At 65.4% G+C, this 119,771-nt stretch overlaps 13 protein-coding genes across 29 annotated transcripts; 6 read left to right on the top strand and 7 right to left on the bottom strand.

The window, feature by feature from the left end:
* The first annotated feature begins 6,881 nt into the window (after positions 1-6,881).
* Positions 6,882-18,890, top strand: TBKBP1 (TBK1 binding protein 1). Its single transcript, XM_049800077.1, has 11 exons — positions 6,882-6,961; positions 7,830-8,098; positions 9,792-10,016; positions 10,110-10,232; positions 10,310-10,414; positions 10,935-11,088; positions 11,182-11,360; positions 11,459-11,508; positions 16,674-16,792; positions 17,204-17,943; positions 18,191-18,890. Exons 3-11 carry the CDS (start codon positions 9,795-9,797, stop codon positions 18,317-18,319), a joined length of 1,821 nt encoding a protein of 606 aa, XP_049656034.1. The 5' UTR covers positions 6,882-6,961; positions 7,830-8,098; positions 9,792-9,794; the 3' UTR covers positions 18,320-18,890.
* Positions 18,891-33,802: 14,912 nt separating this feature from the next.
* Positions 33,803-43,137, top strand: TBX21 (T-box transcription factor 21). The gene is made up of 6 exons (XM_049800096.1): positions 33,803-34,341; positions 41,026-41,180; positions 41,265-41,386; positions 41,479-41,637; positions 42,245-42,306; positions 42,404-43,137. Exons 1-6 carry the CDS (start codon positions 33,872-33,874, stop codon positions 43,053-43,055), a joined length of 1,620 nt encoding a protein of 539 aa, XP_049656053.1. The 5' UTR covers positions 33,803-33,871; the 3' UTR covers positions 43,056-43,137.
* Positions 43,138-43,632: 495 nt separating this feature from the next.
* OSBPL7 (oxysterol binding protein like 7) lies at positions 43,633-51,775 on the bottom strand. 4 transcript variants are annotated; one of them, XM_049800770.1, is made up of 23 exons: positions 51,696-51,775; positions 50,485-50,688; positions 50,149-50,271; positions 49,939-49,992; positions 49,705-49,818; positions 49,495-49,614; positions 49,281-49,401; positions 49,090-49,193; positions 48,894-48,986; positions 48,652-48,781; positions 48,428-48,552; positions 48,102-48,182; positions 47,869-48,000; positions 47,313-47,403; positions 46,937-47,217; positions 46,138-46,275; positions 45,971-46,034; positions 45,794-45,872; positions 45,540-45,684; positions 44,733-44,874; positions 44,513-44,639; positions 44,297-44,419; positions 43,633-44,123 (listed from the first exon to the last, which is right to left on the bottom strand). In XM_049800770.1, the coding sequence occupies exons 2-23, from the start codon at positions 50,575-50,577 to the stop codon at positions 44,015-44,017; spliced, it is 2,589 nt and encodes an 862-aa protein (XP_049656727.1). In that variant the 5' UTR covers positions 50,578-50,688; positions 51,696-51,775; the 3' UTR covers positions 43,633-44,014. The 4 variants fall into 4 exon arrangements, with proteins under 4 accessions (XP_049656727.1, XP_049656728.1, XP_049656729.1 ...); XM_049800771.1 differs by having other exon boundaries at positions 46,937-47,214; XM_049800772.1 differs by lacking the exon at positions 48,102-48,182.
* A 462-nt stretch (positions 51,776-52,237) lies between these two features.
* MRPL10 (mitochondrial ribosomal protein L10) lies at positions 52,238-54,412 on the bottom strand. The gene is made up of 5 exons (XM_049801081.1): positions 54,332-54,412; positions 53,977-54,146; positions 53,436-53,600; positions 53,165-53,309; positions 52,238-52,896 (listed from the first exon to the last, which is right to left on the bottom strand). Exons 1-5 carry the CDS (start codon positions 54,369-54,371, stop codon positions 52,646-52,648), a joined length of 771 nt encoding a protein of 256 aa, XP_049657038.1. The 5' UTR covers positions 54,372-54,412; the 3' UTR covers positions 52,238-52,645.
* A 276-nt stretch (positions 54,413-54,688) lies between these two features.
* LRRC46 (leucine rich repeat containing 46) lies at positions 54,689-57,883 on the top strand. The gene is made up of 8 exons (XM_049801104.1): positions 54,689-54,906; positions 55,009-55,105; positions 55,201-55,309; positions 55,720-55,766; positions 55,956-56,065; positions 56,788-56,857; positions 57,170-57,330; positions 57,477-57,883. Exons 1-8 carry the CDS (start codon positions 54,876-54,878, stop codon positions 57,881-57,883), a joined length of 1,032 nt encoding a protein of 343 aa, XP_049657061.1. The 5' UTR covers positions 54,689-54,875.
* On the bottom strand, positions 57,520-60,690 carry SCRN2 (secernin 2). Of its 6 annotated transcripts, none has more exons than XM_049799896.1 (9): positions 60,625-60,690; positions 60,053-60,224; positions 59,771-59,952; positions 59,484-59,683; positions 59,188-59,403; positions 58,904-59,069; positions 58,585-58,762; positions 58,289-58,458; positions 57,520-57,538 (listed from the first exon to the last, which is right to left on the bottom strand). In XM_049799896.1, exons 2-8 carry the CDS (start codon positions 60,221-60,223, stop codon positions 58,300-58,302), a joined length of 1,272 nt encoding a protein of 423 aa, XP_049655853.1. In that variant the 5' UTR covers position 60,224; positions 60,625-60,690; the 3' UTR covers positions 57,520-57,538; positions 58,289-58,299. The 6 variants fall into 6 exon arrangements, with proteins under 6 accessions (XP_049655853.1, XP_049655852.1, XP_049655851.1 ...); XM_049799895.1 differs by lacking the exon at positions 57,520-57,538 and adding an exon at positions 57,881-58,212; XM_049799894.1 differs by lacking the exon at positions 57,520-57,538 and adding an exon at positions 57,881-58,189.
* Positions 60,691-65,141: 4,451 nt separating this feature from the next.
* SP6 (Sp6 transcription factor) lies at positions 65,142-66,248 on the bottom strand. Its single transcript, XM_049799902.1, has one exon. The coding sequence runs from the start codon at positions 66,240-66,242 to the stop codon at positions 65,142-65,144; it is 1,101 nt and encodes a 366-aa protein (XP_049655859.1). The 5' UTR covers positions 66,243-66,248.
* An 11,714-nt stretch (positions 66,249-77,962) lies between these two features.
* Positions 77,963-90,243, top strand: SP2 (Sp2 transcription factor). Of its 6 annotated transcripts, none has more exons than XM_049799889.1 (8): positions 78,018-78,037; positions 79,924-80,089; positions 83,800-83,875; positions 84,516-85,469; positions 86,070-86,370; positions 88,550-88,724; positions 88,803-88,996; positions 89,431-90,243. In XM_049799889.1, the coding sequence occupies exons 3-8, from the start codon at positions 83,813-83,815 to the stop codon at positions 89,529-89,531; spliced, it is 1,788 nt and encodes a 595-aa protein (XP_049655846.1). In that variant the 5' UTR covers positions 78,018-78,037; positions 79,924-80,089; positions 83,800-83,812; the 3' UTR covers positions 89,532-90,243. The 6 variants fall into 6 exon arrangements, with proteins under 6 accessions (XP_049655845.1, XP_049655844.1, XP_049655846.1 ...); XM_049799886.1 differs by lacking the exon at positions 78,018-78,037 and adding an exon at positions 78,647-79,404; XM_049799888.1 differs by lacking the exon at positions 79,924-80,089 and having other exon boundaries at positions 77,963-78,043.
* A 222-nt stretch (positions 90,244-90,465) lies between these two features.
* LOC126038306 (uncharacterized) lies at positions 90,466-94,076 on the bottom strand. Its single transcript, XM_049799899.1, has 7 exons — positions 94,019-94,076; positions 93,421-93,598; positions 92,891-93,306; positions 92,591-92,661; positions 92,173-92,418; positions 91,383-91,629; positions 90,466-91,277 (listed from the first exon to the last, which is right to left on the bottom strand). The coding sequence occupies exons 2-7, from the start codon at positions 93,519-93,521 to the stop codon at positions 91,168-91,170; spliced, it is 1,191 nt and encodes a 396-aa protein (XP_049655856.1). The 5' UTR covers positions 93,522-93,598; positions 94,019-94,076; the 3' UTR covers positions 90,466-91,167.
* Positions 94,077-94,211: 135 nt separating this feature from the next.
* PNPO (pyridoxamine 5'-phosphate oxidase) lies at positions 94,212-97,413 on the top strand. The gene is made up of 7 exons (XM_049799901.1): positions 94,212-94,347; positions 95,328-95,452; positions 95,542-95,641; positions 95,876-95,929; positions 96,236-96,364; positions 96,463-96,533; positions 96,609-97,413. Exons 1-7 carry the CDS (start codon positions 94,234-94,236, stop codon positions 96,772-96,774), a joined length of 759 nt encoding a protein of 252 aa, XP_049655858.1. The 5' UTR covers positions 94,212-94,233; the 3' UTR covers positions 96,775-97,413.
* Positions 97,414-98,581: 1,168 nt separating this feature from the next.
* On the bottom strand, positions 98,582-101,353 carry PRR15L (proline rich 15 like). Its single transcript, XM_049800139.1, has 2 exons — positions 100,676-101,353; positions 98,582-99,709 (listed from the first exon to the last, which is right to left on the bottom strand). Exon 2 carries the CDS (start codon positions 99,695-99,697, stop codon positions 99,398-99,400), a length of 300 nt encoding a protein of 99 aa, XP_049656096.1. The 5' UTR covers positions 99,698-99,709; positions 100,676-101,353; the 3' UTR covers positions 98,582-99,397.
* Positions 101,354-103,002: 1,649 nt separating this feature from the next.
* Positions 103,003-107,491, top strand: CDK5RAP3 (CDK5 regulatory subunit associated protein 3). 3 transcript variants are annotated; one of them, XM_049801033.1, is made up of 14 exons: positions 103,007-103,055; positions 103,257-103,314; positions 103,737-103,868; positions 104,107-104,207; positions 104,290-104,338; positions 104,609-104,787; positions 105,090-105,226; positions 105,432-105,576; positions 105,709-105,825; positions 105,942-106,014; positions 106,277-106,365; positions 106,470-106,675; positions 106,845-107,016; positions 107,112-107,491. In XM_049801033.1, the coding sequence occupies exons 1-14, from the start codon at positions 103,050-103,052 to the stop codon at positions 107,175-107,177; spliced, it is 1,530 nt and encodes a 509-aa protein (XP_049656990.1). In that variant the 5' UTR covers positions 103,007-103,049; the 3' UTR covers positions 107,178-107,491. The 3 variants fall into 3 exon arrangements, with proteins under 3 accessions (XP_049656991.1, XP_049656990.1, XP_049656989.1); XM_049801032.1 differs by having other exon boundaries at positions 105,939-106,014; positions 107,112-107,490; XM_049801034.1 differs by lacking the exon at positions 103,257-103,314 and having other exon boundaries at positions 103,003-103,055; positions 105,939-106,014; positions 107,112-107,490.
* Positions 107,492-114,856: 7,365 nt separating this feature from the next.
* Positions 114,857-117,982, bottom strand: COPZ2 (COPI coat complex subunit zeta 2). Of its 2 annotated transcripts, XM_049800129.1 has the most exons (9): positions 117,947-117,972; positions 117,269-117,337; positions 116,949-117,030; positions 116,682-116,773; positions 116,548-116,603; positions 116,231-116,308; positions 115,840-115,891; positions 115,645-115,754; positions 114,857-115,136 (listed from the first exon to the last, which is right to left on the bottom strand). In XM_049800129.1, exons 1-8 carry the CDS (start codon positions 117,962-117,964, stop codon positions 115,659-115,661), a joined length of 543 nt encoding a protein of 180 aa, XP_049656086.1. In that variant the 5' UTR covers positions 117,965-117,972; the 3' UTR covers positions 114,857-115,136; positions 115,645-115,658. The 2 variants fall into 2 exon arrangements, with proteins under 2 accessions (XP_049656086.1, XP_049656087.1); XM_049800130.1 differs by lacking the exon at positions 117,269-117,337 and having other exon boundaries at positions 117,947-117,982.
* Between the last annotated feature and the right edge of the window lie 1,789 nt (positions 117,983-119,771).

The raw sequence follows: 119,771 nt of genomic DNA, 5'->3' as shown, positions 1-119,771 counted from the left end.
CAGTCTGATCCTAGGATCCATTACAATGGAGTCCACTTTCGTTGCCCATCTGCACTGCAGCATCCACAATAGCTCTTGTACAGGGTATCAGATATGTGCCTTTCAGTGCTGGGTTCAGATTGCAGTCGAAGTGCCGACTTTGAACCAGTGTACAAAAAATAAAATAAAATAAATCCCAGGTGTTTAGAGGAGAGGAGGAGCTCTGTGAACTGGGAGAGCCAGCCAGCTCCGGAGCACGGACTAGGGAGAGGCCTGGGTCACATTTCTAGTAATGCCTTTTCTTTTTATTTTGTTTCTCGAGGTGGGGTGGGATTTCCTAAAAAAAAAAAATATAAAAAAAGAAAAAGCCATTCCTGAAGTTGGGGAGGGGGCGTGGAGGGAAGAAATCTGATCATTCCTCAGTGCTACCTGTTTCTGTCCTGTGTGGCTGTTCAGCTGTAGACAGCAGGAGAATAAAGTACACTGAGACAGTAGTGGAAACAAACCTTGTGTCTGTCCTGTTTGTTTTGGGGCTTTTTTGTTGGGGTTTTTTGGTTTTGTTTTCAGGGAACCAGTTCTCAAAAGCAATTGCAGCGGCACAGGCTTTACGTGAGCGATGTAGCAGTGAGCAGGAGCTGGTCCGCACCCCTGTGTGTGTGTCCCCGGTGCTGTTGTCACTTAATCCTGTTACTGCTGGCTGTAGAGGGAGGGCCAAATACCTATTTTATACACTTTTTTTTTTTTTTTTGGAAGAGCTGGTTTCACTGCTTGGCAGACTTAATTGATAGAATAAAATCCTTGATTATTTTCTTTTTTTCTTCCTCTGAGTGCCATTTCAGTACTAGAATCAAAATGCACTTGTCTCAGCAGAGCCTGCCTCAGCTGGCAGCCCGGGCTGGGCATCGCTTGCCGGAGTCTCGACGCTGCCGGAGCCGTGGGGCTGCTTGGGAGGGTTGCGAAGGTGTTGTCGCAAGCGGTAGCTCTGCTCTGGCACTTTGTGTCTTGTCCTTTCCTTCTAAACTAATCTCTCGGTGCAGGTAGGGGAAAAGCTTAGTCTCTAAACATTGCCCGTTCGTGCGATCCTGAAATTTTAGCTCCGAACCAAGTTCCTTTATTAACTTCATTTCGTCAATTTGTCAGTCGTACCTAGCGAAGGAACCGGCGCTTCTGTGCTCGTCTGCCTTCTCGATAGCAAAGACTTTAACCCACCGTGACATGCCAGCGCCGTCACCGCATCACCTCCCTGCCGGCTGCGCCCACTCGGTAATAACGATGGGAAAGGACCCAATTACTAACAAATCGGTAGGACCGATTTATTTACCTTCTAAATAATAATTAAAAAAAAAAAAAAGCTGCTTTATTTTTGTTTTCCTTTTTTTTTTCTTTTTTTTTTTCTTTTTTTTTTTTTTTTCTTTTTTTTGCTTCTTCATTTTCCCAGAGCCCGCCGCGTCTCCTCCTGCCAGCATTCTTCCCCCGCCGCGGTGGCTCGGAGAGACTGTGTGGGTGTGCGCTCAATGAGTGACGATCGCCCGTTTCCTCTTTGGGGGAGCCGGAGGTGACAGCAGTGTGTCATCAGCCATATGTGCCACTCCGGCACCCGAGGATAGCAGGGCCGTGCAGAACTATTTCTGGGAGCAGGAGCTCAGTCTCTTCTCCCGACGCTGGGTTTTATTGTTCAGCATCTTTCTGGCGATGGGTGGCTCGAGGTGAGCGGGCTGATATGCTGAGCTCCCCGGGGACAGCTGTGTCCCTATAGCGAGAGGAGAAAAACCCAATTTCCCTGCAGTCTTGCGGGGGGAAAAACCGACCAGCAACTTGATTTTTCTAGCCTCAGAGGTGATACCGTGGCCTCGGTGCCCTCCTGCAAAGGGCTGCTGTAGCTCGCAGTCGCTGTCTGGCACCGCCGGCACTTGCTGAATGCAGCAGTTTCCCACCCGTGGGGGTGGCACGATGGCAGCGCAGGGGGACAGGGCAGTCAGCGTGGCCCTTGAGCTGGTGTCACCGCTCTGGAATGAAACTTTCCATCTGAGGAGACCTTAATTTTATAGCGGGTTTTTGGGTTTTTTTGTGGTTTTTTTTTTGAACCCTGTTGTTGAGGTGCTGGCTGCGAGCGGAGTGGGTGGTTTTGCACGCTGCAGTCCGTGTGTCAGCTACTGGGGAGCGCTGGAGGAAAACACGTTTTCCTGCGATGGGGAGCATCCCCCCTGCGAAACCCAGGCACTGCGTGGCTACAACGGCATCGCTCGTGTACCCTCACCCTGCAGGGACACGGAGCTTTTCTGCCACAACCAAAATACCGGGGAGTCTAGATGAGAGACATCCAGCCTCCCTGCTGCGAGCGCCCAGGAGCTGATGTGCCGTGGGTGCTGAGCCTGGATCAGCACAATCACGGAAAGGTTGTTCAGGTCAGGGACGGGCTCCGGCACGGGGACTTTTGCAGGGCTTTATGCTCTGTAGTCACGGGATGCAGCTTTCCCCCGCTTATACTCCCCTGTATCCTCCTCCACTTGTTGCTCCCGTGGCCAGGACAGGGGATCAGGCAGCAGCAGGGTTGCGCGAGGACTCGCAGCCTTTCACACGCATCCTGCCAGGCTGAGCTTGAGCCTACGGCAAGAAACGGCACGGACGCAGAATTCCACTGCTGCAGCTCTCTGGTGCCGGCTAACGCGATGGTTTGCTATGTCCGTGGGTGCAGCTGCCTCTGTGTTTTAGCAAAGTCGCTCTGTGCTCAGAGCCGTGGCTTTCGGGGAGCCCGGAGCGTGCCGTGCCAGTCCTGGTTGCTGGGTCGCGGGATTCGCCGGGTGCCGATGCGAGCACCGGGCTGGGAACGTTACTGCAGCCTTTGCGCAGGGGTGAGCACCTCGGTGAGGGCGCTCAGGGTATGGAGCGGGCGCTCAGACACCCCCGGGGAGCCCGAGGATGCCTCCAGCCCACCCAGGGGTGCCTCGCATGGGTAGGAGACGAGCTCAGTGCTGGCTTTTTGAACACGTGGGGCTCTTTCAAGCCAGCGCTATTCCACAGCGGGGCCGGATAAGCCAAGTGGGAAACGGTCGGAGGTTTTCCACCCTGCGTGGCAGGACGAAGAGGTTCTCGCCATAAAGATGTCTCTGGGCCGCTCTAGCCCCTCTGCTCGTAATAGCACTTCCACAACCGCGTCGCTGATGGGAATGGAGTTTTGCGTTCCCCATGTTAGATCCTGTTCGTGAGCAGGAACCGCTGGATGAATTCGCCGCTCAGCCTCGTACTGGTGGTGGTGGGAGCTGATGGGATGGAAGGGAACGCCTCAGCCAGCTGCAGGGCAATGCTGCTGGGTGTCACTGGGGGGGGGATTTTAAGCGTCCCCTGCCAAAAGGCAGCCAGGCTCATTTTTTTTCCGTTGGTAATAACCGAGGAGCCCACCGCTGCCTGCACCATAGGTGCGATAGGTAATTTTGCTCAGGCTAGTAAAGCCTTTGATTGAAGGATCTGACAGGCTCCTTTGTTCCTTCTGAATGTGCTTAATGGGGGTAACAAGTGAGAGACCGTCACTGAGGATGATGAAGGTGATGTTTTGGGGCTCGACTGATGTTTCTATCACAGCTCAGGCCTTGTGCGAACCCAGGGAATTTGCAGCCTCCAAGTAACGCGGGCTGTTCATGCAGGCTGGGGCTCAGGAGAGATTGCTCTTCCCCTGCCTGCCTTCCCCTGCTCTCCATCATTCCCTGCCGTGGGCACTGTGGAAGCGCACTGATTAGCCGAGACCTCGAGCGTACCCGAAACGCATTAGACTTAAATAATTCAGTTACAGAGTTAAGATGGGGATCTGGAAGAGAAGCAGGCATGAGAGATGCTCGGAAACGCAGGGAGAGGCAGCCCGCGGCCGCAGGGCGAAAGCACGGCCGGGCAGCAGGGAAGGGAACGCGAGGGACCGTCCTTGGCAGGCAGCGGAGGCGCAGCGTCGTATGGAGGGGGGATGGAGAAACGTGGTTTTGGGCAGGATTTTGAAGTAGCTGAGAAGCTGGCGGAGCTCCTGGGTGGGGAGGAGGGTGCTGGTGTTTGCTGCGAGCAAAGCCAGGCGATGAAAAGGCAAAGTCTGATGGGGTGGGGTGAGTGCGTGGAGCCCTGCCCGCATCCCTGCCCGCATCCCTGCCCGCATCCCTGCCCGCACCCCTGCCCGCCGGTGCCATTACAGTGCGGGCAGGTGCCTTTGGCTTCAAGCTCGACTGCCTGGGGCAGCCGGCGAGCAGGACCACTGCAGAACAAATGACTTGGGATCGCTTTGCCTAGTGAGTTTGTGCACGGACGCTGCTGGGAAGTAGGGATTTTACCTGGTTTTGCAATAATTACTGTGAAAGTTGGCTGTAAACGCGGCTTTAGAGCTGTTCCTGTCACTCTGGGCGTTGCGTCTCTCAACCGCCGCACCCCAAATGTCTGGGGGTGCTGCAAACCAGCCCTCGCCGTTGGGATCTTCGCTCGGCAGGGTGAGGCCGATCTCCGGCAGCTCCCAGAGGCAGCAGCGAGGGCGGATGAGGGACCTTCCCTGACACTGCTCTCAGCTTAAAACTTTGCAGAAACTATTGGGAGGAGGGGAAAAGGCCACAGAGGGAAGATGCATTCCACTTTTCTCGCCTCCTGCCACCAGCATCCCTGCTGCACCGGGACAGCTGCTGGGGAAACCACAGGGGAAGAGCTGCAGCCTCGGGAAGAGCACAGCATCCCATGGGATGGCCGGGTTGGATCCGGCTTTGCCCATAACCGCAGGCCCAGATGGTGCATTGGCTGTGGGGTTGCAACGAGGACCCCAAAATCCCGGGGCCTGGCTTACGTGGATGACGATTGCAGGAGCTCGGATCGCTCATCCTGCCTCCAAAGTCTCCCTCTGCCTTCCTCCTCTCTGCAGCTGACCCTGCGACAGCTCCTGGGATGGCTGCAAGGCTTGTCCTTCATGCACAGTGAACTTGTGCCCCGTCCCCTGCGTGCAGCCCCTCCGGGGGGGGGGTTGCCACGACTGGGGGGGGGGGGGGGGCATTGGGCCGTGTCCCTCTGCCCGCTGCTCCCCACCGGGCTCCGCATCCCTGGCTCGACGCCTGCCTCCGTCGCAGGCACGCAGGGTTGAGGCCGTGCTGTTTTCTTTGCGTCAAAATTAACTTCGAACCTGATGGAAAACCTTAATTTGCACTTCAAAGTGCTTTGCAGCAATCTGCCAGCGTGAGCAAAGCCGGAGCCGGCACTCGGGATTTTTTCCAGGGCCCTGTTTGCAGCAGAGCCTGGTCCCACGCCTCCTGCCTGCCCCTGCCTGCCCCCCTTTAATTCCCCCAGGATCACCGGTGCTCTCCTGCCTTTCAGCCCAGCCCTGCGACCCCCCCCAGCCCCAAGAACTGTTTTTCTTCTCCAGGCCACGCACCAAATGCAACACGCCGATTCCCCGGCAGAAATTCAGATGGAAACGGTCACGCTTTACTCGCCGAAGCCTCGGAGCAGCTCGGTGCCCGCTTGCCGTCGGCTTCCCAAAACCTCCTTGGGCCTCACGTCGTGTTTTCGGCTCCACAACCCCCAGCGCAGCACCGGGCTCCTGCTCCAGCCGTGGGAACCCCCCGGCAGCCCGTGAGCGGTACCCACCGATGCCAACCCGGGCTGGGCGAGGGTCCGGCTGTGCCGCCGCTCCTGCGGCGACGCTCCGCACGCTGAATCACCGCCGCGCTCTTCCCGGCGCATCCCAGGCTCCATCCAAGTGATGATACAGCTGCGCTAAACATAGCGCTGGGAAGAGGGGGGGGGGGGTGTCTAGGATGGGGACCCCCATGGGAGCTCCCTTTGGGTCTTCAAAGAGGGGGGGGGGGGGGACAGGGGCTGGCGCCGTCTTTGCCTGGTTTTGCACCGACCCCTTTTCCCCCCCACCCGGCGCGAGCTCTCGCGTGATGGAGGCAGACGGCCGGGATGCAGGATCGTGCCGTGCTGATGTCTCCCAGTTCACCTCTGCTGCCGGTGCCTGGGAAAGCGAAGACCCCCCCCCCCACCACCACCTTTCCCTACCCCCTGCCCCCCCACCTTGGTCACCATCCCTGGGGCTCAGCTTCCCCCCTGGATCCTCCGGCAAGGTGGGATGAGGCCTTGGCAGGGATGCTCGTGCCGTAGGTCTGTCCGTCCAGCGCCGTGCGTCTGTCCGTCCAGGTCTTGGGGTCTGTGGGTGCCAGGCTGGCAGCGATCCCCCCCCCCCCCACCCCAGTGTGTGTGTGTGTGTGTGGGGGGTCCTGCAGGGGTCTGTGCCCCCGGAGCACAGAACTCACCAGTGGAGCCCCCGGCAGCAGCGGCACCGGCGAAAGGAGAGCAGCTATTAATAACCCTGCGCAGCAAAGGGAAAAAAAAAAAAAAAATGTAATTCCATAATGGAAGCAGCTCGGAGAGAACAATTCGGGGAATAAAATGTTCTGGGGGGGGGGGGGGGGGGGGGAAGGCGAGCCCAGCCCCCACGGCTTATGGCTGCAGCTCAGCTCTGCCCTCGCCCCCGGGGGTGATGCCCGGGACAGGAGAAGCCCCCCGGGGTCAGCCCCGTTGGGGGGGGGGGGGGGGGGGTCCGGTCCCGTTTGTGTCCCCCCCCCCCGGGGTAAGTCGGGGAGGGGGGGGGGGGCGGCTCCGGTGTTGGGGGGGGGGGGGTTACAGGGGGCCGGGGGTCCAAGCGTGTGTCTGTGTGTCCGTGTCCGTTTCCCCCCCCCCCCCCCCCCCCCCCCCCCCCCCCCCCCCGGGACCCGCCGTGCCCCGGTTGGGGCGGGGGGGGGGCAAGCCCCGGGGGCGGCACCGGCGCGTGGCGGGGGGAGGGGCTGGCGGCCGCCCGGTGCCCACGTGGTTTCGCGGTGTCTCCGGAGCGGAAGAAACGGCGGCCGGGGCTGCGGCGGGGGGGGGGGGGGGGGGCCCCAGACCGACACCGGCACCGGCACCGACACCGGGACCGGCCGGGGCGGGGAAGGAGCCGCATCCCGGCGGGCACCGCCGCATCGCATCGCCGGTGAGTGCGGGGCCTGGGCCGGGGCCGGTGAAGAAGAAGAAGAGGAGGAGGAAGGTGGAGGGGGGTGGGGGGGTGGAACCGGGCCGCCCCCGCCCTACCCGGGCCTGCCTCCTCCCGCCCCATCGCCTCCCGTTCCCCCCCCCCCGCCACCACCCGCGGCTCCATCCCCGGTTCCGCCCCGGACCCCTCCTTGCTCCTCCGACCCCCCCCCCCCCCCCGGGGTGTTGCGGCACCGGGCCGGGCCGGGGACGCTCGGGGTGGGTTTACCGGAGACACCGGGGCCGCAGCAGGCCGGCCTCACCCCCCCACCCCCCCACCCCCCCAATCCCTCCCAAACCGGTGCCCGCGACCCCCCACCCCACCCCGGGCTCCCCCCCCCTTTCCCCCAGCCCCGGGGTCGGGGGGGCACGCTCGCTCCCGACCCCCTTTACACCCCGGTTCGCACCCCGACCGCGGCATCGCGCTCCCTGTCCCCCCCCCCAGCAGCAGGGAAAGCACCCAGGGAGGTTACAGCAGTGAGGAGGGGGCTTATCCCAGTCGCAGACCCCCCCCCAGGCTCTGGGGGAGGCTGCACTGGGCTGCACTGGGCTGCACTGGGCTGCACTGGAGCTCAGTCCCACTAAGTGCATCCTCCCAGATGCTCCCCCCCCAAGTAGGGTTGTGTTGGGGGGCCAGGCAGCTGCGCAGTGCCTCCCCCCCCCCCCCAAAAAATGCCTGTATCCCGGTGGCATCCGCTGCCCGGTACGGCCCCGTTCCCGTCTCCATCCCCGCTGCTGCGCCGGGGCGGTGAGCTGCCGCTTGCCGGCCGAGCCTTCCCGCAACGTCCCGGTGCTGGGGAGCTGCAGCCCCGTTTTTGTTCTTTTTAAAGGTATTTGTAGGCCTCGAGGAGGGGCTGACCGTTGGGAACGTGGAGGGAACGTAGCCGGTACGGTGTCATGGAGAGACCTCCGCCGTTGCCCCTGGAGCCTAATGATAGCGCCGCCATCTCCCGCTGACCCTCTCGTGGCTGATCTCCCGAGCGCCTGCCCACCGCGGCTCCCTGCCTGCGCTGCCGACACCTGAGACACGCGTGCCTGCGCCGCAGCCCTGCCCAGCCCGCACCGACTCGCCCCGCGCCCGGGGCCCGCTGCAAGGCAGGTGTCACGGTATGCTAAAGATGGGGAAACTGAGGCACGGTTTAGGGAGCGGCAGGGCCGGGTTGGGGGACTCTGGGCCAGGCTGTGGGTGCAGAGCTGCTGCCAGGCCCTGCGTGTCAGGGAGGGAGAGGGTCCCATCCCTGCTCAGCACTGGGGGGGTCCCCCTCCACCCTGCGTAGGACCCCCAGGCAGGGGTCTGGGCACCCACCGGCCCCACGACTCCTGGAGTCTTGCTTTGAGGGGGTCACCAGGGGTTTGGGGAATCTCATCTTGGCTTGTAGGGGTGCCTCAGTTTCCCCAGGGACGATAACGATGATGATGATGATGGTGCCCTCCCTGCTCGAGCAGAGGTGTGTCGTCCCCCCCCGTCGCTGCCCCGTGGGGGGACATTTAACACCCTCGCAGGAGGGGACAGAGGAGGGGTTGTGGTGCTGGGGTGGGGGGGGGGTGTCTGTGTTCGGTGCTTCTCGTCCCCGCAGAGGCTGCGACAACCCACCGCTGCCAGACCCCGTCACGCTGGGGCTGTGGGAGCAGCTGGGGGGGGGGTCTGCGCCCCGGGGCGGAGCGGGACTTGGGGTGCTGGTGGGCCGGGCTGGCCCCAGGCTCCGGCAGCGGTTTCGGGGGGCCGGACTGTCCCCCTTCCGTCACCCTGCAGAAATCGCCTCCCGCTCCTGGCTTTGTGCTATGAATGATTTGCGCGGCGGCGGTTCCCGGGTGTCTGTCCCAGCCGGCGAGGCCACGTGTGGCCGGCGGCCACCCCGGTGCCCGTGGGGTCCCCAGCCGGGACGAGGGGACGGTGCCAAAGCACCGTGTGTACGTGCCGGGGCTCAGCACCGCAGTCACTGCCTCCTCACCGGTTTGAGACGTGTTTTCCCCACCGGGCCGGCTGTGCCAAATAGCCGGGGAGCCGTGGCAGAGCCACCGGTGGCAGCGGCTTTTGGGAGCCTCGACCGCTCAAAATCCTCATACCGGGGACAAACCCCGCAGCACCGGGCGGTGCGGCGGAGCGGGTTGGGCAGGATCAGGCCGGGTTGGGGACCGTGCCGTGAGATGCAGGTGGTTCCCCGGGGGGTGAGCGGCAGCACCGGTATATAGGGCACGGTGCGGGCTGCGTGCCGCCGCGGAGGCGTGGGAGGGTGGGAAGCAGCTCGCGTGCGGGGTGGGAGGCAGCGGCACCGGCCGCTATTTCTGGTGCTCGGTCCCCTGGGGGGACACGGGGAAAGTCACCGTGTCCCCCCCGGGGATGCTCTGCCAGGGATGCTCTCTGCCGGCCTGGCTGCCGGCCTTATCCCGAGCGGTGACGGCTGTGGTTGCGGGGGGTTGCCGGGACCCCTGTTTTCCCCCACCTTTACCCGGTGGGGGCAGAGGCGATTGCCTGGCCGGTGTCCCCCCGCCACCCCGGGGGACGCTGTGGGGTTGGAGCTGCTGCCGGTGGCAGCTCCCGGGATTGTCCTTCCTCCGTCGCCCTTTGCCGTTGGGACGTGCCAAGCTCCTACAGACCCCGCTCTGTCCCCAGGACTTGGCCGGGCTCGGGGTGGGGGCTAATCCACAGCTCCCCCTGCCCCAGGCCGGATCCTGCACCCAACGTCCCCGCAGCCCAGCCTGCTCCGGTGGCTTCGGGGTGCCCCTGGCCGGATTCATCCCTGCCACGGGGTCACCGGTGGCTGTCTGTCCCCCGTCTCCATCCCAGACAGGACATGGATTCCATGTTCGAGGACGACATCAGTATCCTGACGCAGGAGGCGCTGGGGCCGGACGAGGACTGGCTCGACAGCCCCAACACCGACCTCTCGGGCGAGATGTGCTCGGCCTCCCACTTCGCCCTCATCACCGCTTACGACGACATCAAGAACCGGCTGACGGGGTTGGAGAGGGAGAACTCCACGCTCAAGCGCCGGCTCAAGATGTATGAGGTCAAGGTGAGGGACTTAGGGGGGACCGGCATTTTTAGGGGGTTGGGGGGGGTCACTGGGCCGGGGGTCCCCACTGACGCCTCTGCCCCGCGGCCGCAGTACCCGCTGATCGGCGAGTTCGGGGAAGAGCACATCTTCTCCCTCTACGAGGCCAAGGAGACGTCGCTGCTCAAGAGCGAGAAGGCGTCGCTGCAGCAGCAGCTCAACCAGTTCCAGCACGAGGTGAGCGGGGCCGGTGGGGCCGGGGGACGCGGGGGGTCCCCGATTCACCCACCCACCCCTGCCTGCCTCCCCGGCAGCTGCAGAAAAGCAAAGAGCGGGAGGAGCAGCTGGAGGAGATGATCCAGGCCTACGAGAAGCTGTGCGTGGAGAAAGCTGACCTGGAGACCGAGCTGGGCGAGATGGTGGGTGCCAGCGGGGACCGGTGCCTGGGGACGTCGGGGACCCCTTCCCCGCTCTGGGACAGCAGCCCAGCAGATTGTTTCTCCATCCCGTGGGGCTGAAGACTCGGTGGAGATGCAGGGCTGGGGGGGCCGTGGCCGCTTCACCCCCGTAACGATCACGTCGGGGCTTATAGCGATGCACGTGGCTCGGCTTTATCCCCGTTTCTTCCCACTCCCACCACGCCAAGGGATGGTCCCAGCTCCGGCGCAGCGCGTGTCCCTGTCCTGGCGCCGCGTTCCTGGCATCGACCGGGCATCCCCGGCTTCCCTCGTCCCATCTGGCACGATGCTGGGGTGCCCACCCCACCGTGCCACCCTATTCTGGGTTGGCCACGTGCTGGGGACAGATCCCATCACCCTGCCACGACGGCTACCGGCAACGTGGGGACCCCAAGTGCCGGGTCTGCCTGTCGGGGGGTGGGGGGGATGCAGGATGAACCCCACGGAGGGGCTGCGGGGCTCAGCCCTCTCCCCCTGGCAGCGGGCGCTGGTGGAGACGCACCTGAGCCGCATCCGGAGCCTGGAACAGCAGCTACGGCAGCGCGACGCCAGCACCTTCCCCGGGCTGGGTGCTCCGTTGCCGGGCCAGGACGTGCCTTTCCTCGCCCTGCACCCCAACCCTGGCTTGACCCACGGTGAGCTGCCCCCCTCCCCGCCCCATAAGACCCCCAATTCCGGCAGGGTAGCCCGGGCACCGTGCCGGGGGCTGAGCCGCGCTTTGCCCGCAGTGCTGGAACGTGCCGGGGGCTGGCAGAGCCGGGGGCTGGAGGCGACGGGGCGGCTGGAGGCCGAATTGGAGGCGGCACGGCAGGAGACCCAGCGTGCCCAGCGCCGCGAGGAGCATCTCAAGGCCGAGTGCGAGCGGCTGCAGGCGGAGCTGAAGCACCTGCAGGACACCCGGGAGCAGGTACGGGGCAGGATCCGGCCGTACGGGACCACCACCCCCTTTCCCACATCGCCGGTGGGTGAGGGTCTGGGTGCTGATGGAACGTCTGCTCTCCCCAGGACCAGTCGGAGCGGGATATGGCCTGGGTGAAGAAGGTGGGAGACGACCAGTAAGTGCCGGGGTGGACTGGGGCGAGGGCTGGGTTGCGGTGGGGGGGGGGGTCCCCACCCTGGCAGGGAGGGATGGGGGCACAAGGGAATCTCTGCGGGGGCTTCACATCCAGGGTGTCCTTGGGGGACGGAATGTCCCTTTGGGCAGGGTCCTTGGGGGGCTTCCCCCCATTGAAGTGCTGCAGGCGGGTGGGATCCTGCACCCCAAAAGCACCCACTGCACCCCCAGGACTTTGAACTGGGCTCCAAACACAGGGTGACCACAAGTCCGGTGTCCGGCACCGTACAGACTGCGCGGTGCCGGCTCGGTGAGTGTGCCGCTGCCTCCAGAGGGCACTGATGGCTTGTGGCTGCCGCACAGCACCCGACAATCACCGTACAGCACCCAGCCACGCCACGCAGCCGTGCCAGGCTGTGGGACACCGGACTGCGGCACGTCCGGGCTGCTCAGAACCGCTGGCTGCCCCTCGTCCGACTCTGCCAGAGTATTCCTTTGTTTTGTAATGGTGTAACTGGGAGCGGAGCCGTCGCGGTGCCGGTGCTTGCGGACCCTCCTCCGGCCCTCGCGCCTCTTCCCGGTCTCCCCCTCGCTACGGCCGGGAGCTCCGGGGGCTCCGTCGGGGCACCCCCGGGCACCGCTTGAGTGCTGGGATGGTGACTGAGCACCTCAGATTTGGGGGTTTGGGATGAGACACCCCCAAATCTGGGGAGGGTTGATAGGAACGGGGGGAGACGGCGTGGCTGGGCCAGGGCAGGACCCCTTAACCCTCCCCGGGGCGACCCTGGCATCGAGGTGGGCAAAGCAGCTCCGGGCTGGTGCCGAGACTTTTTTCCCTAAAAGCAGCCGCCCGTAACCTGTTTAATTAGGCAACGGCCTCGTTACCCCGCTCTCCTCGCCCGTTCAGCCTCACGCGTGCGGGGCTGCCGGGATGCGGCAGCGGGATTTCACACCCGTGTGTGTGTGTGTCCCCCTTATGTGTCGTGTCCCCCCCCCCAATACCGTGATGCCGGGCAGGACACGCCGGGCTGGCATCGCGGCTCCTCCGGGCACGTCGGGCTGTGCCAGGCGGTGATGCGCCGGGGCCGGCAGCCCGTGCCAAGCTGTGGACAGATAAAAGGTGACGCGTGGGGACTGGCCCAGCACGGGGCTGGGAAGGTGCTGGGGTGTTGGCGGGGTCGGGGGGGGGGGGGGGTGGGTGTTCCCCCCTTCTTTTTCCTGAGGTGTTGGATGTTTTTGCCGCTTCTTGTCTCCCCGGTGTAAATCAGTGCGTGGGGCTCGGGGGGGGCCGGCCGCATTCACGCTGGCATCCCTGGGGGCTGCGACCGGGTGGCTGCTGCCTCATCTCTGCCACGCATCCCGGGGGGGGGTGTCCCTCGATAACCCTCCCCACGCTTTCCCCCCCGCTAATTCACTTTATTCTTCACAAAGCTCAGCCCCACAGTAGCTGGGTTCCCCTTCTCCCTGTCCCCCTGCCCGCAATATCCAGCCCCCACCAGAAAATAAAACTCCAAATATATGTATTAACATCTCCCCAAGCAGCCTTGGTTTTAAGCCCGACTTCCCCAAGTCAAGGTGGGGAAACTGAGGCACGCCTGGCTTCTCGCCCCTCACCCCTAGACTTGGGGGCATCTTACCCCCCCTTCCCAGGCACAGTCTTTCCCTTCCCGGTCTTTTCTTATAAATACTGCTCTTTTTTTGTAACCTGCTCCTCTCCACTACTTTTTTGGTGTGAAAGGTGCCTTATCGGCGCTTTCCATCTCCGGGTGACTTTTCTGGCTGGTTTTTGCCAAATTAGTCAGCGTGCCGCTGCGGTGTGAGTGGGGCAGGGGTCCCTCCGGCCTCTTCCTTTTTTTTTTTTTTTTTTCTTTTCTGTTTCTTTTCTTGATTTTATCCTTTTTTCTTTTTTTTTGGTCATTTCCGAGGTCAAGGCCATTCCTACTTGTGCTTCCTCAGGAAGGGGCTGGGGAAAAGCTGGGATCCAAATCATGGGAAAAGCTCCTGGGGGGGAGCAGGGTGGGGGGTGCCGGGGGACAGAGGGTGCTGGAAAGCTGCAGGGCTGGGGGCAGCTTTGCAGGATCAGTCCCTAGGATACCCCCACCGACACGCAGGGGTGACACAGCGCCAAAAGCCGGGGGTGCTGGGTGCCGGCGGGTCGGAGTGCCCCCCACCCCGCCAGCCCCGTGCCCTCTCGCTGCCCTGCCGCTGACACCGTTTCGGTGGGATTTTGTGGGTTTTAACAAATCTTGCACCCATGGGTGCCCGTGCCGGAGCTGCCGCCGTGCTCGCCGCCTCCTTTGCCAACGATGCTTCGCTGGCTGCGCTGCCACGTCCCCGTCCCTTCCTTCCCCCCCCCCCCCCCCCCGGTTCCCCCAACCTTGTGGCAAAAAGGGGGGGCCCAGCGGCTGCTGGGGTTGTACCCGGCCCCCCACCCCAGCCCACGCTCCCCCCCCCCCCAGCCCGGCGGTGATGGCAGCTACGCCTGCGGTTCCTGCTTTTATTTCGGTTTTTCGCCGGCTTCTTGTTTACCAGGTGTGACTTGCTCAAGGTCACCCCTTCCTCCTCACCACCACCCCCCCTTCTCCGTCCCCCCCCCCACACACAGGGCGGGGGTCTGCGCCCCGGCCAGCACCCACACACCGTGGATTAACTTTTGCCACCGAGGGTGGGGGTCAAGCCCCAGTCCCAGTGGTACGAAAATACCATCGTGTGCGTGTGTGTGTCCCCCCCCCACGTTCCTGGGGACCACGGGGTGCCTGGGGAGGGGGGGGGGCAGCCCTGCGAGGGTTGTGATGTGGTTGGCATATCTTGGGGCGGGGGGGTGATGGGTATCATTTAGTGTGCCGTTGCCCCATGATCAACTGGGACTGGTGTCCCCCTCTGGGTGCTTTTGGGGGGGGTCACTGCAGCCCAGCACCCCCCCCCAATGTGTCCCCAGCTGCTCACTTTGGTGGTCCTGGCTGGGGGTCTCAGCTGTGCTTGGCAGCCCACTGTCCCGTCCCCCCCTGCTCCCTGGCCACGGCATCTCTGGCCGGGGATGAAGAAGGGCCGCCATGTCGCTCGTCCCGCCAGGACCACGGGGGACCCACGCGGTCCCGCAGGATCCGGCCGCTCCCGCCGGAGCAGCGATGCTCTGCGGTGCTGGGGGCAGCCGGGCAGGCGTGGGCGGTTGGGTTTTCGGTGGCTGGTTTGTTCTCACGGCTTATCTGCAGTCGCGTATCAAAACCCCACGGTTTGCCCTGAAGAAGAGCTTTTTTTTGGGGGGTGGGGGGCACCAAGACCCCCTCCCCACCACCACTACCTCTCCCTCTCCCCAGCACCAAATCTCCCAAAAAGCATCGCAGACTGCAGCAGGGACCCGTGGGGCAGGTCCCTGCCCTCCCTCCTCTGCAGGCGGGGGTCCTGGCAGGGTGCCCTGGGTGGGGGCCGAGGGGGGCTGCTCGTCGTCCCCCCCCCACCACCACCCCAGCACCGCTCACTCCTCCGCCCCGGTGCTGCGGTTTTGGCGCTTCCTCCCTGCGCCTCAGCGTGACTTTGGGGGGGTGGGGGTGGGGGGGCCTGCGGTGACCCCCCCCCCCCCACGGGAGTGGCTGAAATTCAGCCGTGGGGCTGGGGGAGCTGGGATCCCCCCCACACACTTTGGGGAGAGGCCGCAGACTCTGCACCAGCGTCCTGGGCTCAGAGCTGGGTGCCCACGATGGGTCGCGGAGGGGAAACTGAGGCAGGAGAGGTAGGAGCCAGCGGGGCTGCAAGTGTGTGTGAGGGGGGGTCTCGGGGGCAGCCGTGTCCGGGGACGTCCCCAGGTGCTGGTGTCACTGTGGCAGGGCCATGGGGACTCTGGGGACGTGACATGGGGACCCAGCTGGGGAAACGTCTTTTTCTCTTTCTTTATCACTTTCTTTTCTTTTTCTCTCTACTTTTCTTTTTCTCTCTACTTTTCCTTCTTCCTTCTTCTTTCCTTCTTCTTTCCTTCTTCTTTCCTTCTTCTTTCCTTCTTCTTCCTTCTTCTTTCCTTCTTCTTTCCTTCTTTTTTCCTTCTTTTTTCCTTCTTTCCTTCTTTTTTCCTTCTTTCCTTCTTTTTTCCTTCTTCCTTCTTTTTTCCTTCCTTCTTTTTTCCTTCTTCCTTCTTTTTTCCTTCCTTTTTTTCCTTCTTCCTTCTTTTTTCCTTCCTTCCTTTTCCCTTCTTCCTTCCTTTTCCCTTCTTCCTTCCTTTTCCCTTCTTCCTTCCTTTTCCCTTCTTCCTTTTTTTCCTTCTTCCTTCTTTTTTCCTTCCTTTTTTTCCTTCTTCCTTCTTTTTTCCTTCTTCCTTCTTTTTTCCTTCTTCCTTCCTTTTCCCTTCTTCCTTTTTTTTCCCTTCTTCCTTTTTTTCCCTTCTTCCTTTTTTTCCTTCTTCCTTCTTTTTTCCTTCCTTCCTTTTCCCTTCTTCCTTCCTTTTCCCTTCTTCCTTCCTTTTCCCTTCTTCCTTTTTTTTCCTTCTTCCTTCCTTTTCCCTTCTTCCTTCCTTTTCCCTTCTTCCTTCCTTTTCCCTTCTTCCTTCCTTTTCCCTTCTTCCTTCCTTTTCCCCTTCCTTCTTTCTCCCCTTCCTTCTTTCTCCCCTTCCTTCTTTCTCCCCTTCCTTCTTTCTTTTCTTTTTCTCTTTTCTTTTTCTCTTTTCTTTTTCTCCCCCCCCCGATGAGATGACAGGAGGGCGGGCAGGGGCAGACCTGTCGGCTGCTGTTACGAGCGGCATCTCCCGGGTCCCCGGGGTGTCACAACGGCTCAGCTGAACTCTCCACGCGCGGCGCGGGAGGACGCGCTGAGCCCCCAGCCCCGCGGGGCCCTTGGGAGACGGCTTCTCCCTTCGCATCACCGCAGAGAATATGGGTTTGAAAAGTGACACCGAAGTTGGGGAAGAATTGATGACTTTGTCAGGGCCTCCAAGAACTGGGGGGGGGGGGAGCGTGGCACCCACCTCCCTCCCGCTCCCGACTGCTCCCGCTGCACGGGGCGGCCGCAGGTACGATGCCAGGCGGTGGGCGCCCACAACTTTTCCCTTTTGAGTTAAACACCTGAATTTGGGTTAGTTTTGGGTGCGCCCCACAGCACCACATGGCGGGGGGGGGTCCCCCTCCTGGGCAGGGGGACCGGGAATGTTTCACCCTCGGTGACGCTTCATCCCTGCCGCAGGGTGAACCTGGCGCTGGCCTACACGGAGCTGACGGAGGAGCTGTGCCGCCTGAGGAACCTCAGCTCCCTGCAGAGCCAGATCCTCCGCGCCCTGCTGCAGGAGAAGAGCCTCAACGGTGGTAAGCGGGGGGGGCCGGGGCTGAAACCCATGGCTGGATGGGGCTGGGATGCAAAAAATGGGGAGACCACGCTGGCTGCCCTTATCCTCCGGCTGGTGCTGAGCTCCTGCATGTGTCCATCCCGGGGATCATCCATCCTGGAGGGCATCCATCCCAGGGAGTATCCATCCCGGGGAGTATCCATCCCAGGGAGCATCCGTCCCGGGGAGCATCCGTCCCGGGGAGTATCCATCCCGGGGAGCATCCATCCCAGGGAGCATCCCTCCCCAGGAGCATCCCTCCTGCCGGGGTTCCCCACAGCCGCATTCCCGCATCCATCTGGGATGCACGTGGGTGATGAGGGATATTTGCCGTGCCGCTGAGCTGACGGGGGGGTATTTTCTGTGCTCCCCGTCCCATTTTGCTTTGCAGGCCAACGCCACTCCCCACTCTCCCAGTGCCATTCCCCAGCCCAGCAGCGTCGCTCGCCCGCCCCGCAGTGCCCCTCTCCCGCTCCGCCGGGGCGTTCGCCAGCACCCCAGTGCCAGTCGCCAGCGCTGCAACGGCGTTCGCCGGGACCCCCCAGCCAGTCGCCGGCCCAGCAGCGTCGCTCGCCAGCCCCCGGTCCCTGCCAGTCCCCTGCCCAGCAGCGCCGGTCCCCGGTCCCCCCATCCAGCCAGTCGCCCGCCCAGCAACGCCGGTCCCCAGCCCCGCCATCCTGCCCGTCCCCGGCCTCGGCGTCACCGCACCGGCTGCCCGGCGAGAGGATGGAGCTGGGTTACGCCAAACCCTCCAGCCGCCACATCAAAGCCGGTTTCCAGGGTCGTCGCAGCTACTCGGAGGTGAGCAACGTGGCCCTGTACCAGCAGAGCCGCTCGCTCTGGCTCCAGCCCGAAGCCTCGACGCTTCCCAAGCACCGGCCCTACGGCGAGGTGTACCTGGGGGGCACGGGGTCCCCGCTGAGCGCCCGCGAGCCCTTCGAGGAGCACGTGCGCTTCGAGAAGCAATCGTCGGATGAAGAGGAATGGGCCTTGCCCAGTCCCCCCAGCCCCGAAGCGGGGGCTATTCGCTGCGCCTCCTTCTGCGCCGGCTTCCCCGACGCCGACGCCGTGCACCGGACGGCCGCTGCCTACGCCCGGGCAGAGCACGCTCAGTCCTGGCCCTCGATCAACGTAAGCGGGACCCCACTGGGGATGCGTTGCGGTGGGTTGGGGGGGGGGAGAAGCAAGGGAAACCCCCCCGACCACCACCACCACCGTGCAGGCAGGGCGTGCCTCAGTTTCCCCATTTCTGACCGGCTGCGCAGCATCCGAGTTTGCACCCAGTGGTGGGAGGGTAACGGGGGGGGGGGGGGGGGGGGGATCCGTGGCCCCCAGGAGAAGGTGGTGGTGGGCTCAACACCGCCTTGCGCCCCCGCAGCTGCTGCTGGAGACGGTGGACTCGGAGGTGCGGAGCTGCCCGCTGTGCCAGCTGGCGTTCCCCATCGGCTACCCGGACGATGCCCTGGTGAAGCACATCGACTCGCACCTGGAGAACAGCAAGATCTGAGCCTTCCCCCGCCTCCCCGATCTTTGGATGCTGCATGAAAACACACCAGGAGCGACACGGCTCCCGAAATACCTCCAAATCTTCAGTAGCTACAGAAAGACTGAGCACCCCACCCACCCACCCACCCAACCCACCCCGGAGCCCCCCCGGCCCCCCATAAGTGGGTTCCTCTGCTCCCGCCTCGCCGCGTCCCTGCATCCACGCCGGGTTCGGATGCTCGAATGGGGGCACCGGGATAACGCCGTCCCGGCTGGCGGCTGGAGGGGACCCGTCTGCACCCTTGGGTGTCATCTGCACCCTTGGGTGTCGCTGCTTGATCTCAGGGAGGATTCGAGGGGCTGGGTCCTGGATCTGGCCCCCAGGAAGCAGGTGAAGGGAAGGGGCTGCCCCTTCCCCGGCTCCTTGGGTCAGAGTTGGGTTTGGGGGGGTTGGAGGGGGGGCCAGCTGCTTATTCTCAGTCCCCTTCACCTCATCCCACCGGTTCAAGCATCTTTCCAACTCTTTCCCCCCCCCCCCCAATTTCTACCCCCTCCCCACAAAGATGCTGCTGAGAAATGAACCCCGAGGTGCAGCATAGACCCCCCCCCACCATTGCACTGAGCTCCACAACCCGGGGGCTCTCCCCAACCCTGCCCCCCCCCCCCCGGCATAGGGACAGCGCAGCCCCCCAGCAGCCCCCCACCACTGGGTGTCCCCCGTCCCCCCCTGCTTTAGCCCGGGGCTGCAGGTGGCTGCTCACCCCAAGCCCCCCCCCCCCCCCCCAACCCATCACCCCCGTCCCCCTCACGTTCAATCTACCTCAAAGCTGCTGGCAGAAGGGGGGGTCCACAGCACCGTTCCCCTCCCCGCCGAGCCGCTCCGCGCTGCATGTCCCCCCCCGTGCCACGGCGCGAACCCCCCGCCACCCACCCCCAAAGGCTCGGCTGGGTGCAGCCCCCCCCCCCCCACTACACCGGGACCTCTGGGTGGAGGGACCCGCGCTCTCTGCAACGCCACCGACTCCAATAAAATCCTTCCCGTGCCCAAAACACTAAAGGGAGGGTGGGGGCGAAGATGTTTCTTCTTTTTGGGTGCCGGTAGAGCGAGGGGGGGCCCAAGCTGTGGGTGTCCTCCAGGGCAGGGGGGCCAAGCCTGGTGTTGGTGAATCCAGCCCCGGCAAAGCCAACTCGTGTCGCCAGGGCTCAGCGGGGCAGCGATGGGGGTGACGGGGTTCGGGGTGCCTGTTGTGGGTAACCTGGACCCGTGACCCCGTTCCCGGCATGGTGACAAGTTTCGGGTTTACTGGCCTGGCAAGAGACAAAGAAATGGGACGATCAAAAGCAAAACAAAAACCAGCGCCAGCCCCGGGGGTGACGGCAGGGGCACGGCCAAACCTCGGCCCCACCGTGCCAACACCGGCGTGCGGCCGAATCGGTGTCTTCGGGGGTCTCCTTGCAGCTGGGGATGTCCCAGGTCTGGGGGAGCTGTGGGGTGGGCACGGGGGGGGGGATTGTGGTTGTGATGGTGCCAGCCCGGGTGCTGGGCTCAGCTTATCCTCGGTGCTCGTGCCACGACGGCACGGTCCCGAGCCACTCACCCCGGTGATGCTGAACATCCCCGGGGTGACACATGGGGGATAAAATGGACAATGGGGACCCCCAGCCCCACGGGGGACCCCAGCATGGGGATCAGGCCTGCCCTTCCCCAATATTTGGGTGAGGGGAGCAGAGGGGCTATGCCAAACCCCGAGAAGAACCGATGGGCGAGTAACACGCCGGGAGGGGGGAGAGCGTGTGGCCCCGAAAGTCGTCGGGGCTGGGACCGCAGAGGAAGCAAACAGCCCGTGAGATGCCGGGTAAGCAAAACGCCGAGCGGGGCGGAGGGAGCACAAAAGGAAGGGGTGCCCTTGGGCACGACGCCAGGGTGATGGTCGCAGAGCATCCCTGGCAGCGGGCGGAGGGGCTGCCGGATTTCACACCTCCGTCGTCTTCTCGTGATCGGCCTCGTTAAGGGCTGCTGCTTCGCCCTCCTAAGGGTGCCGGCGAACTGGCCGAGGTGGGGGGACACCCCGCAGGGCTCGGGGTCTGGGGGGTGGGCGATGGCCGGGGTGAAGGTGGGAGTGGGATCCTCCTGGTTATCCAGCGGGGAAGGGGCTGCCTTGTCCACGGGGAAGCCCCGGCCCTCCCGCCGTGGGTACCGCTGCTCCAGCAGCACTGCCGAAACCCGCTCCTTCGTGTTATTGTAGGGCCTACAGCCTCCCCGCCTGCGGGCTGAGGGTCAGGGACGGCCCCACGGGGCCCTCGGCTGATTTTTCACCCCGTGGGGATGCGAGTGCATGACTTCGGTGCCGAGACACCCTTCAACTCAGCTGCTCGTAGGAAATCCCAACCTTTGTCTCCCCTGGCTCCGGCAGGGAGCATCCATGTGATGAGTTGTGACCGTTCTCTGGCCTCTCTACCTGCAGGGGGTGGAAGGGGCTCCATCCCAGCTCCCCGAGCACAGCCCTGAGCGGCGTGAGGAGCCGGTTCCCATCCGCTACGGCACAGCAGGCTGCAGGGCGATGGTGTGAAGGAGATAGGCTCCGCGCCGCCGGTGAGGCAACGGCACAGCGGGCGTTATCACAAGCTGATCTCTGCATCTAGCAGGGGAGGGGGAGGAAGAACAGCCCCTGCCCAGGGCTGAGCCGGATCTGGTCCCCCCCGGCTGGGCACCGACAGCCCCAGGGTGCCAGGCAGTGACTGAGGGAGGGGGCTGAGCTGGCGGGGGGGCACGCAGTGATCCCCCCCCATGGGGATGTGATGCTGCGGGGAAGGGTCCCAAAAAGAGCAAATTGAGAGGGGTTGTACCCACCCAGGGATGAGGCCTGATCTGCGCTCGAGGCAGCTTCGAGGGCAGCCAAGCTCTTTCTCCGCCCGTCCACCAGTTTGGACTGGAAATGCACTGGGATTGGGGCAGAGGAGGAGGCCCAGCAGCGGGCAAGGGGTGCCCGGTCCCCACCTTCTCTTGCCACCCACTCTCCCCCCCAGCTCCTCTCTCTTTTTTTGAAATCACGTGATAAATGTCAAACGGCGGGTGCCGTTACTCATCCCGCTGCCAACTCAGCACCGCTTTCCTCCGGGGGCGGCTGCCGCTGAGTCAGGAGGCTGCTGGGCTCCCTCCGGGGGCATGGGGACCCCCGGCCCCCCCCAAAATCACTGACCCCTCTCTAGCTCCTGGGCCATGCAGAAGGAGCCAGGCAGCTCTGGGATGTGCGTCACTCCGAGCAGTCGCATCCCCATCCTGCGTGCATGATGCTCGCCTGAGTTTGGGGGGTCCCAGCATCCCAGATTTGGGATGTTCGCCTCCAAAACCGCTGCCTGGGGGCTGCCCCATTCCTGCCACCCTTGGGATGGTGCTGGGGGAGACGAAGGGCTGGCGGTAGCCCCGGAATGCCGGTGCTCACGGGGAGCACGAGGCTCGGTGCCTGCGATCGTTGGGCTAAGCAGCTTGCTGCATCCCCTGAGCAGGATGCGGGCACATCACCCCCCCACCCCCCCCCCCCTTACACCCTCAGCTTCACCCATGGGGACCACCCCACCTCAGTCCCACTCTGCGTGGGGAAACCCTGAGACATCCCCACTGCAAAGAGGGACCGGTCCCCACCGATGCCTCCCACACCGCCGGGAGCACCGTGCCTCAGTTTCCCTCACCCACCCCGCTGCGGCTCCACCGCCCGGTGTTGCAGGGCGAGCGAGGCTGCCTGGGGGGGTGGTGGTGGGGGGGGGGTGTGTGTATGTGTGTGTGTGGCCCCGTTTCCTCCAACACCCCCCCCCCTCCATGGGTGCTGCCGCCTCCTCGGCACCTTCGCAGGAGGGAGCTGCAAACCGCAGCGCTGCGTTGTGGTTTTGGTCTCGCCCTCACCCCCCCCACCCCCCCTCGGGGGGCAGCAGGGCTTTCGCCTGGGGTGCCCGCCCTGGGCTGAACTGGGTGCTCCCAGAAACCGGTGCACCTTGGGGTGCCTGACCACCTTGCAGGGTTCAGGGTGCCACCATACCACCCATACATAGCACCCCTTCTTTGCTGCAGTCCCGGTCCCCAAAAATCACCCCGGAGTGCCTCTGCAGCTGCCCTGCCCCAAGGGTGCTGGGGGGGGGGGGGGGGGGAGCCCAATGTGGCCCCCACTGTCCCTACAGCTCAGGGCAGGGAACTGGGTGGCCGGGAGCATCCCCCTGCTGCCACGGGCATCGCACCCCGCTCCCCACGGCACCGGCTTGGGACTGGGATGGGGCAGTGGTCACGCCTTGGGGGGGACTGGTGTGGGGGTCCCGCTGATAGCCGAGGGTGGGAGCACCCACGTCGGGGCTCTCGGGCTCTCGGTGGGGGTCAGGGGTCTGGCTGGACCCACCGGGGCCTGGCTGTGCCAGCTACGGTGACAAGGGACAAGCTGGTGCCACCGCAGCCACGAGCGGGGCTGGGTTGCGGGGGGCTTCCCGTGGTGGCAGGGGCTGGGGTCCGTCACCTCCAACCTGTCCCAAGGGCAGCGGGAACATCCCCAGTGGGAATTGTCCTCCGAAACATCAGGGATGTCACAGCATCTGCACTGAGCATCGTCCCCCAGAGCCACCCATGTGTGGGCAGCCCCCTCCCCACCCCGGGGGCTGTGTTTCCCCCACCCGTGGTGGGACACACCGCAACACGCGTGGCTCCGTCCCCACATCCCCCAGTGTCCCCGTCCCCTGCGCCGGCCTGGCTTCGCAGCGGGTCACACCTCGCCATTTCCTATGTGGCAACTTACTTTATTTTTTTTATTTTTTTTTTTCCCAGCAAAAAACCCCTCTTATTTTGGGCTGGTTGAAAGGTTTCTTTTTCCAGCAGGCTTTCAGGTGTTTTTTTTTCTTTTTTCTTTTCTCAGCCTTTCTATCGTGTAGGGGAAAAATGAAACAATTCTCGCTGCTCGGGTCCTGCTTTCTCCTGCAGCTGGGTCCTGCGCCACAGAGGGGGGGCAGGGAACGGGGACCAGAGATGCTCCTGCCCCATTGCCGGGTGTTTGGAGCCAGCTCCAAGCAGGGAGGACAGTATCCTGGTGTCCCTGGTTGCATGTGCTCCGAAGGGGATTCTCTGATGTCTAGTAAGTGTTGTGCTAACGTCTTGCCCTGGGTGTTTCTTCCTCCTTCGAACTTTGCCTGCCGAAGGGGTCCATACGCTCGTGGCGATCGCCCGTATGCACAAGCCGACCCCCCCCCAAACCAGGCTGGAGGGACCCCCTTGGCTCCAGGAGGGCTCCAGGGGATCCCCCCCCCCCCCCCCCTCGGCAGCTCGGCCCTGGCTCCCCTCCGTCGGGGTTTATAGGAAACGGCACTGCAAGGAAGCGCCCGGCACTCCTGCCGGGGTGAGCGTTTCTTTCCAGCCGTGGGCGCCGAAAGGCCCCTCTCTGCCACGGATCCGGTGTGAGTCAAAGCCGGAGCCCTGGGGTTTAACCACAAGCCCCAGAGCTGCCGTGTCACGGCGGGGGGAGCATCGCCAGAGGCGTTTATAAGAAATGGAGGGGCTGCCCGGCCGGGGGAAGGGACCCTGGCAGGCACTGGGGGGGGGGGGCTTTGCCCACAACCTTGGGGAGAAGCCCTTTGGCCCCACGGGTGGAGGCGGCACGACCGGTGGCCGCAGTGGTAGCCGCAGTGGTGGCCTCAGGCTCAGCTCTTGGCCCATGTCTTCTGCAAAGGACCCGGGGCTGCTTCAGCTTCTCGGCTCGGCCCCTTCCCAAGGATGCCTGGTGCCCACAACATCCCAGGGTGCTCACGTCACCCTGAGTACCTTCATTCAGCTGGGTGCCTGGTCCCTACATCACCCCTGGGTGCCTGTGTCCAGGCTGGGTACCTAATGCCAGCATCACCCCGGGTGCCCGCATCACCCCGGGTTCCTCACTTCACCCTGGGTACCTTCACCCAGCTGGATGCCTGATTCCCTACATCACCCCTGGGTGCCTGTATCCAGGCTGGATACCTGGTGCCAGCATCACCCTGGGTGGCCGCATCACCCGTGGGAGCCTGTATCCAGGCTGGGTAACCAGTGCCAGCATCACCCTGGCTGCCCGTATCACTCCCAGTTGCCTGCACCCACCTGGGGTGCTCGGTCCCTGCATCACCCTGAGGTGCCTACATCCAAGCCAGGGTGTCTAATCCCTGCATCACCCCGGAATGATGGCATCTCCCCGGGGTGCCCGGCTCTCCTGCCTCGCAGGCAGCAGCTGCCTGTCGCTCCCCTGCCAGCTCCGGTTCTGGCTGCGGCATCGCTCGCCGCTGGTCCCCTTCTCACACGTGTGCCGGCAGCTGCCTGACCTTTCGCAGATGCTCTTCCTGGGGAGACAGAAGATTTTCGCACGTGCATCACCCTCCCCGGTCCCAACTCCCCACAGCCCTGGGTGGGGGGGGCAGTGGTGGCTCCTGCGGTCCCCTGGACCTTCTGCCCTTCGCGCCCAGAAGGTTCTAACCTTGCCACCCCGGGGAAGGATGCGGCATGTCCCCTCCTGGCCAAGCCACTCCAGCATCTTTCCTCGTCCCCGTGATGGGATCGGCTCTATAGCATCCATCTGCGATGACCCCCTCTGCGTTCCCAACCATCAGGGGGGCCGCAGCCTCAAATGACAGTGTGGGGGGGGACACACACACACACACGCACACGCATACGCAGCCCCGGCTGCCATGTGCCCAGCGCCATCACGGATGCTGCGGAGAGACAAGTGCCACCGGGCCCCCCGGGGACCCACAGGCTGCCGGCCCAGCCCTGGCCTCGCGCGCGGGACCCGCCGTCTCGCTGCGGGGAGGTGACGGAGCCAACGCGCTGTGACACGGGCCTCGCGTTCGTGTGTGTCCCCCCCCGCCTTGCTCCCCGCCACGGCCAGCGCCTCGCCAGCGCCCGCCGGGGGGGACTTCTCGGCTGTCACAACCCATCTGCGTCGGGGGCAGCGTCTGCCGGCGCCGTAAGTGGGGTTAAACTCGGGGTCACCTGGATCGAGCATCCAAGGGAGGGGGGTCTAGTGGAAGACAAACCCCCCCACACCCCCCCAAAATCCCCCCGTGCCGTGGCACCCCCTGTCCCCGGTTGCCACCAGGTTGGGATGCAGGGGGTGGGATGCAGGGGGTGGGATGCAGGGGGTGACGCTCCGTGATGGAGGGACCGCTGGGGTTGCAGCAGAAGGAGGGACAGAAACCGTGTCGCCCGGATCCTGCGTGGCTCTCGGGGACAGCACGACGGTGGCCGGCCGTGGCGGTGGCCCCGTGGCAGATACGTCCCCGGGGAGCTGCTCCTCAGCTCTCTGCTGCAGGTCCTGGCTCTCCCTGCGGCCGTGGGGACACGTGGGGCCGCGACGGCCACGACCCGCTGGTGGCCCCCGCTCTGGCCGGTGGCCTGAAATCCAGCACCAAGCGGGCGCCCGGGGGCCATCGACACCCGCGCCGGCAGCCTGAACTCCCCGTGACCCGCCGGGACGGCGGCCACGGCCACCGCCAGCACGAAGCCACCCCGGGCATCGGGCCACCCTTACGGGGAGCGCAGCCCCAGCGATCCCCGCTGCAATCCTGCCCTCAACACCCCCCACCATGGGAAACCTCGGGGTCCCCTAAAGCCCTCCTGCGGGGCAGCTCGGGGCTGGGAAAGAGGCATTTTGGGGACAAATCTGGCCCCACTTGTGCCAGCGGGAGCATGGTGGGCTGATGCTGAGTCCCGGCAGTTTGGAGGAGCCAGGCTTCGGGCAGGTGGGATTTGGGGCTGGGGTCCGAACGCCCCGGCAAAGACACATGGTGCCGATGGCACATCCCGTCCCCTCCCGTCTCCATCACACCCCTCCCTCATTTTCGGCTCCCCCCGCTGCCACCCAGGCTCACACCGTGCCGGCTGGACCCACGGGCAGCTCCTTTTAACCAGCGGCTGAAATGAAACCGGCTCCGGCTCCTTCCCCCTGACCTATTTTTAACATTTGATTGGATTTTTTTTTTTTTTTTTTTTTTTCTCTTTCTCTTCCCGCGTGCCGGCCCCGGGTGCAACCGCGGTGTCAGCCCCGCGTCACATCAATTAACACGCACGGGGCGTCATTTGTCACTTTGCATTTCCCAAAGGCCCCTCACCGTGCCGCCACGGTGGCGGTGGGTGCACGCCGGGCTGAGTGTGCCCACCGTGGGACGGGTGCCGGGGATGCTCCTCCTGCCCAGCGTTTCGGGGTGCCCGGCTCTGGGCGGTGGGGACCCAGCGGCCGGTGCTGCCACCCACTTCGGTGGGGTCCCGGTGCTGGGTGGGAGGGTCCCCAGTGGGGGCCGGGACACCCGACCGCGGCCCCCCCCCCGGCCCTGAGCAGCCGGTGCCGACACCTCCACTTCCGTCGGCAGGGCCCCCATGGGTATTTTTAACTCCCGGCTCTGCCATTTGGCACGCGGCGAGTGTCCGTCCCCACCGCTGCCCTGCCTCCCCCAGCCCCTGCCACCCTCCGGAGCAGGATCGGACCCTCCAGAACTGCGTCAGACCCTGTAGGACTTCATGGGACTTGATAGGACAGGATGGGACCCAAGGGGTCGGGATCAGTCCCTACGTGGCAGGACAGGACCCTGCGGGACAGGATGGGAACCTATGGGGCAGGATCGGTCCCCACGGGGCAGGATCGGACATCGCCATCTCTTCTGCTGGGCTGGAGCATCCTCAGCCCCATCCCAGAGGCGTCCAGCCCCTCCATGTCCCCACGTCACCTGTGCCACCGAGCCCGCGGGACCCCTCCCGTGGTCGGATCCCCCAACAGAAGCTCTCGGGAGGGCCGTGGCGGTGGAGCGGGCGATCCCGCACACGCGTGTGCCCGCCGGGGCCGCACGTTGTCAGAAGCTGTAGCCCGTGTCTCGCCCGCCGTCGTCGTCGTCGTCGTCCCCCCCCCCCTCCGCCTGGTCAGCGCACATCACTCCCCGGCCTTCGCCTCTCGCTGACGAAGAGGAAGGGCCGGGGGCCTGAGCCCCGAGTCCCACGCGCCCCCGTCACGCTAAGCTGGCCAGACAGGGGCTGCAGCCCCCCCGGCACTCCCCAGGGAACCGTGGCTTTTCACCGAGGATCTGGCTCCCGCTGAAGCAAATCGCCTCGTACAGGAGGGGGGCGAGAGGCCGGGGAGCAGCGGCGGGGGGTGAAACGGACTCCCCACCACCACCACCACATACCCCCCCCTCCAGCCCGGCGGGTGCTGGTGGGGGGGGTCTTCGCACGCCCGGCGGACCCCCCGCCCTGCACACACGCGCAGGCGCACGCGGCGGGCCTCCCGCGCTCACGCCAGCGTCCTTGCACGCGCACGGCCGGCTCCCTTGCACGCTCACAGCGGTCCCTGTTCACCCCCGTGCGCACACCAGCCCCCTCGCGCACCCGCTCTGGCCCCTTGCACACTCGCGCCTATACGGGCTCCCTTCCACGCCCGTGCGCGCACCAGCCCCCTCGCGCACACGCTGGCCCCCTTGCACACCCGTGCACGCGCTGGCACCCTCTCACACCCATCCCTCCTTGCACACATCCCCACCCCCCCGGCCCCTCGCACACCCATGCACACTCATGCTTCCTTGCACGCCCATGCACACACACACAGCAGCCCCTTACACACAAGCCCCAGCCCTCTTGCACGCCCATGCACACGTACCAGCCCGCTCGCACAGCCCCACGCTCATCCACGCTCCCCAGCATCCCTGTCCCATGCACGGGAACACACACACACACACACACCGGTGACACCCTGGACACGGTGACACCCCGGACACGGTGACACCCGGCCGGAGGCGCAGTGGGAAGCTGCCCCGTGCACACTGCCACCTCCCACGCAGGCTCACACGGCCGGGGCGAGGAAGAGGAGGAAGGAACAAAGCCGAACCGCAGTTCAGTCTCCCATGGCCCAGCGGGCAGGATCCGTCCCGCAGGCGGGACGCGATGCGCCCACCACCGCTGAGCCCCCTGACTCCGGGTGCTGGGGCTTCGAGAGGGACCACCCCAGGGACAGGGCATCCAGGGGGTCCCACGGCTTGAACCCCCCACCCTCCACCAGGGTCCCCCCCCAGGAAGACGGTGACGGTGGCGGCGGGGGCGCGGGGGTTGGCGGCGTGGGGCTGAGCACCAGGAGGGTTTTGGATGGCAGCGGTTGGAACGATGTTAATGACTTTTCTTCCTGTTGCTCTCCTTTTACACCGAGGGCAGCTCCGTAACCAGAGCTGCTTCCTTCCCAGAGATTAAGGAGCCGTCTGTTTGGCCCCCACCCCAGCCACCGACACCCCCCCCCCCCCCCCCCGGAGCTGCCACCGACTTGTCACCCCTGGCTTGGCGCAGGCCTGGCCCCGGCGGTGCTGGGGAAGGAGCAGCACCCATCCCCAGCACCCATGGGTGCTCCCCTTCCAGCAGGGGTCTGGCAGCAGGAGGTGCTGAGCATCCTCCTAGCGCCGCTCCCGATTCATCCCACCAGATGGAGAGATGAGGAAGCCCCACGGTGGGATGGGCTCGTCACGGCCACCCACTCCCCTTTTTCCACTCGGGGCCCCCCCCCCCCGTGGGGTTTCCCCCCCACCCAAGAGGGGTTGCCGAAGGGCCGGGGTGCAGCGCGGCAGCCACCTGCCAGCGCCGGGTGGTTTGGGGCAGGAAAGAGGAGGGTGACAGTGCCAGGGCGAGGAGTGGTGCCGTGGGCAGGATGGGGGCTGAGCCCCACCGCAGCGGGGGGCCGAGCCCCCCAAACCCACCACCGGCTCTGCTTCGTTCCCCGCTCGTCACCGCCCGCGACGCAATTTCCACTGCCTGCTCTGACTCATAGGACGCTGCTGGTGGCATGGGACCCGGAGACACTTTTTGGGGTGGGGGGGGAACGGACAGGGTGCCCTGATGGTGGGATAGCCAGGCTGGGGGGGGGGCAGGAGGGAGCTTTGCAGGGTGGGAGCCCGGGCAGGCTATCGGGGGGCTCAGCAGCATCACTCTATTTTGGGGTACAGCAAGGAGGGACTTAGGGATGTAGCCGTATCTCACCCCTCACCCTTCGGCCCCCCGGGCCGCAAAGCACCCATGGCTGGATGCAACCAGGTGCAGGATGCGGCCCCGGGCCGGGCTGTGCTGGGGGGTCCCCCGGGTGGGTGGCAGGTGGCCGGCCTGGCCCGGCCGCGCTGCGGTTTGCATTCATGCCTTCGTGAACTTCTCAGCAAGGCGCTGCCTTCGAGCAGCAGCGAGATGCAAATTCCTCCGGGGTGGGGGGAGTATTTTTGTTTTTCCCTGAGACCAAATTTAGCCCCCGTGGGTGCCCGGTGCCTTCACGCTCATTTTAATAATGAAAACAGGAACAATGCGATTTACTAAGAAAATAACCCCCAAGTTTCCCCTCTGTCCCCAACAGCCAAATTCCTGCCGGAAAAGCAAATCCCGGCGGCAGCACAGGCACCTGCCTGGGGTGCGGGCCGGAGCGTGGCGTGGGGACAGCGGGGTTTGGGGACAGTGGGACGTGGGCTTGCACCCTGATGGGGGGTTGGCTCCTGCTCAGTGCCTCTGCCGAGGATTTGGTCCTGGGGTCAGCCGGACTGATGTCCAGGAGCGGTGAGATGCAGGATGGAGAGGCGTCGCAGAGGCGACACGGAACGGGGGGTGTCCGGGATAATCCCCCCGCAAAGGTTCTAACCCCCATCCTGTGCCGGCACTGGAGACCCTAGGGATGGGGATATTCAATCCTGCAGCTGCAGGAGGAGAAACCGAGGCACGGGGCAATGCCGGGGCTTGTCTCAAGCCGGGGCTCGGCTCTTGGGAGACTGGAAATCCTGCCGGGGACGGGCACGGGCTCGGCGCTGCGGCTGGTTTGGGGAGGGATGTGGCCCGTGGGGCAGAGCCTGCGAGGCGTTAAGCGTGGCCCTGGCCCACAAGGCGTATCCTGCAGCGTGAGCCGCTTCCTCCCCAGCCCCTCCGCGGGTGCCGGCGTTTCGGCGGGTGCTGGCATTTTGGTGAGTGCCGGAAACCAAACGGGTGGCCAGGAGGGACCGGGTACAGGGGACGCACGCTGCCGACCTCGGCCACCGGCCCCGTGCTCTCACGGATGCTCGGGTGTGCAAAGTGCGGTGTTGCATCAGCCGTCTGCAGAGGGGAAACTGAGGCACGGGGCTTGAAGTGGGGGAATTTGGCCCCGAGGAGGTCCCAGGGCTCCTGCCCTCCAGGAAGGGGCCTTGCAGGTGAGGATGCCCGGCCGGCTTTGCTGCTGCAGAGCCGCTTCCCAGCTGTGGGGAGGTTTGGACCCCAAATCCTCGTGTTCCCTCAGCACGCAGGGCTGAGCTCAGGCCGCTTGGCACAGAGACCGTCCCATGCCAAGGAACGTCGCGTCAGAGGGGACTAAGCCTGAATCCCGGGCCGAGGATGCCCCGGAGCATCCCCGTCACCGGCAGCCAGGGCCGTCGGAGGCTGTTCAAGGTGACGGTCAGGACACGGTTCCCAGCTCTCCTCTCCCTCCTGGCCCTGAGCGAGTCCTCCCTGCGCAGGGACACTTGTGACAACCATCGCCCCAGGAGTCCTGCCGTGTCTCCCAGGGAGGGCAGTGTCCCTGGTGTCACTTTACCGTGGAAGGGATGGGGGGAGAGACTCAAGGACATATCCTGGGGACAGAGCCATGCTCCTTCCCCTACACTGCCGGACCCCGCTGTCAGCACCACCCAGGATCAGGACCCCCAGGGCTGAGGGAGATGGTGGGGTGACGGTGCCAGGTCCCTGGCCGTGGGCGCAGCAGGGATGCTCGGGAGCCTGACACCCGGCTGGGTGGCCGCGACGGCTGATCTCACAGCGGGGTGGGGGTGTGTGGGGGGGTGCCTGTGAATTTATCCTCGCCGGCGATGGTATAACAGGAATGAATTAGCATGTCCTGACGTCAGGGACCACATGTGCTACAGCACTTGCTTCCCCCCCTGTTAATGAGTCGCTTCACCCTCACCACCCCCCCCCCCCCCCAATCCCTAACCCCCTCCAGCCCTTGTTTTTCTTCCTAGAAAAAAAATCTGGAAATTTCCTTGCTTTCCTTCTTTTTCTCACTTGGGAACTCAGCAGGGGGATTCCTGTCTGATGGGTTGGAAGGGGATGGCAGTGCTCTGGCTGCCTGGGGGTGCCCAGGGATGGGGGGGGGCGGGGGGGCTGCAGCTGCCCTGGATGCAGATGCCACGCACAGCGGGCAGCGGCTGTGCCAGGGAGGGGTGTACACGCGTGTGCGTGCGTTATCTGTGCGTGTGTGCGCACACCAGGCCAGGAGTGAATATGGAGGGGGGGGCTGCCCCCACTGCTAAATCCCCCACCCTCCCCAATGCCTCAACACCAGCCCTCTCCCCCACTGACTCCAGGGATTAGGGGCCAGGAGGAGCTGGCAGGGAGCCGGAAAGGTGGGGGGGGGGGAGCGGGAGGGTCAGCAAGGCGGGGGGGGGGGGGTGTCTTTGCATAGAGATTGAAGCCCAGGGACCCCTCTGAACAATGACACCGGTGAAAAGCCGGCCCGAATGGCTGCTAAGCTGTGTCTGATGGGCAATACACAACCCCCTGCGAGACCACCACCGGCCCGGAGGTGACTCACCGTGGGGACATGGGGGTCCCATCCATCTGCCCCGCCACGGCCCCCACCCCGCGCATCCTTAACTCCCCATTTCCTCCTGCTCCACAGCCGGAACCCTCTGTGGGGGAAGCAGAGCTGTCCCCATCCCCATCCCTGTCCCCATCCCTGTCCCCATCCCCATCCCCGTCCCTGTCCCCATCCCCATCCCCATCCCCATCCCCGTCCCCATCCCTGTCCCCATCCCTGTCCCCATCCCCATCCCTGTCCCTGTCCCCATCCCCGTCCCTGTCCCCATCCCTGTCTCCATCCCCGTCCCCGTCCCCATCCCCATCCCCATCCCTGTCCCCATCCCCATCCCCATCCCCATCCCCATCCCCGTCCCCATCCCTGTCCCCGTCCCCATCCGCTCCCGCTGGCCCCCCAGCAGCACCGTCACCTGCGACCCCAGGGCCGCAGAGCCCAGGGGATTTAGATGTGGGTTTGGTAGAGACCCACGTGTGCCCCTTTCTCCCCCAAATCCACACACCCACCCCCAGCCCCAGAGGGGTCCTGCTGGCGTGGGGAAAGGCTGGGGACATCCCTGTACCCAAGGGCCGAGCCTGGACCCCAGGAGGGGGACAGACGGGCCGGTGTCATCGTCACTTGTCCTTTCGTGCGGTGTGGGAGCAACGGGCGCGGGGTGGCACCCAGCCGTCCCCCCCACCCTCCCGTGGCCCTGCCCCACTGGGAATGGAAAGTATTGACGGGCGCCAAGCTGGGGAGCTGCCAAGGGAAGCGGCCCCTCCAGAGCCAAATGCCTTCGTGATGGCTCCAGGGGACACGGGGACTTCCCCAGGCGCAGCGGGGTCAAGGGCAGGTGCCGGGAAGGCCTGGCCTCGGGGTGGGCATGGGAGAGGGCACGGAGGGTGGGCACGGTGTGTCCGAGCTCCTCGGGGAACTCGGACCACCCCAAGCCCTGCGGAAAGGGACCAAGAATGGGAGGGGACCCCAGCCCCAGTCCCCAGGCGCTTGCCAGTCTGAGCCACCTCCCGTGTCTGCTGTGACACCACCCAAAATATCGGGCACCCAAGACCCACACAGAGTCTGGGGGCTGCCCTGGTCTCCCCAGGGGGGAGGGAAGCACCCCCACACGGGGTCCATGTAGCACCCCTGGCCAAGTGGGCTAATTAATGGATTAATTAAGGGTCCTGGGAGGAAGGGAGACGGGGTGTTAACTGGTCCCCAGTGCCCTGTGTCACCCCAGACCCCCCCCCCTCCAAATCCGGGCAGGACCACTGTCCCGCCGGTCACTCCGTGTCCCCATGTCCCCCCGTGTCCCCATCCCCTCCCATATCCCCACCCCTGCCAGCGTCCCACGGCCCCAGCTCCTCCCGCATCCCCCCCATCCCTTCCCCCCTCCCCCCCCCCCCCCCCCCCCAGTATCCCCCATCCCCACGTGTCCCCCCATTCCCTCCCTCTCTCCCCATCCCCAACCACGTTCCTTCTCCCCGCGTGTCCGGGACCCCGCGTGTCCCGCTCCCCGCCCCACGGCCCGCCCCAGACCCGCTCCCCCCGCCCCGGTGGGGGCCGCCTCCGCCTGGGAAGGCGGAGCTCCCGGTGCGGAGCCGCTTCTTTGGATAAGAGGCGCGGGGCCACGGGGATGGGCAGGTGGAGAGCGTGAAGGTACCGGCAGCGCTACCGGCAGCAGCGGGGCAGGGCCGGCCCCCCCTTTCCCCCTCCTCCTCCCCCCCCCCCGACGGCACTTTTGGGGGCTTTCCGGGTGTTTGGTTTGGTTTTTTTTTTTTCTTCTTTTTTTTCGGGTGTGGTTTTTTTGCCACCCCCCCCCCCCCCTTGGCTTTCCCAGGGCCACCCCGGCTCCCCCCCACTCCCCCCCCCCCCCCCAACCCATCCACCCCCCCCACCCCTCTCCCTCGCCGCCGGGCATGGAGGGGGCGGTGGGAACCCGGCGAGGCGGGCACCGCTGAAAGGCTCCCGGCTCCGGTTCCCGGAGCCGCCGGTGGGACCCCCATGAGCGGCTGAGCGGGGCCGGTGCCCCCCACCCGTCCATGGGCGCGCTGGAGCCGGGCACCGGAGCCCCCCGCCCCGCCGCCCCCATGCTCAGCGGCACCGCCAGCTTCGTCAAGGAGCCACCGGGCCCCCGGGATACCGTTTCTTCTTACTACGGTGATGCGGGGGGACCGGAGCCGGGAGCCCCCCCGTTACCTTACGGAGCTCCCGGTGGTTTCGGTGGCCGGTTCCTTGGACCGTGCCCTCCTCCTTACCGGGCACAGCCGCCTTCCACCGCAGCTCCGGTCGAGGGTTACGCGGTGGAGGGTTACGCGGGTGCGGAGCTGTACGCGGGTGCGGAGGGGGCTTACACCCCCGGGACCGCTCCGTTGTGCCCCCGGACCGGACCGCTCTGTGCCCTACCCGGTTACCGGGCGGCCGGGAAGGTGCAGGTGATGCTCAACAACTACCCGCTCTGGGCCAAGTTCCACAAGCACCAGACCGAGATGATCATCACCAAGCAGGGCAGGTGAGTCAGGGTACCTGGGGACACACACACACACACACACACTGGGGGGGTACCGGGACAGAGACCGGCAGCGGCGCTGGGACCCGCACGGGCATCGGGGAGCAGCGGGTTGGGAGTCTGGGCAGGGGCACTGGGGGTGCTGGGGTGGGCACGCTGGCAGTGAGGGTGCAGAGAAGGGTGTGGGACAGGCTGAGGGGGGGGCTGCAGGGTGGGTAGGGGGTGGTCGGCACGGTTAGAGGGGCTGGAGGTTCCTGCTTTGTCTCCCCAAAGGGCTGGAGGTGGGGGCGGGGGGGATGTTTGTGGGGCTGGGGGTCCCCCTCTGCCCATGCAAGGGGAAGAGGGGGGGGTGCAAGAGGGGATCCCCGTCCCTGTGGGTTTGGGGGTGATGTCTGTCTGTCTGTGCAAAGGAAAAAAGTAGGGGAGCAAAGTGGACTAGACCCCCCCCAGCCCCAGGTCTCATTTTCTAGGAGAGTTGAGGCTTCTTGGAAGGCAAAGGGGGTTTGGGGGGTGTCCCCGCTTGTATCAGGGTGGCAGAGGGGGGGGGGTCCAGACCACCCGTGTCCGGGCAGGGTTTATTGTGCCAGGAAGCTCGAGGAGATGGTGCCGATGCCGGGGGCCTGGAGGCAGCGTTTATCCGCCCTCGACCCATGGGCCGGATCCAGAGCTCAACGCTGCAACAAGTAGTGAGAACCCGGTGCCTGCCGGGGCCCGGGAGGGTGCCAGCGGCCCTGGCCACCCCACGAGCACAGTGGGTGGGTGGGTGACACCCCCTCTACTTGCTGTCCTTCCTCCGGGATGGAAATCCCTCCCCGCTGCTCCGTGGGGCAGGCAGGGGCTGGGTGTCCCCCCACATGCCCGGGGAAGGGGGAGCGTTTCGGCAACGTCCTGGGTGCCGAAAGAGCTGTCGGTGACACCGTGGCCGGGCGCTTGCTGTCCCCTCCTTGCTGCCTCCCACCTGGGGTGGTCACAGGCTGTGGGTTCCTGGGGCTGGAGAAGGGGCTGGGGGGTATGGAGAGGGGGGCTAAAATTCACCTCACCTCTGCCAACACCCCGGCTTGCAGGGTCTGGGGGGGATCGGGTGTGATACGGGCCCTTGGGGGGCCCGTGGAGTTGCCCTGACTTGGAGCAAGGGGTGCCCAAAATGCTGGTGCCCACCCTGAGCCCATCCTTTGGTCCCACACCGGGGTGATGTGGGTGGGGGGAGCCAGGCCCCGGGCCGCAGTTTGGGAGGTCTCAGTGGTGAGGAGGCGTATGTGAGCCTGGTGGTGCTGGGCACGTGGGGCTCAGCCCCCTCCGGATTGGGCTCAGGGGCTGCGGCGACTCCTGAAAATCCGTGGCGGGGGGGTGATGGGGCAGAGCACACCCGCTGTGTGTGGGGGCAGCTGGCAGAGACACCCCCCACACACACTCTGCTGCTGCCATCCCCTTCGCCCAGGGGGGCTTTTTCTGCCCAGCTGGGCGTGGGGGCTGCCGGCAGCGATGCTCTGCACCCTCTCCTCTTCCCTCCCTCGGCCGAGACAGACGGTGTCACTTCGATGCTGAGACCAACCTGCTTAATGTGTTGGAAGTCTAAACGCGTTAGGGCCGCTTGGTTTATCACGGTCGTTCCCAGGCCTGCTCCCCCCCAAGGCTCGGGGCCGCTCAGCAGCAAACCGGCACCGTCACGGATGGGGCTGACGTGTCCCCAGCATGGGCCAAGGGGGTGGCAGGGGCGTTGGGCCCTCCAAATGGTTGTTTCTCGCCCGCCATCATTCAGGTCGTAGAGGAACCCCCTGAAATTTGCCCCGTTGCTTTCCTCCTCCCTTCCCCAGCCGTCGTGGCAGGTGCTGGGGCAGTGCCCAGCCCCGCTGTGTCAGAGCGGCTCAGGATCTGGTGGTGAGGGTCTGGAAACTGGGGTGCCCCCAGAGATCCTGTCCTCTCTGCCCCGCTGCACGTCTGGGCTCTGACACCGGCTCCCAGCCTTAAACCAGGCGATTTTGGGGCTCTTTTTCCAGCTCCGTCCTCCCCAGCGGCTCTGCGGAGGGGCTGGGGGGGAGATGCTCTGTGCTTGGGGGGGCTCATGGCCAACCCAGCTCCTGAGAGATGTCAAACTCAGAGCCACAAAACATCCGTTTCCCCCAACCCTGAGCTGCTTTTGCAAAAAATCTGTGTGCAGAGCCAGGCTGCAGCGCTGCTGAGACACAGGAAAAACCCAAAAGCGGGGGCTCGAGGGGGACGTGTGCCCCAAAGCAGGCACCCACCAGACCGGGGGGCTCTGGAGCAGGGCGGGGGATGTGTCCTGTCCCGCTGGGGGTGCGGGCACCCCATCTTGCTGGGCTGCGCCGGTCCCTCCTTGCCCGTGTCCCTGGGGCGCAGCCCCCCACATCCCCACGGAGAGGAGCTGAGGCCGGGTGGGAGACAGCAGCACTGGGGCGAAGCTGTTCGGGTGCTGGGATTTACCCCTGCTGGCACCTTCCTTGCCCTCTCCTGCCCCTCAACCCTGGCTCCGACATGTCGTTCCGTGCCATCCCGTGCCGTCCCACGCCATCCCACGCTGTCCTGCGCCCACTCGTCCCCAGCAAAAATAATTTCCTGCCAGTTTCCCACGCAGGTCCCCCTCCCTCCTCCGCCTCCCGCGCCTCTTGGGGCTCAGGCAGGGCAGGATTTCTGTGGAAACCCCCAAGGACTCACCATCACCCCAGCTGCGAAGGGCCCGGGGAATTCCTGCCATGGGTTTTTGCTGCGAAGCCGGGACCGGCTTTGCTTTTTGGGGGAACACAAGGGGCTGGCTTTGCATTTGGGGGGGACTCAGTGCTGCCTTTGGGGGAGGGCAGGGGTTGTCTTTGCTTTTGGGGACACAAGGGACGGTATCGCCTTTGGAGAGGATGCTGGGGATGGCTTCACACTTGGGGGACACAGGGGCTGGCGTTGCTTTTGAGGGGGGACAGCTTTGGGGACGCAAGGGCTGGGTTTGCATTTGGCAAACGCGAGGGTTGGCTTTGGTTTGAGGGGGGACAGGGGTGGCCGTGCATTTGGGGGAACGCAAGGGCTGGCTTTGCCTTTTCAGGAGGACTCGGGGACGGTTTGCCCAGTCTGGCAGCTGCTGTTCCCGTGCAGGCTGGGCTCGGGGGGACCCGGTGCCCAGCCGGCAGCTCTGCGGGGTTGGAAGCAGCGGTGCAGCCGTGCTGTGCCACGCAGCCATATAGCTGCGCCACGCACCTATGCCGTGCTGCGCAACGCAGCCGCGCAGCGCTGTGCAGCCGTGCCGTGTCACCGTGCCACGCCGAGGAGCCGTGCCGTGCAACCGTGCAGCTGTGCAACGCAGCCACGTGGCACCATGCTACCGTGCCATGCATTGCCGTGCAGCCATGCCATGTCACCGTGCCATGCCGGCTGGCCGTGCCGTACAGCTGTGCCATGCAGCCATGCGGTTGGGGGCACAGGGGGGCAGGTGGAGCGCGGCGGGGGCCGCGCCGATCTCCCACGCGGCCGTGGTTCTTGCGGCTGCTTGGGCTGGGGCGTGTTGGGTTGCCACTGGGAGAGGAGGCGGCTCAGGAAGCCGGCAGCCCCCTCGGTGTGCTGCCGGGGGTGCAGGCAGGGCTGGGTGGAAGGGGAACCACTGGTTTGGGGGGCGGGGGGAGTTGTTGCGTTCCTGGCCTCAGGCAGGTTTGCAGGCAGCTGCCCCCCAGATTTCCCTTCCACCTGGGTTTGTCTTGGACCCCCTGTCCCTGCTCTCTGTGTCCGCGTGACCCCAAAATCCCCAGGGTCCCAGGTCACCTAGCGTCCTCTTGACACCCATGTCCCTTGGATGTGCCGGTGTGCTCCCACCTCCCCGTGTCCCCTGGCTCCCCTGCCCCATGGCCACACGCCCCGTCCCCCCTTCCAGCCCCCCGAATCAAGGGGTTCATGCAAGGACAAACCTCAGAGCAGCCCGAGAGCCGAGAGCCCCTTCCAGAGGCTCCAGAAACAAACATGTAAGGGGAGGGAAACCAGGGGTGCCCACCAGTTTTTGGGGTGCACCAGGAGGCGGTGGGTGAGCTGGCGGGGGCATCCTGCACCCCACCATGGCACCTCCCAAACCGCAAAGGCCAAACCCAGGGGAGCTAAGTCCTGCCTGAGCAGCAGCCCCAGGAGCTCGAGCGCTGGGGGGATTTAAAAATAAACGCGAGGTGCGCATGGTTTCGGGTCTTACCCCCGCCCTCCCATGCCCCGGCCGAGCCCTGCGGTTTGCACCGCGGCAGCATTTGAGCTGTAACACTCTCTCTCTGCTCCGCCGGCAGCGCGAGGCTCGGGGAGCCGGGGAACCGGCGGTGTCGGAGCGAGCAAGGTGCAAAAAAAAAAAAAAAAAAACCAACAGAAAAAGCCTGTTTTCTTCCTCCCTGCTCCTTGCAGCAGCTCAGGGCTGGTGCAAAACCCAGCCTGGCTGCTCACCCCATGGCCAGCCATTTACCCCGGCTTGCCGGTGTGCCTGGAGCCGGTGCCAGCGAGGGCTTTGGCACCCTGAGCACGGCGGCGGCGAGGCAGCACCCGGCGGGGGCTCGGAGGCAGCTCAGACCCTCGCTGCCGCCCTTTGATGTGGCTGCAATTTTTATCGGTGGCAGGAACCACCTTCCCTCGACACGGCCGTGTCTCGCTCGCTCCAGAGGAGATGTGAGCCCCGGGGGCTGCCCGCTTTTGGCACTCAAGCTGCAGGATGGGGTCTGCGAGGGCTTAGCCGGACCCTGGGGTACCCGAAATGCTCAGGGCCGCTGTCCGTCCCAGCCCTGGGGAGCACATGTGCGTCTCCTCGTCATGAGCGCTGCTTGCTTTTTTCTTTTTCTTTTTCTTTTTCTTCTCCCCTCTCTCTCACAAGGGCAATTTTGAGTCAGCGGCACCCGGCGCGGGCTGCGTGCACTCTTTCCACTGCTTTTTGCATGCCTCTTCCCCGCTGCTGCCTGAGCCATGCTTCCTGCCAGGGCCACGGCCGATCCCCCACGCTCCTGCCCCAGCACCCGGAGCTGCGTGCGCTCCTGGCTCCAACCCCTCACTTTGCTCCTCACCCATGTTTTGGCCCTCCCGACCACCCCCCCCCCAGCTGGTACGCAGGGGCAGAACAGTGGCCCCCGGGGCGGGGGGCGGCTTTTGGTGCATCGTGCCATCCCTGTCATGAGCTCACAGGTCTCTGCCTGGGAACTGGTGGGAAACACTGGTGGCACTGGGGTGGCTGGGAACTGCCAGGGCAGGCAGGACACCCCCTTCTCGTGCTGGCAGGGTGGCAAAGTAACACCCCCCCCCCCCACACTAGCCCCTGCCAGGGGTAAATCCTGATGGGCAGCCCTGCTGCCGGCTCCATCCCTCGCTCCTGCTGGGATGATGGCCGGGCTGAGGTCGGCTCCGGGGAGCAGCCCACCCTCCCTGCCCAAACACCTGGGTTCCCTTCTAGCGCAGGAGGACGTGGAAGCCCCCAGCCCCACACAGGACCCCTCGGCCAGGCAAGGCTTTCTGGGGCCCTTTCAGAGAAGCCCTGGCACCCATTTTATAAGAAACACCGGCTCTTTGAGGAAATGGGGGGGGGGGGGGGGGGGGGGCAAAGCCAGCCCCTCACCACCACCGCTGGTTGCCCCCCACCCTCGCCCACCGGGTACCTGCAGATGGGAAGCAGCACAGCCAAAGGAGGGAGGAAGAAGGGAGGAGAGAGGGAGGGGGCCGGGGGTGTCTGGGGGGGGCTGCAGTCCTCCCCAGCCCCCTTCCCCCAGGGAGTGGGGGGGGTCAGGATGAATTCCCCCATCACCTCCTGTGTATCTCACCCAGGAAGGGCTGGGTGGAGGGCTGAGGGTCCTCCGTGTCCCCCATGTCGGTCTGTGCTGGGGGGGGGGGGGGAGTCTGTCCTGCTCTCCACCGTCGATGGCTCATTAACGTGGGTGACACTAACGGGGTGGCCGGGCAGCAGGGCCAGGGCTGCTGGTGGTGCCAGTCCTGGGGCTGGTTTCCAGCTCCGGCTGCCAAAAGCCAAAACTCCAGCGGGTGCCGAAATACCGTGGTCAAAGAGCCGAGCTTTGCTTGGGGTGGGGGGGGCTGCTGAACCAGCGACCCCAGCCACAGCTCAAGGGCCCATTGCAAAGCCCAGCCGGCAATGGGGGCTACTGGGAGCGGTGATGGAAAAGGAGGGACTGAACTTGGAGGGGATGGGATGGGGGAGTCAGATCTCTAATCCCAGGGCTGGGATTTGGGGTGTCCCCCACCCAAATGCAGGGGGACAGCGGGGTGCAGCCCCACAGGGGGTGGCAGGTGCAGCCCCCCCCCCCCCTCCCGGGGCCGCAGGGTCCCCCCTGGCCGTCCCATCCTGTCCCCTTCCTGCCCTTGGCGCAGGCTGGCGCCCAGCCCGAAATAGCAGCGGTGTTGGTTTCCGATCCGGAAGGTGCTTGGGGAGGGGGAGGAAGATGCCGGGGGGCGGGGGGGGGGGGAATCGGCCCCGAGAGCATCCCCCCAGCTGCTGGGGTCAGTCAGCTTCTCATGGGCACCCAGCCGGGCGCGGGGTTGGGGGGGGGGGGGGGCCAGGTATCACATTGCCTCAGTTTCCCCATCTGCGAAGCAGAGCCGTCCTCCCCATCTCCACTCCCCCTCCCCAATTCCCCCATGCAGCCCTTTGCACCAGGGGTTGAGTCGGGGGGTGTGTGTGTGTGGGGGGGGTGTTTGACAGTGTCTGTACCTCTGTCCCTTTCCCAGGCGCATGTTCCCGTTCCTCAGCTTCAACCTCTCGGGGCTCAACCCCGTGGCCCACTACAGCATCTGCGTGGACGTGGTGCTGGTGGACCAGCATCACTGGCGCTACCAGGGCGGCAAGTGGGTGCAGTGCGGCAAAGCCGAGGGCAACATGCCAGGTATGGCCTCCCCCCCCCCCCACCATCCCTTTCCTCCTCTTCCTCCCAGTGCAGGGGGTAACCCCATCCCTCCCCCCCCCCCAGGGAATCGCCTCTACCTGCACCCCGACTCGCCCAACACGGGTGCCCACTGGATGCGGCAGGAGGTCTCCTTCGGGAAGCTGAAGCTCACCAACAACAAGGGCGCATCCAACAACGTTGGCCAGGTAAGGGTCCCACCGCCCTGCCAGGCTGTACCGGCTCCCCGCATGCCCCCATCCTGACCGCCTACTGCCCCCCCCCAAACCCCGTCCCCCAGATGATCGTGCTGCAGTCGCTGCACAAGTACCAGCCCCGGCTACACGTGACGGAGGTGAAGGAGGGCGAGGGCGAGGATGCGTACCCCTCCCCGCACACCCACACCTTCGCCTTCCCCGAGACCCAGTTCATCGCCGTCACAGCCTACCAGAATGCCGATGTGAGTACGAGACGCTCTCCCTTTCCTTAGCCTGGGGGTACCCCCCAAATATCCCCCCTCCCAGAAGAACAGGAACCCCAGTTACCCCCCCCCCCCAGCATCCTCCCAAGGCCACAGAAACCACTGATACCCTCCAGTATCATCACAGCAATCCCAGTAACCCCCTGCCCAGAGCAGCCCCTGGTAACCACCCCCCCCCCCCAGCACCCTCTAAGGTCCCCAGCATCAGGGAAACCCCAATGGCATCCCCCCAGTGCCCCCCCCAAACCACCGCCAACACCCTTGTCCGCATCTCTGCCACCCCCTCAGCATCCCAGCACCCCCCCCCCCGCCAGTACCCCCTGCATTCCCTTAGCATCCCAGCACCCTGCAATGCCCCCCACCAGCAAATCACCCCAGTCCTCCTCCCCCAGCACAGCCTGGCCCCCCCCAGCCCCGAGCTGTGCCTGAGCCCCATGGGTGCTGGGGTGGGCGTCCTGGGAAAAGCAGGGCACTCCGGTGGGGTGGGGGCTGCTCAAGGGAAAAGGGATAAGGGGGACATCTTAAGGGGGGGGACAGGCTGGCAGCAGCCCCAGCCCCCCCAGCTCCATGTATCGTGCCCCCCCAGATCACCCAGCTGAAGATTGACCACAACCCCTTCGCCAAAGGCTTTCGGGACAATTTTGACTCGTGAGTGTCCCCCCCCTCCGCCCTCCCACCAATGCCCCAAGCCCCAGCTGGCAGGAGGGCATTCCCCCCACTCCCACCCTCTATGTCCCCCCACCAGGATGTACACAGCCTCGGAGGGCGACCGCCTCACCCCATCTCCGCCGGAGGGTCCCAGCTGCCAGCAGCTCCTGCCAGCCCCCCGCTTCCAACCCTTCCTGCCTGAGCAGTACCCGCTGCCCCCCGGGCGCTTTTTTGGGGGGGAGAGGGGGGCTCCATTGCCCCTACCCCCCAAAGACCCCCCACGCTGGTACTTCACCCCCCAGCAGCCACCCACCGCCACCGGGGCCTTGGAGTACGGTGGCTACGAAGCGGGGTACGGGGGGGGCAAGCTGGTGCCCTACGGGGTGAAACCCTTTGCCCTGCCACCCGCCCCCCACCCCTCCTTGCCCTACTACCCCGAGGGGCCGGGGGGTTTTGGGGCTGGGGGGGGCTGGAGCCCCGGGCAGTACGGCCCTAAGGGCAGCCCCGGAGCTCTGGGCTGGTACCGGGAGCCCCGGGAAGAAAAGGGGAAGGAGGCGGAGGGCTGGCCCCCTGAGCCCCCCGCCGCCACCTCGGGTGACTCCTCGGACTCGGGGCTGTACGAGTGCAAACGGCGGCGGGTGTCCCCGTACCCCTCCAGCGCCGAGAGCTCCCCCCCACCCCGCAACGGAGACCTCTACGACAAGGACCCGGGTGCCGACGGTGGCTACTATGGCTTCTACGGCAATTGAACCACACCGGGGCGGGGGGCTCAGACCCCCACCTCTGGCACCCCAAGGCCACAGGAGCTGGGTGCAAGGGGTCTTGGGTGTCCCCCCCCTGGTATTTAACACCCATATCCTGGGAAGACTTGAGTGGAGGGGGGGGGGGGGGGGGGGGGGCTACAGCTAGACAATCAGCCCCCGGTGCCACCCCGGTAGGGCCGTGGGGGCAAGTGGGGAGGGGTTGGGGGGGGGGGGGGGGGAGGGTGCAGGTTTTTTTTTTTTGTCAGTGGTTTTTAAGGGGGGGGGAGTGGGTTAATGCTGAAGTATTTATTGAGCCCCCACGTGCCTGGCGTGGGGCTGGGGGCAGCAGCATATCTCGCAATAAAGGGGACGCTGTGGGGCACGGCTCTTTGCTCTCCTCTGTGGGCAGGTGGGAGGGAAACTGAGGCACCAGGGGCGGGCTACGGGACTTGTCTGTGTGTCCCCCCCCTCACTGGAGGGGAATCCAGGCATCCCCGGCTAGGAAGGGGGTCCTGAGCCCCAGGGCTGGTGCTGGGGAGAAGGAAGCTCTCTGCACACCCCAGCTCTTTGCAGTCTTTATTAGAGCAGCCCCTGTGCACAGCCTGGGGGGGGGGGGGGGCCAGAGGAGTCTGCCCGCCCGCGGGCACCCCAGGGTCCCCTGCTGCACCCCCCCCACCGCAAGCCAGGGACCCAGGCGTCCTATGCCCCCAGGGCAGGGGGGCACCACCAGCCCCTGCCCCCAAGTGTCCCAGCTGGCCCCGAGGCTCTGCCCCGGGTCAGGGGGAGGCACTACCCGTGCCCTCCCCCCCCCCCCCCCTTTTATATCACAGTTTTGCTTAAACACTGACAAAAATGGCTAGGGGGTGGGCATTGCATCCCCAGTGCTGGGGGGGACCAGCCCCGCTGCTGGGCACCACTGCTGTGATGAGCTGGGGGGGGCTCAGCACCCCACGGGGGGGGGGTCGCTACCAGAGCACCGCGCTGTCCAGGTGGGAGAAGCCGGGATCCAGGCGCAGCTTCCAGTAGGTGTTGTTGGTGACCCACGACTCCTTGCCGTTGGCATCCGTCAGCCGCCTAGGGACAGTGGGGAGGGGGGTGTCACACCTGGGGTGCCCTCAAGACCCCCAGGGGGGTCTCCCCTCTCTATTCCCTGAGAATCCTGCATCCCCCTGAGCCACGGGGTGCCCCTGTGCCCCATACTCCAGCCCCAGGAGCCCCCCTGGTTGCCCCCCCACCCCGTGCCAGACCTGAAGAAGCGAGCCTGGTGCGTGATGTTGTTCTCCTCCATGACGCGGCGTCGGTCCCGCTGCAGCTGCTCGATCTGGCGCTTCTGCGTCTCGGCCGCCGGCACGTTGCCTTCCTCCAGGTACCTGGCGGTGGAGGGGAAACACGTACACGACATCACTGTAATGAGCTGGGCAGCCTCAGCGTTCCCCATTCCCCGGTACCGGGGTGCTGCTCACCGCTGGTCGGGGCGCAGGCGGGTGTCGGTGGAAGGCAGGACCCGCCGCAGCTCGGGCGTGAGCTCGTTCAGCTCCAGGGCAAACTGGGTGAAGCCGTAGTTTCTCTCGTGGTCGCGGGGCATGGGGTCTGCGCAGGGGGGAGAGGGGGCACAATGCTGAGACCCCCAGGGTGGGGTATCAACCCCCCCGCCCCCAGCACGGCCCCCGCCCCGGTCCTTACTGGCTCTCCAGACACACTGCCCTGGCGCAGGCCCGCGGTGCAGCCCCTCGTGCCACTTGCCGGCCAGGCGCTCCACCACCGTCCCGCTGCGGCTCAGCACGACCCCCTGCACCTCGTTGGCCCCCGCACCCCAGTACCGTGCCTGTGGCCACAGGGAGGGGGGGGGGGAGGGCTGGGTGGGGTGGGTGGGGCAGGGGCGGGGCCGTTGGGAAAAGGCGGGGCCCTGAGTGAGGGGTGGAGTCAGTGGGAAAGGGTGGGGCCACTGGGAGAGGGTGGGGCCCTGAGGGAGGGGCGGGGCCATTGGGAAAGGGTGGGGTCCTGAGTGAGGGGTGGGGGGTACTGGAAAAGAGTGGGGTCCTGAGTGAGGGGCAAAGGACCCAACTCCCAATGGTGGGGCCATTGGGAAAGGGTGGGGTCATTCGGAAAGGGTGGGGCCCTGAGCAATGGGGTGGAGTCATTGGGAAAGGGTGGGGCCCTAAGTGGAGGTGGGGCCACTGGGAAAAGGGCAGGGCTATTAGGAAAAGGTGGGGCCATTGGAGAAGGGTGGGGCCAGGTAAAGGGCGGGGCAACAACATGCAGTGTTTAGGTAAGCATGTGGGTGAGGGGGGCGTGGCCACATCTGAAGGGGTGGGGCCAGGCAACGATGATGCCATGGAGGGCGGAGTCAAGAGCAGAGGGAAGGGTGGAGCTATGGGATGGGCAGAGCCCAGGGACTAAAGGGCGGGGCTGGGGAGGGGCTAGGGGCCAGGGAGTAGGCTGTGAGAGGTGGAGGCGGGGCAGGGCGGGGCAGGGCGGGGCAGGGCGCACCTTGCAGAAGGTGATCTTGCAGTGGTAGGAGGCGTCGCGGGTGTTGCGGATCAGCACCTCCCCGTAGTGCTCGATCCAGCGGGGGCCGCTGAGGACGTTGTGGATGCACGTCGTCACCTTGTTCCACTCGAAGTGGTCCCCGGTCCTGCGGGCACCGCCGCACCGTCAGCTGGGGGAGGGAGGGCAGGGCGGTGCCCTGGGCGGGGGGGGGGTGGTGGGTGGTGGGGGGCCACCTTCCGGGGCCAGGGTCTCACCTGGGCAGCTGCACGTTGACGGTGCCCATGGGGACGATCTCCAGGGACTTGCCCCAGAATTTGTTCTTCCACCTCATGTCTGGGGGGGTGCGGTGGGAGGAGGTGAGACCCCCCCCGGCCCCCTCGCTTGTGTGTGTCTCCCCCACCCCCCATCCCAACACCCTCTTCAGCACCCACCTTGCCAGAAGACGAAGTTGTCAGACTCGGCGTGGCAGGCGGAGATGGGGGGGTGGTGGCAAACCTGGTGGGAGAAAAAAGAAAAACAAAAAAGGGACACGCCACCGCCCCGTCGGGCTCCGTTCCCCTCCCCGCTTTCCCCGGCCCCCCCTTTTCCCCGGCCCCACCTGCTCGCTGATGAAACGGAACCCACGGTCGGGCCGCACGCACTCGTAGGTCTCGCCCAGCACCGGGTTGAAGGGTTTGCTGCCCGCCCGGTAGTAGGTGGAGGCGTAGGCGGACACGGCGAAGGCGGCCACGTAAACCTGTCACCGCAGCCACCGCACCGCTGCCACCGCGCCGGGGGCGGGGCGCCGCCGCGCTCCGCCTCCCCCTCGGGGGCGTGGCGCTCATAGACCCCTCCTCCTTCCCCTCCCCCGGGTGGGTGTGGCTCCCCTCGGTCACGCCCATTGTGGGCGTGGCCTCTCCGCCATCGTGCATCCCCGTGCCCCCAGGCCCACCGTGTCCCCTGAGCCCCGACTCCCGTGTGTTCCCACCCCCCCCCCGGCCCCGTGCCCCCCCCGTGTCCCCCAGCCCCCTCCGTGTCCCCCACCCCCCCCGCTCCCACATGTCCCAGGACCCCCACGTGTGCCCCAGCCTCCCCCGTGTCCCCTGAGCCCCCCCCTCCGTGTCCCCGGCCCCGCATCCCCTCCACTCCCACATGTCCCAGGACCCCCACGTGTGCCCCAGCCTCCCCCGTGTCCCCGGCCCCGCATCCCCTCCGCTCCCACATGTCCCAGGAACCCCACATGTCCCCAAGCGTCCCCCTGTTCCCCGAGCCCCCCCCCCACCTCCCCCAAACCTCCCACCATCCCGAGCCTCCCCGTAACCCCCACATTCCCCATGCCCTCGACTTCCCCATGCCCCCCCACCCTGCCTCTGATTCCCTCGTGTCTCCCAACACCCCTTGACCCCCCAAAATCTCACCAGGCGCTGGCGGGGGTCGCGGGCGCGACTGGCGCGGTCCAGCAGTGCGCTGTACTCCAGCTCCTCGCAGAGCCGCTGGAGCGTGTTGAGCGGTTCGTTGAGTTGTACGGGCAACGCCACACGGGACAGATCCTTCCCCACGCTGCTCCGCAAGAGACCCCACAAACTCACGTCTCCCGGGGGGGCGGGGGGGGCAGGCAGGCAGCTACGTCGCCGTAGATCCGGGCCCGGTAATTCAAGCGGTGACGGTTCCACCGGAATCCCCGGACCCTCTGCTCCTACTGGGTAGCGGGCGATGGGGCTGAGACCCCCCCCCCAACCACCACCACCAGCCCCGGGGCTGATCACCGCTGCGCCCCCCCCCACCTTGCTGTACCTGTCGGGGGGCGACCCGGTCCCCCCGGTTCGGCCGTGTCCTCGCAGGCGCTGGTGGTGGCCTCGCTGATGCACGACTCGTCGTCCGAAGGCTGGGGACGCGTGGGGGACCGTCGGTGGCTTTGGGGGTCCCGGGTTGGTGGGGGGGGGTGGTGGTGGTGGTGGTGTCTGGGGTTACCCTACCAGAGGAGGGGTTGTACCGGGCAGGGTCCCCCCCTCCCCGGGAGGATGGGACAAGAGCTGGGTACCTGGGATGGGCTGGGGGGGGCAGGATGGGGAGGGGGTGGGGTGGGGGCTCAGAGACTGCGGAGACCCCGAGCACCCAGAGTGGGGGGGCTGCAGGGGGTTGGGGGGGACGTGGGGACCAGGGGAGATACAGGGGCTGGGGGGGATACAGGGAGCCAGGGGGGCTGCTCCCAGGCTGGCTAACGGCGAGGGGATGGGGGAGAGAAAGGGAGAGATGAACCCACAGAAACAAGGGGAAGGGGATGGCGGGGGGGGGGGGGTGTCTGCAGAGCACCCCCCCACTGCCAGGAGACCCCCAACCCTGGCCTCACCTCATTCTCAGAGGAGCTGGCGGAGAGGAAGACCTCACAGGCGTCAAAAAATTCGGTGTGCGAGTCGGCCAGCGAGACGATGCTGCGGTTGGAGAGCTGCTGCTCCCGGCCTTTGGCCGGCAGTGCATCCAGCTGCGGGGACAGCCACCGCCTCAGCCCCCTGCTCTGGAGGGAGGGGGGGGCCACCTGGATGCCCACCTACCCACCCACCCCCATCCCAGCACCCCCCTGACCTCGTCGGGGTGCAGTGAGGCGAAGGAGTCCAGGGTGGTGTCGGAGGAGACGGAGAGGGAGTGGAAGCGGCGCAGGGCAGCCTGCGGAGGCAGGGGGAGGCTGAGCTGAGCCCCCCCCCCCCCCCAGCCTGTCCCCTTCAGCCAGCATGGGGCTGACAGAGAGGGGGGGGGATCATCCCGCTGCTGCCTGGGCACCCAGCACCAGGCTGAGACCCTGCCAACTCGCTGCACCCACCGGCACCCCAACAGCAACAACCCCCAGGCTCTGGTGGGACCCAAAGCTGGGGGCAACCCTGCTCGGCCTCCCCCCTGCCGCAATCCCTCACCCCGGCATTGCCAGCACTGCCCGGGCGCGGGGTTGAGCGTTGTCGGTCCAGCACCTGCCGCATCTCCTCCAGACGGGCCCTCTCGGCCGTCAGCGCGGCCACCACGCTGCTGAGCGAGCCGTGCACTGCCGGGAGAGACGGGGCAGGTGGTCGGGCACCTGACCACCCACCCTGCCACCACCAGGACCCCCGGCGAGGCTCAGCACCCCCTTGCTCCATCCCACCTTTCTGGGCCAGGACCCAGAAGCTCCTCTGTAGCTGGCTGTACTCGGGGGGGAGGCTGAAGGGCAGCTGGCTCTGGGATGGCTCCAGGTAGCGCGAGAGGTTGGGGACGGAGCCGTGCAGGCGGCCCACCTTGGGGGGGGGGGGGGATATGGGGGTCAGCGGGGTCGCAGGGGGCTCCGTCCCCGGGCAGCGGCTCAGCCAGCGGCCGGCAGAGTTTGGCAAGACACCCGCTCCCCCTCACCCTGCCGATGGTGTCATCCTTGGCGAAGCTCTGGGTGCACCAGATCTTGGTGGTCCTCCTGCCCTTCTTTGGCCTCTCCGCAGCGGCCGAGGGCTGTAAGCAAGAGGAGGCGGCTGGAGCCGGACCCTCCCCAGGAAGGGGGGGGCTGCCACGCTGGGTGATGCTCAGCTCCCGTGCCCGCCGCTGTCCCGCTTACCTGGCTGCCGGAGATGAGAGGGGCCGAGGGAATGCGGTGCAGGGCCTCCAGGCTCTGCAGCATGCCAGTCAGCTCCTGCAGCTTCGCCTGGCACTCTGACAGCTCTGCGACGGGCACAGAACGAGCCCGGTCAGGGAGATGGGGGATAGGGTATCCCCTCCATCCCATTTATCCCTTTCCGTCCTGCTCACCAGCCGAGCAGCGCTCCAGCCCCTCGCTATCCTTCAGCCAAGCGTTCACCTTGTCCCGGGAGCTGGCGAGGGTGGAGAGGGCAGGGGCACTGCCCGAGGGCAGGATCCGTGTCCACTGGCCCTGCAGCAGGGGAGAAGGGGCACCGCCGGGGCTGCCATCAGGAGCCCCGTGCCCGGACATCGCCTTGCATCGTCACCCCGAGTTGTCACCCACCTGCGTGTTGGTGGGGGTCCTCCCCATAGGACCCCCCCTGGGGCAGGGCTCGGGCCTCTCGCCCTGGTGATGGGAGCAGAGGCTGCTCACCCAGCTGGCGAAGAGCTCCGGGGACTTGATCTGTGGGACAGGGGCAAGTTGGGGGGGGACATGACCCAATGTCCCCAGCCCTGTCCAAGTCCCAGCCCCGGCTCCAGCCCCCACCATCACCTTGAGGTGGTAGATGTTCTCCTCCGTGTCTAGGTCAACCCGCTGCGCCTTCTTGTTGACAGACATGACGGACTGACGGATGTCGATGGCTCCATGCAGTTTGCCCTTGAGGACCTGGGGTAACCCGGAGATGCCTGTCAGGGCTAAGACCCCCTTCCTCATGGTGGCCATGGGGTCTCCCCCACCCTGAGCCCATGGGGAGGCTGCATGGATGCAGCCCGGCCCCACACTCACGTCCTGGCGTGTGGTGGCATATTTCAGGATGCCATTTTCCAGCACGAAGTACCTCTGGGAACAGAGAGGGATGATTGTTGCGGGGGGGAAGGGGTGGGCAGAGACTAGTCCCTGCAGCCCCCCTATCTGGGGACCCAAATCACCCCAGGGCTGGGCACGGCACCCAGGACCGGCTGGGTGCTGGCTCCTGGTGCTGGCTCTGCCCGTTACCTTGTGCCAGCCCTTTAGGGGCCATTTTCTCTTCTTGAGCAAGTACCCCTCGTGTCGCTGCGGCTCCTGGCCTGGGCTGCCCCGTGTCCGCGGCTCCTCCACCACCTCCCAGCTCTCCGAGCCCTGCGGGGACAGGGGTCAGCATTGGGGTCCCTCGGCACCAGGGGTACTGGGGTGCTCCCCGCCTTGTCCCCAGTCAGGGACCCCCAGAGGATGGGTCATTTCTGTATCACCCTTCCTAAAGTGGGGTGAAGCCCCTCAAGGCCTCATGGTACCCCTGTGCACCACTAGGATCCTGCTGAGCCCCCCCCCCCCCCAAGCCCAGAGCCCCCCAACCTGCTGAACGCTGCTGTGCTTGGAAGACACGGTGCTGTTGGAGCGCGACAGGGCCCTTTTTGGAGAGGACGAGTCCTTCTCGTGGCTGCCCATGGCTGGCAAGCAGAGGGGGACGGGGGGACCAGGCCAAGCCCCCCCCCTCCCGTCCGTCCTGCGGGACTGGGGGTCCGACCTTGGCTGTCACGGCCCGGGCAGTGGGTGCCACTGTGAGGAAGGGATGCCACGTCAGAGAGCCCATGGAGGGCATCACCCACCCTGCCCGCAGGTTTCCTGCCCTGCCAGGGACCTTCATCCCTTCCCTGACAGGGACGAGGGGTGGGGGGGGATCCTCCTGGCACCCCCCCCAGGAGCAGGGAGCCTCGCACATGACCGTGGCTGGGACCCAGAAGCTTCTGCGCAAGATGAAGCCGTTGACCCACCCAGCCTTATCTCGCCGCCTCCGCCCCTGCCTGCCACCCGCCTCGGCGGGTCCAGAGTCCATCCCCGCCGCCCCGCTCCATCACCCCGAGGACTCGGTGCCGTGGGATAACCCCGCGGCGGGCGCAGCCAGGAGAGCGACCCGGGGTACAGACGTCGGGATCAGCCCCGGTCCGTCCCAGCACCCCAGAGGCAGGCCATGCTCCCCCCCCCCAGTAAGGTGTTCCCTTTCCCCTTCTCAATTACAGGAGGGGGAAACTGAGGCACGGGGAAGCCCCCCCCACCCCGTGCACCTTGCAGGTACCCAGGCATCCCGGCTGGGTCCTGGGATAACCCCGGGACCGCGGCCAAGCCCCAGCACCGGTAACCGCCTCACCCATAACCACAGCACCACAGCCCGGCCCCCCACCGCGACCCTCCCCAGCTTGACAGAGAGCACAGAGCCCCCCCACGGGTGTTACCGGAGAGCACGACTGACCCCCCTCCGACATGGGAGCGGGGCTGGGCCGGTTCCCCCGGGGGTCCCCAGATGCCCCGTCTGCCCCCACTGTGGGGGGGTTGGGGGGGGGGGGTGGGCACAAAGCCCGACCCGGCGCCCCCCCCCTCCTCCGTCCCTGCGTGGGGCAAAGCCCATCCCCGTGTCCCCCCGCCTGCCCCACGCAGGTGTCAACCCCCCCACCGGAGCAGCGGGCTGCAGGGGCTGGATCCGGTTGCCGGAGTCCTGGCGGGGGGGGGGGCGCAGGGCTGGAGCTCCCCACCACCACCACCTCCAGCACCGAGTCCCCGGTGCTCACCTGGGCGGGCGGCGGGCGGGCAGCCGGGGCCGGTCGCATCCTGCCCGGCGGCTGCAGGAACCGGAACACGGAAGGAGGCGGAGGCGGCGGGCCGGAGCCGCTCGGCTCTGCCCCCTGCACCGTGGAGGACCGGAGCCGTCTAGCACCGGTGGCCCGCTGGGGTACCGGGACTACCCCTCCGCGTCCCGAACACGGACAGAACTGGAGCCCCTGCCCCGGTATCGCGGTGGCAGGACGGCTTCTCTCCCGCAGGGAGCAAGGTGGGGGTTCTCCCCAAGGCTGTGCCTGCTCGCCCCCTCGCCAGCCCCAGCCCACCGGATCTGCCCACCCGGGGCAGGGGTACCCCCAGGTAAGGCACTACCCCCCGGGGGGTCCCTGGGCCCCCCCTCACCCTGGGATTTCCCTCATCCACACCCCCCCCAGCACCACTCTGCCCTCTGCTCCAGGAGAGCCCTAGAGCAGCTCCGCACCTCTCCCCACAGCATCAAGGGGTAGGAATCCCCCACTCGTCCCCCCAAATCCAAGACAAGGCCTCCAGCATCTCCACCACCACGCTTTAATGGACAGGACAGCAATCCCGCAGACACAGCTCGGTCAGCACTGCCAGACTCCCCATCGCTGACCCCATTCCGGAGGGTGTGGGGGCTTGGACCACCTGACATCCTCCCCGCTGCACTCTGCCTCCTCCAGCTGATCCCAGTGAGCCTCCGACTACGGCCCCACGGCATCCGAAATGCAGCCGGGACATTCCCAGGTGCCATGGGTGCAGGGAGCAAAGAGAAGGGCCAGGGCTCCCTGAAGAGGCCGGTGATGCGGCAGGACCCTCAGTCCCACCGCTGGCTGCCCACCCGGGGCCAAACCTTCGATCCCTGACCCACCCCCCCCGCCCGACCGCAGCCGGTGAAGGAGCCAACTCCCGACCAACACGCAGGGCCTGGGTGGGGCCAGTGTCAGTGAGCCCCCGAGCTCTGGGCAGGAGTGGACTCATCCGGGCTTCCCGTCTCCCCAGCCTGCAGCCGGCGGATGTGCTCCTCCAGGAGAGCCGTGAGGTGCGCAGAGCCGCCCTGGAGCAGGGAGGACATCTGGGAGGGCAGGAGGGCCAGGGCACCCACCGTCTGCCCCTGGGACGCCTCCAGCGAGGGTAGCTTGGCGAAGTTCTCCACTCCCTGCCTGCTCAGGATGGTGTTGTCGATGCAGGCACCTGGAAGAAAGGAGCGGAGCTGAGGACAGGAGATGGGGTGCTAGAACCAGAGCCCTTTCATCTTCCACAGGCGCATGAGGAAAGGCTTGCTCCTGCAGGCAGGACTTCCACCCCTCGCCATCCATCCCTTCATTTTAACGGACACAACAGTGATCCCGCAGACACAGCTCCATTAGCGTGGACCATGCCAGAGGAAGTACCTCTCCCCAGCGCTGGATGAGAGCCCCAAGCTTGACACCGGCTAACAGGATGCAGGGGAAGTTCTCACCCAGAAGGTTGATCTGCGGCACTCCTTTCAGCACCCGCAGCATCTCCTTCACCTTCGTTTCCGGGCTCACCAGCAGGATATTGCGCGCCACAAAGAGAGGGAGGAGATTCTTGTACTTGGACTGTGACAGCATGGGTCTGATAATCTGGGGGAGACAGCTCTTAAAATGCAGCTTTTCACCCCAACAGGCACCACGTGGTCGCTCCCAGCACTCATCTGCCTTCCCCTACCCCAGCCACACTGGGATCTGCCCCAGCAGCTCTGCCCCTACCTCGTTCAGGACGAATTTGACCTCAATGTTGTGTTTCCGGAGGTAGTGTCTCATCAGCACCATGTCCTCGTCAGGCATGGAGTTGTACTGACACACAGCAATCATCCGATTGTCCCGGAACACCTCCTCCACCTGCCGCCGTAACAGCCGGGCGTAACCGTTGTCCTGAAGAAGGGAGGGAGCAGCGATGGGCCGCAGGGGAAGGGGCTGCCGCCTCCCCCCAACTCTGACCCTGCGAACAGACCTACTGCTATGCGATGCTGACACAGATGGGGAATTCACCTGGTTTCCAGCACTTGGATTACCAGCTGGGGCATCTCCCAGCCACCCACAACATGATGAAAAGGGGCAGCAAACATCCCTGAAAGCTCTCGGCCAGGCTAAGGCTGGGGCAGGGCTGTCCCGGAGATCTGGGGCCGCAGACCCCCCATTAAATCCGCAGAGGAAAGCACATCCACGGGGCGTGCAAAGCCACTCGGTTTCCTCGGACGCTGAGGCCCCACAGCCGCACACCCACAACGGCCACACGCCAGAAAATTACCTCCTCGACTTTCTCTTTTCTGGGGGCCAGGCAGCGCGGTGGGATGGCCGGTCGCGGAGCCAGGTATTCGGTCACGGCCATCAGCTTCTGGCGCTGGAAGTGCATGGCCTTCCAGTGCCGGGTGACCGCCTTCGAGCCGTGGCGGACGAGCTGCAAGGCGGGCAACCAGCCTGCAGAGAGGGGGGCACAAAGGCAGCGCTCAGGGCCGGCGCCAGACCCCCGGGTCCCCGGAGGAGCGGGTAAGGACAGGCCGAATCGCATGCACGCCCACCCCCGCTAGGCCACCTCCCAGCATCGCCACCCGCCCCTGCCCGAGCCCCGCAGAGGCACCCAACCCCGGTGAGGAGCCCCTCACCCCGCCGCCATAGCGCGCCTCCTCCCCTCAGCGCCGCCATCTTTGCGGCGGGAGCGCAAAGGCTTGTGGGGAGGTGGCGGAGCCGCGGCGCGCATGCGCAGAAAGGACGGGCGGTGCCGGACGGGAGGGGGGGAGCGCATCCTCCGCCCCGCCCCTTCCGGCGCCGCCCGTCTCCTAGCAACGGGCACGCTGCGGCCTGCGCCCCCGCCGGCCCCCGGGAGCCGCCTGAGCCCGGCCCCGGTCCCGGTCCCGGCCCGGGGGTCTCTGTGTCCCCCAGCTCGGGGTGCCCCGTCCCCAGCCCGAGGATCCCAGCCCCATGGTCCCGCCAGGCCCTGGGGTCTCTCTGCCCCACCTGGGAGTCCCAGTGCTGATCCCCCCCAGTCCGGCAGTCCCGTCCCCACCGACACCCCCAGCCCGCAGGTTTCTGCCCCCCATCGCCTCAGCACCCTTCCCCTTGCAGAGAGCAGTGGGGCCGGCCCAGCCCCCGCAACACACCCACCCAAGGGCCCAAGGAAGGGACAAGGGCTCAGGACAGCCCCCCGCCATGGCTGGGCAGGGGAAGACCCTTCCTGGGGGTGAGTAAACCATTGCAGGGCCTGCTTACGTGTGTCAGCCTGGGATGGTACAGGGGGCCGGACCCTGCTGGCCTGGGCCCTGTCACCTTGGGTTTCCCACAGGCCGGGAGCAGACGTCCCCGGGGGTGACCCTCACCGACAGCCTCATCGCCATGAGGAACCTGCCTCGTCTGGTGGAACCCCTGCACCCAGAGAGCCGGTGAGAATCTGCACAGAGCCCACCTTCACCACCCAGGCTGGCAGGGAGGGGTCTGTGGGCACAAAGGACATCCCGAGCACCCCCCCTTCCTCTAGATCCACGGAGCTGCTGTCCCCCTCGACTGTCCGCTTGGACCGGGAGAACATCTGTGCTATCGGGAGGCTCCAGAGCCTGAGGGAGATTCACAGCCTCTACCTGCAGCAGGTAAGGTACTATGGCAGGTGCGGGGCAGTGGAGATCAGCCCTAGTCCTGGGGGTAAAGGCCACCTCAGGGGGGACCACAAACACCCCAAGTTCTGCTCCAGGGTTTGCCTCCCTGCATGGCCAGAGGTGCTGGCAGCGCTTCCCTCTGATGACAATGTTGCAGATGGAGTTCGAGTGAGGGTCTGGCATCAGCCATTTGGTGTTTTTCAAACCCACATGAAGAGCCTTAGGGTCCTCCTGAACTCTTCCAGGCTCTCCATGCCAGCGCAGCCCCATACTCTCTCCATAAAGCTCCCGTGGCAATGGTGCGACATCCTGTTGCCCCTGTGAGGCTGGAGCAATCCTGGGGTGCTTCCAAAATCTGATTTTTCATGCAGTAGAAAAACGTGTTGCTTTTTATTTGCTTCCAGAACCAAATTGAGAAGATTGAGAACCTGGGCTGCTTTCCCAACCTGCGGTACGGGCAGCTCCTGCCCCCAAGGAGTTCTCTTTCCATGGTCAGAGGAGAGTGGGACTCCCTCCTTCCCTTGGCAGAGCCAGGGGGGGTTCGAGTTGCAGCCCCTGACAGCCTGGTGCTGCTGGCTCTGACCCTGGGGGCCGTGGCGTCCCCCCCACCTCACACCGCTGCCCAAACTGTGCTCTGCAGGTTCCTCTCCCTGGCTGGAAACCGCATCCGCAGAGTGGAGAACTTGCAGACCCTGCGACACCTGCGTGTCCTGGACTTGTCCCACAACCAGATACAGACGCTGGACCCAGGTGGGAGGCAGGAATGGGTCTGGACGTGGCCTGGGTCTGCCCGAGAAGTGCCTTGGGTACCGGAGAAATGCCGGCAGACCCTTGCTCCAGGCTTTGCCAGGGCCTCTGACCCTCAGGTCCCAACCAGAGCCCCAGCAGAGCCACCCTGGGGCTGGCCTGCATGTTCCAGCATGACAACAGAGGACCTCTGTGGCCAGGTTTGAGCCATCCCTTCTGCTGGCAGACTCCAGGTGTCTGCTTCCACCTTGTGTCCTGCTTCGGCAGAACACTTCAGTGGCTCAGATCAGACTTGGGGATTTCATCCTCATGGCAAAGCTGCTGCAGCCCTGACAAGCCTTCGTGCATCTTTCAGTTGGCTCCTCCCGTGGGTGATTTTTGGCAGAAGAGGGAGGGACAGAAGGATAATATCTCCCTCCCTTCTTCTGTAGTGTTGCTGTTGTCGCACCAGGCCCTCTGCTTGCAGAAAGGGGTGAGAAAGGGAACAGTGATGGCCTGGGAAGGGGAAACCCCTCAGTTTTCACATGGGAGTATGTGCCATACATGTTCCCACCCTCCCTGCTTCAGTTTCCTCACCTGTGAGGTGAGAGACTCCTTCCCACGGCAGGGCTGTCACCTCAGGAGTGGGTGAAGAGCTGCAGGAGATGGGAGGCACGGGGTCTTGGCAGAGAGGGGGGCTCAGGTCCCACCTCAGCACCTTTCTGCCTTCCCTTTGGTCTCTGCAGATGAGCTGCCCCGCAGCCTCCGTCTCCTCGACTTAACGGGAAACGAATGCACCCACCAGGATGGATATAGGTGGGTCAGGGGAGACTGCGGGGGAGAGCAGAGGGGGAGAGCAAGTCCCCCAAACCACACAAGCCCTTCAGCAGGGTACAGCCCCCCCCAAATATCAAATGCAGCCTGAGGCCCCCACCCAAACCCCAGAAAACTGAATCTCTGCCTTCTGTCTGGGCCAGTCTGTGGGGTGGGCTGCATGGAGCAGTGCCAGGGGGTGTGGTGCTGGGGGGGGCACAGTGCCAGGGGGTTCGGTACCACCCCAAAGCACTCCCAGCCCCGAGGTCATGGTGCATGGCAGTGGAACGTCTGCTCTTCCTTTGGTGTTTGCAGAGAGCTGGTGGTGGGAGCCCTGCCCCACCTCCTGCAGCTGGACGCCCAGCATGTCCGTGGCAGTGTGGGTGAGGAAAAGGAGAAAGGAGGCTCTTTCAGCAGTGAGGATGAAGACGACAAGTCGCTCTCTGAGCCGAGTGGCCCCTTCACTGCAGGCAAAGGTGCCCAGACTGAAGCAGGACACGTTGCACGTTTGGGGATTAAGCAGGCCAGTCCCTCTGTCCCCAAGGGTGAGAGGAGTGGCAGGGAGCTCTGGTGGCCATGCCAGGTCTCCTGTAATTCTCCTCCCTCCCTCTGTCTCTGGCAGATTTCTTTGCAGATCTGCACCGGGAGCTGGCCGGGCGCTCATGGCGGAGGCGGAGGGAGGCCCTGGAGGAACACCAGACCCGTCTGGAAGAGCTGGAGGAGCTGCAGGAATGTCGGGGTCTGCTGCTGCCTCCTGCACAGCTGAACCCAGGCCGGGAGGGAGCAGCCTGCATCACGACCCCAGGACCCAGGCGGTCTCAGCCCCGTCCCCAGGCAAAACTGGGGACGCAGCTGCCACCCCTGCCGGGACCTGGCAGGCAGCACGCCTGCCTGCAGCCCCAACAAGCTCCCAGCAGGAGCCAGTCCCAGATAAAGGCTCTGGAGAAGAAGACTCGCCCCAAAGGAGCAAAAAATAGGCAGTTACCCCGGATACCCCCCACCAGCATGGCACCGCATGGTTGGGATTAAAGCCTCTTTATTCCTACACCAATCTGTCTGTCTGCCACGGAGCCCCCAGCCCCACAGCCAGCCCCAGAGGGGCCGGGCACAGGCAGTTCTGCCTGATGGTGGGAAAAGACATGCCGGGCTGCGGGCAGGACTCCAAATCCCGCTCTGCGTCCCTCTCCTTCCCACTGCATCCACATTTCAGGCCACAGCCACCTCTCAAAAGTGCCAATTCCTCCAGGACAAGTTAGGGGGCTGGAGGCTCCGCACCCCCAGGCAGGGCTGGAGACACCGGTCAAGCCATTCCCCACCACGCCGTCAGCAGCAGATCTGTGGCGGGAGGAGGCAAGGAGCTGGGGCTGGGCATCGGGAAGGTTTTCTCATCCCCTATCCAGGAGCAATGCTGCAAGGGGTGCTGAGTCCACCCACCTGCGCAGGGTTTACGTGTAAAACTTCATCTCTGCCTCCACGCAGTCAAAGAAGAGGTCGGCCAGCTCCTCTGGGCGGGGGGCCACCGTCCCCCCCAGCAGCGCGTTCATCCCCTCTAGGCCCTGCTTCTCCAGGTCCCGCAGCGTCTGCAGGAGCTTCTGGCCCCGCTCCTGCAGGTGTCGAGGAGGGAGGAGAGCTGAGACCGGGCACCCTCAGGGAATTCGACTGCCTCCCACGTCACCAGGGGCAGAGTGAGGGTCCCGGGCCAACGGTGGCTGGGGAAGGGTCTGCGGTACCTGGTCCCTCTCCATCAGCTCCAGTGCCGCCTGATGCCGGCGGTAGAGCTCGTGACGCCGATCGACTGTGCTCTGGAAGCGTGGGATCTGCTTGGCGGGGTCGTCGCGGAAGGTGGGAGATCTCACCTGCGGCACGGGCTTGAGGCCGGCGACGAAGACGAAGGGCTTGAAGACGGACCTGCCGGAGAGGAGCACCAGGGCCCTGGGGCCGGCCAGCACAAGGACAAGATGCTGCTCCCTGGGGACACTCAGCCCAGGGCACGGCTCTGCCTCGTCCCCGTCACCCCCAGAGTAGGGCTGTCCCCCCCGGTGTCCTCACCTGGAGGGGTCAGGGGTGGCCGTGAAGAAGTGGACACAGGGCAAGGTGGGGTCTTGGGGCAGAACGGACACCATGCTGCCCGCCGTGCGGAACCCCTCCGAGTCCACGCAGATCCCGCTGGCCTTGTCCCGCAGGATGGCCATGAATGTCTCCGCCGTGATGTGACCTGGCGGGTGAGGCAGAGCCACGTCACCACCGACAGCTCAGCCACAGCTGCTGTGGCCACAGGGAGTGGGGAGATGCCAGGGTGAGCCATTGGTGGCCATCCCTGTCCCTGTCCCCACCTGCGTGCTGCCGCAGCAGCTCCTTGCCGGCGTGGTAGCGGGCCTTGGCAGCCTCCATGCGAGCAGGCTGGTGCGTCAGGGAGAAGACCTCGGCGAAGCTGAACTCGCCATCCCCGCTCCACCAGCCCTGGCTGCGGGCTCGCTGCCGCAGCCCCGCGTGCTCGGCCGTGATCTCCCTCCCGATGCTGAGCTGGTTGGAGATGTTGCGGCTGCCCTCTGCAAAGGCCAGAGGGGGAGGTCAGGTTGGAGGGGACAAAGGGCTCCCCGTCCTCCCAGTACAACCAGTGCCCGCTCACCTCGGATCTGCTGGGCTGCCCAGTACCGGCCAGCCGTCTCCAGCACCCAGGCCTCGACGCGGTCAGCCAGCAGGAAGGTGTTGTGGTAGACGAAGGGGACCGACTCCTCCTTGCAGCTCCCACCCTGGCCGTAGCGCTCCAGCAATGCCACCATCACCTCCAGGGCCTCCCGGGCAGAGCTGCCCCGCTCCAAACCCAGCCTGCCGTGCCGGCAGCACCCCGTCGGCCAGCGGTGGGTGACGGCACGGGGTGGCCGGGGCAGGGGACACACACGACACTGTCCTCACCTCACCAGGTCCATCCCCAGCAGCGCCTCGTCCTCCCCCAGGGGCTCACGGGTCCAGACACCCTCATTGCCCACGCAGACACCGTGTTCGTTGGCACCCATCTCGGCACCCCACAGCCAGGCGGGACGGCTCAGCACCACCGCGTGGGTTCTCTCCGCCTGCTCGATCTCCAGGTAGGTGCACTGTCGGCGAGGGGGACGGGGACAGAGAGGGGCTAAGCTGAGACCTGGCGAACTCAGTGCACCGTCCCCCATGGCCGGCTCGGCTTCATCACGGTCTCACCTGGACTTTATCCCCGGGCTGGTGGACGGCAGCAGGGACGTAGACAACCTCCTGGACCTCGTGACGCGGCCGGTCAGCGTTTTTGCCGAAGATGACGACGGGTGCCGCGGTGTGCGGCGGCAGCGCCACGAAGCAGTCGCAAGACGAGGGCGCGGGATCCTGCTCCGCCATCCTAAACCCGGCGGAGGGGACGGGGACGGGGTGGGGGGCACCGAAGGGTTATGTCACCCCCTTGTCCCTGTCCTGGATGTGTCCCCCAGGGTCCCTTTGGGGCTGGGGAGATGGGAGGTTTTGGGGGACGTGGCTGGGGGGATGACCTGGTCCCTGGATCTGGGGGGGAGGGGGGGGCACATCAGGGACGCGGGGGGGCACCTCCTGCCCCGGCACCCCGCAGCTTTGCACCGACCGGAGCCGTCCACCCGCGCAGCCCCAGTAACCGGGACCCCTTGCACCGACCGCGGACGGGACCCCCGCCCGCACAGCCCCGCTTCCCGGGACACCCCCCCACCCACCATCCGCCGAAATCTCCTTCCCGAGAGACACCCCCACCCCCGCGTCCCGGCCCCACGGACCTGCCGCTCCTCCCGCACCGCCGCCACCGCCCGGTTCCGCCGTCCCGTTCCGTCCCGTCCCGTCCCGTCCCGACGGCGGCGCCCCGTGGCCGGAGGCCGCACGGCGGCAGCGAGCGGGGACCGGCACCGGCACCGGCACCTCCGTGGGGCCGGGAGTGGCGGGGGGGACGGGGACACCGGAGCCCAGTGGAGCCCGGGGACGGGGGTCCCAGGACCCCCCCCCACCCCACCGTGGGGCAGGGACGGGGGATTCGGGTATTGGGGGGGGGGGGCAGAGTCCCCCGTGAGCAGCATCCCCCGTGGGCAGCACCCCACTCGGCACGCGGTATGCAGGCAGACCTGCCGGGCAGCACCCTGCCCACGGCAAGGGTGGGGGGGGGACCCTGGGTGTCCGCCCGGTGGGTCCTGGAGTGCGACGCCAGGTCAGGATGCGACCCTCGGGGGGGTGGGTGGTCAGCTGGTCCTCACCCCGGTCACCCACACCACCCCCCCCCCTCCCCAGCACCCTCCTGCATCCCCATCCCGAGCAGCTCTGGATGCCCATGGCCAGGGTGGGGGTCGGGGTGCTGGATGCCTGGGTCCCTTGGCGGAGATGGGTGAGGGTCAGGGTGCTGGACACCTGGGTCCCTTGGTGGAGATGGGTGAGGGTCAGGGTGCTGGACACCTGGGTCCCTTGGCGGAGGTGGGTGGGGGTCAGGGTGCTGGACACCTGGGTCCCTTGGCGGAGATTGGGGCGGGGGGGGGGTCAGGGTGCCTGATGCGTGGATCCCTTGGCGGAGGTGGGTGGGGGTCAGGGTGCTGGACACCTGGGTCCCTTGGCGGAGATGGGTGAGGGTCAGGGTGCTGGACACCTGGGTCCCTTGGCGGAGATGGGTGAGGGTCAGGGTGCTGGACACCTGGGTCCCTTGGCGGAGATGGGTGAGGGTCAGGGTGCTGGACACCTGGGTCCCTTGGCAGAGGTGGTGGGGGTCAGGGTGCTGGACACCTGGGTCCCTTGGCGGAGATTGGGGGGGGATCAGGGTGCCTGTTGCGTGGATCCCTTGGCGGAGGTGGGTGGGGGTCAGGGTGCTGGACACCTGGGTCCCTTGGTGGAGATGGGTGGGGGTCAGGGTGCTGGACACCTGGGTCCCTTGGAAGAGGTGGGTGGGGGTCAGGGTGCTGGACACCTGGGTCCCTTGGCGGAGATGGGTGAGGGTCAGGGTGCTGGACACCTGGGTCCCTTGGCAGAGGTGGTGGGGGTCAGGGTGCTGGACACCTGGGTCCCTTGGCGGAGATGGGTGGGGGTCAGGGTGCTGGACACCTGGGTCCCTTGGCGGAGGTGGTGGGGGTCAGGGTGCTGGACACCTGGGTCCCTTGGCGGAGATTGGGGGGGGGGATCAGGGTGCCAGATGCCTGGATCCCTTGGGAGAGAGGGAGCCGGAAAGCCGGAGCATGGAAAACACGCGGCGTTTATTCCAGTACAAAACCCAAACCTACAGCCCTGCAGCCTCTTCACAGCACAAACACTCCCCTCGCCGGGTTGGGGTGGGGGGGGGGGCACCTCTCACCCCTGGCCTCAGCACCCCTCAGGCCACCCTGCTCCCGAGGTTCCCCATTCCCCTTCACCCACCCTCCCCAAGCTTCACCCCCCACGCCCCCCCCGCCCGGGGCTGGGGCTCGGTGGGGGGACGCCCGGGGCCCCCGGCTTGGCCGGTTCCTCCCTGCCCCGGGGAGGTGGCTCGGGGGTGGGAGACGCGGCGGTTCGGGGTGCAGGGCCGGGATCCCCACGCCGCAGCAGGCTGGACTGGTTTCGGCGGGTGGGAGCCGGCCTCCATCCTTCCCCACCCGGTTTTACAGCCTTCATTGCCCCATCGCGGCAGGCAGAGCCCTGGGGGGGGGGTGCGGGGGCAGAGCACACCTGGGGCCCCTCCTCGCAGCCCCCCCCCCCCCCCCCGGCTTTGAGCTGGGTGGGGGGGCAGCAAGGTGAGGCTGAGCCCCAAGCCCCAACAGCGCCATGGGACCCCCTGCCCAGCCCACCCTTGGGGTGCCCCCAGCCAAACATGCCGGAGCCCCCGGCTGCTGCAGGAGCCAGGCTTGGCTACCAAAATTTTTTTTGGGGGGGGGGCCACCGGCATGATGCTGTGGCACCCTGGGGAGGGTCCCGAGTCCCCCCGGGGTCCCCTCGGGAGATGAAATCCCAGCTGGGGGCACTGAAGGGGAATTTTGTGCTGGAAAAGGCAAATGCCGGAGTCGGGGACATCCTTCAAGAGCTGCGGGCAGCCCAGGTCACCCGAGTCCTGCGGTGGTGGGACGGTGGTGGCCATGCTGGGGCTGGGGACATGCCCCTGCGGACCCCCCCAGCGAGACTTCACCTCGTGCTGGGTTTCTCCAGCCCCACAGCTCGTCCCTGGCCCCACGGCGTGCTGGGGCTGCCATCGGCCCCTCGCGCACCGATGGGGACGGGGACAGGGATGGGGACGGGGATGGGACCCTTCGAGGGGTCCTACCCCCTACTCCTCATCCGTAAGGCCCACGGCCACAGCTTCGGCCCGAGACGTCCACTCTGCCCAAGTGGCAAAGCCTGGCTTCACCTTAATAAAATAATAATTATTAATAATAATAATAATTAATAATTAATAATAATAATAAAACAATCAAAACCGAAGGCCTTGGGGCGCCCTTTGGGCACGGACCCCACTCGACTTCACCTCCACCCCTTCCCCCCCAGACCCCAGGGTGCTCCGAGCCCAGGCAGCCCCCGCAGCCCCAGACTCGGCCCCCCCCCCAGGATAGGGCCATGCTGGGAGATTGGCCCCCCCAAATCTTCCCCCCCTCCCGGATTCCCAACTGGTGTGAACTGGTGCCGACTGGGGGGGCAGAGCCAGGGGAGCCCCGGGTGCCCCGAGCAGCCTGCGAACCCAATCCCACCCGCCCCAGTGCTGCCCCCCCAAAACCCCCCCCCCCAGGTCCCAGGTTCAGCATCTCCTTCTGTGTCCAAGGGGTTCTGCCAAAATCGGGGGGATAAGACCCAAAAGGTCTAAAAACCAAGTTTTGTGGACCACCAGCCAGGGGTGAAGGACAGATACGGGGTACCCTGGGGAAAGGGGGTGGCCCCAGGGGAGGAAAGTTAGGGGGTCCCTGGTGGGGGATGCCCTGGGGTGTCCCTAGGAGATACAGGGACGTGAGAAGGGACAGTTATGGGGTCCCCGGGGGGACAGGCAGCATGCACGGGGGGGACAGGCAGACGTCCCCCGGAGATACGGGATCCCGGGGAGGGATGGCTACGGGGCCACAGGGGGACGGGCAGCATGCATGGGGGGACAGCAGGGGTCCCCTGGAGATACGGGGTCCCCGAGGGACCTGTAGCATGCACGGGGGGGGATGGCTGTGGTCCCCAATGGGGTCCCCAAGGAAGGGACGGCAACGGGGTCCCCGGCAGCATGCCCCGGGGAGGGGAGGGGGGGATCCCCCGCATTCACGGGGTCCCCAGGGAGGGACGGCCACGGGGTGCCGGAGGGGGAGGCGGGGGTCGCGGGGCGTCGGGCAGCATGGCCGTGCCAGGCCTGAGGAATGTGGCCGCCCCGGCTCTCCCGGGGCCGCGGCCGCCTCGTGTGCTTCCCGCCCGGGGCCGCGACGGCGGCGGTGGGTGTGGGAAAGCTGCAGGTGTGCGCTTGGGCAACCGCCCGCCGCCACGCCACGCGCCCGCCGCGGCCCCCCACGGCCCCCCCCCCCCATGGCTCACATTCAAGCAGGACTTCTTTTTTCCCTTTTTAGCCTCCATTTGGGCTAAAAACCCAGGGGGTCGCACCTCCAAGCGCCCAGCCAAAGCGGGGCTCTAGGGATGCGGGACTCCCACCAAGCCAAGCATCCCCAGGTGGGGCTGGGGACCGTGGGCACCCCCTGAGCCCCTGTGTGCCCCCCTGGGGGTGACAAAAGCTTATGGGTGGCAAAAGAGCGGGGCTGGCGTGGGGGAGTCGTGCCCGGGACGCCGAGGGTTTGGGGGGGACCACGGGGAGGGGGCACGGAGGCTGCAGCCGCCCTCCCCTAGCAAAGGCTCCCGGGTTTCTCCTCTCTCCCTTTCTCCTTCTCCTTCCTCCCCTTTGGGCTGGACGTGCCCAGGCAGCGCCTGCTCCTTCGGCTCCCATTGATGTTCCTCCCAAACAGCCCCGCCGCCTGCCAGCAGCCTCCCGAAAAAAAAAAAAAAAAAAAAAAAAGATTTGGGAAGCCGGGGGAGGACGGGGAGGACGGGGAGGGGGGGGGAAACCGGGGCGGGAGAACGGGAGCGGGACAAGTGAAACCGCCGCGGGGCAGCAGCTCCGGCGCTCCCCAACCGGCACCGCCGCAGCGGGGGGACGGGGTTGTGTCACCGGTGTTGTCCCCCTCCTCGCCACCGCTTCGAGCACAAGGGGCCAGCCCTGCGCCCTCCCCACCCACCCCTCAACCCAAAATCCTTCGAAGACCGGCCCCGAAGGGTCCCCCCGGCCCCCACCCGGGGTCCTCCCCACCTCCATCCGTGTCCCCCCCGGGGGCTCAGCGGCTCAGTTTGTGGAGGTGGCGTTACCCCCCTCGGACTCCCTCTTGCCTCCCTTGCCGGCCGACGGGTCCCCGGCGCCCTTGACCTCAGGTTCGCCCCCGTCTTTGCCCCCATCGTGCGTCTTCATGTGCTTGCCCAGGTGGTCGCTGCGCATGAAGACGCGGCCGCAGACGGGACAGGCGAATTTCTTGGCGCCGGTGTGGGTCTGGAGGTGCCGCTGCAGCTCGTCGGAGCGGGTGAAGCGTTTGCCGCAAAAAAGCCAGTTGCAGACGAAGGGTCGGTCGCCGCTGTGCCAACGCAGGTGGGCTTTCAGGTGGGAGGTCTTGGCGTAGGCTTTCCCGCAGCCGGGGATGTGGCAGTTGTGTAGGTGCTTGCGTTTCACCCCCTCGGGGCAGGGACCCCCCCTTTCCGCCTCCTGGCAGTTGGGGCAACGACACGCCGCTTGCCCCCCGCCCCGCGGCACGGCACGACGGGCACCTTTCGGCCGCCCGACGCCCTCCGCCTCCGGACCCCGGGGCTCGGGGGGTCCCTCCAGCGCCTTCGCCCCCTCCGGTCCCAGGAGATGCTGGGTGGGGGGAGGCAGCAGGTGGGCGGGGGGGGGGCAGAGTTGGTGCTCCCCCCCGCTGTACCCCCCCAGGGCCGGCGGCAGCCCGGGGTGCCCGGGCACCTGCAGCCCCCCGCCCTGCCCGGGGGGCAGCTCCATCCAGCTGGCTCCGGCATGGAGGTCCCACCAGTTGACGCTTCCTTCCTCGCCAGGGGGGCCGGGATGGGGGGGCCGAAACCAAGGCTCGTAGGGATGCGCCATGTCCGGGGCTGCCGGCAACAACTTGGCGTAAGCGCCGGGGGCGGCGGGGCCGTCGGTGGGCAGCTCTAACCGCGGGGGGCCATGGGGCTCGTAGGTGCCGGGGGTGGCAAAGGTGGCGGCGTCGGGACCCGCCAACGGCAGCTCCGGGGGTGGCAACGGGGAGGCGAAGTCGGCGGCACCCGCCGCGGTGCTGCCGTGGGGCTGGAAGGGCTGCAGCGGCTGCAGGTCCAGGTGGCTCGGGGAGGCACGGGGTGCGTCGGAGGGCTGGGTCCCCAAAGAGCCGCAGACCGCTGTGAGCATTGCCGAGCGGCGCGGGGCGGTGGCGCAGACAGACCTGCAGGGCCAAAGAGGGATGGGAGGGGAGGTGGGGGGGAGAGAAGAGCGGTGAGAAGAGGGGGGGCACACCTCCTAACCCCCCTGCCCCTGTGCACGCTGGCACAGGGAGGGGTTTGGCACCGGGGATGCTCCCGGCACCTATTCCTTTCCTGCACCGTCATGGTCCCGCCATGCCACCGGTGACAGTGTCCCCAGTACCCATCACCCTGTCACCCGTAATTTGGGGGACACCCCTGCTCCGCCACGGGGGTTTCTCTGCTCCACAGCCCAGCGTGACACCAGGATGGTGGCACCAAGTCGGGGGGCACACCTTAGCACCCATCCCCGTGCCCCTATGGACCCTGTGCCAGCCCCTGGCACAGACCCAGTGCCGGTGGGTCACATCTGTGGTCCAAAGGGGTTGGTGCCTAATTCCAAAATCTAAGGAAGCCGCCAGCATCTGCCTCGTCACCTCCCCGACCATGTCCCTCCAACACAGCCAGGGTCCCCAAGGGGACATGGGTGGGGTCCCCAAGCCCATGCCCCAACCACAGTGGGGGGGACACAGCACCCACGAGTCCACCCTGGTCCTCCCACGCCCCAGCCGGACTGGGAAACCATCACCCCCAGCTCTGCTGCTGCCCCAAGACCTCAGCCCAGCTGGGGACCCCCAGGCTGCTGGGGGGGGACACCAAAACACAGCCCGGGGGGGGGGCTGCAGCCCCAGGCTGATTGGCAGCAGGATGGGGGAGCAGAGCCAGCTGCGGGGAGGCAGCGGAAGCCCGGAGCCGAGCCGCTGGCAGCCCTTTGAAGCCGGGCTCTGGGCTGCCTTCGCCCACAGCCCTAGACCCCCAGGGCACCCACTAGGTCCCCGGACCCCCAGGCACCCGCTGCCTCCCCAGCATGGCGGCCGTGACTCACTGGGAGCTGTGCAAACCCCACTGGGGACGGGCCCCACCCCGGTGTCGAAATCCACCTGCCGCCACCGGCTCCCGCCCCCCGACTTCCCACTGGCGCCACGGTGGGGGGCGGCCGAGACCCCCCCCCCTCCCCACAAACCCCCACCTTCGCCTGCTCCCAGCCACCCCCACCCTGTCCCCTCGCCACCCCTAGCCTGTGTGGGACAGGGACAGACCCCCAGGAGACACCCGGGGGGGGCTGATATTTTTAGGGTGAGGGATCCCCTGCACAAAGGGGCCAGACCCCCAGAGCCCCCCCATCCCCGGCACTACGAGCCCAAGGCAGGGAGGGGGTCCCCAATGATGAAGACTCCCCCAGTTACATGGGGACACCGTTGTCCCCTGCCAGGCGGCACTGAGGAGGGCAGGGGGACCCCAAGGATAGGGGTGGGAGCTGGGGGGTACCAAAATCCCCCCAACAGGACCCACCTCCACCTGCAACACCCAAGCGCCCGTGGGAGCTCAGCCTCAAGCTGGTGTTGGGGTGGTTGAGGGGGGGCTGAGCCCCCAGGGGCCGGCAGCCCGAGCAGGTTTTGGGGTGCTGCTCCCCAGGGGGGGCTCAGCTCTGCCCACCCCAACCCTGGGGGAGCATTGGAACCAATTTTGGGGCCAGATCCTGAGGACTGTCCCTGCCTCCTGGAGATGTCAGCGGGGTAGGAGAGGGCTGGCATGGAGGGGGTCCATCGCTCCCACCCAGCAGTGGTCCCCAGTGGGGTCCTGAGCCCCCCCAGCCCCCTGCTCCCTGCCTGTTTGAGACTGGGGCCAAAACCACAAAACCCCACGGTGACAGCCCGACACTGGGCTTTGGGGTGGCAGCTGGCGCTGCACAGCGCCTCCCTAGATCTGGGGACAGAGGGGACCTGGCAAGAACATCCTCCAGCCCCCCAATCCCAACGGAAGGAGAAGGGACCCTCCATGGGGTCCCAGGCAGGTCCCACCCGACGCAGACCTGGCACGGCCACACCACAGCGAGCTCCAGGCAGCAACAACCGTGGCTCTCCCGGCGCACCCCACTCCCAAACATCCCCCCTCAGCTCAGGGGTCCCACCGGGACCAAGCCCCCCAGCTGCAGCCCCACCACGGGCACCGAGACCCGCAGCCAGGTCACACCATCTCCACCGCGGCTACACCCTTCCCAGCTCCGAAGCCAGAGAACAGAGACCAGTGCTGGGATAGGGAAGGAGTGGTGGGGAGGGGGGAACTGGAAGGACCCCCCGCCTTGGCCCTGCCCTGCTCAGCTGCCCCAGCCACGCGTGGATAATTCCCCAGAGGTGTTTTTCCATCCGGGAATGATGACCAAAAAAAAAAAAAAAACCCCAAAACCTAAAAAACCCCAGGGGCTCCCAGCGTCTCCCCTCTTTGGCGGGGCTCGACGACGCGTTGGCCATTTCACCGCAGGGAAACTGAGGCACCGGCGAGTGATGTGTCCCGTGAGTCACGGTCCAGGCTGGGCAGAGGCGGCTCTGCCCGTCTCCCAGTTCCAACCAGTGCCTCACCCAGCGGCAGGGCTGGGCAGGCAGCGCTGCCCTCAGCCCTCAGCCCCGGCTCTTGCCCGGCCGGGCTTCGGGAGGGAAAAACCCGACGGTTGGTTCGGGGACGACGGTCAAGGGCGGGTACCGTGGATTTAGGGTGATGTTGCGGTTTTAGGGTGATGCTGCGGGTTTAAGGGGGTGATGCCGTGGGTTTGGGGTTGATGTTGAGGGTTCTAGGTTGATGCTAAAGGGATTCCGGGGACTGATGCCGTGGGGTCGGGGAGTTTAAACCCCACCGCCCGACCCACAGCAACGCTCCCCGGGGCCGGAGCGAAACTCCCCGGGGCTTTGAGAGGAGGAGGGACGGGGGGGGGGGGACGACACACACACGAAGGAGGGGACACAGCACCGGTTGCGGTGGGGGGGGTGGCCCAGCCCACCCAGCCCCCTGCCTCGCACCCTCGTGGGGTCCCTGCGGGTTGGCGTGGGGGTCTCAACCCCACGGGAAAGGGCTTCTCGCTGGAAATGAAGGGGAAGGGGGGGGGGGGGGGGGGACACGGGACACAGCAGGGCGTTGCGGGAAGCGAAGGGGCCGGGAGCCTCGGGGCTCGGTGGCCAGTGGACGCGGTGGGGCGGCAAGCAAAGACTTGCCGGGGCTGGGCTGGGCCGGGACGGCGGAGCCGCCAGCAGCACGTTCCCAGCCGCCGGTCGGGACGACCGTGGATCCCTGACCCGGTCGAGGGTCCCCACCGAAGGTGTGGGTGTGGGTGCCCCCCCCTCCCCCACGCCCCGCCACCACCCACCCTCCCGCCGCCCCGACGGTCGGTGGCGATGGGGAGCGGGCAGCACCGACGGGATGGAGTCGGGGGAGGGGGGTGTTGTTTGGGGAAAAGGGAAGGGGGGGGGGTACGTACGGGTCTAAGGGCAGCGAGCTCCCGGCGGCTCCGTCCTCATCGGCGTGGCGTGGGCGCTGACTCCCGAGGGGACCCCGAGGGACCCGCGCGGCTCCCCAGGGACGGGGCACCCACTGGGCCGGGTGAGCAGGAATGGCTGGGTCCCAGCCCGGCTCCCGGCTCTTCCCTCCTCCCCACCGTCCCAGCTCCACCCCTCCCCGGCCCAGGTGATTTTAACCCTTGGAGGCAGAGAGCCCCAACCCCGCCGCTTTTGACAGGAGCCTGATCCCGGTCCCAGGATCCGGCTCATGAAAGCGGAGGGAGGGGACGGGAAGTTCGCAGCAGACACCGCAAACGAAGGGGGGTAATTAAAGAAGAAAGAAACAACCGCCTCCCTCCCGCGCCCGTGGCCGCCCTCCTCCTGTCGCCCTCCTGCCAAACCCACCCACCCACCCCCCGGGGACCCTCGGGCATCCCGGCTGGGGCGGGGGGGGGGGGGTCCCCGGCCTCCTCTGCCTGGGGATGGCACCCAAATGTGGCCGTCTGCTCCTGCCTCCAGGGACGTGGCCCGTCCCGCTGGGGGGCTCGGTGACCCCCTCGTTGGGGCTCGTCCCTGTGCCATGGGGTAAATGGGATGGGGACAGGAGTGGGGGACAAGTTTTGGGGCCAGAGCTGGACCCACGGCAGGAGGGAGTGGGATGCTGATGGCAGGACACACCGTGACCCAGATGGATTTGGGGAAGCCCAAAAGGGCCCAGGAGGTCCCGGTTGAGTCTGTCCCCTCTTGGCTGGGGGCATCCAACCCTCCCGGCCCTCGTGCCCCTGCTGCCAAGGCTGCCAGTGCCAGGGGCTGCCGGGAGGGAGAAGCCCCAGGAGCTGCCAGGCGGCAACGCCGTGGCCAGAGGAGCCACTTAATCACTGGGGCGTCATGTCCCCATTTCCACAGCCAAAATCCCCAGGCTGGCACTGGGCTGGCTGCTGGTGGCCGCAACCCCGCGGGGACCCTCGTGGCCCTGGGGGAAGCCCTCTCCTCTCCAAAACCCATGGGAAAAGGTGCGAGTGCCTCGCCAGAGCCAGGACCTCGGCCGGCAGCACCACGAACCCGGCCGGCCGAGCCTGGTGTGCTGGCGCGTGGGAGCCCGCATCTCCCCGGCATGCTTGCCAAGCGCCCGGCCGGGCGGAGGGCGCAGGGAACTCCTTCGCCCTGGGGAAAACTCTCCTGGTTTTCATCATCCCAGGGACGGCTCCACCGCCGCTGCCGAAACGCGGCTGCCTGTGGGGTGAGCGTGGCCCCATGGCTTGGCCAGGCAGCAGGATGGGGACCCCAGGATGGGGACCCTGGGATGGGCAAGGGCAGGGCAGGCAGCAGGGCAAGCTGCTGATGGGGGCTTGGCTGTACTTTGATGGTGGCGAACACACGCTCCGGTGCTCAAATGTTCTCTGGGGCACATGCAGGTTGGGGGGGGATGCAAAGGGACCCCAGCCCCAGGGTCTTGCTGCCTCTCCTCCCCCGCCTGTGCCTGCCTGGGAGGTGCTGGGGGCCATTCCCGCAGCTGTGGGGAAGGGGGATGCTCCAGCTTGGGGACACCCAAAAGCTGTTCGGGCCAGGGTGGTGGCCCTGGGCTCCCCAGCTGCCTCCTAGGCGCCATATCACGGCCGCCAGCAGCTCTCCGGGGCAGGGAGCAGTTTGCAGACTTTGCATGTACAGCTCTGGGCACCGGCCAGACCGATCCGCAGCATGATCCCAATCCCCATGCCGGCTATGCTGCCACAGGGAGCAGGGACCCCACGGTGGGGACGCTAGCCCAGATGTCCCCCGGTCCCCAGCTCCCCCTCGGCCGCCAGGATGGATGCACCTTTCCCTGTGTATCATGCACATGTGGCACGTCCCGCAACCCTTTGGTCCGGGATCTCCTCCCAGTCTCCCCAGTGCTTCAGGGACTGGTGGTGCGGGACGGAGACGGGTCCCTGGCCAGGGGTCCCAGGTGCCAGCTGCTGTGACTCCTCTCCCACCAGTTCCCGGTGTGGCTCCTCTCCCTGCCAGCCCTGGGCCATGGAGGGGCTGCAGGGCAGGAGGATGTGGGACACCGTGTGCCTTCTCTGGGGACGGGGACCTGGGAAGGTCCTGACCCGCTCATGCCACCAGCACTGGGCCCCAAGACCACCCTCCGGGATCTTCCAGACCCATCCCAAAACACCACTCCTGGGCTGGGGGGGAAGGAGCCGCCAGGACGCAGCTGGGGACAGTGGGGGGCTGAGAGCCTGCGGCTGGATGGGGCAGTGGCACAGGGCCATGGGGACCGGGGGGGGGCTGGGGGTCTTGGGGGGCCGGGGGGTCCAGGACCCACCTCGAGCGGAGCTGGAGCCCCAGCTGGGACCACACATGGGGAGGAAATTGCGCCGCTGCTGGAAGATTTCGGGGGGGGGGCTTCTCCTCGACACCGAGCGTCTGAAACCCCAAGCCGTGCCTTGAAATTACAGCTAATTACAGAGCAAATTTGCATAAATTACAAGGCAAGAGGCAAATGTTTCCAATCCCTCCCGAGTGCTCAGGCAGCAGGAGCCGCTCCAGCCGCTCGGGGGGGACCGAAGAGCGGCTGGAGGGGGTCCTGGGTCCAGTGCGAAGCCGGGATGGGGGCAGAAGGGGTCAGTGCTCCCCAAAACTGCAGCCGGGACCTCGGTGTGCAGGTGGGCACAAGGCAACAGCCTCCCGCCACGTCCCCAGCCCTCACCCCACCGCTGCCCCCAGAGCTGGGCATGGCCTGGCTGTGCCAGGGTCGGGGGGGGGGACATAGACCTCACTGCACCCTGATGGGTGATGGGGGGGTGAGAAGTGCTGGCACAGGGCACGGGCAGTGCCAGGCTGGGGGGGCACAGCCCCATAGCATGGGGGGGTTGGGAACACCCCTGTCCCCAGGGGGAAATAGGGGCAGGGGGATGGAGGGATGGATGGACAGATTGATGGAGGGATGGAGGCAGAGGCACCTCTGGTCCCCCCCAGGACCAGGTGGATGGAGGGATGGAGGCAGAGGGATGTCCCCCCCCAGGCTCCAGGAGGATGTTGGGGGGCGGTGGGATGGCCAAGACCCCTCCCGGCCCCGGGGCAGAGCACTTCAAACGGCTCCTGGCTCCGGGGAACGGACGGAGGCAATTTCCTCCGTTGTCATAAAACAAATTGGTGTCTGTGGGGGGAGTGGGGCCGGCTGGGCGCTGGGAGCGTGTGCGTGCGTGTGCATGCGTGTGCAAGCGTGTGCATGCCGGGGTGTGTGTGTGTGTCTGAAGTGGGTGTCAAGTCCACGCGTGTGCCCGTGTGTACGGGGGGTGTTGTTGTGTGAGCCCCCGCCACGCTGCGTCGGGTCCCTGCGTGTGTGCACGTCCGTGTGCGCCTGCACCCGCTGCCTGCGTGCACCCACTCACGCGTGTGGGTGCTGAGCTCCGTGGAAGCTGGGTACCTGGGAGCGGGGTGCCTTGGGGGGGGTGCCCGGGGGGGGTCTGCAGTGGGTGCCACAGGGCTGCGCCGTCTGGGTCGCCCCAGCCTGGGGGGAGCCTGGGGGGGCGGCCGCGGGGCCTCAGACGGGGAAAGCCAAAGCACCCGGATCCTCCCCTGAGTTTTTGGGGGTGCTGCCCTTGGCCCTGCACCCAGACAGCCCCGGGGGGGGGGGAGTGACGCTGGGCTGATGCTGAACCCCCTGTGGGGTGCAGCCGGGGGTGCTGGTGGAAGATGGGGGGGGGGACCCTGAACCTGCCAGGGCTGGCACAGTGGGGATGATGCTGGGTGGCTCAGGGACCAGGGTGGCCCTGGGTGCTCATAGCCCCATGGGGGGGGTCACAGTCCCCATGGGGGTGTCCCAGCCCCATGCACCCTTGGCCGAGCAAACCTGGGGACCGGCACCCAGTATGGCATCCCTCAGCCCAGACTGGGATCCAGTGGGACCTCCCTCACCCCCAGCACAGGGTCCCAAATCCCCATGCCCACACCTGGAGGGCACAGCCCCCATCGCTCCTGCAGCCCTTTGGCCACTAAAGCAAACAGGGGGGACACGGTCCTGTCCCTGTCCCCAAGCTGTGCCAGCATGGGGGCGAGGGTGCAGCCCCGTGCCAGCCGTCGTGCCCCCGGGGACGCAGCGACTGCTGCGTCCCCGGGGGCACGACGGCTGGCACGGGGCTGTCCGCCTGGTCCCCGGGGACAAGCTGAAGGCAGAGCACCTGCCTGCCTGGCAGAGATATCTACCGGGATTATCGCGACAGGCTTCCCCTGCCCGCGGTGCGTGCCAGGTCGCGGCGTGCCCCGAGGGAGCGTTTCTTACCGGGAGCAGGAATTACTGTCGGGACTCGACCTCTGCGACGTGGCGACGGAGCTGACGGCTCAGTGTAGTTTTAAATACGGCTTTTAATTAGCCCCATGTAATCTCTTTGCCTATCTGCGCCCAACCGGCCCAGCTGTCAGTCACCGTGTGGGGAAACCTGCCTGGCACGGAGGTGGGGAGCGCCCGGCATCGCACACCGGGGATGGGGACGTGTGGATCCGTCGGGGACAGGGACACACGGTTGCACCAGGGATGGGACGCTGGGCTGTACAAGGGATGGGACATGCAGCTGCACCGGAGACGGGGACGCTGGGCTGCACTGGGGATGGGACACACAGCGGCACTGGGAACAGGGACGCGTGGCTGTACTGGGGATGGGGACACAGTGCTGAATCAGGATTGGGGACACATGGCCACACTTGGGAACAGGAAGATGTGGCTGCCACCGGGGACAGGGACAGCGGCTGTCATGGGGGACAGGGCCACAAAACCACACCAGGGACAGGGTCCACCCAGTCGTGCCACCGTCGCCTCCTCCCAGCACAGGGCTGTGTTGGGACCCCCTCAGTGTCAGGGCTGACTGGGGGGCACCCAGCCACCCCCCAGCCCACGGGACTCCACACCAGCCCGTCCCCATCCCTGGTGGCCCTGCAGGGGTTGGGGAAGTTGGGGGCTGGCATGGGAGCAGCTCTGCTCCCGGCGGGACCGAAGGGGTGGGAGGCAGCGCCAGGCGGACGCCAAGCCCCTGGGCAGCGGTGACGGCACCGTCCCCCCTCGCTCGCTGCGCCCCGGGAAGAGCCTCCACAAAACCACTTTCTAATTCTCCGAAGAAACCATTAGGAATGGTTAACGACCTTGGCCAGGCACGGGGATGGGCTGGCGGTTGAGGAGGTGCCGTAATTGCCGTAATTGAGCGTGGGCTTGGGTGCGTTTCCCGCGCCGGGGAGCATCCAGCTGGCACGGGGCATGGGATGGGTGGCAGGGGGCTTGGGGATGGGGACTGCGGGGATGGGGACCGCAGGGGATGGCGTGCCCTCGCCCTGTGTCACAGCTCCGGGTCCTCTGGGTCCTCCAGGTCCTCCCAGCGCAGCCTGGCTCTGCAGGGGTCCCTGCCTCGCTGCGTGGACCTGTGTCCCTGTGTCCCCATATTCCCGTGTCCCCATGTCCCCATATATCCATATCCCCATCCCAGCCTTGCTGTGCCAACCTGTGTGTCCCTGTCGCCTGGCTCTGTGCACACCTGTACCCCCGTCCCAACCTCACTGCATGGACCTGTGTCCCTGTATCCCTTTGTCCCTGTGTCCCTGTATCCCTTTGTCCCCGTGTCCCCATCCCAGCCTTGCTGTGCCAACCTGAGTCCTCCTCCCCTGCCTGGCTGCACAGACCCTTGTCCCTGTCCCTCCATGTCCCTGTCCCAGCCTTGCTGTGCCAATCGTGTGTTCCCGTCCCCTGTCTCGCTTCACAGCCCTTGTCCTCCTGTCCCCATCCCAGCCTTGCTGTGCCACCCTGTGTGTCCCCATCCCCTGTCTCGCTTCACAGACCCTTGTCCCCATCCCAGCCTCACTGCACAAAGGTGGCATGGTCAGGGCCGTGGGGATGGCCTTTTCCCAGGGACGATGACAGCGATCGTGCCCGCGCTCGCGTCCGTGCTGGGCTCACAGCCGAGAGCCGGCGTCACTGCCTGCCTGGGGAAACTGAGGCAGGGAACAGCAGGTTGGGACTTGCCCCGGCAGCCGGGGCGGGAGCGCCGGGAGCAGAGCCGAGGCCGCGTGGGCGCCTGGCCAGGCGGTGGCCCTTGGGCATCGCTGCCTCCTGCCAACTGCCAGCTGCCCGGGGTCCCTCCGTGGGGCTGGCCCTGCTCCCCTTCCTCGCCCCGGCACGGCTGGGGTGCAGCCTGCTCCGGGCTGAGCCCGCGGGGATCCCCGCACCGTGGTCCCCTCCCAGGAGGGTAGCAATGCCGGATGGGGACCCCAGGGCCTCCCCCTGCAGTGCCAGGCTGCGGGGTCCCGCTCCTGGGCTGCGGGATCGTAAACGGGCTAGGGAGCAGGCAGCACCACGGCGTAGCCGCGTCCCACACGTGCGCGTCCCCGTGCCCCCGGCACGCGGAGGACGACGCCGTCGCGGCGTCGGGAGCGTCGGTGGCTGCGGTGCCTCCCGCAGCATTTACGAGCTTGGCCAGAGCCGGGTCCCGGGGGTGGCCGTGGGCGGCCCCCACCCAGGGGTACCCCGCCGGGCACCCAACCCCAACCTTCCCCTTCCACCTGCCGTGCCGGGACCGGGTCCCCACCTGCCTTCGCCCCACGGCAGGATGAGGACCCAGGCATGCCGGCTTGCTCTAACCATCCCGTCGCGGCACACGGCACCCCGAAATGTGCCACTGAGGCCGGGGCGGCGAGGGGCCGGGGGCCGAGGCGGGGGTCTGAGGCGCCGGTGCCAGGCGGTGAGTAAGCAGGAGCATGAGGAGGGGAGGTAATTAAAAGGGAGGCACTCGCCACAGCAAGTTCCCACAAATGAAGGCCCCGGGGCCATAGACACTGCACAACAAAGCACCGAGCAATTATTTGGCTCCAGTGGGAGGTGCTGGTCCCGTGGGGGCTGGAGCCAGCTGGGCACCCCGAGGCCTGGCAGACCTGGCATGGAGGGTGGGGAGTGGGGGGTGTCGGGGGGCCACCGGGGACTCTCCCTCAACCGGTCATGGGGGTGCTGGTGGCCCCTCGGCTGCAGGGCTGTAGAGGGGTGGGTGGTCTTGGAGGTGGGAGCGTGGGGAGCTCGGGGTGGGGATGTGTGGGTTGCAGCTGCTGGGCAACCCCCCCGCTTTGGCACCCCAACACCTGCAAGGGGACTGGGTACCCCAACACCCTCCAAGTACCTTGACCCCCTACCCAAGCACCCCAAACCCTTGTGAGGGGACTGGGGACCCCGAACCCCTCTGAGCACCCTGATCCCTACAGGGAGATGGGGCACCCCGATCCCCTCTGAGCACCCCAAACCCTTCCAGGCACCCCAACCCTTGCAGGGAGACAGGGTACCCCCATCCCTGGGGGAGATGGGATCCTTCAGCAACGGTGGGGCTGGGTGACACCAGGCTTGGGGTTCCCCCCCCTCCCCGGTTTTCTCCCCCACTGGTTGCCCCCCCTGCACCCCAGGGTGCAGAGCCTGGCGGGTGGGGGTCTGGGGCTGCCCCACACCACCCTACTGGGGAGCCCCGAGGGGCGGGTGATGGGCGCCAGGCCAGCCCGAGGGTTGCAGTGATGGGGCCGGGGGGAGCCCCCCCCCCCCGGAGCCTCAGTTTCCCCATTTGTGGCCGGGGGCGGTGGGTGTGAGGCCCGGCCTGGGCTCAACCACGGGACCGTGGAAAGCCCTGAGCCCCCCCGCTCCGGGTTTGGGGGGCCGCAGCACCGGTGACACCCCCCCCCCCCCACGGTGGCACGGAGGGAGGGAGGGTCCTGGCCCGGGAAACCCGCACGGGGCCGGGGGGGGTCGCAGGAGCGGCCAGGTCGGGGCCTGCGGTGCGGGGACACACACACACCGGGACCCCCCCGGAGATCCTCGGAACTCCCCACCCCCGCGGGGACCCCGCTGCCGTCATCAGGCTTCAACGTTCCAGACTCCCCGCCCTCCCCGCCATGGGCGCGGGGCCAATCACAAGCGGAGCTCGGCTGCTCCGCGTCTCCTATTGTCTTCTCTGTACGTCAATCAAGACGGTCGCCACCAACCGAGAGGCGGATTTTGGGTGGTTCCCGCCCACGAGGAAGTCCGCCTCCTTCGCCTCGAAGGTTTGTCAATCAATCAGAGGACGGCGACAGGCTGAGCTTGCTCCCATTAGCCAGCTGCGCTGTCAATCAGAGATCTGCCCTCCCATTGGGTCTCCTCTTCCGTCCGTCACCTCGGAGGTCCGCGCCCATTGGCGGAGCCGTCACTCCATCACGAGTCCTATTGCTCAGAGAAGCTGCCCATCAAGCGGCGAGCCGCGGCGGATTGGCCGGCGATAAAGTATCTCGCCGCCTGTTGGCCACAGCGCCGGCAAGCCGGGTGAGGATTGGCCAAGAGGCCGTCGAGAGGCGGGTCACCCAGGGCGGTGCCCGGACGGCCCCAGAGGAGGAAGATGGCGCCGTGAGGGGGTCGGAGCCGCTGCCGCCGCTCCAGCCGGTTTGTGTGGGTCCGCGGCGGGGACGGGCGCGCTGAAGAGGAGGGGGCGGAGGCGGTGGCGGGGCGAGGGGCGAGCAGCATCAGCGGCACCGGGTCCGGAAGGGGCGTGTGGCCTTCCCGGCCCGCCCTCCCCGAGCGCCGGGCGGGCTGGCGGACGGGCGGGCGGCGCTTCCGGGGCCGGGGCCCGGTCGGGGGTGGGCCCGTTCACCTCGGCCCGCCTCCCCGGGGACCGCCACCGCCGCCGGGAGGGATTGGGGGGGGGGGTGCCCCGGTACGTGGCGGTGGGGGCCCGGGGGTATCCGGGCTGCTGCGGGGGTCCCTGGGGGCTGGGGTGGCGGGGAGCGGGCGCAGGGGGTGTCCGGGCCTGGGAGACCCCCCACCCTCCACGCGTGGGGCTGAGGGGGGGGGCTGTGGGTGGGGGCTGTGAAGGGAACTGCCCCAAATTTCAGAGGGATGGAATGGGGGGTGCTGTGTGGGGAAGGGCATTTCAGCCCCCTCCCCCCCCCCCATCCCCGTGGGACATGGAGTGGGATTTGGGTTCCTTCCCCTCAGGCACTGGTGGTACGGGGGTGAGGGGGCGGCAGGGCAGAGCTGGGGGAGCCGTCCCGGGTCTGGGGGTGCAGCAGGGAGATAAGGATGGAGGTGGTTATCTCTGATCCCTGGAGATGCGCAGAGCAACAGGATCCTGTCCGCTCAGGGAGTCATAGACTGATGCTGCTGGAAGTTTCCACCGGGGCCTGTCGTTGCTTTGGGGGAGCTGCTGCTCAAGGGTACCCCACCATCCGCTTGCTCCTGCGCCTCAAAACCTCTCCTTCCTTGGATGAGCAGAGCGAGGAGCTGCTCTCTCCTCCCCGAGGCTGGTCTTTCCACAGTGTGCCGGTGCATCCTTGGCAGCACGGCCTTTCTGGCTCACTTTATTTTAGCTGCTTCTCCTCTTACTTCTCCTTAAACGCAGCCAAAGCGCTGGGGAGTTTCCCCCCAGCATCAAGGAAGGAGAAAACAAACTCTGATGTTGGCAAGTGGCTGTAACGCCTGCATTGTCACAGGCATGTCGGAGTCAGACCAGGAGTTAAAACAACAATAGAAATCCTGGCCAGTTTATTCTAAGACATTGCTTGATTTCCTGCTGTTAATATGTAAATATGCAGGTGTTTGAGCTCTTTTGTGCCCGACTTTGAATACTTGCTTAAGGCCATGACAAACAAATGGGGCTGTTATCAGGTGTGTTGTTTTCCCCTACGACTGTGCTTAGCTTCATAATCCTGAGCATTCTTTTTGCAGTTGCTGAGGTCTTTCATGGATTTTAGGGGACTCTGATTCACCTTCACGCTCAAGGTGCTAATTAAAACCGCAGTAACTCGGATCAGGTGCGTCAATTGGCTTAAACCGAGTGCTGAAAGTTAGGATCATGTTCACCCCCCTGCCGCACCCCCAAAAAAAGATCCATCAGGCAGATGGGAAGGGTGTTTTGGGGAGCAGAGACTCCTCTGCAACTGGAGTACCTGGACTGATGGCTTGTGCCCTGTCTATAAATTGATGGGGTATTTCCTTTCTCAGAGGGGGGCTGTGAGAAGGTAACAAGGCTATTGTGGTGATAAGGCTTGAAATCGTGGTCTAAAATATATAAAACTTTTCCAAACGCCCTCGAAGGGGAGTTTTGTAGCTGTTTAGAAGTGCCTGTGCTGCTTGAGCTGCAGGACGGGGTGTTGGTTGTGGCTGTGAGGACTGGCAGGTACCTTCTCGTCAGCGTTTGCCTCTGTCCCGGTCTCCTCCGCTGAGCTAGAAGCTGTAGATCCTGCAGAGGACTGCCTGGCAGCTCCCCAAGGAGAAGGGCTTGTCCTGGTTAGGAAGGAAAAAAACATTTCTCCCCTTTATATCTCTTGTAGAATATTGAAGAAAATGGCACAGTTTCCAAAGTAAATAAATTCTTGTGAGAAGCGAAGGAGCCGCCTCTGAGCAAACCTACCAATCGTGCTGGTGTGAGCGGTCCAGCTGGCTGCTAGCAGGCGTTTCCTCCGGCTGGACATGGGGTCTCATGGGCTGGCGCGGTTGGTAAGTTTTCTCTTCCTACAGCTCCATCGCTCAAGTCCTGTGGACTTTTTTTTCCGTGTGCTGTGAGCTCACGGCGGGCTCTGAGAGCTCCTCGAAGCGCCATCAGGCGGACTTCAGGGTATCTGGACAGTTGGTCGGGGTGCAAGGCACTTGGTCTGTGTGTCCTGGGGCAGGAATGAGTCCTGGTTGTGCTCATTTGAGGAACTTAATAAAGGAGACGGTTCTCGTGCCAGAACTCACTGAGTTTTTGGTTGCTTTGCCCTTTTACAGGGGTGAAGGCAGGCAAGGGGTAAGGCGGCTGTTGTTTCCAGTCTGTAGGGAGATGGTTTCCATAAAAACTGCACTTGTGACAAGCTGAGGAAGAGGAAGATGGCCAGAAAAAAAAATATTTTATGAATCGGTGCTCTTCAGTTGCCTTAAGGGAAGAGTCCTCTTCCGCTTGAGGCTTGGCTGGGCGTTTACAGAAGGGCGAACTGGACCCGAACTGCTCAGCAAATTCTTCGTGGGGCGTGAATAAGTGTGTAACGCAGAGCAGGTGACGGTTTCATGGTAAACATCTGTGAGAGGGTGCTGGCAGGGAGCTTCTGCCTCTCAGGAGGGTCCGTATCCCCCAGGGTGGATCCAGAAACGTTCCCTGCAGGCAGTGACAGTCCGGTTTCCCAGTTCTGTCCTGGGTAGATACGTGGAGAGTGAAGCCGCGTGCTTTGGTACCCGTTTGGTTTCACCACCCTGTAAGCAGGTTTATATCACGTTACACCCTCAGGATGTGAAACTGTCGCTGCTGGATTCAGACATAAATTGTACAAGTGAGAAACTCGTGGAGGGATTACACCGCAACTGCGGCGACACAGGGCTTCTCCCCCAGTCATTATCCTTATTTATTTGTTCGGGCTAATGGAATCTCTCCTGGTATGTGTCTCTCTCTCTGGCCAGCTCAGCGTTGCTCTTATTTGTAGTCAGGGCTGTTAATCCTCAGCAGTGCCCTAATTCTGCTGAAAGGGAGGGTGCAGCCATTGAACTTGGGCAGCCATACAAGCTCCCGGCTTTCTGGGAAGAAAGCGTCCTTTTATCGCAGGCCAGCTTGCTGGGTACGAGCGTCTGATGCTTTCGTCTCTGGGAGGTTGCCACAGCGAGCGGCAGCAAGTGGCTTCAAGGGAATGGATGCCCTTTGCTAAGGAACAGGGCGAGTAATTTCCATGCAATGCCATCCCAGGCGCCTGGGACTCTGCCCTGACTCTTCCTGGGGATTTATGCTCTCGCTCACGGCAGGACTGTGAAAGAACCTCTGCGGAGCTTTGAGAGGAGCCATGGAGCCTGTGCTGGCGAGGGGCAAGCTGCCTGCCTTTGGGAAGCGGGCTCCTTGGTGACTTGGCCTGGGGCCCGATCGCTTGGTTTCTTAGTAGCTTTCTGTTTGGTGAAAGGCTTTGCATTCCCAGGGACATGTCTGTCTTGGTCTGTGCCGTGTGGGATGGCCGAGGGGTGCAGGGGGAGCCGAGGACCCTCACCTCTGGTTTTATGTGAGCGTTGACTGCATCTCAATTACCTAGAGGACTTTTTTCTCCCAGCCTTAAGCTGTATTAAGATGTGACGACTGGCCCTTGAATTGGGCAGCAATGCGTACGCCTCCTGCGCCATCCCTGCTCGCTGACAGTTTCAAGATGATAAAACCCCCTTATTTTCCCAGTGCAGTTGTGCCTTTTGCCCAGGGCTCCCGCAGCCACGTGCTGGCAGCAGGTGCTGCTTCAAGCAAGGTCAAGTTTGCCCTTTCTGAGGTTGGGTGCTGGCCCTGTCACCCTTAGCCAGCCTGTGCTGATGATTCTTGCCTCTGTTGCGATCGATGCTGCCAAGCCTTTGCTGCACTGGGCTGCGGAGCATGGAGTTTGCTCCATTTGAAACAAAACCCACACCCAGTTTTCCTCACCTGTGTAGTCCCTCATCCAACCCTGAATCTCCTGCAGCTCCCCAGGCAGGAGTGCGATGTTGTTAAACAGTGACTCTGCCTCTGCCAGATCTTCACTTTGCCTGTCCGGAGCCAGAGAGCAGTGCTCTGCCACAGTCCTGGGACACGGTTCTTGCCCGGTCTCTGTAAGCAGCAAAGTGCCACTAGCTGTGCTTACACAACAGTTAATTTTTGGCTGGTGTGATGTGGCATAAGCCATCCGGGACTTTTTATCTTCATTGTACGGCTCGTCCTCTGCCAGTGCTTCCCATCGCTTGTGCCATCCAAGCATCTCTGTAAATACCACAATGCTGGCTTCCTATCGGCTTGCCTGCACTGGGGCTGCATTTCAGGGATGCTCTGAGTAAACCCCAAGCATCCATATTCCTCAGATGGCTGTAATTCCCCATTTAAAGTCAGGGCATTGTCAGCAGCAGTAATAAAGAGCATTCGAGCTCAGGCAAGTTCTCTCTGGCACCTTATCTAGGCAAATATTATCAAGCTATTGAGCTATACAGCAACTGCTGGATGGGGGTGACTGGGGAATTTGCCAAAGGAAATGTCAAGGATGAAATGTCTTTCTAGTCCAGAACAACAGATTTAGCAAATTGTGAGGATTTAAGAGTCTCTTTCCCTGGCTTTGCTGTCTTAAACCTTTAAAAAGAAACTGTTGTAGCTGCCCCGGTGGCAAGAAGAGTCTCAGCCTCAGTGTTATTGCTCTGCGGCATTCGGGGCAGCAGAAGTGATGAGCATCGGAGATTGTGAACTTGTTCCTCCCTGAGGAAAGTGTTGAGAGAGGAAGGCAGCAAAGCCGCTGGGGCGGTGAATCGCCCCCCTCCTTGCAGCTGCCCTTCGGGGTGGCCCTGCCTCATCCCACGCTCCCACCGCACCATTGGAGGAGCCGTGGCCGCTTGCCCTGCATCCTACCCACCCGCCTTTGCCTGCCAAGGCCCTTGAGCGACCGGCTTCTCCGCCATAACTTCGCCCCTCTCCTCTCCCGGGTGCGCAGCTCCCATTTAACCACTGTAGGCTCCGTGGCCCTGGCTCCTGTGGGCACCTCCTGTACTTCGTGTGCTGCCTGCTGCTGCTCCCCGCTCGCCGACGTCTTTTCTCAGCCTCCCAAGGTCCCGCTGCTAGCCAGCACCAGCAGCATTTTTTATTCCCCGAAGTGACCTTTTAATTACATAACGACTTACAAACACTCAGCGCTGACAACATACCGAAATAATTGAAACAATGTTTTTCCAGCCTTCAAAAACAGGATTCTGTACCAAAACTTTGTCCTTTTTGATTCCCAAAGTTAGAAAAACAAGCGGCAGGGAGATGGTGTGGGCTGGGAACTGGGAAGCTGTCGGCTCGCCAGGCGTGCCTGCCTCTGCTTTGAAGTGGGGGGGGCTCTGCAGGGCAGCAATGATCTCTGTTAGCCTTGGGGGGGGCCGTGGTTTCAGGTCAAGGCTGTGCTGGGATGCAGGCAAATGAGTGAGGGCTGCAGCCAGTTGCCCACCATAATTGGCATTTCCCTTTGGTGGCAAACAAAGGTCAAAGGAAAGCGCGGGGAGAAGATGATGAGATGGTAAGATTTCTCTAGCCCCTTTGTAAACCCCCCCCCATGCTGAAGGCATGTGGGCGAGGTGTGACATTTTGGGTGATGCATGGAGACACCGGGAGAGTCCCTTGGGCATTAGGGCCTTGGGCTGGGCACACCGAGGAGCTGCGGTCTCAGCTCTTGCTGCTGGTCTTACTCTTCCATCTCTCTGCTGCTTCCTCGCAGACCAAGAGACAGCATGGCTGCGACTGCTGCCGTCAGCCCCAGTGAATACCTGCAGCCGGCCGCCTCCACTGCCCAGGTGAGTATGGGGGCATCGGTGGGCTCCTGGCTCCCCGCTGGGGCGGAGGGAAGTGTCCTGGGGTGCAGAACAGCAAATGCTGCATCGTTCAGCCCCTCCTGCCTCCCCTGTAGCCAGCAGTGCTGCGTCTGGAGGAGGACTGATTGCAGGACAGGCTGGGGAATGGCACCCTGGACTGTTTCCGAGCCCCGATGCCAACTTTCTGGAGTGGTGTTTCTCCTCCCCACGCTGTGTTTTCCTTAAGGACCTCTTAGGTCGCATTAGCAGCTGATATCACAAGGTTGTCTTGGAATTAAAACTGCCTGTGACACGCCAGGGTGTGTGCAATGGGTGTAAATACCAGCAGACTTGCAGGGTATTTGCACCTTTATAGAGTTTGTAAGAACATAGGCACACGATTAAAAGGCAGTCGCCATTCTGATGGCTAAAAGCAGTGTGATGAGGGTTAGCTGAAGGCACACGGTTAGCTGAAGGCACGTATGGTATGGGTAATTAAGCCATTCCCTTAGTAAGAGGTGTCTCATTGGCGTGGACTGGATTGCTTCCGAGAGCATTTCCCCTTTCCTTCACTGACTTGATCTCCAGATGTTTGGCACAAGCCCCTGTCTCTAACTTACCGGTCTCCTTCCTGGCTCCCCAGGACTCGCAGCCATCTCCTCTAGCCCTGCTCGCAGCGACATGTAGCAAAATCGGTCCCCCTGCAGTGGAAGCCGCCGTGACTCCTCCTGCCCCTCCTCAGCCAGCGCCTCGCAAACTCGTCCCCATCAAACCTGCTCCTCTCCCTCTGGGCTCCAGTAAGAACAGCTTTGGGATCCTGTCGTCGAAAGGGAACCTCTTCCAGATCCAGGGCTCTCAGGTCGGCACCTCCTACCCTGGGGGGCAGCTGGTTTTTGCCATTCAGAACCCAACTGTCATCAACAAGGGGACCCGCTCGTCCGCCAACATCCAGTACCAGGCGGTGCCCCAGATCCAGGCCGCAGGGGGACAGACCATCCAGGTCCAGCCCAACCTCACCAACCAGATCCAGATTATTCCGGGTACGAATCAAGCGATTCTCGCCTCTTCCTCTTCCTCTCACAAGCCCGTGCCCATCAAACCGGCTCCGGCGCAGAAGGGTGGAGCTTCGCCGGTGCAGGGCACGAGCAACGTGGTCAAGTTAGCCGGCGGCAGCAACGTGACTCTTACCCTGCCCGTGAACAACCTGGTGAACGCCGCTGAGCCGGGCACACAGGCTCAGATCCTTGCAGAGAGCCCCTCGAAGCCCAGCAAAAAGACTCGGAAAAAAGCCATGTCACCCGCTCAGCCTGCCGCCGTGGCCGTGGCCGAGCAAGTGGAGACGGTGTTAATAGAGACCACAGCGGAGAACATCATCCAGGCAGGCAACAACCTGCTGATTGTGCAGAGCCCGGGCTCCGGCCAGCCGGCCGTGGTGCAGCAGGTACAGGTGGTGCAGCCCAAGCAGGAGTCGCAGGTGGTGCAGATCCCGCAGCAGGCCCTGCGCGTGGTCCAGGCCGCCTCCGCCACGCTCCCCACCGTCCCCCAAAAATCCTCCCAGAACTTCCAGATCCAGACGACGGAACCCACTCCTACGCAGGTACCACCTCCTGTATCCTCCTGCAAGGTCCCTCTGCCCTGTTTCTCCTCTGAGCCCTCACCCAGGCTTTAGAAAGCTGAAGGGTTTTGTGAGCTGCCAGTCATTCCTAACTTGGCATCCAGTTTAGGCACCGCTTGTGTGGATTCTCTGATGTCTAAGAAGGGTTGGGAGCACAGCTGTTCCCTCAGCAGGGCTTTATTAAGTCTCCCTTGCTGGCCACCTGCTTTTGCAGGACCTGTAGTCCTTGAAATCTCTGCTGTGCCACCAGCTTGGGTTGGGATGAGCCAGCCTGCTCAGAAGCTCTTGTGAGATGGAGGGAGGTGGGGGATTGGGACTCAGCCTGTAGCACTGTGTCTTCAGTGTTGCCTTTGGAAACCAGGCTACAAGGACGAAGCAGCCCTTTGCTGCTGCGCAAGGCCAGGACCTTTCTTCAGGAGGCCCACAAAGGGTCTTCAGATGCTCGGGCAACTTCTCCTGCTCTTTGGCTCATCGCAGGCCCAGATTCCAGGGTTGTGTGGGGAGGGTGACCATCGCGGTGGAGAGGGGTCTGTCCCCTGGCAGTGGCTGGTCTCATTCATTCCTCTTCTCTCCTCCCATCAGGTCTACTTCAAAACACCATCAGGTGAGCTGCAGACAGTGCTGCTCCAGGAAGCCTCGGCCATGACAGTGGCTCCATCTGCGACCTCTTGCAGCAGCCCCGTGTCCCGCACCCCCGGCACGGGGAGCAGCAGCAAGAAACCAGCCACGCGCAAGGAACGCACTCTGCCAAAGATTGCCCCCGCCGGAGGCATCATCAGCTTGAACGCGGCTCAGCTGGCGGCCGCGGCGCAGGCCATGCAGACCATCAACATCAACGGCGTGCAAGTCCAGGGTGTGCCTGTCACCATCACCAACACTGGAGGTGGGCTGCGCCCTGCTCTGCGATGGGATGGGAGGGACAGCAGGATTTAGACAGCTCCCCGATGCGGAGGACAGAAAGCCACCCCCCCGCCCAGCAGGACACTTTGCAGCTGGGATGTTGCAGCTTTGTAAACAGATCCCTTGTACCCTGAGGCTGAATGTTGCTGACTGTAAATGTCATCAGCTTCTCCAGCTCCTGTCGCTCCAGGAGGCCCCAAGTGTTTCATAGGGTATCTATTTGGTGGCTCTGCTGGGTGTTTCCAAGCCTGTCCTGGTAAGATGTGTCAGAGAGGGCGGTTAGCGGAGACAGCCGCCTGCAGGGTCAGGCTGTGCGGTCGTGCCGAGCTGCAGGACATGTCTGAGTGCAGGGGCTGCGGCAGCCCGAGAGCCCAGACCAGCTCTGTTTGCTCCTGAGCTCTGTGCAGGGGAAGGCTGAGCTGTGCCCAGGCCCTTGGGGCGAGATGGGTGTCTTTTTTTCTGGGGAGCTGGGACTCAGCCAGGCAGAGGGACGTGATGGAGTGGAGTTTTCCCTCCTGCAGCACCTCTGGGCCAGCAGCCTCTACCACAGATCACCCTGCCAGGTCCTGGTCCCGGGGCTGGGACATCTCCTTGCATCTGCCAGGTGCGATGGCTGCTGGTTTGGGCTTCCAGTAGCCAAACCAGGATAGGCTCAGTCACACACACAAGCTCTGTGCTGCGTAGTGAGAGATCACTATTCCCTGAGAGTGAACTCAGCCCCTCGCCTCCATGGGACAAGTGTCTTCCTTAAGCCGAAAATAGCCAGACATGACCCTGGCCAGTGGCTGGAATGGTCTGTGAGCCGCAGACAGCCCTGGCGCACGTCTGTCCCTGCATTGCCTGCTCATCTCCCCGCTGCCAGGAGAGACACATCCCAGTAGCCGCTCTGTCCTCCCCTCCTGCCCAGCAAACCTTCCCCAGCCCAGGGCCGGTAGTGTGGGCTGCCACCGGGGAGCCGAGGGGAGGAAGCTGTGTCTGAGGGAAGTTTATCTGCTTTCTGATCCAGAAAGACCTGCTGCCGTGCGGTGGTTTCTCTCTCAGCAAGAACCGGCAGGAGTCCCGGCTCGGTTTTGCAGTCGGAAGCTGTTCTTTCTTGCTTGACTAAACGATGTCAGCATAAAACACGGGCCAGCGTGGTTTCATGCTCCACAGCAGGCTGCCGTCCTCGCTGGGCTTGCTTTTAAGGGGGTTTTTAATTGCTGCTTTGCGTGTAAACGTGGGGCCAGCCGTGAGCGTCGGGGAGATGCCACAAGCAGATGTTGCTGCTGTCTGCGCTGCTGCCCGCAACGCGCCGCAAGGCTGGCGGGGGGCCCTTGCTGCAGCCCCGGCTGCGAAGGGGAGACCGGTAGGACCTGCTGGCTGCTGCCTGTGAATGAAACGAATCGAGTCGGGTCTCAGCTTGGGTTCAGCCAGGACATGCCCGCCTCCCAAGCGGCTGCATGTCTCGCACTGCTGCCAAAGGGCTGCCCCAACTCTTGGCTTCGCGCTTTCCCTCCCGGTGGATATGGTGGCACCTTTGCTCTGCCTGCACCCCTGATCCCATCCTCCCTCTCTGCAGTCACCCCTTCTTTGCTCTGCCGTCAGGTCCCGCTCCTCCTCCTCCTCCTCTTTCTTCCCCGCTGCCCCGAGAGCAGCGATCCTGCTTGCTGATGCTGACCCCATCTTCTTCTTTCCAGCCCCTGTCACGGCTGCCGGGTGCTGTGCAAGGCCCAGGCTGCCGCCTCCGTGAGCACCCAAGCGTGGAGCGGCCCTTAGGGTCCGGGGTAAGTCCCGTTTTTTTGGTCAATATATTGCACGTTTTTTCAAAGTTTCTTTTTTGTTTCCTCTTTGGTCATTTCCCCACCCCGAAGGGTCAAACCGAAAACTTTGAAAAACCGCACAGTATATTCAGAAAAAAGGGACTTACCGGCCCCGCTTGGGGACCAGCACGTGGTGGGGCACGGGGGCCGTGGCAGTGCTGCATGCAGGGCTGGGGGTGTCGAGACCTGGGGTGTCCTGTCCCGCACACGGGGGGTCTTTCCTCCAGCCAGCCGCTTCCAGAGGGTTTCGGCAGGACCCGCACGAGGAGCATGGACGGACGCGTTGGGCACCGGTGTGTGGGTGCAGCACGGCCCCCCCTAGGAATGGAGGGGCAGAGCCTGACTCCCCCTTTTCCTCCCCAGGCCAGCAGCAGCTGACTGTGCAGAACGTGTCTGGCAACAACCTGACCATCAGCGGCCTCAGCCCGACCCAGATCCAGCTCCAGATGGAGCAAGCGCTGTCCGGAGAGATTCAGCCGGGGGAGAAGAGGCGACGGATTGCGTGTACCTGCCCCAACTGCAAGGACGGGGAGAAGAGGTGAGCACGGAGAGGGAGAGGGGCAGCCCTGCGGGCCCGGCACCCGTCTCCAAGGTTAATTGTGGCTTTCCTTGCCAGGCCGGGGGACTCAGGCAAGAAGAAGCACATCTGCCACATCCCGGAGTGCGGGAGGACCTTTCGAAAGACCTCGCTGCTGCGCGCTCACGTGCGCTTGCACACGGGCGAGCGCCCTTTTGTCTGCAACTGGGTTTTCTGTGGGAAGCGCTTCACACGTAGTGATGAGCTGCAGCGGCACGCTCGCACGCACACAGGTTTGTGGCCCCCTCCCTCCATCCCTCCCAGGGCAGCCCCCTGAATCATGGCCCAGCCTGTACAGGGTCCTGAGCCTTGCAAGAGCCAAGGGGATGCGCTGAGCCAAGGACTTGGGATGATTTTAGGCCACCACAAGTTGTCCTTGTGATTTAACGGAGTTACTGGGAGGGACTGGAGAACTTAGGGGGGGGTCTCTGCTGCCTTTGGGCTCTCCAGATAATGGTGGTGACAGAATTGTCATGGGAAGGGGCTGGGGTGAAGGGCTGCAAAGGGGACCTGTCGTGGGAGTGTCGCTGCCCCCCTGGGAAGTCCCCGACCTCCTGACCATGGCTGGTTTAGGGGAATACAGGGACAAAAGCAGGTTGGTGATGGTGCTGCTGGGGCCGTGGCATGCCGGTTGCCATCCCCTAACAGCCGCTGCTCTTCCCCGCAGGTGACAAGCGATTCGAGTGCGCACAGTGCCAGAAACGCTTCATGCGGAGCGACCACCTGACGAAGCATTATAAAACCCACCTGGTCACCAAGAACTTGTAGGGCCAGGAGCTGCCCCACAGCTCCCTGCCTGCACGGACAGACCCTGCGAGGGCACCAGCCTGCGATGCCGCAGCACTCCAGCGTCGCCGTCCGTGGAGAGGAGCCCTCGGGGACGTCCTCCTGTCCTTCCTCCGACGCCGCTTGGGCCCCCACGCAGAAGCCCTTTCTGAAGGGTGCGAGGGGCCAACCCTCCCTGCGGATCCCTGGGGCCACGGAGTGGCCCGGTGGTGGCCCGAAGCCCAGCAAAATGTTTCACGGCCACGTGGGAGCTGGGCACGGAGGGTACTGGACGCTCCGGTGCAGGCGGGCCGGGAGAAGCTCCACAGCACATTCCTACTTTATATTTAAAGTCTATAAATAGCTATAAATATCTATATAACCCCATTTGGAAGGTCCCTTTTTTCTATGGAGATTGTTGCCTTACGCTCCCTGCTCCCAATTACGAACACTGTGTATTGTGAGTGCTTTTTTTAATCTTTATTTAATTTCTCTGTAAGATGCTGCCCATCTTCTTTGCCCCCCTTTTCTCCTAACATTTTTTTTCCAATACTGAAGAGGTTTCTTTCTCTCTGATGATTTCTCTCTCCCCACTTTTCTGTTTCCAAGTGCCGAGGAGTTTCCTTTTGAATTTTGGGACTTCAGCCCCTTTTCCTCCCCTGTGTGCTGTCCACCATCCCCACTGTGTATAGTGTACATTGTATCATAGATTATATTGCTTTTGTGTTTACTACATGTTTAAAAAACATATGGCTTGTTATTTTTGAGCTTTTAAATTAAACAAATTCACTTTATTTTTTAGTTGTAACTGCCCGAGGTTGTTTTCTGGGTTATGTGACAGATCTGTTATACTTTATTAACTGTAACTGGTTGGCCAGTGTGGAGTCAGCCGGGAGCTTTCCTTGATAAATAAATTTAGTCACCAGAGGCAAATCCAGTGCAGCGTGTGCCGCTGAGGGTCCTTTCTCTCCCGAGCTGGCATGGTGCGAGCCACGGTGCTGGGCCGGGCACCGCCGTGACTGGGGCTGCGCTGGCTGCAGCCGCAGCAAGAGCCAACCGCAGCGGTGAAGAGCTGAAGGTGAAATGTTCGGTGTGGCTGCAGGGAGGGCGAGCTGCCGGACTTCTTGGGCAGAAAGAAAGGAGTTTATTTACAGGAATCCCAAATGTTGCTGGAAATGAACTTATTTACAGGAAAACAGTCCTGGGCTGTGGCTGGATGTGTGGAGCCACTGCTGTGTGGGGGAGCAGCTCTGCTGCTGGGGATGGCCGTGGCCACCGTCTCTGCCCTCTGTGCCCGGGGACCCCAGCACCATGATCCCAAACCCATCACCAGCCGGTAAGATGCGCGGCACCGGCATCTCCCTGCTCCAACCGGCCCTTGCCCCTGTCAGCACCCGCTCCCTGCTGCTGGAGGGAGCAGGACGTGTGGCCGTGGGCTCTCCCACCACGGGGACGTGGGGCTGAGCCTGCCGGTCTCTGCAGGGTGAATCCTCCAGCCCCTCTGTAAGCGCAAGGGTGCGATCCCACCGTCCCCGGCACATCCCTCCCTGTCCCCTCTCCCCATCTTGCGGCAGCGGAGGGCTCTGGGCTCATCCCCTCCACGTGGCCAGAGGGCTGTGGCTGTCCCGAGGGTCTCAGCTCACTCCATCTTCACAACCATCTTCTTGACGGCCCGCCGGGACGTGCCGCACTTGCTGTTGATGACGGCGTTGAAGTTGCAGCCGCGGCCGCACATCTTGGTGACGTACTCTGCGGGGTGGAGGGGGGACCCGACCCCACTCATGGGTGGCACCGTGGCCGAGAGAGCACCAGGAAGGGATGAGGGACCCCCATCCCACCTGCCCTATCCCCTACCTTTGATGGCGTTGACCACGGCCACGGGCAGGCGGAGGGGCCGCTCCATGGTGGTGTTATTGTGGGCGATGCGCTGCCCCGTGGCCGATGACCGGGCCAGTGTCTCCCGTGAGAAGAAGTAATCGAGCAGCCGGCGGGTCATGAGCTTGGGCTTGTCGGTGGAGACCTGCGAGAGGTCGTCCAGCTGCGGGTGGGTGATGTAGACCCCCGAGTTGGGGACCAGCTCCAGTTTGGGTCTCCCGTTTTCCTGCAGCAAGGGGGAGAGCTCTCGTCTGGATCCTGGATGGAGCCTAGGGAACCCCCTACTCCATCCTTGGGCTCCCCTGACCCCCTCCATCCCTTGGGACCCCCTGAGCCACCTCTCCTGTGCCCTGGGGGAACCCCTTTGTCCTCTCTGCTCCAGCCACAGTGCTGTGCCCAGTGGCAACCCAGGAGCCTTGGTGGGACCTCAGGTCCCTGGGGGCACCCCAGGAGCCTTGGTGGGACCCCAGGTCTCTGCTAGGACCCTAGAAGCCTTGGTGGGACCCCAGGAGCCTTGGTGGGACCTCGGGTCCCTGGGGGCATCCCATGAGCCTTGGTAGGACCCTAGAAGCCTTGGTGGGACCCCAGGAGCCTTGGTGGGACCTCGGGTCCCTCGGGGCATCCTACGAGCCTTGGTAGGACCCCAGGAGCCTTGGTGGGACCCCAGGTCTCTGGCAGGACCCTAGGAGCCTTGGTGGGACCTCGGATCCCTGGGAAGACCCCAGAAGCCTTGCTGGGACCCCCGGAGCCCCGTCCAGCCCCCACACACCTCGATGGGTGAGGCCCAGAGCGGGGTGCCATCGGGCAGCGTGTCCCCCCGGCTCTCCTCCCAGAGGCAGGTGGTGTCGGTGAGTGCGGCCGGGCTGCCAGCCCCCTCCTCGGTGCCCAGGCAGGGGGTGAAGCTGCAGGGCAGCCCTGCCCGCAGCCGCCAGGCGGGGGGGCTCCGCCGGACATCGGCGGGGGCACAGCCCTGCTCCCCAGGGCTGGGAGCGGAGAAGGGCTGGAGCCCCCCAACCTGCGGGGACAGAGGGGGGGTTGGCTGGCCATGGGCATCCCGCTCATCCCAATGCTGCTGGGGGCTAGGGGCAAGCTGGTCCCCAGCCTCCGTGGGGTGAGGAGCTGCGTGGGTTGGGGACACGGGGGCAGAGCTGTCCTCAGACCCCCACCCCGTGGGGACCGAGACCCACCTGCATGGCGGAGTCGCTCTCCAGCAGCCCCACGAGCCCCTTGAGGAACTGGACGTTGCTGTCACTGACGCCTGTGGGGACAAGAGGGGGGTGTCTCAGCCATGGGACAGACCCTGTCCTCAGGTAGGGGGGGGACCGGGCAGCTCCCCTCTGTCCCCCACAGCCCTGCCAGCCTGTGCCTGTCCCCTTCCCTCCCTCTGTCCCCTTCCCTCCCTCTGTCCCCGTTCACCCTCGACTGTCCCAGTGCCACCCCACAAACTGGATCCCCTTCCCAGCCCATGGCGGGGACACTGCCGTTACCAATGCAGCCGGTGCCCGAGGCCAGCAGGGTCCTGGTGGCGGTGGCAGCGGTGGCTAAGGGTCCCCCGCGGCCATCCCCGGAGGACAGCAGGTCGTTTTCCTCCTCCAGACTGCGGACCTGGTTCCGGAGCTGCCGGTTCTCCAGCTCCAGTTGCCGGATTCGGCGGTCACGGTGCAGGACGGCCTCGTCCCGGGCTGCCAGCGCCCGCTGCAGCTCCTCCACCTCCAGCTCCAGCTCCCGCAGCAGCTGGGCGTACAGCCCCGTCACCCTGCCTGCCCGTGGACCCCAGCCCCCCCTGGCACCCCCCAGCTCCCAGGGGCTTTCGGGTCCCCATGGGTGACTGGGGCTGGCCCGGGTGCCCCGGCCCAGCCGGGGTCTTTTCCTGGCTGCGATGTCCTCGGTGAGCAGGAGGACCCTTGGGGATGAGGAGGGTGACGGGGTCAGCGTTGGGTCTCCTGGGGGGGGTCACAGCCCCCTCCCCAGTTTGGGGACACAGAGGGTGACACGGGAACGTGCCCCTGCCTGGTACCTGCCGTGGCCCGGGCTGGATGCGGGGGACTGTGGGTCCTCGGGGTCCTGGCCCCCCGAGTGTTCGTCCTCGTCCTGGGGCTCGGCCCCGCCGTCGGCCATGGGTGCCAGCGTCAGGGTGCACCAGCCCCCCGGCACCTCACTGGGGCCGTGGGACCCCTGTCCTGCTCGGAGGGGACCTGGCGAGGGGACACACGGTGGCCCCCCAGCACCCGTCCTGCTCCCTGCCCCATTCCCCCCAAATCCCAGAGCCCTGCCCCACAGGCCCCCCTGTCCCCTCACCCCCCCATCCTCAGTTCCCCCCCCAGTGTCCCCCAGCCCCATGTCTTGCCCCCACTTTCCCTGTCCCCAATGTCCCCAAATCCCTGTCCCCCCCTTCTCCCAGCCCCTTGTCCTTTGTCATCACCCCCCCAGTTTTTCCCCCAGACCCAAACACCCCGTCCCCACCTTCCCTGTCCCCAGTGTCCCCAAATCCCTGCCCCCCCCCCCCCGCCCCCAGTGTCCCCCCAGTGTCCCCCCAACCCCTGTCCCCCGTCCCCACGGTGTGTCTCCCGTCCCCTCACGCCCCATCCCTGTCCCCGCCCCGGGGGACACTGTACCTTTAAGAGCCCCTCCATGTGCCTGTTTACAGCCCTGACACCACTTCCGGGTCTCCGCGTCCCACCCACGCCACCCCTTCTCCAATTGGCTGGCAGCGATCCTCACTCCTCTCCCACTCCTTCCCGCCGGTGGGCGGGCTTCACAGCTTCCTATTGGCTGTCTTGAGGAGGAGGAGGAGGCGTGATCGAAGTATGCCCCGCCCCGGGGCGGGGCCATGGCGGGGCCGCGTTTGGGGGCTGTGGCGCGGTTTGGCTCCGCTCGGCTCCCGTCGACCGCGGCCGGGATGGACCTGGGGGTCTTGCGGAAGAGCTACCGGGGGGACACGGAGGTGGGGACACGGGGGGGGGGACACGGGGGACCGGCGGGGAACGGGGGACCGGCTCCTGGTGGGCGAGAGGGGGCGCAGGCCCCCTCCGGCCTGGCTTTGTCCTGGGGCCGAGGGGACCCCCCCCAGGCTGTCCCCAATCTCCTGGGGGACCCCCCCCCCCACCGTGCTGGTGGTGACCCTGGAACGGGGGTGACCCCCCTCCTAGGATGTCGCTAAGGCCTGGGGTGACCCCCTGCCCCGTGCTAGTTGTGCCCCTGGAATTGGGGTGACCCCCCCCCCCCCCAGGCTGTCCCCAAGGTCCTGGGTGACCCCCCCCACCGTGCTGGTGGTGACCCTGGAACTGAGGTGACCCCCCCTTCGTGTTTTTGTCCCTGGAACTGGGGTGACCCCTCCCCCCCAGGCTGTCCCCAAGGTCCTGGGTGACCCCCCCCCCACCGTGCTGGTGGTGACCCTGGAACGGGGGTGACCCCCCCTTCGTGCTGGTTTTGTCCCTTGAACTGGGGTGACCCCCCCCTAGGATGTCCCTAATGCCTGGGGTGACTCCTTCCCCTGGTGCTCCTGGAATTGAGGTGACACCCCCCCAAGGCTGTCCTCAAGGCCCGGAGTGACAACCCCCCAGACTATCCTTGACCCCCCCCCATCCTGGTAGTGACCCTGGAACCAGGGTAGTGACTCCCCCCCATACTGGTTGTGCCCCTGGAATTGGGGTGACCCCCCCCACCAAGCTGTCCCCAATGCCCAGGGTGACACCCCCCCCCCTTCATGCTGCCTGTCTCCCCAAGGCCTGAGGTGCCCCCCCCTTGCACCTTCTGCACCCCAAGAGCTGGGGTCACCCCATCCCCTGTGCTGACCGTGCTCCTGAGTCTGCTGTGACACCCCCCCAAGTGCCAGCCGTCTCCCCAAAGGCCAGGGTGTTGTGTGTGTGCCTGTGTGCATGTGTCCCCCCCCCCCCCCCCTTACAGCGTCCCCCATGTCCCCAGGCCTTCGAGGAGCAGCACCTGGCCTCCCGTGACCCCATCCACCAGTTTGGGGTCTGGTTCCAGGAGGCCGTGGGCTGCCCAGACATCGGGGAGGCGAACGCCATGTGCTTGGCCACCTGCACCAGGTGAGGTTGGGGAGATGGTGGTGGTGGGGGTGGGGGGTGTCCCCCCTCCACAGGGGGAACCTGTCATCGCCTTCCCTCTCCCGCCGCAGGGATGGGAAGCCCTCGGCCCGTATGGTGTTGCTGAAGGGTTTTGGGCAAGATGGTTTCCGCTTCTTCACCAACCACGAGAGCCGTAAGGGGAAGGAGCTGGTGAGGGCTGCGGCCTCGCCAGGGCTGGCGAGGATTCTGGGGGTACTAGAGGGGGGGTCCCCAGGAGGGACGGTGGCTTTCCAGCCCCTTTGTACCAAGGGTCTCGGAGAAGCGAAGCGTCAAGGCTCTGCCCGGCACCACGTGCAGGCAGGTCCTGCTGCTGAATTTTTTAAAGCTGGGGACAATGCTGGTCTGCTGACGGTTCTCTTGTCTCTCCCCCCCTCTTCACCCCAGGACGCCAACCCCTTCGCTTCACTGGTGTTTTACTGGGAGCCTCTCAACCGGCAGGTGTGTCGTGGTCCCCTGGGGATGGGGGGGGGGGGCTGGGGGGAGCAGAGGGAGCATGTTGGGCCCCCCTTGGAATGGTGTTAGGCAGTGGGTGCTCTTTCCCTCAGGGTGGGCCGTTGGGGCTCACACATTCGGGTGGGGGTCACGCTTGGATGGGTCCTAGCCCTCAGAGATGAGACAGGATGGGGGGTGCCTGTGTTTTTGGGGGGCAGAGTCAGGGGACAACGGGGTGGTTTCTCGCTCGGGACCCCACGCAGCCCCTTCGGCACCCGTTAGCCAGAGCCCGGCTGACGGTGCCTGGCACAGGTACGGATCGAGGGCTCAGTAAAGCGGCTGCCGGAGGAGGAATCGGAGCAGTACTTCCACTCCCGTCCCAAAAGCAGCCAAATCGGGGCTGTCGTCAGCCAGCAGAGCACCATCATTCCGGACAGGGAGGTAAGCGCTCGTCCCTTTCCTCATGGCAGCGACCAGAGGGGCTGGGAGAACCAGGGCTGCCTCAGCCGCCGTGTTCACTGCCTTCCCCTTCCCCACAGTATTTAAGGAAGAAGAACGCAGAGCTGGAGGAGCGGTACCGGGATACGACGGTGCCGAAGCCGGCATACTGGTGATTCGTGGGGGCTGTGGGCAGGATGCTGCCTGCCGGTCGGGCTCCCCCTAAAGCCCCATCTTTCTCTGCCAGGGGGGGCTACATCCTAAATCCGGATGTCGTGGAGTTCTGGCAGGGCCAAACCAACCGCCTGCACGACCGCATCGTCTTCCGACGCCTGCGGGACAGCTCGGCCCCCCTGGGAGACATGACGCACCGGGGAGAGGGCGAATGGGTCTTCGAGCGCTTTGCCCCATGAGGCCGCCGCCGTCTCCGGCCACGTTCGCCCGATCGGGAGCGTCACCTGTGCCAAACCTGTCTGCCTGTCCCCCGTCGTGCCCAGGGGAATGGGGCTGGCTTTGCTCTGCTGTCCCCTAGGAGACGTGTGCTGAGCTCCGGGGGTGCTGGCGGGGGGCTCTGGTCCAGACCCAGAGCCCCTTCGCCTCCCTTTGCTTCTCCCTGGGGTGGGCGAGAGCCTCAGGTGTGTCCCAGAGACCATCTGCTTCCCCTCACCAACACGTGGGGAGTGACTGCTCCCAGTGCCGCTGGTGGTTAATTAATCATGGAGGGATGCGGAGGGACCAAGAAAGACCCCAGCGAACCCCCTGCCCATACCCTGCCGTTGCGACCGCTCGTGCCTCGTGTTTTAGCTAGAACCGTGCAATGCGCTCAGTCTGTGCAATAACGTATTTAATTGCAGCTTTAACGTCACCACCGTGTCACTGGTGTTCGTGGCTGGCTGTATGTGTTGCCACCGGTGCACCCCATCTCCCCAGGGCTGTGGGACCCCCGACCCTCAACCCGCTTGTTTGGGGAGGGGGTCAGGTGGGCGCCGCTCCCTGTCTGCCCCACAGCTGCCTGTCTGAGCTTGGAAAAAATAAATCCCGATCGGTGCGGAGCCGTGCAGTGGGTTTGGGTTAATATTTACCCACGCAGCGCCAGGCTGCGCTCTTCAGCAGCTGGAGCTCGGTGCAACTGGGAATCCCGGCCTGTGGACCTGGCAGAGGGTGCAGCCCTCGCTCCTCCGGGCCACATCCCAGTGGAACTGGGTCCCAATAACCTTCGTCCTCCCTGCCTCCGTGTTTACTCTCCCAGTCGCTGGCTCTTGGGGCAGGATCGTGCCCTGGGGCTTGACCGTGGCTGGGGGTCCCCCGGTGGGTTCCTGCCTGTGCCGTGGTGGGCAAAGCCCTGCGGTGGGTAGCAGCAGGAGGTGACTGGGGCGATTTTGGCCCTGGGATGGGGGGGAGCCAGGTTAGGTGGCCACGGGGGCTATCACACACCTTGTGCCACTGTCACAGGCTCACCGGGTGGCCTGGGTCCCTCCTGGCTGCGTTCATTCCTCAGGGACAGCCGCCACGGTGAGACAGGAGGGGACGGCGTGGATTCCGGTGTCACCTCGAGGGGACAGCGGGAGGTGGTAGCTTGATGTCCCGGGAAGGGGCTGGGGGCTTTGCTGGGGCTGGGGATGGCAGCAGAGCCAGGTCTCCCACCCATCCTGGCATTAGGAGCGTGGCAGGAGCCCAGATAACCACCGTGATGGGCGTAAACGAGCCGATCGGCACCGGCTGCGTGCTGAAAGCTCTCCTCCTTCCCTCTCCCTCCCTTCCCTCTCGGGCAGGATTCCTCCGGCGCTGCCAGCCCAGGACAAAGAGCAGTTCTGTGAGCCGGTGGGTGCGGGCAGAGCAAACAGAGCGAAGGGTGGGGGCTGCCGGGGGCCTGGGCCGCCCTGGCACAGGGTTTGTGCTGGGGAAGGAGGGGTTGGACTCCGGCACTTGGCACCGTCCGGCTTTTATAATAGCTGGGAAGTGGTTTCTCCTGTTGACTTCAGGCACGGCCGCACCCTGCTCCGCAGGGTGGGCACCCCGGGCTGGCAGCGCTGGTGACGGGCACCCCCACGTGTCCCCCACCTCCGCAGGGTCAGGGATTCCCTGCGTTGGCAGCGGCTGGCACCGCTCCCCACCAGGGTCCCAGAAGGGACCCACAGCCCTTCGACCCTGCCAGGCTGGAGCTGGAGGGGGGTCTGCCGAGTCCTTAGCCCCCCCCCACCGCCTGCGCCTCCGAGCTGCCTTTGCTTCCAGACCTCGTTTATTAACAACAGTTAATTATCAGCAGTCGCGAGAGCTGACTAAAGGTTTGGCTTCCAACCCGAACAAACACCGGGGCTTCCAGATCGGCCGTGGCGGCTGTCACCGGGGTCAGCTCTGGCACCGTGCTCCGTGGTCGGTTCTCCCCTTCCCGGAACAGGGAGCGATTCCTGGATGCTGATGGGAATACGGCTTCTCCCGGGAAGCCCAGAGTCCTCCTCAGTCCTCATGGAGGCAGCTTGGGCAGGGGGACTTTGCCCACAGGGTCATTCCCTCGAGGCAGGGAAGCGTCACGTCCTCTGGTTTGGGGGCAAATGATGGCAAGGACGCGGCATCGGTGGCTCTGCCTGTGGCTACGTGGCCCCTTGGGCTTGGGAGACGAGGCGGGGGGTCCCCCGGTCTCGCCCCCGCAGGAGCGGTGGGCAAGAGGGGATTGGGATCGGGGCCGTCGGCGCTTGGGGCAGAGCTGGTTGAAAGATGGGCTCCAGTGGTCCGTGGCAAGCGACCGAGCTGCGGCAAGTGTCCTCATCCCAGTATGAACCAGTCAGCCTCGGGGGGGCTCCCCCTGCCCGTGGGGGGGTGGGAAGGAGGGGGTGCACCTGGCTCCGCTCCCCGGTTCTCCATCTGCCCCCGGGGTGCCGCGAGCCCGGGGGCTGCAATTAAACAGGGTCCTTGTTTCTTCCTTAAATAAACCCCAGTCCAAGTCCTTTCTGCTTCCGAAGCCCGGCAATCCAGCGTCCCCGGGAGGGATGGAGTCGAGCTGCTGTGGACAGTCGGTGGCGGTGGCAACCGGCCGGGTCATTTCTCCTCCCGCTCGCCGGCGGCACGGAGGTTGGGATTCTCAGCCAGCGTCGCCCGCACTTTCTTCTTCTCCTTGAAGCGTCCTGAGTTGGAGACCTTGACGTGTTTGCCTTTGCTGCTCTTGTCCACGATCTTCTCCAGGCGGGCGGCGAAGCCGGGTGGTCCCTCTTCACCCGGCCCCTCTTGGCTCTCGCCGGCGGCGGCAGCGTGGCTGTCGGGGTTCTCGTACAGCACCTTGGGCGCTGACTGGCGCTTCCGCAGGAAGGTCAGCTTCCACCAGCCATGGCTGTCGGCCATCGCCGCCGGCCCCTGAAATGGAAGTGGGGGTCGTACTCCCTCCCGGGGGGTCCCTTGGTCCCCCCCGGCCCTGCCATCCCGGAGCTGATGGGGTTGGATGAGGGAGGTGGGCTGCCGATCTGGCAACGCCGGCGGGGAGCCGTGTTTGCCGAAGGCGGCTCTGGTGTTCTCCCACTGTCTCTGCTGGGATGCTCGTGGTGGGCACTGGGGGGGCTGCATGGAGTTGGGGGGGGGATGCTCAGGTGATTTGGGCATTGCCGAGCCCAGGGGAAAAGCTGCTGGCACCACCGGGAGCTGCCGTATCAGCCGTGTGTAGCAGGGCAGGGAGGGAGCCCAGTAAGCAAACAGGAACAGGAACTGGGAAGCAGGTGGGAGCCAGGGAGGTGCCGGGGTCCCTGCCGGGGGAGGGGGGGGGGTCACCACCCACTGCACCCCAGGGTCGGGGTTTTCCTCTTGCCCAACCCTGCCTGCAGGGACAGGCAGGAGCATCGGTGGGGCCCCGGCTGCTGCCAGGAAGGCTCCGGCAATCCAGGAAGGCTCCGGTGCCGAGCTTGGCTCCAGGGCAGGGACAGGGAAGGTGGCTCCCGAGCGGCGGAGCCGAGGGAATTTCCAGCGTCCCGTCCCTATCCCGGGAGCCAGCACGGCTCCGTGCCCCCGCAGCGCTTGGCCATGACCGACCCCGCAGATGGACCCCTGCTGGGCTTTTCCCGGGTTGGTGCCTCCGGCATGGATTTCAGGTGCCGGGGCAGGGGGACAAGGACACCGAGACTGGGGCCACCACCCCAGGGAAGGCGGCTGGTGGCCCCATGGGCTGGTTTGCTGTGTTCCCCCCACCGCAACGTCATGCCCCCTCCTGCCCCCTCCTCGTGCCAGAGCCGAGCGGGACCCGTCGCCGAACCGTGGCCGTGCCGTGCCCGCGGGCTGGCAGCGGGGGTTTCCACGTCCCGCTCCCCACCGTGGGCACCCCCTTTCGTGTACCTGCACCTCCCACGCCTCCGCTGCGGCCGCCCAGCCTGGGGTTCCCAGGGGTGCCGGGGCGGCTCCGGCTGCGGTACACGGGCAGGGTGCCGTCTACCTGCCGCTGCCCCGTTTGCTCCCCGTCAAGGTGAACCCTCGACCAAACCCTTCCTTGCCTGAGCAAACAACGGGGCCGGGCCAGGGCACGGCTGAATATTCATGATGGGGGAACCCAGGGCTGAGCCCCGATGGCGGTTGACAGCCCGCAGCGGCACCGGGGTGCCGGCACGGACCACGGCACCGTGCCGGGCTCGGTCGTCACCCCGCCGACCTCGAGGGCAGGTCTCCGGCAGGTACCGGGACGGCACACGGCACGTGTTTCGGGCAGCCAGGAGTTAAGGGCAACCGGCGGGAGCGTGGCTCCGGCAGCTTTCGGCGGGATTAACCGAAACCGGTGGCTGGCCGGGCTGCCAGACCGGTTCCTACCGCCCGCTTCTCCCCCGCCGGACTCTCTCTGCCCCATGGGCACCCACCGGCCTGTCCCCACGCTGCCACCGCCCCGCTCGGCCACCGCCGGCCCCGGGGGGACACACAGGGTGATGCCACGGGGGACAGAGGAGGAGGAGAGCCGCCATCTCGCCCTCACGCGAGGACTCGGCTCGTGGGGACACGTCCCATGGGGACGCACCGGCTTGGGGTTGGGGTGGCACCCATGGGTGTCCCGTCCCCCCCCCCGAGTGATCATGTTCCCGGGGTGCTGCGGGTATCCCGGGGTGGCTGCTCCCAGCGGGCAGGTCCGCAAGGGATCCTGGCTCTGTGCTGGGGCACCTAGTGGTCCCTGAGCGATCTGGGATCTGGTCTGGGATCCCTAAAGGAGCCGGGATCCCCTCTGGGATGGCTGGGGATGCCAGGAGGATGCTGGCTCTGTGCTGGGACAGCCCAAGGGATCTGGTCTGGGATCCCCAGGGGATCCCCAAGGGAGATGGGATATCCTCTGGGGTGGCTGGGGATCCCAGGGGGATCCTGGCTCTGTGCTGGGGCACCCAGCGGTCCCCGAGGGATCTGGGATCTGGTCTGGGATCCCCAAGGGACCCGGGATATCCTCTGGGGTGGCTGGGGATCCCAGGGGGATCCTGGCTCTCTGCTGGGGCACCTAGTGGTCCCTGAGCGATCTGGGATCTGGTCTGGGATCCCTAAAGGAGCCGGGATCCCCTCTGGGATGGCTGGGGATCCCAGGAGGATGCTGGCTCTGTGCTGGGGCACCCAGTGCTCTCTGAGGGATCTGGTCTGGGATCCCCAAGGGACCCGGGATCCCCTCTGGGGTGGCTGGGAATCCCAGGGGGATGCTGGCTCTGTGATGGGGCTCCCAGCACTCCCCGAGGGATCTGGGATCTCGTCTGGGATCCCCAAAGGAGCTAGGATCCCCTCAGGGCCGGCTGGGGATCCCAGGAGGATCCTGGCTCTGTGCTGGGACAGCCAGCGCTCCCTGAGGGATCTGGGATCTGGTCTGGGATCCCCAAAGGAGCTGGGATCCCCTCTGGGATGGCTGAGGATCCCAGGAGGATCCTGGCTCTGTGCTGGGACAGCCAGCGCTCCCTGAGGGATCTGGTCTGGGATCCCCAGGGGATCCCCAAGGGAGATGGGATATCCTCTGGGGTGGCTGGGGATCCCAGGGGGATCCTGGCTCTGTGCTGGGGCACCCAGTACTCCCTGAGGGATCTGGTATCTGGTCTGGGATCCCCAGGGGATCCCCAAAGGAACTGGGATCCCCTCTGGGATGGCTGGGGATCCCCGGGGGATCCTGGCTCTGTGCTGGGGCACCCAGCGCTCCCCGAGGGATCTAGGATCTGGTCTGGGATCCCCAGGGGAGCCGGGATCCCCTCTGGGGGCAGCTGGGGATCCTCGAGGGATGGGGGAATCCCCTTTGGGGGCAATTGGGGATCCCCACAGGATCTGGGATCTGCTTGGGGGCCTCCCAGGGATCCCTGAGGGAAGCCGGGATCCCCCTCAAGGGGCGGCTGGGGATCCCCGGGGGATCCTGGCTCTGTGCTGGGGCACCCACCGTCCTGTGGGACCCGGGATCTGCCTCGGGGATCCCCGAGGGATCCGCTGCACTGCGCATGCGTGCGGCGTGTTCCCTCCCCCCCCCCTTCCAATCCGTTCCGATTGGTCGGTGGCGCCTCCTCCCCCCCGATTCCTCCCAGCCAACCGGGGCGCCGGCATGTGGCGCCGTGGCTCTATCCCTCCCTTCTGATTGGTAGGAAGGCGTGGCCCGCTGGCCGGAGCGCGTTTGGATTGGCCGAGCTGCGGGAGCGGTGCTCGGCGATTGGTCGAGGCGGGGCTGGGCGCCGGGATCGGGAGGGAGAAAGCGGAAGCGGAGCAGCAGGCGGGAGGCATGCAGGTGGGGGGGCGGCCGGGACCGGGGACCGGGGTCCTGGGGGGCCGGAGACACGTCGGGCCCGGGCGGGAGAAGGGGTGAAGGGGCCCAGGCCCGGGGGAGCGGGGACAGGCCGGGCCCGGGCGCTGGAGTAGGGGGTGCCCGGGCCCCGGCCGGGCTCCGCCAGGCCCCGACGACGTCCCGCCGCCCCTCGCCCCCTCGCAGGTCTCTCCCCAGGACTACCAGAACGTGCCCATCGACATCCAGACCGGCAAGCTCCTGGGTACGGCAACCCCGGCATCACCTCCACTGTGGGGGAGCCCACCCCCCACCCCCTCCAGGGTGGGCAGGGGTTTGGCGGGGGGGCAGTGGTCACTCGTGTCCTTCTTCCCCGGGAGGGTTTGTCACCCCGCCGTGTGGCAGCTCACGGCCCCAGGGCTGCCCCTCTCGGTGTCGTGTTGGGTTGGCCTAGCCCGGACAGCAGTGGGGTGACACCCCACCGACCCTCCCTTTCCCCTCCAGCCGTTCCCAAATCCGGTGCTTTATCCCTGTGTTTGCCCCCTCTGCCAGGGCCGCGGCTCTCTGCCTCCATCGCAGGGCAGCCTGAGGGGGGAAGTAACCCTCTCCTGGTGAGCCCCCACACACACCCAGGGTCCCTCTCCCAGCTGACCCCCTGTTTTTCCCTCCCTCTCATCTGCCTGGCAGACTGGCTGGTGGACAGGAGACACTGCAACCTGAAATGGCAGAGCCAGGTGCTGGTCATCCGCGAAAAGATCAACGCGGCCATCCAAGACATGCCGGAGAACGAGGAGATAAAGCAGCTGCTCGCGGGAGCCTGTGAGTGGAGCCTGGGGTCGGGGGTACCCCGGATTGCTGAGGTGCAGGCAGCCAGGGTGGGTGTCACAACCAGGAGCCTGTTCCCAAGGGTTCGGTTATGGTAACCTCCCTGCAGCCGAGGAGGAGATTGGGGAGTGGGTGGCATGGCCCCTTCTGAGACCTGCACTCCCTGGGCTGAGCTGGGAGAATGTGGCACTTGGCAGACATCCTGGTGACCGCGTCCCTCTCTCCAACACAGACCTGCACTACTTCCACTGCCTGAGGATTGTGGAGATCCTCAAGGGCACTGAGGCTTCCACCAAGAATCTCTTTGGACGCTACTCGTCCCAACGCATGAAGGTGAGCACGGGCCAGAGGGCACATGGCCAGCAGCAGCCGGGGCGTTAGCAGCCTCCTCCACCCTCTGCTTCCTCCTCCCCAGGACTGGCAGGAGATTGTGTCCCTCTACGAGAAGGAGAACACCTACCTGGGTAAGGCAGCTCTGGCTGCAGGCAGACTCCAGAGAGCCCTTTGGGAGGTGTCGGGGGGTGACTTTCAGTCTCCAAACTGGGATGAGGATGGAGCGGGCAGGGAAAGGGGCAGGACGTGATGGGCTGCCAAATCTCACTGGGGTGAGGACCCCGAGCTGGCTCTGCTGCGCAGCTGGGAAGGCAGCCGAGGTGGCTGGAGCACCCCAAGGACCTTGTGGGTGGCTGGAACGGCCTCTCAGCAACCCCCCCCATGCTACGACCCCCTTGCAGCCGAGCTCGCCAGCCTCCTGGTACGCAGCATCAGCTACGAGATCCCCTCGCTGAAGAAGCAGATCAGCCGGTGCCAGCAGGCCCAGCAGGACTTTGCCCGCCGTGAAGAAGAGTGTCAACTGGGGGCGGCCGAGCTGCGGGAACGGTTTTTCACCTCCTGCAAGCAGTACGGCATCACCGTGAGTCCCTGTGGCCGGCCCCAGGGTGGAGGGGGTCCTGCTGTGCCACCTCCCTCACCAAAGCAGCCCCCAGACACCTGCGTTTGGCCTCAGCGGGGCTCAGGCTGGGACCATGTGTCCCATATGGTGTCCCCATGGTGCCACCTTACCTGTGGGAGGGGCTGGGGGGGGTGTAGGTTGACTCCACAGTCCTCCATCCCCTTCCTGGCCAGGTCTAACTCTGCAAACAGAGGGTGAAGCCACCCCATGGGTGCTTTGGCTGCCAGCCTCCCTGCCCTGAGACGTCCCTGCTCTGTCCCCAGGGTGACAATGTGCGCCAGGAGCTGCTGGCCTTGGTGAAGGACCTGCCGTCATCGCTCTCTGAGATCGGAGCGGGAGCCAGCGCGCTCTCCGAGGCCATCGAGCTGTACCAGGCCTGTGTGGAGTTTGTGTGCGAGAGGTGGGCAAGGGGTGGGTATGGGGGCACAGGGATAGACCCACACATCTCCTCTCCCCACATCTCCTCTCCTAACGTGTGAGGACAGCGGGTTGGGCTGGCTGCTGCACTTGGGCTGGGGGTCTCCCAGAGAGACCCTGGTAGGGTTGGGGGTGCTGGGGGGTCCCCAACCTGTGCCTGGCACTGATGTCCCCGCGGTGGCTGGCAGTTCCGAAGAGCTGGTGGTGCCCCTGCTACGGCACGTGGGGAAGAGAGGCAACACGACCGTCTACGAGTGGAGGACGGGGCTCCAGCCTCTGCGGGTGGAGCGGCCAGAGGTAGAAGAGGTGCCAGAGCAGCCAAAGGAGGACACGGTACGTCCTGGCCAGCGGGGGCCGAGTTGTGGTGCTGGGGAGAGCCCCCCCAGCTGGCTCTGCCACGTGTCGGTTAGGGTTGGGCTGTTTGCCCCCAGGGTTTCAGGGGGTCTGTTGTCCTTCTCCCCGCAGATTGACTGGGGAGACTTCACACTGGAGCCGACCAGGGTGGATGACGGTGCCGTTGCCGATGGGGGAGCGCAGGGTGAGGGGATCGACTGGGGGATCACGCTAGAGCCCAGTCCCCAGGTGTGTAAGCCCTGGCTGTGTGGTCCTGGGGTCTGGCCCCGCTCCAGGGCAGGGTTGGGGACCTGGGGGTGTCCCGGGTACCCCCATCTCACAGGGTGGCCTTTCTTTTGCAGCAGGATGATGGCATTGACTGGGGAGATGGTGAAAGCGAGGAGGTGCAGATCACGGTGCTGGAGGCCGGCACTGAGGGTGAGCACGGCTGCAAAGGGACAGAGGGGGTCCCAGCGGGTGGCAGGCAGCACGCACCCTGCCTGCACTCCCCCTTCCCTGCCTGCAGCAACCCTGGGCATCTTGGCTCTGCCCGAAAGCCTGTTGGGGACTCCACTAAACGGTGCGCTGGGGTGATGCTGAGCACCTGGTGCGGGGCGGGTTGTGGTGGGGGGTATGACCAGACTATCCGAGCCGTGGAGGTCCCTTCTCTGCCCCACTCACGCCCCGGCTTGTCCCCCAGTGCCCGAGGGAGTCGCCTCTGGCTCCGACGCCCTGACACTCCTGGAAAACACCGAGACCCGGAGCCAGTTTATCGACGAGCTCATGGAGGTATGACACGGCAGGCGGGGCTGGAGCTGGGTAAGGGGCAGCTCTGCTGCCATCCCACCGCAGGGATGGCAGTACCGGAGTGTCCCCCTGCTCTGTCCCTGCAGCTGGAGCTGTTCCTGTCCCAGCGCCTGGTAGAGATGGAGGAGGAAGCCGACATCGTGGCCGTCAGCCAGTTCCAGCTGGCCCCCGCCGTGCTGCAGGGCCAGACCAGCGCCCATGTGGGCTCCCTCCTGGCCACCACCCGGGCTCTGCTGGGCCAGCTCTGCACCCGCAGCATGCAGCACCTCTTCATGATCCTCGCCTCCCCCAGGTCTTTGCGGGGTGGGAAAAACAGGGGGGGCAGGGTTGGGGGGGGATGACGACGACTGTGGGGCTCTGCAGGGCAGATCTGGAGTAGGAGGTGGAGGTGTCCTGGGGTGGGGATGGCACCCGGGTGGGCGATGGAGGGGTGATGGATGGTCCTGGCTCTCCCCAAACAGGTACGTGGACCGCGTGAGTGAGCTACTGCGGCAGAAGCTGAAGCAGGCGGAGCTGCTGCTGGCCAAGAAGGAGATGATGAGCCAGAAGCGGCAGGAGGCCCTGGCAGAGCAGGGTGCCTTGGAGCCCAAGCTCGACCGTCTGCTGGAGAAGACCAAGGAGCTCCAGAAGCTGGTGAGGGAGGGAGGGTAGACCCCACTGGGATGCTGCAGGTCCCCCCCTTCTTTTGCCACCCCCTGATGCCCCCCTCCCCCGGCTCTGTCTTGCAGATCGAGGCCGACATCTCCAAGCGCTACAGCGGGCGGCCGGTGAACCTGATGGGTGTCTCCCTGTGAGTCCCCCCGGGACAGGCACCCACGGAGAGGGGCAGCGGTGGGGTCCTGCTCCTCAGACACCCCCCACCCCCAATTCACAGCCTTGGGGTGCTGGTAACATGGCCGTGGCCTCCCTGGGGGTGGTGGATGTTGTTGAATAAAGCCAAAGCCCTTCTCCCAGCCATCGATCTGGACTTCAGGAGGGGGAGAGGAGCCCCTAAATCCCCTGCTCTGGGTCGGTCCCTGGGCTGTGGGTCCTAGGGTGACCCCAGGGATTTGGGAGCCCGATGGCCTGTCCTTGGGGTGGCTTTTGGGGAGGGGGGGGACACCTTGCCGGAGGGCATAGCCACCCCCCCCCCCCAGGGCTGACAGCCCTTGCTGGGGGGGCTGCGGTGGGGTGGCAGGAGGGGGTGGGCGATTCGATTTTAATTTCATAGCAGAGCAGTTGATTCATGGCTGGTTGTCGCCGCCGGTGACGCCTGTAATGACTTTCCATCACGATGAAAAGTGGAATGACACCGCTCATTATTCCTGCCGCTCGTTATCGCTGCACGGGGGGGGGGGGCCCCCCGCCCCCGCCGGACAGTGAGCGATGGCCCCCATTAATCACCCCCCCGCCCCCGGGCACCGCCAGCCCCATCCATTCCCGTCAGAGCCTGGCCCCCCTGGCCATACTGGGCTGTACTGGGACATACTGGGTTGGGCGTGGCTGGAGCCCCCTAGCATCTCCTGGGAGGGGTCTGCCACACCCACTGCACGTCATCTATTGGCCACACCTCCCCCGACAGGCTATTGGTCCCTGTGTTTCTCTTGACCCTCCCCTTGCCACCTTACAGTTGCTCATTGGTCTGACTCTGCTGTGGGTCTGACCCCCCCCCCCAGGGCTGGGTCCTCCGTGGGGCAGGAGGGTCCTTCAGTGGGTCCTGGGCATGCAGCCGTGGGTGGGGGTCTATCCCCTCCGGGGGTGGACATGGGGCACAGGGATCCCCCATGGGATCTGGGTGGGGGGGAAATCTTGGCCCCCCGGGATCCAGTTGTAGGGCTGGGGGGGGTGGGTTGGCTCCTGTCCCAGTGGGGCTCCTCTACCAGTCAGCACCCCAGCAAGACGTGGGGCTGGGTGGGATCCTGTCCCTGTCCCCACCGGCTGTGGGGCCCTGGGTGGATATGGGGCAGATCCGTGGGTGCCTCGTGGGGATGTCCCAGCCCGGCTCCAGCTCTCGCTCCCCACCATCCCGTCCTGTCGTCATCCCCCCGCCCCACACACACACACATTGCGGCGGCCACGCTTGGTGGCGTGTGGCCACCGCCACGGTGGTGACGTGGGTGAAGGTTGCGGAGAGACAGCCCGGCTTCGGGGAGCCCCTCATTACCCCGCTAACAGTGATTAACGGGCAAATTAAATGGTGTCTGTAACTCCTTGCTGCTGGCGGATGGAGCCAGGAACCGTGGAGGGTCCATCCCCCTCGATGCTGGGGGGTTGAGGCGGGGGGGGGGGGGGGGGTCCCCATCCTGCCAGGGCCGAGGGAGCTCAGCACCGGGTCTGGGGGAGGAACCGGTGCAGCCACGGGGTCACCATCGCCATCGTCACCATAGCGAGCAGCAGGGAAGGCATCCGGCACGGAGTGGGGGGGGGGGGCCAGCCATAAAAGCCCCCTTTATCCACCCGCTCTGCTGGAACTAACGTCCCCCCGCCGCGGGGCTGCCGTCTGGCCCCCGGCCCCTGACCCCACCGGCCCCCCGGTCCCCCCCAGCTGGCCCCACAGGTCACGGTGGCCCGGCTGGGGCTGGGGGCAAAGGCCAGTGCCCTCGCCGGAGGTCACGGCTGGCGGGGGGCCGGCGGCACCGCGGGGGCTTTAATGGGGAATTAAATGAGTTGGCGGTGGCGGGGGGGGAGGTTGGCGGTGGCCCCCACCGCACCCCTCTACCCGCTGTGATGTACCGGGTGCACCCACCGCCCGGGGTGGCCCCCCCTCAATGTTAGGGGGTTCGTTAGGGCGGTGGCGTGGGGCCGTTATTAATATCGCTGTCTCGGGGGGGGCCCTGGCCCCGCCATCCCATCGTGCATGAAATATTGGCCGGCGCCGCCGATCGCTGTTCCCATTATCTCCGACATTACCGGGAGATAATGACAGAAAAATAAAATACTCCCTTCCCGGCTGGTGGGGATCAGCGTTGGGGTTGGGGGGGGGGGGGGGGGCAGCAGGCATTTGTGTGGGTTTCCAAGCCCCCCGTCCCTGCCTGCACCCCGCTGCCTTTGCATCCGCTCCCCCCTGCCCCCCGCGTGCCCGGTGTGGGGGGATGCGTGGATGGAGGGGACGGATGGGTTGGTGGGGGGGGGGGTCAGGGGGACGAGTGGATGGGGGGGGACGTGGACAGAGGGGACACGGAGCAGGGGGACATGTGGATGGCAGAAATCTACAGTCCTGGGCAAGGAGCCCCCCCAAAATGTTGGGGTCCCCTGTGGGTGTCTGTCCCCTGGGTGATTGTCACCGGCTGGGGGGGGGGGGGGGGACGACGACGCTGCAGCCCTGGTGGGCTCGGGGCTGGGTTTGCTCCCGAAATCGGCAGACAAAGGGACGAGGCAGGGCTGGGGACGGGGACCCTCAGCCCCATGGCTGCGTCATCCCCCTCCTCGGCTCCGATGGGGCCGGGAACCGGCTTTGCCTCCCCCTCCGTGGCTTTTGGGGGGGGGGGGGGGGGAGCCCGGCTGCCAGCGGCCTTGTGGGGCCCCGGCTGCTGCTCCATCTCACCTGCCAGGGAGGAATTTAATTACCAATTAAGGGGCCTTCCATCTGTTTGAGGCCTGCCCGAGCACTCGCGCTCCCCTTTAATTACATCGCTGACAGCCATTTCACTCAATTAGCTGCGAAGCGCAGCAGAGAGCCGGCGCGGGGGCAGCCTCGCGGCCCCACCATCTGGGGGGCCAGCCCGCGCCCCCCTCCCTCTGCCCCTCGTACTGTCCCCCACCATCCCCCATGGCTGTCCCCGAGCCATCCGGCCCCGGTACCCCTGCCCATCCCGTGCATATTCCCCCCCACCAGTCCTTCCCTCCTTCCATCCCTCTGGCCCTCCATCTCTCCTTGCATTGTTTCCTGCATCCCTCTGTCCATCCCTGCTTCCCTCCTGCATCCCTGCTTCCCTCTGGCCCTCCATCTCTCCTTGCATTGTTTCCTGCCTCCCTCCATCCATCCCTGCATCCCTCTGTCCATCCCTGTATCCTTCTGTCCATCCCTGCTTCCCTCCCTGCATCCCTCTGGCCCTCCATCTCTCCTTGCATTGTTTCCTGCATCCCTCCATCTATCCCTGCATCCCTCTGTCCATCCCTGCTTCCCTCCTGCATCCCTGCTTCCCTCTGGCCCTCCATCTCTCCTTGCATTGTTTCCTGCATCCCTCCATCTATCCCTGCATCCCTCTGTCCATCCCTGCATCCCTCTGTCCATCCCTGCTTCCCTCCTGCATCCCTGCTTCCCTCTGGCCCTCCATCTCTCCTTGCATTGTTTCCTGCATCCCTCCGTTCATCCCTGCATCCCTCTGTCCATCCCTGTATCCTTCTGTCCATCCCTGCTTCCCTCCCTGCATCCCTCTGGCCCTCCATCTCTCCTTGCATTGTTTCCTGCATCCTTCCATCCATCCCTGCATCCCTCTGTCCATCCCTGCTTCCCTCCTGCATCCCTGCTTCCCTCTGGCCCTCCATCTCTCCTTGCATTGTTTCCTGCATCCCTCCGTCCATCCCTGCACCCCTCTGTCCATCCCTGTATCCTTCTGTCCATCCCTACTTCCCTCCCTGCATCCCTCTGGCCTTCAATCTCTCCTTGCATTGTTTCCTGCATCCCTCTGTCCATCCCTGCATCCCTCCATCTATCCCTGTATCCTTCTATCTGTTCCTGCATCCCTCTGTCCCTCCATCCTTCCATCCATCCCTGCTTCCCTCCCCGCATCCCTCCATCTGTCCCTGCATCCTTTCCTGCATCCCTCCCTCCATTTATTCCCGCATCCCCCCCCCACCCCCCTCATTCCTCACCCCTTCCATCCCCTCTCAGCCAAATTTTTAGGGAGAAGCAGCCATCCCCAAGGTCTCCAGGGAGAGGGGGGCAGAGGGGCTGGGGCTGCCATCTCCAGTGTGTGTGTGTGTGTGTCCCCCCCGGACCCCCCCCCTCGATTCTGCCCATGCTTTCCTACGGGCAGACACTGCAGCTGCTTAACGGGCTCTAAATTTCCTCGTTAAACCAATACGTAACGGGGCGACAGATGCCCCCGCGCACCCAGGGACGAATGTATCACCCGGGGGCCGGGGGCGACAGCTTCGTGGAGGTGGGGGGGGGAGCGCTGGGCCGTGCCCCCCCCCCCTCTCCGAGGGGTCCCAGGGGCTCTTCCGGGGAGTGGAAATAGAAGAGTTGAGGCATCGGAGAGGGGAAAATCCTCGGGGGTTATTTTTGGGGAGCGATCCCTGCCCAGCAGCACCCACGGATGGGATGAGCTGGGGGGGGGCTCAGCCAGGGTTTGTTTGGTTTTTTTTGGGGGGGGGAGACAGGATCAGCCGAGCACCCCAACATGATGGGGAGGGGGGCTGCCCCCCCCCCCCCCGGACCAGAGCATACAGCCCCCAGCCGCTCTCTGGGTGCTACTTGGGCCCCCCAACCCCAGCAGAGGAGGTGTGGGGGGGGGGTCCCCAGCCCCCCCAGTGAGGATGCTGCAGCGAGGCAGTTGCCCCCCCCCCGGCCAGGCCATCCATCACCACGACAGCCCGGGGAAAAGCAAAGAAGGGCCCCCTCCCTCAGCACCCCAACCCCTGCTGCCCCCCCCCCCCCCCCCGCCCCGGGGTCCTTTTTTCCCTCCTCTTTCCATTCCCTTCCCCCCCCCCCCCCCAGCCCCCCCCCAGCCGGGAGACAAAACCCAGCTGACAAGATGGAGGCCAGGCCATCAATCAAGGCGGCCGCTGGAACCACTTCTTCCCCCCCCCCCCCATTAATGAATCCCCTTCCCCGCTCACCATCATGACACCCCTGCATGGCCACCCCCGTCACCGTCACCCTCCCCCCCCGGCATGGCTGTGTGTCACCCCCCCCCCCTCAAAAAAAACCTGGTACCCTGCACCCCCAGACATCCCCATCATCTCCCTCATGGAGTTGGGGGGGGTCCCAGCTGGGGTTGGGAATGGAGCAAGGGGGGAATGGGCCTGAGTTGGGGGGGTGACATGAGTTTGGGGGGGGGTGACAAGGGGTTTGGGGGGGGGGGGTGACATGGGTTTGGGGGTGACAGGGGTTTGGGGGGGGGGGTGTGGACGCAGACTGGCAGGGATGGGGGGCGCGGGGTGGCACAGATGCAGGCTGCCGGGGTTTGGGGGTCTCACGGCTGTGGGGGGCAGTGTGGGGCTGGGGGGGGGGGGGCTGCTGTGGCTGGGGGGGGGGGCTCACAAGGGGCTGGGGCTGGCCAGTGGGGCTGTGGGGCTGGTGGCCCCCAGCCCTGTCTCTCCCGGGGAAGCCCCCTGGGCTGCTCAGTCCCCATGTGTGTGTGTGTGTGTCCCCCCAATAAGTGGTGGCTTGGTGCCCCCCCCCCCAAGTCCCTCAGCCCCCCGGGGGGGGGGGGGCGAAGCCCCTTTGTCCCAGGGCCCATGGCCTGCAGCGTCGCCTTTGTCCCCGTGTCACTTGGGGGGCACCAGCTGTCATGGCCGGGGACCGAGGGGGCCTTCGCGCTCCTCCTCCTCCTCCTCCTCTTTGTTCTTCGCTCCCGCGCTGGGGGCTGCCTGGGAGTGGGGGGTACACAGCCCCCCCACCCCCCACCATGATGAGGCACCCCCCCCTCACCTCCTGGACACCCGTAGGGAGCAGATGGGGACTGGGGGGGGGGGGATTTTTTTTTTTTGGGGGGGGGTCGTGCTCTGCCCCATCCATCCCTGGCTGGGGTCCTGGGGGCACCTCTGGTTTTGGGGGGGGGGGGGTCCCTGGGGGTGGGGGTCCCCATGGTGGGAAACCAGCACCTGCCTGGCCCATGTGGCCCCCCCCCCCCCCAGTTTTGGGGCAGGGGGGGGGGTCCACTAAGCACTGGTCTTTGTTGCCCATTGCGGGGGGGGCAGACCCAGGGCAAGGGGAGGCAGCTGGGGGGGGGGAGACCCCTCACTCGGGGACATGGGGGACGTGGGGACACAAGGGGGGGGGGGGTCTCCCAGCCCAGAGACGCGGAGGGGGGCCTACAGCCAGGCGGGCGGGGGGGCAGAAAAATTCTGGGGGGGGGGGTCCCGGCTGTGGGGACATCTGCCTGGGCCCCCCCGGGGGGACACGGGCAGCTCTGCCAGCTGCTCTCCCTGCCCGGCTTTGGGGGGGGGGGGGGGGGTCCCGGGGTGGGGGTGAGACCATCCATCAACGTCTGCCAGGGGGACCACCCCCCCCCAGCCCCCCCCCCGGGCGCCCTGCAGCTGGGCTGGGTAGAAAGGGGTCGCAGGGCTGGGGGGGGGGAAGATTTTGGGGTGTCACTCGTGTTTTGGGGGGGGGGGGCACATGCACCTTTGGGGTCTGTGTGGCTGCGGGGTGATGGCAGGAGGGGGTGGGGAAGGTGTTTTTTTTTGGGGGGGGGTAGCCGGGAGGGGTGTGGGGAAAGGGGTGCGGTGGGGGGGGGGGGGTTGTCCCTGGGTTCGGTTGTCCCGGGGGAACCCAGGCTGGTGGGGAAACCTGGGTGGGGGGGTCACAAGGCGGGGGGTGGGGGGGTCCCTGGGGTGGTGGGGGGGGGGGGGGTCCCAAGGGAGAGGAGTCCCTGTGATGGGGAGGGGGTCCCCAAGGGGAAGATCTTTAGGATTTGGGGGATCTCAAGGTGGGGGGGGGCTATGATGGGGAAGGTCTGTCCCGGGGTGGGGGGGTGGTCCCGGGTTTTTTGGGGGGGTATCGCGGGGGGGGGGGGGGGGCTCCCGCGCGTTCCCCAGCACCGGCGGCAGGTGGCGCTGCAGGATCGCGAATGCGCAGTCCGGGTAGGGGCGGGGCATCCAGGGTGGGGCGGGGCTAAAAGTGGAGAGGGGAGGGACCCACGCACCATATAAGGGGGTGTGTGGGGTGGGAGGGTGGGGCTACGGGGTGGGGTTATGCAAAGATTGTCGTGGTCTCGCCAGGGAGCGTCGAGTAAGAGCGGAGCTGCGGCCGCGGTGTTAGGGAGCGTCGTGCAAGTAGGCGGTGGAGGTCCCCGGGTGGGGGGTCCCTAGGCTGGGTGTCCCAGGATGGAGAGGGTCCATAGGGTGGGGGGGGGGTCCCTAGGCTGGTGCAGCGTGACCGTGGCAGAGCAGACCATGCCCACCCGTGGGTGCAAGCACTACAGCTGCTCCACGTGCGGGCACCCACGGGTGGGCAGCGTTTGGGTGCCCAGCTGCGTGCCCCCATCCCCACCCTGGGCATAGGAGAGGGTGGGGGGGCTCCTCTCCTTTCTGCCCAGACCCGCATGGCCACAGCCTCCCTGCCAGCCCCAGGCCAGTCCGTGCCGGACCCCATTGATTTCTAGTGGCTTGAAATGATGAACCCGCAGAGAGCGGGATTTAACAGAAAACCCCAGAAATGGCACTTTTGCCTCCAAAGGAAACACACCAAAGAGCGAAAGAACCCCCGGAGCCCAGCCTCGCTGGGTGACGTACCCACAGGGACCCACCACCCCAACACGGCTGATGGAGAGAGGGCACCCAACTGAGGAGGAAAAGCTTTATTTGTGGCCAGCTCCAGCTGGGAGTGAGTGGGAATGGCAAATCAATTCTCCTTCATTAGTGCTTAATTTTTCCCTCAATATTATAAATGCCAGGGGCGGATACGAGAACTGGCAAGAGGCTTCTGCAGGCGATGTGACTGGGGAGGAGCCGGCCCCGGGGATCCAGGCTGGAGCGTGGGGATCTGGGCTGGGGTTGGAGCGGGTGGGATGCCAGGGAAGATCCGTGTGTCCTGCTGCCGGGAGACCCCAGAGCCGTCACATCAGTGGGGATGGCTTGATGTGCTCCTCGGTGGGCTGCAGGACCTGGTACAAGACCCCAGGGATGGGGATGGGGCCTTGGGATGCCCTTCCTAGCCGGATGCCTGGGTTTCCTTGGATGGAGGTGGGGGGGGGGCACACCTCGTGCTGAGCAATTAGGGGTGCGTGGGACCCCATGGTGGGGTGGCAGTGGGAGTGGGACCTAGGGTGCACCCCGTCTCCTTCCTGCTGGGTAAAGCTGGTCAACCCACCTCCTCGTTAGTGAGGCTAACGAAGCACTTTTAACTTGGGACACGCTCTGCTCGCACAGAGGGTTGTCATCAACCTGGGGGAGCAGGGAAGGGGACCGGCGGCTTTGGGAGCGGGGCTGGCCGGGGCGAAGGGGACCCACTGGGTGCCCCAAGGTGGGGAGCATCCCCTTGGCACCCATCCTGCTCGGTGCCCATCACCCACGAGTCTGCCGTAGTTGGGAGTTTTCTGGCAGCGACTGGACCCCGACCCCAATCCCTTCCCATCCCCTCCGGACCCCTCGGACACAGGGAAGGGTTTGCACCTCCTCGGTGATGCCTATTCGTGCCGGCCGGTGTCCCCTGAGTCCCTTCGCTCCGAGCTGCCCGCCAAGTAATCGAAGAGGACGAAGCCGTATGCCGCCGGCTCTGGGGCCTGGAGGGGGAGAGGGAGGTTGAGGAGGATGGGGAGAGGCAGAGGAGGGTGGAGGAAGGCCACGGCACAGGATGGCTGCACTCACCCGCAGGCTCAGCCGCTGGATCACTTGCTGAGGATCGCTCTCCAGGATCACCCTGCGGAGCAGCGCGGTGCTGTGCCGATCCCACCGGGATCCTCCCGGCATGGTTCCTTCCCAATCCCAGCTGCACCCCACCGGGCATCACCCCCACCGCCCCGTGCCTCAGTTTCCCTCCCTGTGCAAAGCCCTGGGATGCCCTGACGAAAGCTTGAGGAAGACCTGCAGCCATGGGGGCAAACTGGGGTGCCCAGTTCCCCCTTGGCACCCTAAGATGGGGCCAGAGATGGGACCAGCCCCTTCCCAGCACCCCGAGGGACGATGCCACCCTCAGTCCTTGCAACCCCCGGATCTGCGGGCTGTTTCTCCCCCTCCGTCCCCCTCCGCAGGAGCTCACCCCCTGTCCACGATCTCATCCACCACCAGGAATGTCCCCTCCATGTTGTCCAGCAGCCAGCGCTTCTCCACCTCCTTCCTGCGGGCGAGCGGGTGGGAGATGTCGCTGCACCCGCTCCCGGTCGTGGCTCGGGGTCCTGTGCAAGGTGCTGGGACGCGGACCCCTGCCATCCCAAAGAGGCACCGGCTCTGTCCCACCCAGGGCGTTAGGGGACAGGGGTTTCATGCCGGCACACGCAAACTGCTGCCCTGTGCCCTGCCTCAGTTTCCCCATCCGAGGCACATGGGTCTGGGGGTCGGGTGGTCCCGGGGACTCACCGCAGGAGGTGGCCGAGGGCGTCGAGGAGGCAGGCGAGCACGGCCGACAGCATCAGCTGCGGGAGAACTGGGGTGTCAGCGAGGCCACGGGGGTCCCCAGGACTGCCTGTTTCCCCCCCCCTCCCCAAACCTACCACGTTCTCCTGGCAGCCCCCCACCACGTAGAAGAAGAGATCGACGCTGCTCCTGTAGACGACGGTGAGTCCTTCCAGACAGGCGATCTCCCCTACACGGGTGACACGGGGACACGGGACAGTGGTAAAGTCCCCCGGGACTGTGCCGGAGGGGGTGCTGCTCCAAGCCCTAAGCCCCCCCCTTCAGCATTAAACCTTTTGCAACCGCATGCCCCCTGTGATTGCAAAAACTCCCATGTGGGACACCCCCCCCCCCCCCCAGCTCACCACCCATCTGGTGGGTCTTGCTGAAGATGTTCCTCTCGAAGGCCGCTTGCTCCTTGGCCGTGGGGAAGGTGCCATCGTAGTACTGCGGGGACAGGCAGGGTGGGCACAGATCCTGCGTGGTGGTGGTGGGGGGCATGTACCGGGACCCCCAAACCCCCCGCTGGGATCCCCTAAGGTTGCTGCCAGGACCCCCCAAAACCGCACAGCCTGGCAGAGAGGGAGATGCCTGAGCCAGGGTGGGGGGGGGGGTGGGGGGGTGTTGGGGGGACCTGGGCAGCATCCCCTGGGGAAACTGAGGCACGGGGGGGGCCGGGCTTCACCTTGGCCAGGAGACGCTGCCCGAGGCTGTCCAGGATGAGCAGGGCCTTCACGGTGTACAGGGAGGGCTCCTGGGGGGGGGGGGGGGGAGCAGAGGGGCTGGGGCTGGAGGGGCTCAGCCCCACGGTGAGTCCGGCCACCCCCAGCCCACCCTGATTCAGGGGCTCCCCTGAATCCTCTCCCTTGGGGTCCCCCCGGGTCTGGATATTGGGGACCGTCTTTGATCCCCTGTCCTGCCCCCACTGCCCCCCTGCTCCCTGTCCTGCCCCCCCCCCATTTCTCCCCATTCCCCCCCAGTTCCATTTCCTTTTTTCTTCCCATTTCTCCCCTCTTCTTCCCATTTCTCCCCTCTTCCCCCGTCTCCCCACTCCCTGTCCCCCATCTCCCCCCGTTACACCACGGTCCCCACCCCCCAGCCCCTTCCCCTTCCCCCCCCCGCCGGTCCCCATCATTTATCCCCATCGCCCCCCCCTCTCTTTCCCGCATGTTTTTCCTGTGCTTTTTTCCCCCCCGTTTCTTTTCCACCCCCGTGTTCCCTCCCCATGTTTTTCTCCCCTTTTTTCCCCATTCCCCCCCCCCCCCCCCCGTTTTTTTTCCCCGCTCCCCCCGTCGCCGCACGAAGTTCCCGGCGGGGCTGCGAAGCTCCGGTCCCGTTCCCGGTCCCGTTCCCGGTCCCGTACCGGTCCCGCGGGCTCCATGCCTCCGCCACCCCGGTCCCCCCCACCGGCGCTGCCGTGCCCGCCCCCCCCCCGCCCCGCCCCCGCCCCCCCCCCGGTCCCGCACCCAGCCTTGCCCCGTTGCACCCCAACTTCAGCCCCCGCAGGGACCAGTTGCCCCCCCCCCCCGGCAGTAGAGGGGGGGAGAAAAGAGGGGGGTCCCCCAAACTGGGGGTCCTGCACCCCAGTGTGCTGCTGAGTGTGGACGCAGTGGGGGGACGGGGGGGGACACACACGATACATATGTGGCCGGGGGGGGGGGGGGCTGTTCCACCAGTGCCCCCCTCCCGCACACAGACACCTCTTTTGGGAAAGGACCGATCTGGGGGGGGCAGTAGGGTGGGATGGAGATTGGGACCCTCATGCACCCCGAATTGGGGGTTCAGGGAAGCCCCTGGGGGGGAGGAAGGCTCAGCAGTGGGGGGGGGGGGGGTCATCCCTCACTTAACCTCTGCTGCATTTAACTTGGGGTCACCCCCAACCCCACAGGGTGACCGGGGGGGGGGGGTCCTGGCAGCACGGGGTCCAGCCTGATGCAGGACGTGGCCTCTGCTGGGGGGTCAGTACCCCCCCTACCGTGTGCCATCACGGGTGACCCCAGCCGTGGGGCACAGGCCCCCCCTCCCCATAACCCTGCTCCGCTTGCACCCAAATCGCCCTTGTTTGCTTTAACCTCAGGGGCCGGAGTGTTTCCCCATGGTGGGGGCTGAACCCACGGGGGGAGCATTGGCCACGGCCTGGGGTGTGAGGGGCAGCAGGACATGAAAAGAAACCTGGGGGGGAGACAGTTTTCCCATGGGAGCACTGGGGAAGGGGCTTCACGTCCCCCCTTGCCAGCGTGAGGCACCGAAAGGTTTTTGCTTGCCCGAGCTGGAGGAGGGCTGGGAGCCGGACAGGGCGCAGGGACAGGGACGCCTGCCAGCCTTCCAAATAGTCCTGGGGTGGAGGGGGGGGACACACTAAAAATAATTCCCCGAGGGGCAGCCCGGCTCGGGTTGCTAGCAGGAGGCTGACCACAGCCCTGGGGAAGTTTTTAGGACGTTCCCATACACCCATTTTTCCCTGTGGGGTGCAGGGGAGGACAACAAGGGAGATGGTGCCCCTATAAAACTCTCTCAGTGGTCACTCTCGGTGACCATCGGGGTGGGCAGCACCTCCAAATTTCGCAGCCGGTGTGCAATGTGCCGAGCGGTGGCTCTCAGTATCGAGGGAGAACCGCTTTGGCAATGGGGCCGTGCCCGTCCGCCCGCCGGGGCCGCCGCCGTTGCCTCAGCAAATTGCCGGTTGTGGCACGATGTGGGCTGGGGCGGCACCCCGGCTTTTGTGGGTGTTTCGTGGCTTGTTTTCCAGAAGGAGATTAGTGAGACAGAGCAGCTGGGGCAGAGCAAGCCCATGGCCCGAAATCACTTGGATCTGGGTGCTTCCAGGCTCCTCACCACCTTCTCCTGGCCACTCCAGTCCCTTTCCCTGCCATGCCTGTCTCCCTGGATGCTCTGGAGCATCCCTGCTCACAGCGTTGGGGCTATCCGGGTTCAGGGGGGGAGGGGGGGATGCACAGCCTGTCCCCCATCTCTCAGCTGTGCCAGCAAGCTCAGTCCTTGCCATAAAGAAGGGGGCTCTGCTCGCGCTGCTGCCCTTGGGAAGACATCCCCGGTTGGGAAACCTCACCCTGCTGCGAGGCGTTGAAGCCCACGCTCATTTTCCACGTTTTTTTGGATGAAGTATTGTCTCTGGCATCCTGTTTGTCCCGGCAAGTTTCTGGGGCAGGGAAGAGGGTGTCTGGTTTTGG

The sequence above is a fragment of the Accipiter gentilis genome, chromosome 5 (genome assembly GCF_929443795.1).
Source record: "Accipiter gentilis chromosome 5, bAccGen1.1, whole genome shotgun sequence".
In the NCBI taxonomy this organism is placed as follows: Eukaryota; Metazoa; Chordata; class Aves; order Accipitriformes; family Accipitridae; genus Astur; species Astur gentilis.
The sequence above is the reverse complement of the archived record's forward strand: the minus strand, read 5'-3'. Positions and strand labels throughout refer to the sequence as shown.

Excerpts from the sequence above, each read along its gene's own strand:
- TBKBP1 (XM_049800077.1), top strand. The coding sequence starts at position 9,795 with ATGGATTCCATGTTCGAGGACGACATCAGTATCCTGACGCAGGAGGCG. Across the intron at positions 11,509-16,673 it reads AAGAAGGTGGGAGACGACCA|GGTGAACCTGGCGCTGGCCT; the intron begins GTAAGTGCCGGG and ends TCCCTGCCGCAG. Across the intron at positions 16,793-17,203 it reads GGAGAAGAGCCTCAACGGTG|GCCAACGCCACTCCCCACTC; the intron begins GTAAGCGGGGGG and ends TTTGCTTTGCAG.
- TBX21 (XM_049800096.1), top strand. The coding sequence starts at position 33,872 with ATGGGCGCGCTGGAGCCGGGCACCGGAGCCCCCCGCCCCGCCGCCCCC. Across the intron at positions 34,342-41,025 it reads ATCATCACCAAGCAGGGCAG|GCGCATGTTCCCGTTCCTCA; the intron begins GTGAGTCAGGGT and ends TCCCTTTCCCAG. Across the intron at positions 41,181-41,264 it reads AGCCGAGGGCAACATGCCAG|GGAATCGCCTCTACCTGCAC; the intron begins GTATGGCCTCCC and ends CCCCCCCCCCAG.
- OSBPL7 (XM_049800770.1), bottom strand. The coding sequence starts at position 50,577 with ATGGGCAGCCACGAGAAGGACTCGTCCTCTCCAAAAAGGGCCCTGTCG. Across the intron at positions 49,819-49,938 it reads ATGCCACCACACGCCAGGAC|GTCCTCAAGGGCAAACTGCA; the intron begins GTGAGTGTGGGG and ends GGGTTACCCCAG. Across the intron at positions 45,873-45,970 it reads CAACTTCGTCTTCTGGCAAG|ACATGAGGTGGAAGAACAAA; the intron begins GTGGGTGCTGAA and ends GCACCCCCCCAG.
- MRPL10 (XM_049801081.1), bottom strand. The coding sequence starts at position 54,371 with ATGGCGGCGCTGAGGGGAGGAGGCGCGCTATGGCGGCGGG. Across the intron at positions 54,147-54,331 it reads AGGCGCGCTATGGCGGCGGG|GCTGGTTGCCCGCCTTGCAG; the intron begins GTGAGGGGCTCC and ends CCCTCTCTGCAG. Across the intron at positions 53,310-53,435 it reads TCAAATTCGTCCTGAACGAG|ATTATCAGACCCATGCTGTC; the intron begins GTAGGGGCAGAG and ends TGTCTCCCCCAG.
- LRRC46 (XM_049801104.1), top strand. The coding sequence starts at position 54,876 with ATGGCTGGGCAGGGGAAGACCCTTCCTGGGG. Across the intron at positions 54,907-55,008 it reads GGGGAAGACCCTTCCTGGGG|GCCGGGAGCAGACGTCCCCG; the intron begins GTGAGTAAACCA and ends GGTTTCCCACAG. Across the intron at positions 57,331-57,476 it reads CCCCTTCACTGCAGGCAAAG|ATTTCTTTGCAGATCTGCAC; the intron begins GTGCCCAGACTG and ends TGTCTCTGGCAG.
- SCRN2 (XM_049799896.1), bottom strand. The coding sequence starts at position 60,223 with ATGGCGGAGCAGGATCCCGCGCCCTCGTCTTGCGACTGCTTCGTGGCG. Across the intron at positions 59,684-59,770 it reads CTGGGGATGGACCTGGTGAG|GCTGGGTTTGGAGCGGGGCA; the intron begins GTGAGGACAGTG and ends CCGGCACGGCAG. Across the intron at positions 58,459-58,584 it reads AGCTGATGGAGAGGGACCAG|GAGCGGGGCCAGAAGCTCCT; the intron begins GTACCGCAGACC and ends CGACACCTGCAG.
- SP6 (XM_049799902.1), bottom strand. The coding sequence starts at position 66,242 with ATGCTCACAGCGGTCTGCGGCTCTTTGGGGACCCAGCCCTCCGACGCA.
- SP2 (XM_049799888.1), top strand. The coding sequence starts at position 83,813 with ATGGCTGCGACTGCTGCCGTCAGCCCCAGTGAATACCTGCAGCCGGCC. Across the intron at positions 83,876-84,515 it reads CGGCCGCCTCCACTGCCCAG|GACTCGCAGCCATCTCCTCT; the intron begins GTGAGTATGGGG and ends CTGGCTCCCCAG. Across the intron at positions 88,725-88,802 it reads TGCAAGGACGGGGAGAAGAG|GCCGGGGGACTCAGGCAAGA; the intron begins GTGAGCACGGAG and ends TTTCCTTGCCAG.
- LOC126038306 (XM_049799899.1), bottom strand. The coding sequence starts at position 93,521 with ATGGCCGACGGCGGGGCCGAGCCCCAGGACGAGGACGAACACTCGGGG. Across the intron at positions 93,307-93,420 it reads TCCAGCCCGGGCCACGGCAG|GGTCCTCCTGCTCACCGAGG; the intron begins GTACCAGGCAGG and ends CTCATCCCCAAG. Across the intron at positions 91,630-92,172 it reads TCTGGGCCTCACCCATCGAG|GAAAACGGGAGACCCAAACT; the intron begins GTGTGTGGGGGC and ends CCCTTGCTGCAG.
- PNPO (XM_049799901.1), top strand. The coding sequence starts at position 94,234 with ATGGCGGGGCCGCGTTTGGGGGCTGTGGCGCGGTTTGGCTCCGCTCGG. Across the intron at positions 95,642-95,875 it reads GCCGTAAGGGGAAGGAGCTG|GACGCCAACCCCTTCGCTTC; the intron begins GTGAGGGCTGCG and ends TCTTCACCCCAG. Across the intron at positions 96,534-96,608 it reads GTGCCGAAGCCGGCATACTG|GGGGGGCTACATCCTAAATC; the intron begins GTGATTCGTGGG and ends TTTCTCTGCCAG.
- PRR15L (XM_049800139.1), bottom strand. The coding sequence starts at position 99,697 with ATGGCCGACAGCCATGGCTGGTGGAAGCTGACCTTCCTGCGGAAGCGC.
- CDK5RAP3 (XM_049801032.1), top strand. Across the intron at positions 104,339-104,608 it reads GAAGGAGAACACCTACCTGG|CCGAGCTCGCCAGCCTCCTG; the intron begins GTAAGGCAGCTC and ends ACCCCCTTGCAG. Across the intron at positions 104,788-105,089 it reads GCAAGCAGTACGGCATCACC|GGTGACAATGTGCGCCAGGA; the intron begins GTGAGTCCCTGT and ends CTCTGTCCCCAG.
- COPZ2 (XM_049800129.1), bottom strand. Across the intron at positions 117,031-117,268 it reads GGCAGCGTCTCCTGGCCAAG|TACTACGATGGCACCTTCCC; the intron begins GTGAAGCCCGGC and ends CTGTCCCCGCAG. Across the intron at positions 116,309-116,547 it reads GCCCTCGGCCACCTCCTGCG|GAAGGAGGTGGAGAAGCGCT; the intron begins GTGAGTCCCCGG and ends GCTCGCCCGCAG.